Source organism: Panthera uncia (assembly GCF_023721935.1).
Source record: "Panthera uncia isolate 11264 chromosome B2 unlocalized genomic scaffold, Puncia_PCG_1.0 HiC_scaffold_24, whole genome shotgun sequence".
NCBI classification, from domain to species: Eukaryota; Metazoa; Chordata; class Mammalia; order Carnivora; family Felidae; genus Panthera; species Panthera uncia.
Genome location: NW_026057580.1, coordinates 69118318 through 69229639, shown reverse-complemented (window position 1 = coordinate 69229639; position 111322 = coordinate 69118318). Strand labels below are relative to the sequence as shown.

The window sequence follows — 111322 nt, the reverse complement described above, 5'->3', positions numbered from 1 at the left end:
CTCATGTGGAATTTAAGAACCACAACAGATAAACATATGGGAAGGGAAGGAAGAATAAGATAAAATCAAAGAAGGAGGCAAACCATTAGAGACTCTTAAATACAGAGAATGGACTGGAGTTTGCTGGAAGGGAGAGGGGTGGGGGGATGGGTGAGGTGAGTGGTGGGTATTAGGAAGGGCACTTGTTGGGATGAGCACTGGGTGTTGTGTGTACGTGATGAATCACTGGGTTCTCCTCCTGGAACCAACACTACACTGTATGTTGACCAACTTGAATTTAAATTAAAAACAAACAAGCGAACATGCTAAGTGAAAGAGGCAGTCACAAAGGATCACATTGTATCACTCTGTTATATGAAATATCAGCTTAGGCAAATTCACAGAGAGCAAATTGATTAGTAGTTGTCTTGAACTGGCGAAGGAGAAACCGAAGGATGGTGGCTCAGGGGAGGTGCTTTCTTTGGGGATAATAAAAACGTTATAAAATTGATTGTAGTTATAGTTACACAACTCTGTGAATATTCCAAAAGCCACTGAATGATACATTTTAAATGTGTGAATTATATGGTATATGAGTTAGATCTCAATAAAGCTACTTAAAAAATGAACAGTAACACTTAAAAAACAACAACAAAGCAAACTACTTCCTTGGGGGAAATGCTAATACTATTCCCGGTACTGAGGTCAAAGAGATGTTTCTTCTACAGATGTTTATAAAGAGGATCCTGTGAAATGTAGTAAGACAGTCCCGTGGATATCCTTCAGTAAATGCAGCAACAACTGAAATGAAGATATTCGTAGAATACTCTTTAACACAGGTTAGGGCACCAAAGTAAATGCAACCCACCTCTGGCTTCAACAAAGAATGCACTCTGGACTCTAGGGAAATGGACAGACTGCACATTTTACAGAACTTCCGTAACTGTTTCTCTCAGCCTATTTCTTTTTCTTTCCTCCTCCTCTTATTTACAAATATAAAGCATGCTTGTTGAGGGAAGGAAATGAAAATCACCCATAATCTCATCACCTAGTAATGATCACTGTTAGCATTCTGATCCTTGAAGTTGGAGATAAGTAGTATTGGAAAAAAGTTGTTGAGGGGTGCCTGGGCGGCTCAGTCAGTTAAGCATCCGACTTCGGCTCAGGCCATGATATTGTGGTTCACGAGTTCAAGCCCCACATCCAGCTCTGTGCTGACAGCTCAGAGCCTGGAGCCTGCTTCAGATTCTGTATCTCCCTCTCTCTGCCTTCCCCCTGCTCATGCTCTGTCTCTGTCTCTTTCAAAAATAAATAAACATTAAAAGAAAAATTACAGAAAAAAGTTGTTGAAAAGAAATCCACTTAAAACAAGAATCAATATTACATAGTGAATAGTGTTTGGGGTAGGGAGGAGAAGGTTTGATTTGGATTCTATCTGGAAAAATAAAACTAAAATTTATGAAAATGTACACAATTTAGGGGCACCTGGGTGGCTCAGTCGGTTAAGCGTCCGACTTCAGCTCAGGTCACGATCTCACGGTCCGTGAGTTCAAGCCCCGCGTCGGTCTCTGGGCTGATGGCTCAGAGCCTGGAGCCTGCTTCCGATTCTGTGTCTCCCTCTCTCTCTGCCCCTCCCCAGTTCATGCTCTGTCTCTCTCTGTCCCAAAAATAAAATAAATAAACGTTAAAAAAATTAAAAAAAAAAAAAAAGAAAATGTACACAATTTATACTGTTTTTGCAAGTGTGAGTGAATCAAACTTTTAAGAAATGTGTGATTTTATGACTATATTTGTTTAATAGCCTGGTTGGATAGCCTTCATTTCATTGTTTGACCTTTGCAGTACAATTCCATAAACAATGTTGTTTTTACAAATATATTTGAGAATTATGTCCATTTTCCAAGGGCCTGGCTTATCTTTGCTAAATACAGAGTGACAGTGAGTTCAAGATTACACTCACTGGTATATCCATACAATGGAATATTATTCAGCCATAAAGAGGAGTAAAGTATTGGGGCACATGGGTGGCTCAGTCAGTTAGGTGCCCGACTCTTGATTTCAGCTCAGGTCTTTTTTTTTTTAATGTTTTTTTTTAATGTTTATTTATTTTTGAGAGAGAGAGAGACAGACAGACAGAACATGAGCAGGGGAGGGGCAGAGAGAGAGAGGGAGACACCGAATCTGAAGCAGGTTCCAGGCTCTGAGCTGTTAGCACAGAGCCCGATGCGGGACTCAAACTCACAAACCCGCAAGATCATGACCTAAGCTGAAGTCAGACATTTAACTGATCGAGCCACCCATGCTACCCTAATGTTTTTTCATTTATTTTCAGGGAGACAGAAAGCCGAAGTGGGGGAGGGACAGAGAGAGAGAGAGAAAGAAGCCTAGAGAAAATGCCAAGCAGGCTCTGTGCTGTCAGCACATGAACCATGAGATCATGACCTGAGCCAAAACCAAGAGTCAGACATTTAACTGACTGATCCACCCAAGCAGCCCTCAGCTCAGGTCTTGATCTCACAGTGGTGAGTTCAACCCCCCACGCTGGGTTCTGTGCAGGCTGTGAAACCTACTTGGGGAAAAAAAAAAAAAAAAGGAGTAAAGTACTGACACATGCTACAACACGGATGAACCTTGAAAACATTATGCTAAGTGAAAGACCAAACACCAAAGACCACATACTGTATCACTCCACATATGTGAAATTTCCCAAATAAGCAAATCCATAGAGACAGGAGTAGATTAGTCCAAGAAATAGAGAATGAGCAGTGACTATTGATGAGTACGGGGTTTCTTCTTGGGTAATTCAATTGTTCTGGAACCAGATGGTGGTGACAGTTTCAAAACTCTGTGAATATACTAAAACCATCAATTGTATACCTTGAAAGGGTGAATTTTATGGTATATGAATGACATCTCAATAAAGATTATACTCCCTGATAAGTTCATGGAGAACAGCCATTCTCTGACACTAGTAAATGATCTTTCTGTACAAACTGAGGACCCTGAGGATGACTAGGGCTAGAAAGTAGCCCTTATCACATTCTCTGGAGGTGACAAGGAGCCACAGACCATAGCTTGAGGAGCCCCGCTTGGGGAGTTGTATCTTACTCCTATCCATTATGCACCCCTCCCATCCAGAGAAACTACCAATAAGTTTCTCTGGCAAAAGACTCTAAATACACTGTTCTTCTATATAAGAAGTTGATAATTAATGATCTACCTTATTGAATTAAAATTCCACAAAGTAATATAGTCCTAAAATTATGCCTGCACTCTTTCCTGACGATTCCAGAAGCATATAGGCAAGGACTGAAGGAGATCACGGAAGAATGAAAGCAGCGGTTTCTTGACAGGGCTATTTTCCCCTTTTCCTTCTCTCTCTCTCTCTCCTCTTCCATTTCCTCCTCCTCCGCTCCCTTCTTCTGTTCCTTTATTGTTCTTAAGTTCGCACAATAATAATTATATAACTTTGTCCTCTAATACATTTTCCAATTTTATAATTACATCTTTTGTCTGGGTTAAAACCTCAGTAGACATCATTTGAAATCATTATTTTTACTTTTATTTATTTTTTTGAAAGTTTATTTACTTATTTTGAGAATGAGAGAGAGTGAGGGAGGGGCAGAGAGACAGGGAGAGAGAGTCCCAAACAGGCTTCTCAATGTCAACACAGAGCCCCACACAGGGCTCAACTTTGAACTGTGAGATCATGACCTGAGCCAAAATCAAGAGTTGGATGCTCAACCAACTGAACCACCCAGGTGCAACATTTTTTAATGGACAGATATATTATTACTTTTAATGGACAGATATAGGGACACCTGGGTGGCTCAGTTGGTTGAGTGTCTGACTTTGGCTCAGGTCATGAACTTGCGGTTTGCGAGTTCGAGCCCCATGTTGGGCTCTGTGCTGACAGCTCAGAGCCTGGAGCCTGCTTTGGATTCTGTGTTGCCTTCTCTCTCTGCCCCTCCCCAACTTGTGCTCTGTCTCTCTCCATCTCTCAAAAATAAATCAACGTTAAAAAAGTTAAAAATAAATGGACAGATGTAGTTAAATGCTAAAGAATCCCCCTCATTTTTATTATTAACATGTGCTCACACTTCCTATACACCAACCACAGAAGATGTCATTTGACTGAAGGAAGACAACACATCCTTCCTTTCCCAGGCTTTCAGGGCACACTTGAATGTTTTCTAACGGTCTATTGTTAAACCCAGACTTAGTAAGAAAAAGAAATATTTCTTCTATCAGTGGCCTTACGAAGTAGTGCAAATTACTGCAGTTGGTTTATAAGCTAGATTTCTATTTGCTCTATAATTCACGTTGAGGGACCAAAGTCACAAGTTTAGTTTCAGGTCCTTCTAGTCGTAGTTGTTATTCACATTAGTAGGAAATGTGGTTTTTAAAAAAGAAAAAAACTGAGGCGCCTGGATGGCTTAGTTGGTTAAGTGTCCGACTTCAGCTCAGGTTATGATCTCGTGGTCAGTGAGTTTGAGCCCCACATCGGGCTCTGTGCAGACAGCTCAGAGCCTGGAGCCTGCTTTGGATTCTGTGTCTCCCTCTCTGTCCGCCCCTTCCCCACTTATGCTCTGTCTCTCTCAGTCTCTCAAAAATGAATAAACTTCAAAAATTTTTTTTAAAATAAAACAGAAAAAAGAGAGAAAGCAAAACCTCAATAGCAACAAAAAAGAACTTAGAACTTGGTCATTTTCCTATCCCTGCATGTCCCACTATTAAAAGGTTGGACTAAACCAAAACTTGTCTCCATCTAACTTCCAAACTCGAAGGTCATATTTATGACTCTGACATTTCCCAGAACAAGTGTAATCCCTTTTCTTCCTGATTACTTTTCAGGTACCTGGAGATAACTATTACACCCCTAATTCATCCATCTTTCATTTCACAAACACTTTGCACCAGAAGTTCCCAGTTCCTGGAATGCGCACCCCCAAATCTCCATACGCTGCTTCCTTCTCAACTCAGAACTCAGTTCAACTCCTGTGTCACCTTTACAGAGAGATCTTTCCTTGTCATTCTAGTTAAAGTAGACCCTTCTTAGTCATTCTTCACCTATTTTGCATTATTGTCCTTTTATCACTTACCATTTTCTAAACTTATCCTATTTGTTCATGTGTTTTACTGCCTCCTTCCCTCAACTAGAATGTGAGCTTCATGGCATCTGGGAGCTTCTCTGTCATTCACTCAGTTTCTAATGGAACTGTATGTGCAAAATAACCCAACCATCTCACTCCTAGGTATTTAACCAAAAGAAATGAAAACATCTATCAACAGAAACTTGTAACATCTGTGTTCATAGCAGCTTTTTTCATAATAGCCCCAAACTGGAAACCTACATGTTCCCAAACAGATGAATGAGAAGCAAATCAGGTGGTACATCCATACAAGGGAATGCTACTCAACAATGAACTACTGATAGATGCAGCGAGATGTGTGAACCTCAAAATCTTCATGCTGAGTTAAAGAAGCCAGTCACAGGAGATGTCCTTTTCTATTCCATTTACTATATGCAATCCTAGAATATCTTCATTAATCTGTAGTGACAGGAAGTAGATCAGTGATTGCCTGGCCTTGGGATAAAGGGATAATGGACTACAAAGAAGGGTGAAAAATCTTTCTGGGGTAATGAAAATGTTCCCGTCTTTAACGTGCCAGTGCTTTCGTGGATATATACAAACATCAAAACTCACCAAATTATATACTTTAAATGGATGCACTTTATTATACAGAGGTGCCTGGGTGGCTCAGTTGGTTGAGTGTCTGACTCCTGGTTTCAGCTCAGGTCATGATCTCATGGTTCATGGGTTCAAGTCCTGCATCAGGCCCTGCACTGACAGCATGGAACCTGCTTGGAATTCTCTCTCTCTCTGCCCCTCAAAATAAATTTAAAAAAATAAATGGATGTACCCTTTTATAAATAAATTATATTCCAACTAAGCTGATAAAAACAATTTTTGTTCAGTGAATGCCTTTTTCCCCTGGGAAATTATTTCGGCCTCATCTGGCAAGGTTTGGAGATTCTCATTGCCCTCATCATCATCTTCTGAACACACTCCAGGTAGCTCAAGTTCCTCCAAAGGTGGTCCCCAGAACTGGAACCAATACTGTAGATGTGGTTTGGGCAAATTAGAGACACTGGGTCTCTGTTGCCTCTACCTTTTTACTATATATTCATATCAGCCAGTGCTATTTTCAGACTTGCTTTTCTATCTCATGTATACTATTTCAGTCAGCCTGAATGTTCTACTTCTGTCAATGCAACTTATATTTTTGTGGAACTTTCTGGCAGTCTACTTAACACTGATGACTGACAATGGGTTTGTTTCTTGGGTTGTTTCTCAACTATAGAACCACATCTCCCTTATGTTTTTTCATTTATTTTTTTTTTCATTTTTTTTTAACGTTTATTTATTTTTGAGACAGAGAGAGGGCATGAACGGGGGAGGGGCAGAGAGAGAGGGAGACACAGAATCTGAAACAGGCTCCAGGCTCTGAGCAGTCAGCACAGACCCCGACGCGGGGCTCGAACTCACGGACCACGAGATCATGACCTGAGCCGAAGTCGGACGCTTAACCGACTGAGCCACCCAGGCGCCCCTCATTTATTTTTTTTTTAACTTAAGTAATCTCTATGCCCAACATGGGATTGGAACTCATGACCCCAAGATCAGGAGTTGATGGGGACCCTGGATGGCTCAGTCAGTTAAGCGTCCAACTTCCACTCAGATCATGATCTCGCAGTTCATGAGTTCTAGCCCCACATCAGTTGGGCTCTGCACTTAGGATTCTTTCTCTCTTTGCCCCTCCCTTGCTGGCACAGGCCCTCTCTCTCTCAAAAACAAATAAATAAAACATTTTTAAAAGTTAAAAAAAAAGTTGCATGCTCTACCAACCAAGACAGCCAGGCACCCCTATCCTAACTATATTTGTATTTTCCCCCCTTGGTATGGAATTTCTCACTTATCTTACTAAATTTCTCCTTTTGGCTTCAGTCAAAATATATTTTTTAGCCAATATATTTTCTAGCCCAAGATACTTTATAATTATGTCATCTAATATTCTCCTTGCTTTATGTCATCCACAAATTTAGTAAGTGTGTCACTTTGTCATCATTCAAGTGGAAAGTAAAACTGTTTAGGAGACAAAGGCCAAGGACAGAGCCCTGTGGCTTGCCAATAAAGATTTCCTTTGCAGATGCCACAGATTTATTCATCATTCATCAATATTTTTTGTGTACAGTAGCCCTTCAAATTGCTATGAAGCAGCCTAAATGTGTTAGTTATATCACATTTCACCATTTGATTCACAAGAATACTTGGAGAGATTTAAATGTTTTGTTGAGGATCCACTAGACTAGAAATTAGAAGACAGCTTTCTCTTTGGTAATTAGAAAAATGACTTGGTTTTTCTTTTTTATAATTAGGGAAAAAAATCAAACCTGTATTTTAAGAAAAATGCTTTTTAAATTCTAACTATATATAATGAAGGCAGCTGCAAAATAATCATACTTGGTACATGTGGAGTGAATGATTACTCCCCTATCTACCATGCAAGGTCAGTTGACCCTTGAACATCACAGTTCTGAACTGCTCGGGTCCACTTATGCATGGATTTTTAAAAAAAAAATTTTAACGTTTATTCATCTTTGAGAGACAGAGAGAGACAGAGCATGAGCAGGGAAGGGGTAGAGAGAGGGAGACACAGAATCTGAAGCAGGCTCCTGGCTCCCAGCTGTCAGCACAGAGCTTGACGCGGGGCTCAAACTCACAAACTGTGAGATCACGACCTGAGCCAAAGTCGGACGCTCAACCGACTGAGCCATCCAGGCGCCCCACACATGGATTTTTTTTTTTATAAACACAGGACAGTGTTATAAATGTATTTTCTCTTATGATTTTCTTAATAATGTTTTCTTTTTCCTTTACTTTATTATAAGAACATGGCATTTAATACATATAACATACAAAATATGTGTTAATTGTTACCAGTAAGACTTCTGGTCAACAGTAGCTATCAGTAGCTAAGGTTTGGGGAGCTCAAATATTAGACATGGATTTCTTACTGCACAGGAGGGGGATTCCCCTAACCCCTGTGTTGTTCAAGAGTCAACTCTTTTCCAAAAATAAAGGGGATTGGGCCCCAGGGTGGCTCAGTCGGTTGAGTTTCTGACTTCAGCTCAGGTCATAATCTTGCATTTGGTGACTTTGAGCCCCACGTTGGGCTCGTTGCTGTCAGTACAGATCCCGCTTCAAGATCCTCTGTCTCCCTCTCTCTGCCCCTCCCCTGCTTGCACTCTCAAAAATAAATAAACATTTTTTAAAAAGGTTGGGGAGAACGGTTGACACTCTTAGTCCCCACAGAACCCAGGCTGGCTCCCAGCATTGACTATCTCCATTTCTGCATAAGAGCTCATAAGCCACCTACATGATTCTTCCCCAAATGTTACCAAGGCCAGTTCTAGAAGATAACTACCTCTACCCAATGCCACAACTCCCCACAATTCCTCTGAGATTAACTGATTGTCCCTGTCTGGGATTGAGATTCCAAATCATTTCAATCAGCCAAGAGCTTTCCATACCCATGCTTAACCCCCCTTGATGTCACAAGGATTACTCTCTGGAACTCTGCCTCTCAACCATGATGGCTTTACTCCTCTCATATTCAAGCATGGAAATAACGTAAGAATTCTGTCAGCTAGTATCATACCACCTGCCTTATTAGGCACTTAAAAATTCTTTCATACTACCGCCACAACAAAACAAAACCTCATTTGTTTCCTTTGTATTTCTGGGGAAAATGCTGGGAACTAACCACTCCAACATTACTCTTAGAAAACCATACTACTAAATGGTGCTGCCCATCATTTTATGCTCTCTTTAACTGGGTCCTTGTCCTTTTCATTTTTTAAAGTTTATTTATTTTGGGAGCAAGAGAGAGAACGAGCAGGGGAGGGGCAGAGAGAGGAGAGTGAGAATACCAAGCAGGCTCTGCATTGTCAGCACAGAGCCCAACACAGGGCTCAAACTCACAAACCATGAGGTTGCGACCTGAACAGAAATCAAGAGTCAGACGCTTGACTGAGGCACCCAGGCACCCCAGATTCCTGACCTTTTAAACCTCAGCTGAGCTCTCAGCATCAGGAGTCAGTTTCTTTTAATGCCACAACTTTCCCCAAACCCCACACTGCACTGCCTCCCTCCCATGTATTCTAGTCAGAATTCTTTTAAGGAGCTCCCATGCCATTTGGGCTTTATTGATTTTTCAAGATTCCATCTAATCCTTCCCTAAGGTCCCCTTATATGGAGAAAGGTGCTGGGGGTAAAACTCAAAACACATTTGTGACCTGGGCTAGCTTTAAGTGATGAGCTAAATGGATGGAAATGGGGCCTAATGGGGACAATGAATTCTCATGCTCTTTCCTCCAGGGTCATAAACCTGAAAGCTGCCTCTGAGAGGCTGAACCAGACATGCTGTCACAGGTTGTCATCTAAAGTGAGGTCTGTTTAGGTCCCCTTGCCATCTGCTCTGTCAGAGGACTCTGGGGAACTAGCTAAGGGACTGAGGTAGTAATTTCCTCAAGTTGATGAATGTGAATCTTCCAATCTATTTCAAATGCACCTACTAGTTTGCACTTTGCTTCCAAGAACCCCTGCGCTCACTTCCAGCATTCTGAGATGGACAGAGGGGTTACCTGAACAAGGCCTGGCTTCAAGCCCCTTACCCTGATCAGGCATCCAGACGTGGTGCCTCTGCAGCTGAATGGGAGGGTGTGCCTCCCAGAGCCAACACCCGCCACTCTGCTTCTTGCTGAGCCCTCAGAACCCTGGCTTTCAGTTTGAAGAACCAATCCAAACCCAGTAAAGTTCAGGGGCTTTCATCTTTGCTCGGCAAAAATGCTAACTGCTGAGTTCTACAAGCTTTGTCATTTCCCCATGATCTGCCATCTTTCATACAAGCCCCAACCCTGCTCAGCAGGAGCTTGTGGTGCCAGCCATTTCTCCCGTATTTGGAACCCATTTTCTGATGCCCTAGAGTGGGTGTGAAGGTGGAGGTGGGCGGGAAATGGATTTGGGGAGGGAGGAGGGAAAGTTGTTTAAAAGAACAAAAATTGATTTAAAATGCATATGTTATCTAAAAAGAAAGGCTTACCTTATATTTTCCCCTTATTTTAAAACTCTTTCCCAAAGAGCTTTCAAATGGAAAAAGTGCAAATGGCTCCAATTCAACCTAAGCACAGTTAAATCCTAACATGGGCCACTCTGGGTGATACAGGAAACATAGTGACAGTTTTGCTATTTTTAAACTTGAATTCAAGTTGTTGGTTTAAGAGAAAAACAATATACATTTAAAAGCAAGTTGACTTTGTCACAGCTAGTATAAACCTCAAGCCAGTGAGCCCATTTTACCTCCTGGTCCATAGTAACTTATTTCAATGAATGTGTAGAGTATTATTCATATATATTTCATTATATACATAATGAAATTGTGTAAAACATTATTCAATTGTGTAGAATGTATGGTAGGATACATTTGCCTTTAATGCGGCTTGGGGATATTTTGACCATGTTGATGATCTTAAAAATACTGTTGATATAATGAAGACCCTGTATATTTATTTGCAGGCGCTGAATTTTATGATGGACAAAGCACCAATAACTGAAATTCAGTTTATTATTATTTTTAGGAATTTTTAATGTTTATTTTTCAGAGAGACAGAGAGCAAGCAGGGGAGGGGCAGAGGGAGAGACACACGCGCAATCCAAAGCAGGCTCCATCCAGGCTCTGAGCCGTCAGCACAGAGCCCGACGCAGAGCTCGATCCATGAACCACATGATCATGACCTGAGCCTAAGTCTGACATTCAACCGAATGAGCCACCCAGGTGCCCCTGAAATTCGGTTTAAAAACAAGCCTTTCCTTGGTCAAATGTTAGCAATAGTTTTAACTTCTTGCATTATAAATAAAGCTTTTCTCCCGGCCCCACATGGGGGTTCAGAAGAAGCTAGGTAATCAGATAACTGAAAACTGACTTGGGGTGAATTATTTTCTTCCTTTCCTGAGTAATAACATCTCTACTTTGGATTATGTTCAATACCAAGAAAACAAATAGAAGCATTTAGGTTATAAAAAGGAACCAAATTTCATGAAATTATATATAGCTTGGTATCAGTATTAACAACCTAGAAAAAAGAATTTGGTATTAAAAAAAAAATTCTTCATCTACCAAAATCCAAAGTGTTAAGTAAAACTTGGTTAAGTAAAAACGAAGTAAGACAGGCAGTTTACCACCTCTCCAATTTATGTATGCTGTGTCCTACATTCAAGGACAAGTGGAAATTAAAGTGTACTTTCCACAGAAATGGTGATATAAATGGTGGATCAAGGGTTCCAGATGGCTCAACAACTACGACAAAGATTCCTAAAAAAAAAAGAGAAAGAGAAAAAAAGGCTTCCAACTACATTTCAGTAATACTATATACTTCTCTTACTGAACAGGATGCAAATACTTACTAGACACTCTATAATCTGAGATAAAAATTACATAAGAGAGGCACCTGGATGGCTAAGTCATTAAGCATCCATCTTTTGCTCAGGTCATGATCTTGCAGTCCATGGGTTCAAGCCCCGCATTGGGCTCTGTGCTGACAGCTCAGAGCCTGGAGCCTGCTTCATATTCTGTGACTCCCCCTCTCTCTGTCCTTCCCCTGCTCATGCTCTCTCTCAAAAATAAAACATTAAAAAAAAATTACATAGGAAACAAAAGGATGCATTACCAAATCTCGAAAATGTTTTAAACACTCCAAGATAATGACCCACATACCAAAAATGTGGCCATCTGTACATTAAAATCAGTTGAATTGCTGGGATAGAGGTCAACGTATGACAGGATCCTTCCTGTAGGTGGCTAATGTGACCCATTGCTTTGCTGCATCACAATTACCCAAAGTGTCAGTAGCTGGAAGTCGGGGGTCAGGCACTGGGGAAGAACTCTGCATTCACTATTTCTGATGCCCCTTTCATGACTCCCCTTCTCCCCACCTATTATCCATTTACTTATAGATGGCTGGATATGAATTATTTTAACTTTTTCTCCCCATTCAGACGTAAAATATAAAATGTAAACATCTGCTTCAGATCTAAAACTCTATGGTCTTTGGTTAAATGTATAATCAAGCAATAAGTGTAAGTGAATAATAACAGCTCCTTTCTTATGAGAGGTATCAGCCATCTGGAAAGGGAAGGGGAGAGGGAAGGCCAAGGAATAGGTTTACAAGGGAAAATATATGGAAGGTAAAACTGAGGCTCTAGCTTTGGCTTAGTATCAGCAAACTCCCATAAATGTACACACAGGCCCCTGACATGGAATCAAAAACAAAACATTTCCACTTCCTAGAACAATGATAGTTTATAGAGGTTTGTGTTTTTACAACATGGTAGGTTTGCACTTGCATGAAGGAGCTTCTTTACCAGGAACCTAAATTCGACATTTAAGGAAAACAAGTATGCAACACTAGGAGGAGGAAGTGGACAGTTTCTTCCCATTTCCTAGGCACAAGGCCCATCTTGAAGAAAATTTCAAAACAAGCTGTTTGGCTTTGGCTTATTCCCACTTGCTGGGCAAACACCCAGGGCCTTTATGTGACCTTTAGCTACCCAGGGCTACTCAGTACCTAAAGTGCTCTCTGTCTCAAAACTTACCCATTCTCTCCTCTCTCACTTCTAGCCCTACTAACACTGCCTTTCTTTCACAGGAGTGGGGATAGGGCTTAGTGGCAGAATCTCTTCAGATAACCAATAGTACAACCTAAAATTAGTATTATACTGTATGTATGTAAATGAACTGGAATTTAAATAAAAACTTGAAACAAAAAAACCCAATAGTATGGTAATATGTCAATGATCAGGTACCGGACATGCTCTTAGAGAAATGTTTTAAGACGCAAAGTTAAAAATCTCAAATGAATCTCAAACAGGCAAAATAAAATAACAGAAAGGTAAAAAAACAAAAGTCAGACTGTAGGTCTGTGCTGGAAGATGGGGTTAACTTTCCAGGTAGTTCATACTGAGCATGTATACAGTTCCTTTGGGCCAATTCTACTTTCCATGGCTTCCTCCCTTTATTGAAAGCTTAATCCAGAAATTCTTTAAAATACCAATCCTTGTTCTGGAGATCCCTCCTCACCTACCAATCCAATGAGACAGGAGACTTTGCAGGAGGGGGGGTGGGTAGAGGGCAAAGGGAATACCATAACATTCAAAGAAAATGCCCACTAGGATAAGTCTCAAGTAAGAGGCTTGGGATGCTTGGGTGGCTCAGTTGGTTGCGCATCTGATTCTTATTTCAGTTTGGGTCATGATCTCGCAGTTCATGGGTTTGAGCACCACATGGGGTTCTGTGTTGGCAGTGCAGGGCCTGCTTGGGATTGTTCTTCCCGCCCTTTATGCCCCTCCCCCACGCACATGCTTTCTCTCTCCCTCTCAAAACTAAACGAACATTAAAAAAAATATTTAAAAGGGGGCAGCTGGGTGGCTCAGTTGGTTGAGCATCTGACTCTTGATTTCGGCTCAGGTCATGATCTCACGGTTTGTGGGTTCGAGCCCTGCATCAGGCTCCGCACTGACAGTGCACAGCCTGCTTGGAATTCTCTCTCTCTTCCTCTCTCTCTCTGCCCCTTCTCTACTTGTGCTCTTTCAAAATAAATTTTAAAAAATTTAAAATATATATATATATATATATATATATATATATATATATATAAAGAGGCTTACTTTCAACCTAATTCATAATATTTTTAAGTTTAGGTAAATTTATATATAGTTTAGGTAAATTACCATGTTATAAAAATATACAATAAAATCTTGTAAGAAACTCTGAAATGACTGATGCTTGATAACTCTATTAGGTAAACAGACTACAATAACACTGCAGTTATTGGCTAGTTCCATCAATTTTTTTTAATTCTCTTTGATTTTTTCTCCTGGTCTTCTGTTATCCTTTCTGCAGGTCGCTTCTTCAACCCCTTCATTTTCCTGGTTTGTAGTTTGCTTAGGTCTTGCTTCTGCATATGAATCCTTCCATAAGTTGTGCCAAAAGTGTCATGGGAGACATTTTTCTTCTTCTTTGGCTATGAAACAAGAATATACATATATATATACATATATACATATATATATAGGTAATGGTCTCTACTACCATAAACTGGTAAAAATCTAGTGTACAACAAAGGTCTTACTAACAATTTCCATTCGTGAGCTCCTACTCAATAATATAGTCTATAAGCCTACAGACTTTTCTTCCCAAACTTAAGTACATACAAATCACTTAAGGATCTTGTTAAAATGCATATTATAATTCAAAAGGCCTAGGGACCTGAGACTCAGCATTTCTAACAACTCCCAGGTAAACTGTCAGACAACATTTGAAAAGCAATACTATAGACTACACTAACCATTGTCATCCAGTGAGAGAATTTCCTGTGTTTAGCTTAAGGAATTGTGACTATCTAGTCAATCTTTATTGGCATTCCAGAGAAGCCATTTCTACTTGTTTTTCAAAACCATTCGAAAGTCAAAACACATTTTAAACAATATGAGTTACACATCCTGTGCTCTAAATCCTCCATCTCCACAACGCCCCACACAATTCTTTCTTGCTGAAAACTGGCAGTCTTGGCTACCAGAAAGCTCTCAGCCATAGTTGATGCATGGTTTCTACAGCTCTTTTATTATCCTTTATGGTTGGCTTATGTGCTTCTTCCTCCTTTTCTTTGTTCTGAGAGTCTAATTTTATCTATTTCATCGATCTCTTTCTGTATGTTCTTTAATGTACTATGCTGCTAATCTCTTTTGGAAAGAAGAGTGGAATATACAAATAAATATGGCACCAATCTGCAAGTTATAAACCTTGAGGGCTTTTGGCACTTTCATAGATAATTTGTAAAGATCATCTGACGCCAGATGTGTCCTCCTCAGAACCAGATCCAATGAGGGCCCCATCTCTTCCAATTCAATCCTTGGTGTTTTACAACCAGACTTCTTCAACAGCAACCTTTGTGAAATAGAAAAAAAAAAAAAAAGAAAGAAAGAAAGAAAAATGTTGCTTTGACTTTGATGGAATCCTTATCCCCTCAAATATTTTTGTTCAAGAGAACTACAGTTCCATAAAATGACACCGTCTTTAGGAGGCTAAACTTCTTTTTTTAAATGTTTTTATTTATTTTTAAGACAGAGAGAGACAGAGCATGAGCAGGGGAGGGGCAGAGAGAGAGGGAGACACAGAATCGGAAGCAAGCTCCAGGGTCTGAACTGTCAGCACAGAGCTCGATGCGGGCCTCGAACCCACGGAGTGTGAGACCATGACCTGAGCCAAAGTCAGATGCCCAGCCAACTGAGACACTCAGGTGCCTCTAGGAGCCTAAACTTCTTAAATGCTTTACACATTTAGGCCAAGTATATTCTTTGGCTTGCTGGTTTTTAAAAATCAAACACAAAAGTATACAATACTGTTGAGAAACAGCAAGTGAGACAGACAACTGTTTTAAGAAATGGAATCCTTTGATTTGACTTCTTCATCTTACTTACAGATTTACATAATTACAAAAACATTTTCAGTTGGCCCTTTGAAATGTTATGCTTACATGATTAACAATTCTTATTTCTTTAATGTTTATTTTTGAGACAGAAAGACAGACAGGGCATGAGTGGGGGAGAGGCTGAGAGAGATGGAGACACAGAATCCAAAGCAGGCTCCAGGCTCTGAGCTGTCAGCACACAGCCTGATGTGGGGCTCGAACCTACAAACTGTGAGATCATGATCTGAGCTAAACTCAGACGCTCAACCAAATGAGCCACCCAGGTGCCCCAACAATTCTTATTTCTTTAAAGATCCATTCAGAATCCACTTTTGTCCATAGTACAGACATTTACTGATCTCCATACACTGGAATGAATTTTAAAAGCTTAATATAACAAAACCACAACTTTCTAGATAACATATGTCCAAATAGCTATGGATGTGGAAACAGATGAGGAATGTGGAAACCGGAGGAAGGGAGACTAACAAATTCTTTTTGAGTCACAGAACAGTCAAGAACAGCTCAAAGACCCGGCAATTATTTGAGCTGACTCAATTTGTTATAGTGGCCAGATCTCCACATGGACTAAAAGAACTGAATGAAAACAATATTTATAAAAGGTCAAACTTTTCACACCAAAGGTGGAATGAGAGAGAGACAACAAATGACATGAGAGAAGAGAAAGAACGTTAAGAGTAGAGTACAGTAAGGAATACCCAAGAGCAAGAAAACACCAGGAAGCAGAAGTGAATGTGCATAATAAGCTCATTAACAGCCCTTTGGGCCCTAAACGCGTCACATGCAGACAGTCCACCCATGGGAGGTACATCCACTAGCTGCAAGAAGAGTCATAATGATAGATATGCTGTTATCAGATAGTTATTTATACCCAATTGAACAAGACAAAAAGAAAACAAAACAAACACCAGCCTAGGATATGTCAAAAGCAGAAGTAAAAAAAAAAAAAAAAAAGCTCCAATAACAGTACAAGGTAACATGAATATTTTATGGGACTTGAAGGGAGCAAGCAGAGAGAAAAAAAAGCCAAAACAGGAGCCTTCAGGCCACTCTCTGCATACTGGTTCCAGTAGGAGAGAGTTGAGAGAATGCCTGCCTCAGGCCCACTGTGGGGAAAATACTTTTAGAAACTAAATGGTGATATCAGGGCATCTTCCATAAAAGCTAATTCAGGGGCGCCTGGGTGGCGCAGTCGGTTAAGCGTCCGACTTCAGCCAGGTCACGATCTCGCGGTCCGTGAGTTCGAGCCCCGCGTCAGGCTCTGGGCTGATGGCTCGGAGCCTGGAGCCTGTTTCCGATTCTGTGTCTCCCTCTCTCTCTGCCCCTCCCCCGTTCATGCTCTGTCTCTCTCTGTCCCAAAAATAAATAAACGTTGAAAATAAATAAATAAATAAATAAATAAAAGCTAATTCAAAGCATATGGTGGCAGTGACCATTTGACTCAGTTCTAACACACATACTTCTGCTTTTGCATCCACACTTTCAGTACCTCCAATAAAGGATATTTAAAGCTGAACTCCCATCAAAATATCTTGATTAATGTCTTGTGTTCAGCAGACTATTTAAGACATCAGGGACATTGTATATATAAAAATGTCAAACTAAAAATGTTTCTACCACTTAAAATGCTGATTTTCAGCTCAATGGAAGAGTTGTAGATCTAGAACAGCTCCTGGCATGCCTGACGGATTCACGTTACCCAAGTACCTTTTAATTTATGAAAGTGTCCTCCTAACAGAGTAACCTTTTGAGTGGTGTATATAATTAAGATTTTCTACATAACTACATGTATATATATAACTACATGTGTTGCCATTTACCAAAGAATTAAGTTACAGTGCCATACTGTCTGTATAGATGATCTTATCTGAATTACTTCACTGAGCAGGTTTACTGGCACATCAAACGGACAGAAATAGAAGAAAACTTTCTCCAGATATCAGTTTTCTACATATGGTTGCTGGTGATAGACCTTTAATCCTTTCTCTTTGTTAAACTTTTTATTTTTTAATATTTTTTATAGTTTGTTTTGAGAGAGAGGGCATGAGAGAGAGAGAGAATCTCAAGCAGGCTCCACGCAGCATGGAGCCCAATGTGGGGCTTGAACTCACAAACCACGAGATCAGGACGTGAGCTGAAGTCAGACACTTATTTGACTGAGCCACCCTGGCGTCCCAACTTGATTAAACTTTTAACAATGAAATCTAGAATCTAAAATGATTGAGGAAATGTATTAATAGAGAATTTATAAATGATTTTTATAATCACACTAAGCAAAAAGAAGAGACTGACACTGACCCATTAAAAACACAACTGAAACCCTTTTCCTTCACCCCCGTTCTATTATTCATCTCACACTTTTTTTATTTTTTTAAAGATAGACATTTCAATTCTAGGCCATCATGTCTCCAGCCAAATACCTACGCCAAGAAGTGTTATACCAATATGCCTATTAACTCCATCTCAGATCCTAACCTCAAGCTTTGTTTTGTTTTGGCTCCCTGTAATCAAAAGTGATATTCAATTCCGCAAGGTTATATACTATAAGACACAAAGACAACCCAGCTCCTTTGCTTTCAGATGGGCTCAAGCTATAAGATATGTTGATGGGTAATTTCTGTATATTTTAAAATACTGTTTGCCTATTTCTTGAGAAAGACTGCCATTACCACTTTTGTTCAAGTTTAATTTCTTTACTTTTCTCCCTTCCATATCCCTCTCTTCTGCTGATATTGTTTTCTTGCCTATAATGTTGTTTGCTTTTTAAGGTATGCTAATACTTCGTTTTGCATGTTTCTCCCCATAAAACCTTACAAATGCCATCGTAAAGGCAAATGTGGCAGTTACTAAAAATTTTTATATTCAGAACTTTAACTTTCTAAGTGAATAAAATTCTCCAAGGAATACAAATGATCACTCACATATGAGGAATTAATTACTATACAATATACAGGAAGAGGCCAGTAACAATATGATTTATTCCCCCAAAAGGTCAGATCAAAGGTTATATTAACACAATTTCATGTTTACACTTCCTTTCATTCAAGAAACTCTAAGCCATTTTATAAAATTAACCTTATTAATCTTCACAAGTAATGTGTGGTAATGTTAACTATTACCTTGTACCAACTGTTCCAGGTAAAAGCAAAGGCAGGACACAGAAGTGTAGCTTGCAAGAATGACTAAGGAACCACACGAAGTCAGGCACACTTCTCTGGCATATTCCCACCTCTACCTGCAACTCTTTCCCTCTTATAAAGGAATTACTGTTGATCACAGAGGGGCTGCAGAATTACCGAAATAGCATCGCTACATTTTGCAAAGGAAAGGCCCGGAGAAGTGCTCTGCCTAAGTCATGTGGCTAATGCCTGGCCCTGAGCCAAGTCACTAGGCTCAGAGGTGATGTTCATTCCTCAGACCACTTCTTTCTTCCTCTCCCAAGTGGGGCACAGCCCCTGCAGGCTAAACTAAGCTAGTGATTTTTTTTCTCCACTAGCATCTTGCTCTCAATCACACAATACTTTTTTTTTTTTTTTTTAAAGATCTTATTTTTAAGCAATCTCTACACCCAACATGGGACTCGAACTCACAACTCCGAGATCAAGAGCTGTATGCTCCACTGACTCAGCCAGGCAGGCACCCACAGTCTATTTTCTATTTTAAATCAACAGCTAACAGGTATTACAGGGCCTATACAAAATACCTGGGGTTAAAAGTTTACTCTAGGGTCTCTGATCTGAAAAATTCAAGCCTTTTTTTTTTTCCACTAAGGGATGGAAATGGTTATGCCATGCTAACCTAACAGTGATTCCAGTTAATTCTTCTTAAAGTAAGTGGATGGGTAGATATGTGTAGTTACACTGCTAATTTATCCATGTTTCGAAGTCTGATTTACTAATTTTCTGACCATTTTATTATCTCTGCATTTCTTTCTTTACAAATTAATCTTTCTCTTCACTAAATATAAGTTCTGATATAAGTGAATACTTTCTTTGAAACTATTTACAATGAAAGAGTTTTAGATTACTGTTACCCATTTTTCATCCTCAAAGATTTTGATCTTTATATTTTTAGCTCCTTTATGTCCCTAGGGCCTGCTTAACACAAGTTTCCAAAAAGATTCTTTTTATTTAGTGATTTTTCATCTTTCTTGTTCTATAAATTGGAGCCATCTACTTTATAATATATTCTTCATAGCCCCAAAGTTGGGAAATTCCAACACATTTAAGGGGCTTTCAATCTCAACCAGCTAAAAATGATTATAAAATCCCTAACTACATCTTGCAATCATGTAGATATTTTACTGCATTTTCCCTATTATTATTATCTAAACAAAAGGAAAATAGAAGAACAGAAATGATGACACCAAACGTATAGTGAGAAGAATGGAGTTATCTCTGACTCAATACAATTGAGACAAAGATGTAAATTATTAACAAAAAAGGTGAATATTTACTTTCATTTGGATGTTCATTGATACAAGCTAGTCAACCAGGTATTTCATGATGAAGGAAAAAAACCAAAATGAGGGGTGCCTGGCTGGCTCATCAGTAGAGCATATGACTCTTGCTTTCAGGGTCATGAGTTCAAGCCCCACGTTGTGGGTACAGTTTACTTAAAAAAAAAAAAAAAAAAAAAAATTAAACCATGGATGAAATGCTGAAGTCCCCAAGTGGCTGCACATATAGCACAAATGCACACAAGTCACTGTCAACACTGAACTGTCAGTGGCTCTCAGGCTGCACTTCCATACCATAGCTCAAAAACGGGCATCGGTCTGACTTTCATGTACAAAGGAAGGCAGCTTGTGGAAGTCAATATATTCTCTAGGCAAGTGTGGGCTTGATCAGCCAGGGCCAACACTGTTATAAATAAGAAAAAAAATCATGCTTATCTCAAAAGACACAATTGTAGCATGTCATTAAGCTTTTTAATGAAAACAAAATCAGAGCATTAGGATTCATATTTATATTGTGGTAGGGGTAGAAGGGCTAGGCTGAAGAAGGTAAAACAGCCACTGAATGTGCTCATTCCATTCAGACTCCAGTTTTTAGGCTCAGAAGACTCAGAGTTTTGAGATTTGCTTTGGCTGGTCTAAGACTTGTGACTCGGTGTTCTAAATCCAGTCAAAAAAAAGGAGATATTGCACAATGAATTAGTGTTCTAAGCTCGGAGGACTGCAGCACCAGATGCTCTGGGGCCCTGGAAAAGCAGGGTTTCAGAGGCAGACGTGAGCAGGGGGATGACACATCTGAGGATCAGCACAGAGCTGCTGTGCCTGCCACTGCTTGTCTGCCCACTCTCCAGACAAACTTTGGACCAAACGCCAATTCTAAGTTCGAACTCTATAAAAGTCACACTAAAGTGCTGTAGCCCTGGATTCAAGAGTATACTAACAAATGCACTCACTTGTAGCTTCGAAAGTAAATCTTCCCATTCAGTGCAGTGAAGTGCAGAACATACTCTAAACCAGCCAGGCGGATATTTGATACTGTGGGGCCTCTGAAGAAATCTAAAAACAAATTTTAGGTTGTTAAAAAAACAAAAAACTAACATGTTTTTAAATTCAGTTACAGAGAGCTGGACTGTCGATGCTCCATTTCGTACCACTGCTCACAAAAAAAGATAAAAAGGTGGCACAAAAACTGGTCCCCGAACAATGTCTGAGACTCTCATCCCTTTACCATTTAAGCTCATGACTATTGTTCCGTGTTTAGCTCACTAAACCATGTAATTTTTCAGTTGTGAAGTTCTCCTTCTAAGCCAATGCTCAGCATAAGAGTCCATCACATTTATCATGCATGTTCACTTTTTTACAAATGTAAATCAAAGCATAAATTTTTTTATCTATGAGACAGGCAGGTTAAGATGGCAAATTCCTATAAAAACAGCTGTTCAAACTTTGTTAAATCAAACTGGCCTCTGTTTTATGGTAGAAGCCAAGACACAAGAAAATTCTAACAGGAAATCTCAATTATATGAGCAAAGATAACAAACTAAATTGTTAAAGCCAGAAAAGAACCACTGAGATCCATGAATAGGCTGTTTCCCCACGGGTGGCACATGAAGTGATCTTGAATGATACATAGGCAGAATAATTTACTATGTATTACTTATCTTTTTATCAGATACCATTTGCCATTCACGGTAGAGACATAAAGTTTCCTTGTAAAAAGAGGAGTCAGTGTAAAGAAACCTCTTCGGAGAACACCACCATAATACTATGTGGACTTGGCTAAAGGTATGAAGGTAGCACAAGAATGAAGGAAGTCTGAAAAACAAGTTTGGTCCCCTGATTTTACAGCCAAGAAGACTGAACCCCAAGAAGGCTAAACAAATACACAAATAATATTTAGATAAGGAAAAGTTATACATAAAAGTTTATCCAACTTAATTAGGAAGAAATGGCCCAAGGCAAGTGATGTAGTAAACAGAAAAGCTCATTGGGTCCCAATTTGTAGCCACCCAGCATTGTCCTTCTCACTTCCGATTAGCTCAGATGAGAAACATCTCCAGTGCATGGACATACACATCCTTTGTTGTTTGCTTTTTTCTTTCTCATGGTTAACTAAAAGAAAATCACTAACGTGTATAAAAGAGGAACAAGTGTGTATGCACATGTATACACCACCCTTCCCTACTCCCCCAACAAAAATCCCTCAAGGATATTTTTATAAACCAGGTATATACTTTTTCAAAGTAAACTGATCTAAATTTGCATCATAATCAATAAACAGGGCTCCCATTATTTTGTCAAAATCTAACTCTCCTTCAGTGGCCAAGTTAATAAAGTCCCCCTCATTGTGTTGGAAGCACTAGTGAAGTCAATCTTTCTGGGGAACAAGATATGTACATTTCAGTTTCCCTGAAGCAGCTTTTGTAATGCAAATCATACAGCAGGAATATGTGTTTCTTCCATAAGCTTTTAAGAATGCAAAGGAAAAAAATGATGGTAGAAAATTTTTTTTTTTAATGCTTATTTTTGAGAGAGAGAAACAGAGTGTGAGCAAGGGAGGGGCAAAGAAAGAGGGAGACACAGAATCCGAAGCAGGCTCCAGTCTCTGAGAGCTGTCAGCACAGAGTCTGATGTGGGGCTCGAAACCATGAAGCGCAAGATCATGACCTGAGCTGAAGTTGGATGTTTAACTGACTGAGTCACCCAGGGGCCCTGAAGTGGAAAGTTTTAAAATCACTGGCCCTTTCCTCACACCATACACAAAAATTAACTCATGATCATAACTAAATGCAAAACCTAAAACTCTTAAGATTTCAACAAGAAAATACTAGAAAAAGTCTTTGTGATGCTGCTGAGGTAAGCAAAGGCTTCTTAAAATACAGGAAGAACATACCATTACAGAAAAAAAATGTAAAACAGACGTCACAAAAAACAAAAACTTCTGCTCAGGACACCTGGGTGGCACAATCACTTTAATGTCTGACTTCAGCTCAGGTCATGATCTCACGGTTTGTGAGTTCGAGCCCCACGTTGGGTTGTCTGCTGTCAGCACAGAGTCTGCTTTGGATCCTCTGTCCCCCCCTCCCCCCGCTCACATATTCTCTCTCTCTCTCTCTCAAAATTAAATAAAGGTTAAAAATAAAACAGGGAAAGCTTCTTTTAAAACAAAACAAAACAAAACAAAAACCTTCTGTTCTTTGAAAGACGTCACTGAAAAAAAAGGCAAGCCACAGATTGGGAGGAAACATTCAAAGACTATGTATCAGACAAAGAGACAAAGGACTTCCCTCTCCCTCTCTGCTCCCCCACCCCCGCCACACCTTATTACACAAACACCCCTACCTTATTACTCAAGAAGACAAATAACCTCCAAAAAAAAATAATAAGGCAAAGATTTGAATAGACACTTCACCAAAAATATATGAATGGCCAATAAGCACACAAAAAGATGTTCAACATCATTAATCAGAAAATGCAAATTACAACTTCAACAATAGCACTACTTTATTTTATATAAATTTTTAAGAAATTTTATAGAAATTATTTAGAAACACATACTATCAGCATACAATATTCGTTAGAATAACTAAAATTAAAAAGAATGGTCTACCAAGTATTGGCAAGGCAGTGGAACTGGAGCTTTTCATACACCATTGGTAGGAATGTAAAATGGTACAGCCGTATTGGAGAACAGTTTCTTAAAACGTTAAACATACGCTATTCAAATGACCCTACCATTCCATTCCATTCCATTCCCAGCTAGGTATTTACCCAAAAGAAATGAAAACATATGCCTTCACAAAAATCTGTATATAAATGCTCACAGCAGCTCTACTGATCAAAAAAAATTTTCTTGAAAGCGAGCACAAGCAAGGGAGGGGGAGAGGGAGAGAGAGAATCTCAAGCAGGCTCCATGCCCAGCCCAGAACCCAACGTTAGGGCTCAATCTCACGACCCTGGGATCATGACTTGAGCTGAAATCAAGAGTTGAATGCTTAATCGATGGAGCCATCCAGGCGCCCCAAGAAATGAAATCATATGCCCTCACAAAAAATTTGTATATAGATGTTTTAATTTTTTAATGTTTATTTATTTTTGAGAGACAGAGAGACACCGCATGCGAGGGAGAGGGGCAGAGAGACAGAGGGAGACACAGAATGGGAAGCAGGCTCCAGGCTCTGAACTGTCAGTACAGAGCCTGACTCAGGGCTCAAATTCACGAACCATGAAATTATAACCTGAGCCAAAGTCACACAGTTAACCTAAGACTGAGCCACTCAGGTGCCCCCTGAATATAAGTGTTCATAGCAGCTCTACTCACCAAAATTTTGATCTAATCAAAAGCTGGAATCAACCTAAGTGTCCACTGACAGATGACAAAATAAACAAATTGTGAAACAGCTATAAATGGAATACAGTTCGGCAATAAAAAGAAATGAACTACTGATAGATCCAACAAATCTCAAAACAAGCTGAGTGAAAGAAGCCAGACCAAAAAAAGTACATACTGTAGTGTACATACTGTGATTCTATTCACCTAACGCTCTATAAAATGCAAACTAATCCATAATCACAGAAAGCAGATTAATGTTTGCTTACAATACAGAAATAGGATAGATTGCACAGGGACACAGGCTAATTTTTGGGTGTAATAGGTTCTATACCTTGACAGAAGTGGTGTTTTCACAGGTGTATTACAGATGTCAAAAACCATCAAATTTTAAATCTTTAAATATGCAGACTTGCTTTTATGTAAAGCAGATCTCAAAAGTTATATAATTTAAAATTTAAAAATTTAAAGTAATCCCTAAAAACTGAAAACAAATGAACCTGCATACTGAGCTGAAGGCATAATCATACAGAAAAGAACTATTTCAAGTGACTTCAAACAGTGATTTGACCATATATTCTTAGCAGGATGTATTTTATAGACAAAAAGAACTGCAAAAAACCCCAAAAACAACACAACAAAACCTTCAACTGCACTCAATATTCACATCACCAGTAGTAACACTGTATGGTAGGTAGTACAGTATAAAAGAAATGCATACTTGTGTTGGATCACTGAGAACCTGGATTTTTTTCATGGACGAAAGAAGGTACGCATGTGAAGTCAATGAAGTTAAGATCCTTTTGTCCTAAATTTGAGTTAGAAGTTTCAGTATGAACTCAGATACATTTTATCTTAACAAACAAATCTTAATTCACAGTTCCATTCTCTAAAAAAGCCTACAGTGACCAACCACAAAACAATCCCTGGCACCCAAACTGTGGTTTCTAAAATAATTTCTCATTTTAAAAATGTTCATTCAGGGTTGGGGCACCTGGGCGGCAGTCAGTTAAGCGTCTGACTCTTTGACTTTGGCTCAGGTCATGATCTCACAGTTTCTGAGTTTGAGCCCCGCATCGGGCTCTGCACTGACAGCCCAGAGCCTGCTTGGGATTCCCTTTTCCCTCTCTTTCTGCTCCTCTGCACATGTGTACACTGTCTCTCTAAATAAATAAATAAACATTAAAAAATAAAAGTTCAGGGCTGCTTAGAGAAAACAGCTAGTTGCAGGACTGGAGCAATGAATGTGTAAGAGGAGTCTGAAACATGGAAACCTCACCTCAAAGGGGCAATGAATTAAAATGTGTGGAAACTCAGAACACTGCCAAAAAAGCTGACCCGAAACTGGGCAGGAATGATGGCTAAGGTAACAAGAGAGATACTAATGAGTAATGATAAACATAAAAACCTGGTTAAATACAAGTAAGGGGGTGGAGAAGAGGAAGATAAATTGGCTACTGTCAGAAGGAAAGCCCCAACTTGGATCTTTTTTTCAGCGGATCAATTCCAAGTAAAAATAAGATCTCACGTGTGGCTATGTCCACGAGTAAACACATTGAGAAAGGGGACAGAAGGTTACCATGTGTTGACAGGAAAGACCAGGGGATCCACAGTTAGAGAACACAGCAGATCCTGATTCTGCCACTTACTAGCTCTTCAATTGGCCTCAACTTCTTCATCCACAATATGGGACTAATATTATAATATACTGAATGTTTGCCCCTACCCCCTTGCCACTCTAAATTCATATGTTAAAAGTCCTAACCCTTAATGTGTTTGAATTTGGAGATGGGCCTCTGAGGAAGAAATTAAGATTAAATGAGGCATGCCATAAGGGTGGGGCCCTGGTCCCATAGAATTAGTGTCCTTATAAGAAGAGACCCTAGAAAGCTGACCGCCCCCCACCACCTCCACCTCTCTTCCCTTCCCTTCCTTCCTCCCTGAAGGAAAAGCCAGGAGCACAAAGCAAGACCTGGCAAGAATCCTCATCAAAAATTGTGATTTTGCACTTTCAGCCACCAGAACTGTTTGTTTTTTAAGCCACCCAGCACATGGTATTTTTTACAGCAGCCCAAGCAGACTAACATGATTGCCTTTGTAAAGCTATAGAAAGAGTCAAACTAATAAATTACCTAACCTACATGATCCCACAGTTTTGGGATCGAGCCCCATGTCGGGCTCTGCTCTGACATCAAGGAGCCTGCTTGGGATTCTCTTTCCCCCTCTCTCCTTACTCCTCTCTCTCAAAATTAAAAAAAAAAAAAAAAGATGCACTAAATCTAAAAATAGATATACTGATTTTCTATAAGGAAAAGCAATACCACTAAGATTAAATAGAAATCTAGATAGTATTTAAGAAAGCAAAACAGAAGCAAAAAAAATTTAGTTCAGCATGAACTAAATGTGCACCTGGCATAAAAACACTGAAGTTAAGGGCGCCTGGGTGGCTCAGTCGGTTAAGCGTCCGACTTTGGCTCAGGTCACGATCTCGCGGTCCGTGAGTTCGAGCCCCGCGTCAGGCTCTGGGCTGATGGCTCAGAGCCTGGAGCCTGCTTCCAATTCTGTGTCTCCCTCTCTCTCTGCCCCTCCCCCATTCATGCTCTGTCTCTCTCTGTCTCAAAAATAAATAAACGTTAAAAAAAAAAAAAAAACACTGAAGTTAATAACTTCACTTTTCTTTCTGGCCAATTACCAAAAAAAGAGAACTTCCTAAAAGGATGGAAGCCCTTGATAACATTCTCTTTCCCCACTGCTCTACTTTACTTCATATGAACACAAAACATACACCAAGGAGTCTGCAGCTGGCTTACTTCATATTTACATTAAAAACACAACTGCCCTTGGGACCTGACAATCTCACTTCACTCCTCTACCTTCCTTCTTTCCCCAGATTCCTTTTTTGGTTTTCACTCCCTCTCCGTCACCACTGCATTATGTGGTTATTCTTGCCCTCTAGTGGAAGCACAGAATAATAAAGTTTTTATAAAAACCAATTATACAAAAGCAAATGAAAGCCTTCTGTTATAACAAATATATACTGACAATTAACAATTATTACGGAACAACTGGAGGGAAAAAGGCAGAAAATCTGGGCCAATGGAGTACAAGTAATCTTAGCTAAAAACCATCCTTGATATTTTGGGGTATGTAATTTTGAAAAAAGGAAATGTTGGTCATTGTCTTTCATGTATGATTTTCTTTTTTTAACTCATCAAAAATTCAGGTAAGAACCTATAGCAAAGATTCCAATAAGCCAATTGAACAGACACTTCTCCAAGGAAGACATCCAGATGGCCAACCGACACATGAAAAAATGCTCAACATCACTCATCATCAGGGAAATACAAATCAAAACCACAATGAGATACCACCTCACACCTGTCAGAATGGCTAACATTAACAACTCAGGCAACAACAGATGTTGGAAAGAAGGCAAAGAAAGAGGATCTCTTTTGCACTGCTGGTGGGTATGCAAGCTGGTGCAGCCACTCTGGAAAACAGTATGAAGGTTCCTCAAAAAATTAAAAATAGAACTACCCTACGACCCAGCAATGGCACTGCTAGGTATTTATCCAAGGGATACAGGTATGCTGCTTCAAAGAGGCACATGCACCCCAATGTTTATAGCAGCACTATGGACAATAGCCAAAGTATGGAAAGAGCCCAAATGTCCATGGACTGATGAATGGATAAAAAAGATGTGGTGTGTATATATATATATATATATATATATATATATATATATATATATATATACAATGGAGTATTACTCGGCAATCAAAAAGAATGAAATCTTGCCATTTGCAACTATGGGGATGGAACTAGAGGGTATTATGCAAAGCGAAATTAGTCAGAGAAAGACAAACACGATATGACTTCACTTATATGAGGACTTTAAGACACAAAACAGATGAACGTAAGGGAAGCAAAAATAATATAAAAACATGGAGAGGAACAAAAGATAAGAGACTCCTAAATATGGACAACAAACAGGGTTACTGGAGGGGCTGGGAGAGGGGGGATGGGCTAAATGGATAAGAGGCATTAAGGAATCTACTCCTGAAATCATTGTTGCATTCATATGCTAACTAACTTGGATGATAAACAGATAGATAGATAATTAATTAATTAATTAATTAATAGGGGCACCTGGGTGGCTTGCTTAAACATCCAACTTCGGCTCAAGTCGTGATATTGTGGTTCATGAGTTTGGGCCCCGCGTCAGGCTCTGTTATGACAGCTCAGAGCCTGGAGCCTGCCTCCGAATTCTGTGTCTCCCTCTCTCCCTGCCCCTTGTGCCCCCCTTAAAATTAAACATTAAAAAAAAAAAATGAAAAAAAATGAAGGAGACTTGTGAACACATAGGAAAGGATGTAGTCATTACATAAGTCCTTAGGAACTAGTGTAGTTCACCAAGAATAACTCATCTATAAGACAACCTTACAAGGTTGCGAGAATAAAACAATACATATAAAGATCGATCATTAAGGATAATAAAAAAAAGGAGTTGGGAAGTCACTGAAAGTTTTCTGGGAAAGAAACTTGATCTGAAACTTGCAAGAATGGAAGAAACTAGGTAAACGAGAACAAAAATCAGAAAAGACAATAGGAATGTGTACAATGTATTTTTAATAAGCCACTTTAAATGGAAAAAAGAGGAAGGAAATTGGGAGAGATAAAAAAAAAAAAAAGTTATAAGGGGTTAGAGTCTAAAAAACCTTCCCTATCAAGACTAAGAAAAATAGAGGTTTTTGAGTTGGAAATGGATGATGTACAACAATCTTGAAAATTTAAGTTCTCAATTTTCTAAATTTAATGATGCCAATAATGACATAAAATGGGTGGAAGCATTTTATAAAGCATAAAATGTTTCATATATAGGTTGACAATGAAGTTACTAGAGCATCAAAAAATAAAAATGATCAATGCATTATAACATCCATTAACTCTCCCTTACTGCTAGTGGGGAATAAAGAAAATAATGAAAGGGTGCCTGGGTGACTCAGTTGGTTAAACGTCCAACTTCGGCTCAGGTCATGATCTCGTGGTCCGTGAGTTCAAGACATACGTTGGGCTCTATGCTGACAGCTCAGAGCCTGGAGCCTGCTTCAGATTCTGTCTCCCTCTCTCTCTGTCCCCACCCCCACCTCAAAAAAAAATTAAAAAAAAATTTTTTTTTAAAAAGAAAATAATGAAAAGGGGGGAAGAAAGGAAAGAGATCAAAAAGAAAAAGATGTATATATACAGTGAAGTGGCAAAGTGCCACCAATGACAGTCTTAGATTGCCTACTTGAGCAAACGTGTGGAGAAGTATTAAAATACTTACCAATAAGAAGATTTTTTAGCCTTCTGTAGTCTTCTGTTACATCAAAATCATCACCAGCAAATATTAACATGGGTTTTGTTCCCTCAGGACATTTACTATTCTATGAAACAGAAAAAAAATTATAATTATAAAATTATCAATTCTAAACTATTTATAAGTTGATTTTAAAGTAGTCAATTCTTACACAGTGATTAGTTTTCATATTTTAACTGTCCTAAAACTATATTTATGAATACTGATTAAAATCTAAAGATTTAAAACTACAGTTGCAACTTTTAAGCTAAAAAATTATTTTTTGTTCCACTCCCTTCATATCACCAAATTAATAAGTGGTCAAAGAATGATGTAAGCTATTTTTTAAAGTTATTCTGTACAAAGAATAAAAAGCTAAAATTGCTGCAAAACATACACAGCCTTTTAACAACCGACATCCCAGAGTCTAAACAAATTTAATTTCTTTAAATCATTTACTACCACTATGCCTTTCCTACTGTGTCACATAAACATTATTTAAATGAAAGCTAGATTAAACTACCAACTCCACAGTAACACGGGAAACAAGAGAATTTTATACAAGCTATAGAAAGTATGGGCAATCCTTACTCAGCATGGTTGAGGCTCTCACTAAAAAAAGTATTTTGTCCAGTTCTGGATTTTCCATACAAAGAAGAATGTGATGTGAATAATAATAACCTTTAAAAGCCACCAAAATAAAAGGAAAAAATCTAATACACTCTTTAACTAAATGATTAATTTATGACAGTGAACAAGTGTTAGTCTGAGCTTCCCATTGATTCTAGCACCTCTATTTTGGTATCAATCAAGGACTGTACACATCTAGAAACAAACAAACAAACAAAAAACAGGACAAGAAAACAAATATCCTCTGCCCTAGGACCAGAGGTCACCTGTTGCCTCTTCCTGTTCACTCTTATTGACAGTCTCTGCTTCCTAACTCTGAACCTTAACTGTCTCTACTTACGAGGTGTACCTAAGATCTGTGTCCTCTAGGGCCTGAATGGACCTTCCAGACCCAATGACTCTTCCATGGTTCCATCTGTGCCTCCCTGACCCTGCTGCTGCTACCCCTAGGTCTATGGAGGCTATTTAAGTATACAGAAGGTAAAGGGGCACTGGGTGGCTCAGTTGGTTAAGCGCCAGACTTCAGTTCAGGTCATGATCTAATGGTTTGTGGATTTGAGCCCCACATCAGGCTCTGTGCGGACAGCTCAGAAGCTGGAGCCTGCTTCAGATTCTGTGTCTCCTTCTCTCTCTCTCTCTGCCCCTCCCCTGCTAACGCTGTCTCTCCCTCTCTCAAAAAAAATAAATATTTAAAAAAAAGAAAGTACACAGAAGGTAAGAGAAAGTGAAGCAACATCCTGACCACAATGCATAATAAAAAATATCATGTTACGTCATGACCCAGTCCACACATCATAAAAATATAAATGAACAACGGGGCTCAGTCGGTTGAGCATCTGACTTCGGCTCAGGTCATGTTCTCGCGGTCTGTGAGTTCGAGCGCCGCATCAGGCTCTGTGCTGACAGCTCAGAGTCTGGAGCCTGCTTCCGATTCTGTGTCTCCCTCTCTCTCTGCCCCTCCCCTGCTCATGCTCTGTCTCTCTCTCTCTATCAAAAATAAATAAACATTAAAAAAAAAAATTTTTTTTAATATATATATATATGTAACTGAACAAGTTATATGAAACAGTACTTAACACGTAGGTCACTGATATTTTTCACAATGTGTAAAGCCAGAACTAGAAGAAACTACAACAGATGAGCTTTATTTGAATTATCTAAAAGGCACTAAAAATTCAAAATATTACATAAGTACTGTTATACACTATACTAAAAACATTATAATTATGTAATGTCCTTGAACTAAATTTCTGAATTAAGTTTTTTTTTAAAACAAAGGGAAAGAAAGGAAATAATTCTTTTCTTTAAGTGTATTTATTTCTGAGAGAGAGAGAAAGAGGGAGTGGGGGGAGGGGCAAAGAAAGTGAGGGACAGAGGATGTGAAGCAGGCTCTGTGCTGACCACAGAGAGCCCAATGTGGGGCTCAAACTCATGAACCATGAGGTCATGACCTGAGCCAAAGGCAGACGCTTAACCAACTGAGCCACCCAGACACCCCAGAAATGTCTTATAAATTATAAACAAACTTTCCAAATAAAATACTCCAAGGCACCTGCAATGTATCTTTTCCTATCTAAAATAAAACCATTGGAAAAAGTAAATAAAAATTTAAAAAACAACAACATTGGCCTTAAATTTTAATCATTTCATCCATTAAGGCTTATTTTATGTAAAACAACCATCCCTAAAAGTCTGGCCACATCTTAGAAAATAAGCTCCCAGAATAATCATTCAATTTCCTGGTAGAACTGAATCACTTCTCACTTAAGAGTAAACAGGAGGATGAGGCTTGGCTTGGCAATAAAAGTAGGCAAGTGAGAAAAGAAACATCTGGCGAAGAGGTCTTAAAAATAAGGAGGTAGACGCAGAAAAGAAATAAATATGAAGAGAAAATGTAACAGACATGCAATTCCAAAACAAACTAAAAACAAGTTGTAATGGAATAACGAGGTAAAAGTGAAGCTCTGGCTAACAGTGTAGGTAGGGACTGCCAATGTAAGCATATGGTCATCAATTAGTGATTATTATAGTTATGGATATGTTCCATGAGTGAAAATTTAGTATTCAATTTAAATGGTGCTTGTTAAGCGTGAGGCCTGACAAACGATAATGGTCTTGTGACCTGGTGGTTATAGAAGCTACACAATAACGCAAGTACTTCTTTGCTTTGGAAGTAAAATGGAAAGCACCGAGGGCTAGCACGCGTGCATCAACCAGTGCTCACACCCACTACCTGGTGACCAAGCCAGATATGCTGCTCCTCTCCAAGGATTCATACACTGCCCTAAAGACAAACTGTAATAAAATGATAGCCTCCACCATAACAAGGCATCACAGTTTACATACTTTACCAAACACCTTCCAAAACATTATATTCGCTGATAAACATTTTCACATATATTATCTCATTTGATATTATTATACCTATTTAATACTTGATTGCAATCTGAAGGTCAGGCAAGTAATTTATCAGGTCATAAAAGTCATCTAGGGGCGCCTGGGTGGCTCAGTCGGTTAAGCATCCGACTTCAGCTCAGGTCACGATCTCGCGGTCCGTGAGTTCGAGCCCCGCGTCGGGCTCTGGGCTGATGGTTCAGAGCCTGGAGCCTGCTTCTGATTCTGTGTCTCCCTCTCTCTCTACCCCTCCCCCATTCGTGCTCTGTCTCTCTCTGTCTCAAAAATAAATAAAAAACGTTTAAAAAAAAAAAAAAGTCATCTAAATGGCCAACACAGGCCTTCAATCCAATTGTTCTGTCTCGAAATCCAATCTCAGGCCACTGTTCTACCCTGTACCTGAAGAAGCTGGTGTAGCTAAGTAACATCTGGGAAGAGCCTGTTTGCAAACACACAACAAACTTGGAAAGCATATCCTCTTTTTAGGGGAGACTAGGAAAAGGAGTCATGACACATTTTACAATTCTTTCAACTATACCATGACCTTCAAAGACCCATAAACATGAACAATTATGTAACTTTCCACTGCAAACTTCAATATCCTTTCTTTCTAAGTTCTATATGTATGACTCCAGATCACCAATGGAATTCCCCTGGGCCTCAATCTCTAACTTTATCCAATAGGAAAAGTAATTTTAGCCTTACACAGGGTAGCAATGAAATCTAAATAAAATAATTACTTGATGGAACATTTGATGGAACAGATTCTGCTAAAGTAGAGTTCTGAGGGAACAGAAGCCCAGTTTGGACCCAGGAGCTAAATTAGGATAGTTTTCTTGCCTATTTACTACTTTCTATTTAATAATCCATGCAAACAACGGAGACACAAAGATGTAAGTCCTGAAGAGAAAGACTGAACTAGCATTTTGGTGGCCAGCAGCCAAAATACTGTAGGACCAGCCAAAGTATCGTAGGTTTAGAACAAGGCTCGCTTTCAAACTCTGGTATTTATTTAAAAAAATTTTTGCAATGTTTATTATTTTTGAGAAAGAGACAGAGTACCAGTGGGGGAGGAGCAGAGAGAGAGGAAGACAGAACCTGAAGCCAGCTCCAGGTTCCGAGCTGTCGGCACAGAGCCCGAGGCGGGGCTCAAACCCATGGATTGCGAGACCATGACCTCAGTCAAAGTAAGAAACTTAACTGACTAAGCCACCCAGATGCCCCAGAAAACTCCAGTATTTCTGAGGTTCCATAAAATAGGTGCTGTGACAATTGAGGGAGAGGATAGCATTTAAACTATGAGCCTAGACAAGAGTTAAAAACCACTCTGAATCTAACTGCTAGAAGATCCAAATATGTTATATGTTTATATCTCTTTTTAAAGTAAAAATAAAATGAGGGAGTTTCCACAGCATGAAAAGGAACAAAAAATTTTAAATATAGTGTATTTTCCAGCTTCCTGTCTTTACACCAAAATAGTGACACTCAAAAACATAAATAAAATGAAATTTACTTTTATCTCAGAGCACACTAGAATAAAAACAAAGTTAAGCTACAAACTGTGATAGTACTCTTCACTACAAGATGTCACTATTGCCCAAGAACAACATTACAAAATGCTTTTATTTTTATGATTAGTATCGTACCTTGATGTCTTTTAGAGAGACAAACTTCTCAATACCTAATTCGATCATATCGAGCACGTGGTAGTCATACATACGACCTAGAAGGAAATTACATTTTCTTTTAAACATTTATTTTTCCCAAAGAGACACCTTATATGTACCCACTAATTTGCATGTCCAAAATGTTATTATCTCCCTTTTTTTTTTTCTCCTTATACCCCACCAAACATGTCCCCTTCTTTCTTAAACTTTCAACTCTACCTAGAATACAGTGTTGCAATCTTGGCCCTGAAAGGATCTTGGAAATCGTTTAACCAAACTCCCTTATTTTATAGAAGAGTGAATAAAGGCCCACAAGAAGTAAAAGGGGTTGCCTAAGCCAATGACGATACCAAGTTAAACGTCAATTCTTACTGGTGAAGGGTTAATTTATGTGGGTAGGTATGCTACTGTTTTTTTTCTCTAACACTGATTTAAGATACATATATTTTAGAAAAATATCGGCAACTTTTGGTAAAGTAGTATTTTTACATGCCTATTCTCTACCTGCAGTCTGATAGATTAAAAATTTCATTCAAAGGCACAAGAAAAATTTTTAAAAACTAGCTTAGAGCTTGTTATTCCTGAAATCTCAACACCATCAATTAATCTGAGTCACAAAACAGACTGTAAACACAAACATTAGAAAGTAAATTATATTTACCTATTACTAGATTATTTGGCCTCTTCTTATTATGGGAGCCAAACATGAATAAAGAGCAATCTGACTTCTTTGAAAAGAATTCCTATAAAACCAAAGAAATCCCAATTAATGCATAAATATAAGAACTTTACGAACTGTATTCTGGGGGCACCTGGATGGCTCAGTTGGTTAAATGTCCAACTCTTGCTTTTGGCTCAGGTCATGATCTCAGTTCATAGGACTGAGCCCCACATCCAGCTCAGCGCTGTCGGTGAAGGAGCCTGCTTGGCATTTTCTCTCTCCCTCTCTCTCTGCCCCTCCCCTGCTCGTGCACACATGCACATGCTCTCTCCTCTCTCTCAAAATAAACTTTAAACTTTAGTCATAGTTTTAAAAGTATGAAAGTCTTACTTCAAAAAGAAACAAACAGGGGTGCCTGGATGACTCAGTTGGTTAAGCATCTGACTTTGGCTCAAGTCATGACCTCCTGATTCAGGAGTTCCAGCCCTGCATCGGGCTCTGTGCTGACAGTGGGGAGCCTGCTTGGGACTCTCTCGCTCTCCTGCTCACTCTGCCTTTCCACCCTGCCCCCCAAAATAAATAAACTTTAAAAATTAATAAATCTTACTTCACTTTCACTTTACAACAAAATTCCCTCATACAGGATGATTTCGAATTCAAAAAATCACAAATTACTAAAGGAACAGTAATTAGTCCAATCATGTATATGCTGTCTTAAATCAGAGTTTCTTGTACTCACCAATGATGTCTGATCCTCAAATGGTCTTGTAATGTTTTTCCTAAAAATATTTTTAAAAGATTACCTTAATTTTAATAATCTTAATTAGCAATTCACCCATAACAATTAAGTAATATATTAAAAAAAGATAATTTTGTAGATGATCAAAAATAAAGTTAGAGGGATATTCATTCATTCAAATATGTATTTAGTGCCTATTATGTGTCACTCACTGTTGTATGAGCTAAGGATACTAGAAAACAAACAAGATCTTTGCTTTCATACAGCCTACATTCTAGTGGAAAAATAAAAATTTCAAAAAGTAATTAATTGTAGTGACAAAAATAAAATAGGGTATTGTGTTAGTTATGAACAGTGGAAAATGACTATTTGAGCTGAGATGTGATAGATAAGGAATGAGCCATTGAAAAGTTTTGAGGCTGAGGTGCCTGGGTGGCTCAGTCAGTTAAGCGTCTGACTCTTGATTTTGGCTCGGGTCATAATCTCATGGTTTGTGGGTTTGAGCCCCACTCAGCATAGAGCCTGCTTGGGATTCTCTCTTTCTCTTTCTGCCCCTCCCCTACTCACACTCACACTCTCTCTCTCAAAATAAATAAACATTTTTTTAAAAAAAAGTTTTGAGGCTAAGGGTATTCTAGGAAGAAGGAACACAATAAGCAAAGATTCTGAGATGGAAACAAGCTTAGACTATTCAAGAAATGGAAAGAAGGCAAGTATCACCGAAGCTTAGCATGCAAAGGGAAAATGGTGGGGCATGAGGTCAAAGATGTGGGCATGGCCCAGATTATGTTGGTCAAGGTAAGGCCTTGTTGGTCAAGGTAAGGAATGTAGATATTAATATAGTAACAGGAAGCACTAAAGAGTTTCAGGCAGGAGAGTGACATGACTGAACACAAATTTTCTTTTTACTACTTTTTTAAAATCATAATCATTTTTAAATTTTTTTTATTTTAGAGAATCTCTACCAGGCTCCCCGCTCAGCACAGGGCCTGATGCAGGGCTCAATCCCACGACCCTGGGATCATGACCTGAGCCAAAATCAAGAGTTGGATGCTCAACTGACTGAGCCACTCAGGCACCCCTCAAATTTTCTTTTTAAAGGACTATTCTGTCCACTATGTGGAAAGGGAATGTAGTTATGGCAAGAGAGAAAAGAATTAGCAAGAAGCTATCACAGTAATCCAGGAGAGAAAGAAATAAATGGTGTATTGGACCAGGAACACTAGTAGGGGAGCTGGAGTAGAACATGCTATCTTTCATGCAAAAGGGAGAGAAATACGTATATTTTTCTTTGCTTAAATATGCATAAAATCTGGTAAAACATGTAAGAAACTATATATTTTCACTTATAATCTGATTTCTCATCATGTAAATGAAGTTTCCATAAAATAGTTCATAATTTTTATGAAGCAAAATCAATGTACATGATCTTAATTTTGTTCAAAGAATAAAATAAACATACAGACATGAAAATATCTGTACACATGTGAAAATGGGTGAAGGGAGTGGGAGATACAGGCTTCCAGTAATGGAATCAATAAGTCATGGGAATAAAAGACACAGCATAAAGAATATAGCCAATAACATAATAATGACAGATGGTAGCTACACCTATGATGAGCACAGCATAATGGAGACACTTGTCAAATCAGTGTTTTACACCTGAAACTAATGTAACATTGTGTGTCAACCATACTCAAATAAAACCAATTAAAATATGTATATACACAGGGAAAACATGTCAGAATGTACATAGTGCTATGGGTGATTATTCTATTATCCCAATTATCTAAGAGTAGCATGTATTACTTTTATAATCAGTAAAAAGAGTATTTTTTTTTAATGTTTATTTATTTTTGAAGGAGAGAGAGACAGAGTATGAGTGGCAGAGGGGCAGAGAGAGAGGGAGACACAGAATTGGAAGCAGGCTCCAGGCTCTGAGCTGTCAGCACAGAGCCCGATGCAGGCTCGAACTCACAAACCGCGAGATCATGACCTGAGCCGAAGTTGGACGCTCAACTGACTGAGCCACCCAGGCGCCCCAAAAAGAGTATTATTTTTAAAGATGCAAGGCAAACAAACTAAGAAAAACTACTACAGCATTTACGATTAACAACCATCAGCTAACTATAAATCACAAATAAGCAAATATGACCTGTTGAAAACATGGAAAATGCAAGTTAAACAAAGTATGATTTTGACTTCTTAGCTTAAAAACATAAACAAAAAGTGGGTAATGGTCTATGAAACTTGTATATTGCACTCTGCTAAAAGGACAACCTTTCCAAAAAGCGGTAATTAATATGCTCTATTGGGCATGAAGTAATCTCATGTCTAGAAATCTCACATAGGAATTAATTCAAAAGGATAATTCATTTGTGTAAAAATGGCCATTTTAGCATAATTTATAAGAATAGCAAAAAAGAAAAACCTACATTTTTAGCAATAAAATTGCTAAAATTTATAAGAATAGCAAAAAATAAAAACCATAAAATTAAGGTAAGTTATAAATTTTAGTATAACCATTTAATAGATATTAAATTGGCAATGAAAATAATACCTAGGGCACCTGAGTGGCTCAGTCCGTTAAGTGTCCAACTTTGGCTCAGGTTATGATCTTAGGGTTCATGAGTTCAAGCCCTAACATCAGGCTCTGAGCTGCCAGCACAGAACCTGCTATGAATCCTCTGTCTCCCTCTCTCTCTCTCTGTCCCTCCCCCATTTTTGCGCACGCTCTCTCTCTATCTCTCTCAAACATAAATATTAAAAAAAGAAAAGAAAAGAATACCTAAAGGATCACTTACTAACAGAAAAATTTTAGGGGCACCTGGGTGGCTCAGTGAGTTAAGCATCCGACTTCTGCTCAGGACATGATCTCACGGTTTGTGAGTTCGAGACCCATGTTGGGCTCTGTGTTGACAGCTCAGAGCCTGGAGCCTGTCATCATAGTCTGTGTCTCCATCTCTCTCTGCCCCTCCCCTGCTCACACTCTCTCTCCATCTCTCTCAAAATCACATAAACATTAAAAAAAAATTTTTTTTAAAGAAAAATGTTTATAATATAAATGAAAAAGGCTTGATATAAAATTTAATGTATGTTGGGGCACCTGGGTGGCTAGTCGGTTAAGCGTCTGACTTTGGCTCAGGTCATGATCTCGCGGTTTGTGGGTTCAAGCCCCACGCTGGGCTCTGTGCTGACAGCTCAGAGCCTGGAGCCTGCTTCAGATTCTGTGTCTCTCCATCTCTCAGCCCCTCCCCTGCTCATGCTCTGTGTCTGTCTCTCAATACTAAATAAACGTTTAAAAAAAAAATTTTTTTTTTAATGTAATGTATGGCAAAAACACAAATAATATTTTATTATTTTGCTAAAGAAAGAAGATAGACTCTGAGGCTATATGTTGTATGATTCCATTTATGTAACATTCTAAAAAAGGAAAAACTATAAGGATAAGAAACAGTTCACTGGTTACAGGGGGGAGGGGAAAGGGTGGCCCTCAAGAGCACTGCACAAAGAAATTTTTAGGATGATGATATGGTTTCTGTATCATGACTGTTTCCATATCATGTGGCAGACACAGCCTAATGCATTTTTAAAAACTCATAAAACTGTACACCACAAAGAGTAAATTTTACATACTTAAATTCAAACAACAACCGGGAGAAAAGTGGAGAAAAACTCAAAATAGAATACAATCTAATAAACGACCCTAACTGTAGTTTAAAGTAATAACACAATCGGGGCGCCTGGGTGGCTCAGTTGGTTAAGCGGCCGACTTCGGCTCAGGTCATGATCTTGCGGTCCGTGAGTTTGAGCCCCGCATCGGGCTCTGTGCTGACAGCTCAGAGCCTGGAGCCTGTTTCAGATTCTGTGTCTCTCTCTGACCCTCCCCTGTTCATGCTCTGTCTCTCCCTGTCTCAAAAATAAATAAAACATTAAAAAAAATTTTTTAATAAATAAATAAAGTAATAACACAATCACATTAAATAGGCAGAAAAAAACCCAACCTAAGTTACATTTGAAAACAGTATTTGAACTGGACACCCTAAGGCTAAAGACAAAGAACTGTACACACATTCTATACTTTAGTTAGTAATTTTGTTTCTTACAGGGTTAGACATTCTGAAAGTATGCACGTACTAGAAACCTACAAATCAATAAACATATTATCAATCATGAAAGCCAGGTTTCTTACTGTCAGAAGAAGCACAGTTACAAATAAGAAAAGAAGAAAGGCTGGAATGAAGTCTGTGGCAGTGGACTGGAATTGGGAGTAGTATTAAGACTCATGATTTTTTTAGGAAGTATCAGTATGAACTCAGAGTTTTTTTTAAATACATAAAATTAAATTAGATGTGCATGTATGCATGGGTTAACATGCATAATACTTATTTTCAAGCTCTGTCTGCTAAGAGGATCTAGAGACAATGACACTTCCGTAGCAACTAAGCATACTTTGTGCCCAGATCTCTGTTTTCTAAATTACCAGCCCCCGATATATGGAAACAGGGCTCCACAGAGAAGGGATTGATTCCAGAGCTTTTGCAAGGAAAAATACAAGATGAGCTTGGAGCATCGTGTGGCACCAAAAAGGAGGACTTAAACACAAGGGGCATGTTGAAAGAACATAGGAGCCACCCTGAAAGAGATCTTAATGGCAAAAGGTATAATAATTTGAGCAACAAAATAGTGACAGCATTGGATTATAACTCAAAGAATATAAGTATCTGTAAGTCCACACTAATATAAATGAGTAATTCAACAGAGAAGAGAGAGATTTTCCTTACAAAATTCCAATTAATAAATGTAGAAGGAATGAGACAGAAAACCACCATTAGAACACCAAGAGTAATCCCTATGTAGACAACAGTCACTGATGGATGCTAAAATTAATAAGCAAAAGTGTGATGAGAAAGAGGATTATTTGCACAGTGTTTGCACAGTCTCCAAATATTTCCTCCAAACATTCACTAGTTACAAAGGGAAAAATAATAAATTTATAGTGGAGAAACCAAGCAGACATCACTTTAACCGAGGTTAATGCTACCAACATAAGACATCCTGTACTCCCTGGTATCATTTATTGAGAAAAGCACATCACTTTTGTGGTACCCTTGCCAAAAACACATAAGGCTCAATCTATTCATGAGAAATGTAAAACAAATACAAACTGAGGTATATTTTACAAAATAATTAACAAGTACTCATCAAAAATGTCAAAGTCATCAAAAAGAGAAGGACTGAGGAACTGTCACAAATGGGAGAGTAAGGAGACATGACAACTAAATGCAATATAGGATCCTGGAAGAGAAAAAAGATATTATTGGAAAAACTGGTGAAACAAGTCAAGTCTATAGTGCAGTTAAAACATTATTGTACCAATGTTCATTTCTTACTGTTGATAATTGTACTATGGTTACATAAAACATAACACTAAGAGAAGCTGGATGAAGGGTATATGAGAACTCTACTATTTCTGCAACTTTTCTTCAAATCTATAATCACTCAAAATAATATACATATGATAAGATTACAACCATGTAAGAATATTCAATACAAATGAAAACACAAACTAGAAAGAAATAAGTTTTAAAAATACTAATGATAAAAAATAAAAAAATAGGGGCTCCAGGGTGGCTCAATTAGGTATCCAATTCTTGATTTTGGCTCAGGTCATGATCTCACAATTCGTTAGTTCAAGCCCCAAGTCAGGCCATGCTGATACTGAGGAGCCTGCTTGGGATGCACGCTCTCTCTCTCTTCCTCTCTCTGCCCATCCCCTGCTCACATGCATGCGTGCACATGCATGCGCTCTCTCTCAAATAATAAATGTTCAAAAATTTAAATAAAAACATAAATAGATAAAATAAATAAATAATGTTAATAGCTGTATTTAAGGAACTGTCATTTTCTCTTTTTTTTTTTTTTTTTTTAATGTTTATTCGTTTTGAGACAGAGAGGGAGACAGTGCCCATGAGCAGGGAGGGGCAAAGAGAGATAGAGAGAGAGAAGAAGGGGGGGAGAGAGAGAGGAGGAAGGAGGGGGGGAGAGGTGAGGGGGAGAGAGAGGGGGGAGGGGGAGAAGAGAGAGAGAGAGAGAGAGAGAGAGAGAGAGAGAGAGAGAATATCCCAAGCAAGCTCAAACCGTGAGATCATGGCCTGAGCTGAAACCAAGAGTTGGTTGCTTAAACAAATGAGCCACCCAGGCGCCCCTGTCATATTTCTTAAACAAAGTACTTTTCTAAATCTCCCATAAAGTAATTATTACCTTTATAACAGAATAATAGGAGTTAAAATAAATCATTACTTACTTTTTATACAGAACGCCATATGGTTTTTTCAATGCATACTGTAAAACATAATTTAGTTTTCAAAATAAATTACATTCTGAAAAGCAGAGATAAAAATTAAATTGTATTATATCAGTCATTATACAAGATTACCTGGTCCCTGAATCCTATTCTGAGGTCTTCTGCTTGGCTCTCTTTTGATCACTTATCTAAACCTGTAATATAAGCTTAATATTCTGACTTAGACTACACTTTCCCAATTAAAAGTTTCTATGCCCTGAGCACCTGGGTGGCTCAGTCGATTAAGCATCTGACTTTGACTCAGGTCATGATCTCACAGTTCAGGAGTTCCAGTCCCACTTCAGGTGAGCTCAAGCCCCCACTTGATGTGAACACAAGCCCTACTTCAGGTAAAAACATGAGCCCCACTTCTCTCTCTCTCTTTCTGTCTCTCTGCCCACCCCCCCCCAGATTCTCTCTCTCTCTCTACCCCCCTGCCCTTCATTCACTTGTGCCCTGTCTCTCAAAAAAAAAAAAAAAAGTTTCTATGCCCTTTCAAAAATCCATCCAACTTAAATGATTTCTTTCATTTCTTTAAATTCTACCTATTCTATTCTTTCCAGGAAAACAATTTGAGAGTAGAAAGAAAAGCAAAAGAAAGCAGATAAAAACAAATCCTATTGGGGCACCTAGATGGCTCAGTCAGTTAAGCGTCTGACTTTGGCTCAGGTCATGATCTCATGGTTCGTGGGTTTGAGCCAGCCCCATGTCAGGCTTTGTGCTGACAGCTCAGAGCCTGGAGCCTGCTTCGGATTCTGTGCCTCCCTCTCTCTCTGCCCCTCCCCTGCTCGAGTTCTGTCTCTCTCTCTCTCAAAAATAAATAAACATTAAAAACATTTTTTTAATAAATAAATAAAACCTATCAAGAAAAGCTGACAAAATTGAAATAATGTTATCTGGAGATGAGAGAGCTGAGAAACAGTTACAATGAGGGCAATAAGAACTAGAGTTTTTAAATTCAGCCCTTGAAAAAATTCCTGTCAAGGCACTTGGTGGCTCAGTTGGTTGAGTGTCCAACTTCAGCTCAGGTTATGATCTCACAGTTGGCGAGTTCGAGCCCCGTGTCGGGCTCTGTGCTGACAGCTCGAAGCCTGAAGCCTGTGTCAGATTCTGTGCCTCCCTCGCTGCCCCTCCCTCGCTCACGCTGTACCTCTCTCTCAAACATAAACATTAAGAAAAAAATTTTTTAAGTTCCTGTCGTTCAGCCCTCTTTTCATTTTTTTCTTATTTCTTTCCATTCATCCACTAATAATCAGTTGTTACCAGTATGATCAGTTCTGCTCTACTATAAGGAATAACAAAGATCTAAGGCATTACCTTACATTAGGGAAAGGAGTAAATGAGGGAAACAATGAAAAGGAAAATGACTATCAGAGCTGATAGATAAAGGAAATCCAGCAGTAAAACCTATCTTTTAAGTACTAAAACTTTTTTTTTCTTTTTTTAAGTTTATTTATTTGCTTTAGTAATCTCTACACCCACACTGGGGCTTGAATTCATGACCCTAAGATCAAGAGTCACATGTTCTTCTGACCGAGCCTGCCAGGCACCCCTTCAGTAGGAAAACTTTTTGGTAATTCTTGACCAAATATTTCCCTGCCTTGGTGTGATGCACACTAGCACAGTGACAACTCAAGAATCATCAATATGAATGTTAACTACTGTAATAACCTGTAACATTGTGCTATTCTTGGAACTTACTTAAATACAGGGCCAGAATCCTATCAACACAATGACACTGAGAAGGATGAGCATGTATTAGATTATTCAGTTATCTGAACTATTGTGTTTAACAAACGTCAACAGTTTAGTCAAGTTTAAAAATCAATTATTTAGTTGATTTAACTCAAAGAATCTATCTGCTGTATCCAAGGCCTAAATAATCAGCCACTTACTAGGTATCTCCATGGACTATGCCTTTCATTCACTGATTAAATATTTACTGAGCACCTACTGTGTGTCACACAAAGGGCTAGACATGAGGCTACAGAGGTAGGAAAAACATAAAGCTTTTAACTTCATCACTTATATTATAGGCCCTGAACTGAACATATTACTTTTCTCTTCAAACCTGCTCCACATGATATATTCTCTACTTGCCATTATCACTTATCAAGAACCCAACCCAGAAACCTGGGAAGTTCATACTTCTTACTCATGCCCAAACTCTTCTACCCTCATCATCTACTCTCTCTGATGATCTCTCATTTTCACTGGCACCACCACATTCCAGGTACTCATTACCCGGCTGAAAACAATGGTTGAATCAGTTGCTACATTTGCTCTCAGTTTTCCCTGGTCAAACTGATTAAAAGGACTGATCATACCTGCCACCTCCAATCTTTCAGCGGTTCCTCAGATCTTTTACAACAAAGCTCAATCAAACTCCGTGTTGCTACCTGATTCCTGCATGTTCTTCTAGCTCCATCAAGCCCACTTTCCTTTAGCCATCCCCAATTATTTGCAGTTCCCCAAACACATCATATGCTCCTTCACGTTCCCTTTTGCACAAGTTTTTTCCTCAACCTTGGAAGACTTTCTGCTTCTCCTCCTCTCCTCCTCCTTGTTCTGACTCCTCCTTCAAAATGAAGTGTCTCCTCTGGGAAGCCCATTCTGTGTATGGCTACCCCTATGGGATTTTAACTGCCTCCTATCCTAGCCTCTACATGCCTCCAGCACAGCAGTTAATTCAGTGTTATAATTTCTTATTTGCCTGTCTCCCTCATTAAGCTCACTGAAGGGACAGACGTGTTTTATGTAACTCTTAATCCTCAGCACCTAGCGCAGTGCTTGGCGTTGCTGACGGAATAAACAGATAGTGATATGCAGTTATTTCACTTTACAAACTAGAGATGTTCCTTAAATGTGGGTAAACCAAAGTCCAGTCATTGAAATCAGTTCAAATTTACAAAAGGAACAACAGTAGTTGCTTTAAGGAAAACCAGTGGATAGTGTCTTGCCATGGCAAATTATCTCCAACTTGAGCTTTTTTCTAAGGCAAGGCAAACTTATCCACGTATCCAGCAGCCCAAACTTGTATGCTGAAAATTTCCTAAAATGATTCCAATACCATTTAAAAAATAAGTGTATAGGGACATCTGACTAGCTCAGTCAGTAAAGTGTGCTACTCCTGATCTCAGGGTCGTAAGTTCGAGCCCCACAATGGGTGTAGAGATTAGTTAAAAAATAAAATCTTTCAAAAATAAAAATAAAAAAATTATTATATACATACCACATCTCTAAGTACTTGTGTCACCAGTAAATTTGCATTTCCCCCTTTAATCAGCATAGCATTTTTAACATTTTCACTAAGTTTCGGTTCTCTCTTCTCAAGGAATCTCTTGGCTCGTTTTGTTTTTGGCTTTCTGTTTGGAAAATCACAATTTGTAACAACTTAAAACATTTTCCTCATAGTACAAAATCATGACTTTACTAACATGCAAATTCTTAAAAATCAACAATTACATAACATTTATCAGTTAGGATTCCACCACTAAACAAAACTCACTTTTTAGGGAGATATTAACAAAAGGTATTCAGCTATTACTATTAAGTAAGTGTTAACTTTATTAGCTTTTGATTTTTTTTAAAGGCTTTCATTTTTTTAATATCACCAACATTCCTTTATTACTGTTTTTTCTCTAAACCTTTCATAAAAAAAAAAAGACTCAATGAAGACTGTTGCTATTTTTATTCCATCATTTTTCCTTCAGCCTTAGAGCAAACAGCACTCTTACCCTAACACAAAGCATTGCACACCAACTAGTGATCAATCTGTGGGCAGTTACCAAACACAGGGAGGCTACTCATTGTTTATCTTTCCTATAGGTCGTAGACCTACCGGGAAGTATACACTATCCCACTCCAACATCACAGCTGAAAAAGTCCAACATTATTGCCGCCAACGGGGAATAATAATGACTGACACTTTTATAGAGTTACCTTACTAAGGCTTATCTTCACCAAGACCCTACCACACAGGTAAAATTATTATCTTCATTTTACAGATGAGGCAACTGAAGCCAGAGAGGTAATTTGGCCAAGGTCACACAACTTGCAAGTAAGCCAATCTTCAAAATGAGCAAAATTTAAAAACTCATCTCGACCACTGTGCAAAATATGAAGGGAAAACAAATTCATTATTCTGACTTTATGATGTGACAGCAGGAGTAGAATGGTTTTATACAATTCTGTTCAGAGAAATTCTGTTCTGCTTCCACTATATCTTGCTTTTCCAACAGTTCTTGGCCATCTACTGAAAGAATTCCTCCTCTCTTAAATAACTACGACCCACCATCCTCCTTTCAGTCCTGTGGACACTTTGAGCAGGAAAAGAAAAACGCAATATACACACACTTCATTTATCAAGCAGAGTTTAAAAATTCTCCTGCAGACAAAGTGTTAAGCAATATAAATAAAGCTTCCAATCACTTACTGTTTGATAAAGATACACATTATTTATTAAATCAAAAAATATTTAGTATGTCTTATGGCAAAAAACAGTGCTCTATATTTCATGTGGTTTATTACTTCTCACTAACCAACTAATGCAAATAACATCTTCTATGTTGTATCAGCTGTTTGTTCCCCCATCAGATCATAGTCTTACTCATCTTTGATGTCCCCATACCTAGAGGAATACATAGCAGATGCACAAAATTCTCTGAATGACTAAAAGACGAATTTGTTTTGATTAGATGTTAATCCAGGAAAATCCCAAGAAATAACAGCAGGACTATTCAGAAGACCAATAAATATTTTCTGAACGCATTTAAAACAAACATCAACTCAAGGGAACAAAAAAACTAATGAACATTTCTACGTGCTGTAGCAAAGGCTTTACGTACATACATTCTCGCCAGTAATCTTCACAGTTCAATGAAGTACGATTATTACGAACGCGATTATACAAAGTAAACTGAGGTTTAGGGGGATTAAATGGCCTAAAGTCACAAAGTTTTGTGAACGCGCCCGGACTGTCACCTACATCTGTCAGATTCCGAGGCCTTGTGCTCGTAACCATTCATTCGACCACCTTCCTCACGCTTCTCGGGAAACCAGGACTTTTCTAACTGGCTAGAATAAAAGCGGCGAACACCTCCGTGCTACCGCCTGGCAGCTCCCACCAGTGGGCTTCCCGGCACTTCATCGCCCAGCGAGCTGCACTACTAGAGACCTAGGCTAGCGGATGGATCGACCCACCACAAGCCAAACAGCGGGAGGAACGAGAGGAGTAGCCCAGGCGGAGAGGAGGTTTTTTCACTCGTCCCCACCACACGAGTCCCACTCCCCAACGTCCCCCATAGAAGGGACCCAGCGCACTTACACAACTCGATCCAAAGCGTCCATGGCTACCGCAACAAGAACCCGCAGAACACACGTGCACAGCGCGGTTACGCGAGATACGCCAGTGGCCCGGAACAGGCGGAACCGGAACTTGAGCGTGGCGTCACTTCCTGGGACCGCCCCATCATGGATGCCTAGGCTTTTTTTTTTTTTCCCCCCTTCTCCCTTTAATGAAATTGCGCCCCTTTCCCTTGGTAACAGATTTTTGCCTTGGCTTTTAGCCGGAAATTAACACTTTAGGTAACATCGTCTATAGCAGCTTGATGGACGCGCCTGTGTGTATACCTGGAATAAGGTATTCAGGGACCAGATGTTATTCTTCTGGGAATCTCCCAGAATGTCAGAAAGGTTCACATGGTAGGTACTCACACAGTGAGTGAAATCAATGTGAAATATGCACTATTGACCGAACTGTAAGCTCAGTGAGGCAGAATTTATAAATACTGCAGTGCCCGACACATAAAAGGTGTGCATTGAAAGTTAACACTATGGATCTTCATTTATAGCCCCAATTTTTAAATTGCTATATAATTCATATGCCATAAATTTTACCCCTGTAAAGTGTACATTTCACTGGTTTTTAGTATATTCACAAAGGTGCAACTATCACCACATCTAATATCAGAACATCTTTATCACCCCAAAAGGAAACACCCACCCTATCAACCCAATAGTAGTCACAACCCATTTTCCTGTGTGGTAACACACAGGCTGTCAGCTACCTAAGCTTGAGGTCAAGCATGCCATGCCCTCTTTTGCCTCCTACAGAATTGACACAAACTTGGTGGTAAGAAATCCCAAGCTCTTCAAGAGCTGGCTTGGGGTGCCTAGGGGCATCAACGTCTGTGGCCTGGCCTCTGCCATCACACTGATTTGCTGACTTCCTCTGGCCAAGCCAGACCATTACCCTACACCTTCTTTTCTTCAAAGAGTTTTATAATTTCAGCTCCAACATTTAGGCCTTTGGCCCATTTTGAATTAATCTTTGTATATCGTATAAGATAGGAGATCCAACTTCATTCTTTTGTATATGGATATCCAGTTGTCCCAGCATCATTTGTTGAATAGATTATCTTTGGGGTGCCTGGGTAGCTCAGTGGGTTAAGCAATGGGACTCAACTTCAGCTCAGATGGTGGTCTCATGGTTTGTGGGTTGGAGCCCCACATCAGCATGGATCCTGCTTAGGATTCTCTCTCCCTCTATCTCTGCCCTTCCCTGCATGTGCACGCACAAACTCTCTCTCTCTCTCTCAAAATTAATTAATTTTTTTTTAAAGATTATCTTTGCTCCATTTTATTGCCTTTGCTCCTTGGTCTTAAATCAGTTGACTATATTTATGTGGATTTATTTCTGGGCTCTGTATTCTGTCTATTAGGTATTATCTATTCTTTTGCCAATTCTCACTATCTCCATTATAGTAGCTTTATAACAAGTCTTGAAGTTGGGTAGTGTCAGTCTTCCTACTTTGTTTTTCAATATTGTGTTAGCCATTCTAGGCCTTCTGCCACTGCATATAAACTTTATTTTTGTTATGATTCTTTTTTACAAAAGTTTATTCTTAAATGTACAAACGGATCTAAGACAACACTTGATTCTAGCTATAGGTGGCAACAGATACTATGACAAGGAATCCAAATGTTTGAACAGGAATGGAATTTAGGATCACATTGTCTCGGGGCGCCTGGGTGGCTCAGTCGGTTAAGCAGCCGACTTCGGCTCAGGTCATGATCTCACGGTCCGTGAGTTTGAGCCCCACGTCGGCTCTGTGCTGACAGCTCAGAGCCTGGAGCCTGCTTCGGATTCTGTGTCTCCCTCTCTCTGACCCTCCCCCGTTCATGCTCTGTCTCTGTCTCAAAAATAAATAAACGTTAAAAAAAAAAAAAAAAGGATCACATTGTCTCAGGCATAAAAAAACAGCTTACTTTTTGTCAGTTTTCTTAATTCCACCTGTGGCCAGGAGGCCCATCCCCATAGCCTTTGCTTTTAGCTCCTTGAGTTTCTTCTGCTCCCCTTTCTGTTTCTGCTTGAGTGCCTTATCTTCCTCATCTGTGTCCTTGGCCTGCTTCATGGGCTGCTTCAGGGGCTCCTTCTTGCCACATTCATGGTCAGACATGGCACCTGACACCCCTTCCCCAGACCCTGCCACCAAAAGCTCCTCCATATAAACTTTAGAATCAGTTTGCCAATATCCACACGATAACTAGCTAGGATTTTGATTGATATTGCATTGAATCTATAGAGCAAGCTGGAAAGAACTGATATCTAGACAATGTTGAGTCTTCCTTTCCATGAATATGGAACATCTTTCCATTTAGTTCTTCTTTGATTTCTTTCATCAGAGTTTTTATAGTTTTCCTCATATAGATCTTGTATGTGTTTTGTTACATTAATACCTAAACTTTTCATTTTGGGAATGCTAATATAAATAGTATTATGCTTTGTTATAATGAGCACTGGGTGTTGTATATAAGTGATGAATCACTGAATTCTACTCCTGAAACCAATATTGCACTGTATGTTAACTAACTAGAATTTGAATAAAAATTTAAAAAGAAAAAATAAAGCTTGAATTATTTAAAATAGTAATGGTATAAAAAACAAATAAAAAATAAAATATTAATAGTATTGTGTTTTAAATTTCAAATCCTATTTGTTCATTGCTGGTATATAGGAAAGCAATTGCTTTTTTGTGCATTAACTTTTACCCTGCATCCCTGCTATAATTGCTAATTAGTTCCAGGAGTTTTTGTTTGTTTGTACATGCTATTTTCCACATAGATGATCATGTTATCTGAGAACAAACAGTTTTATTTCCCTTTCTTCTTTATTTGCATTAGCTAGGACTTCCAGTGTAATGTTAAAAAGCTGTGGTGAAGGGGGACATTCTTGCCTTTTTTCTGATCTTAACGAGAAAGCTTCAAGTTTCTTACCATAAACAAGATGTTAACAGTAGAATTTTTGTAGATAGTCTTTATCAAGTTGAGGAGGTTCCCCTCTTTCATTCCTGATATTAATAATCTGTCTCCTCTCTTTTTAATTAGTTAGCCAGGCTTGAGGCTTATCAATTTCATTGATCTTTTCAAAGAACCAGCTTTTGGTTTCATTAATTTTCTCAATCGATTTCCTATTCTCAATTTCATTGGCTTTTTTGTTCTAATTTGTATTATTTCTTTTTTTCTGCCTACTTTGAATTTAATTAGCTCTTTTTTTCTAGTTTCCTAGCATGGAAACTTAGATGATTGATTTTAAATCTTTCTTATTTTCTAACATATGCATCCCATGCTATAAATTTCCCTCTAAGCACTGCTTTCACTGTATCCCACAACTTTTGACAAATTGTTTTTTCATTTAGTTCAAAATATTTTTAAATTTCTTTTTGAGAGTTTTACTTGCCCTGTGTGATATTTAGAAGGGTGTTTTTTAGGGGCACCTGGGTGGCTCAGTTGGTTCAGTGTCTGACTTCGGCTCAGGTCATGATCTCATGGTTCATGGGTTTGAGACCTGTGTCGGGTTCTGTGCTGACAGCTTAGAGCCTGGAGCCTGTTTTGGATTCTGTGTTCCCTCTCTCTCTGTCTCTCCCCCACTTGTGCACTCTCTCTCTCTCTCTCTCTCAGAAATAAACACCAAAAATTAAAAAAAAAAAAGAAGCGTATTCTTTAATCTCTGAGTATTTTGGAATTTTCTGTCTGTTTAATGGTTTCTAGTTTCATTGCGGTCTGAGAGCAGACATTGTATGATTTCTATTCTTTTAAATTTGATAAAGTGTTTTTTGTCCCCAAATGTGGTCTCTCTTGATGAATGTTCCATGTGAGCTTGAGAAGAATGTATGTTCTGTTGTTATATGAAGTAGTTTATAGATGTCCCTTATGTCCAGTTGACTGATAGGATTGTTGAGTTCAACCATGTCCTTACTGATTTTCTACCTGCTTGATCGCTCCATTTCTGATAGAGAGATGTTGAAGTCTTCAACTATGTTAGTGGATTCATCTATTTCTCCTTGAGGTTCTATCAGTTTTTGCCTCATGTATTTTGGTGCTCTGTTGTTAGACACATACATGTTAATGATTAGTATGTCTTCTAGGAGAATTGACCACCTTATCAATATGTAATGCTCCTCTTTATCCCTGATAAATTTCCTTGGTCTGAAGTTGGCTCTGTATGAATTAATATAGCTACTCTTATGTTGTTTTGATTAATGTTAGAATGATATATTTCTCCATCCATTTACTTTTAATCTTTATGTGTCTTTATATATAAAGTAGGTTCCAGGTAGACAGCATTTAGTTGGGTCTTGTTTCTTGATCCAGTCTGACAGTCTCTGTTTTAATTGGTGCATGTAGAGCATTGACATTCAAAATTATTGTTTATATAGTTGGATTCATATCTACCATATATATTACTGTTTTCTATTTGTTGCCCTTGTTCTTTGTTCCTATTTTTGTCTTCTATTATTTTTCTGTCTTTTGTGGGTCTGTTTTTTAAAGATTTTATTTTAATGTTTATTTTTGAGAGACAGACAGACAGAGCACAAGCAGGGGAGGGGCAGAGAGAGAGGAAGACACAGAATCCGAAGCAGGCTCTAGGCTGTCAGCACAAGACCTGAGGCGGGGCTCAAACTCATGAACGTGAGATCATGACCTGAGCTGAAATTGGATGCTTAACCAACTGAGCCACCCAGGCACGCCTTAAGATTTTATTTCTAAGTATCTCTACACCCAAGGTGGGACTTGAATTTACAATCCCAAGATCAAGAGTTGCATGCTTGTCGTAGTCTCTGGGTCTGGAGTTCTCTCTTGTCCAGCAAGGGAGCGGATGCAAGATTGAAATGCAAGAGACAATAATGTCCAAGAGGAGACAAGAGTCCCAAGTAAGAGTCCTTGCTCTGTTTTTATTAGGATCAGAAGGCTTACAAGCATGATGGACGTGCACAAAGAGACAATGAAACCATGAACATTAACTTGTGGGTGTGAGGGAAAGGGGGTTTTGAAGATATGCAGTGTTAGGGGTTTGGGTCAATACAAAACTAAATCCTGGGCAGAAGGTTGTTTACAGCAGACATGAGGCACCACCTCTGTTTACCTAAACTGGTCTAGGGGACAAGAAAGACAGAGTATGCTACCTCAGGGTCAACAAGACACCTTTCTTCTGCTAATTAGCTCCTCTCCAGGCAACTTCCTCCTGCTGCAGTCTATAGCCCTGTTTACCTGTTTTTGTCCTTGCTTCCAGTGAAAGAAGCTTTCTGCTATTGTACTAAATTGGGGGGTGTTTCTGCCCTGAATACCTAATCTTGTTTACTAATCTTGGATGTTTTCATCCTGAGATTTCCTATTCCTATACCTTTGTCCTATACTGGGGGCCTTTGCCCTGTTTACCTAATCTTGTTTTACCTAATCTTGGATGTTTTCATCCTGAGATTTCCTATTCCTATACCTTTGTCCTATACTGGGGGCCTTTGCCCTGTTTACCTAATCTTGTTTGCCTAGTCTTGGATGTGTTCATCCCGTGGCTTTCTATTTCTTTATGTCTTGTTAACCCATCGGTGCAAATTCAGGGAATTCCTAACCTTATTCCCCACACACGCTCTACTGACTGAGCCACCCAGGTGCCCCTGTATTTTGTGATTTTAATTAACCATTTTCTATGATTCCATTTTCTCTCTTTTCTTAGTTTAGTTGGTTAAAATCTTTAAGATTTTAAAGTAACCTCTGCACCCAACCTATGCTCAAACTTACAACCCTGAGATTAAGAGTCACATGCTCTACCAACTGAGCCAGCCAGGAGCCCATGCACTTTTTTCCTTTAAGTTTATTTATTTTGACAGAGAGAGAGAGGGAGAGAGAGAATCCCAAGCAGGCTCCTTGCTGTCAACGTGGAGTATAATGCAGGGCTTGATCCCACAAACCATGAGATCATGACCTGAGCCAAGACCAAGAGTCAGAAACAACCAACTGAGCCACTCAGGCACCCCTGCACACTTCTTTACAAACACTTTTTAGTGGTTTCCCTAGAGTTTGCAATATACATTTACAATTAATCCACATCCATTTTCAAATAACAATATACTACTTCATGGGGTGTACAAGTACAAAAAAAAAAAAAACTCCTAATTTCTTCTGCCAGTCCCTTATATCATTTCTGTCATTAATTTCACTTATACATAAGCACATATGTCTTAGTCCATTCAAGGGGCTATATACCAGAATACCATATACTGGGTGGCTTATAAACAACAGAAATGTATTTCCCACAGTTCCAGAAGCTTTAAAGTCTAAGATCAAGGCATCAGCAGATATGCTGTATGATGAAGGCCCATTTCCTGATTCGTAGACAGCATCTTTTCACTGTGTCATCACGTGGAACAAGGAACAAAGGAACACTCTAGGGTCTCTTTTATAAGGGTACTAATACCATTCAGGAGGCCTCTACCCTCATGACCTAATCACCTCCCAAAGGCCCTACCTTGTAATACCATCACATTGAGGGGTTAGGATTTCCACACATGAATTTGAGAAGGACACATTCTGTCTATAGCAATCCATATATACAAAGGCATACATAATCAAATATATTGTCATTATTTGAACAAATTTTTCTGGTATATCAATTAAAAATAAAAATAGGGCGCCTGGATGTCTCAGTTGGTTAAGTGTCCAACTCTTGATTTCAGCTCGGGTCATGATCTAACAGTTCATGAGTTTGAGCCCCATGTTGGGCTCTGTGCCTGCAGTGCAGAGCCTGCTTGGGATTTTCTCTCTCTGTCTGTCTCTCTCTCTCTCACTCCCCCACTTTATGCTCTCTCTCTCTCTCTCTCTCAAAATAAAGTTAAAAAAGTAAAAGTAGAAGTTTTTATTTTACCTTCACGTATTCCTTTTCTGATGATCATCCTCTCTTTATGCAGATTTGAGTTTCTGACTCATATCATTTTACTTCTCTCTAAAGAACTTCTAACATTTCTTGCAAGGCAGGTCTACTGGCAACAAATTCCCTCAGTTTGTGTTTGTCTTTATCTTTTTGAAAGTCTTTCTTTCTCACTTTTAAGGGATAATTTTGCAAAATACTTAACTCTACTTTAGTGTGTTTTTTCTTTCCACATTTTAAATATTACATTCTAGGGCACCTGACTGGCTCAGTCAGTTAAGCATCCAACTCTTGATTTCCGCTCAGGTACTGATCTCAGAGTTTGTGAGTTCAAGACCCTCCTTGGGCTCTGGGCTGACAGTGTGGAACCTGCTTGGGATTGTCTCTTCTCCCTCTCTCTCTCTTCCCCTCCCCCACTCATGCACTTGCTCTCTCTCCCTCAAAATAAACTTAAAAATAATAATAATTCATTCCATCTGTCTTCTTGCCTGCACAGTTATTGAAGAGAAATTAGATGTAATTTTTATCTTTGCTCCTCTATAGGTATGGTGATTTTCCCTGCTCTGGTTCCTTTCAGGATTTTAAATTAATTGCTGATTTTATGTAGTATGAAAATGATATCCTGGAGTGCCAGGGTGGCTCAGCCGGTTAATCCAGCAATGGATTCTTGATTTCGGCTCAGGTCATGGTCTCACAGTTCTTGAGTTTGAGCCCCGTGTCAGGCTCTGCACTGAGCCTACTTGGCATTCTCTCTCTCCCTGTGCCCCTCCCCAACTTGCATGTTCTCTGTCTCTCTAAATAAATAAATAAAATGATATCCCTAGATTTAGGGGTTTTTTTGGCATTTATCCACTTGGTGTTCTCTGTGGTTTAATGCCTGATATTAATTTGGGGAAATTCTCAGTCATTATTGTTTCAAATATTACTTGTTTCTTTCTCCCTTTTTTCACTTCTTGAATTTCCACTACATGTATGTCACATCTTTTGTAGTTGTGCCATATTTCCTGATATTTTTTTTTTCTTTCAGCCTTTTTTCTCCTTTTCCATTTCCATTTTGGCAGTTCCTATTGAAATATCCTGAAGTTCAGAGATTCTTTGCTCAGCCATGTCCAGTCTACTAATAAACCTATCAAAGACATTCTCCATTCCTGTTATGTTTTTGGTTTCTAGCATTTGTTCTTGGTTCTTTCTTAGACTCTGCTTACATTGCCCATCTAGACTTGCGTGCTGTCTACTTTATCCATGAAAGCCCTTAGCACCCTAATCATAGCTTTAAATTCCCATTCTGACAATTCCAACATCCCTGCCATACCTGAGTCTGGTTCTGATGCTTACTCTGCCTCTTCAAACTGTGCTTTTTGCCTTTTAGTGTGTCTTGCAATATTTTTGGTAGCTGGACATAATGTGCTGGGCAAAAGGTACTGCTGTAAATAGGCCTTTAGTAATGTGGTGGTAAAGTGTGGGGAAGGGAAAATGTTCTATAATCCCATGAGTTGGTCTCAGTCTTCTATGTGACTCTCAGTTTTTCTTCTTCTGTTTGGTGGGACAGAAAGACTAGAGTGGACTGGAGTTGGGTATCTCTTTTCCTCAGGTCAGTTACCCTCTGATAAAACCCCAGCAGGTTAGGCTCTGGTTACATAATTTCTCCTGAGGGTAGACCTTGTTAAGAAGACAGAATGCTCTGAGGTATTTCAAAACCATTCCTTTTGTCTTCTCCTTTGTGGAAGCACGAGGAGATTTTTCTCCAACACTCACTGTGAGAACCTAGTTGAGCTCTTGGAGGCAAAATTGAAAAGTGAATGAGGACTTCTGATAACTGGGTCTTCCTGGAGTTTTTAACATTCAAAGTTATCCACATTGAACCTCTAGCAATTTATCGATTACAGTTCAATTTTTCTTATCCCATAACTGGTTCTCATAGAGGTTTGTGCTCATAGGCTTCTGCTCCATTAAGTTCTGATCCTCTGTATTCATCTGTCTGTGGTTTGTCCTGTGACTTCACTTGTCTAAAGTGAAGAGTTATTGATATGTCTTTTCAGTTCAGCTTTTTATTGTTACAATGGAGTGGCAATTTCCACCTTCTCAGCATCAGACCAGAAACCAGAAGTGTCTTTGATAGTATTTTGAGTGCCAGACATTGTGAATTTTACTTTGCTGGGTGCTGGATATGTTATTCTACAGTGTTGTTCTGAGATGCAGCTACTTGGAAACCATCTGATCCTTTCAGGTCTTCCTTTTCAGTTTTGCTAGGTGTGGCAAGAGCCTTATTTAGGCTAATTATGCTCTAAGGCAAAACCCTTCGGAGTACTCTATCCATGCTCCATGAAATATGAGATTTTCTACTCTGGCTGAGAACTGCACGCTGCAGGGATTGTTCAGACAGCTCTTTTCCCTGCCTCCACTATTTTTCTGGCACATATGTGATCAGTATTCCACTGAAGACTCCGGGAGGATTCTATATAGATCATTGAAGTTTTCTCTCTCTGTACTCTCCCCTTTCTGATATTCTGCTGTGCAAACTCCAGCTCTCTTGATCTTCATGGGCTTCCAGTCCCATCTCCTCAACTCAGAAAGCTGACTGAATTCCACCTGGACTCCTCCTCCTTACACTGTAACCTGGTAATTCTCTCTAGGCAGTATTCTAGGGAAATCATGAGGCTACCTCACTTGTTTCCTGACAAGTTATGCACCAAAGTGTAGAATGACAGTGTGGAAGACAGAACAAGTTCTCTCTAAAATGCTCAGGTCCTACTCCCCAGAACCTGGGAATGTTCTATGTAAAGGGGCTTTTGCAGACATGATTCAGTTCAGGATTTTTTTTTTTTTTGTAATATCTTTTAATGTTTATTTTAGAGAGAGACAGAGACAGAGAGTGAGCAGGGAAGGGGCAGAGAGAGGGAGACGCAGAATCCAAAGTAGGCTCCAGGCTCTGAGCTGTCAGCACAGAGCCCGACATGAGGCTTGAACTAACGAACCATGAGATTGTGACTTGAGCCGAAGTCTGATGCTTAATAGACTGAGCCACCCAGCCACCCCTCAGGATCTTTAGATAGGAAGGTTATCCTGGATTTTCTGTATGAGACGAATCTAATTACAAGGGACCTTTTAAGGGGGACACAGGAGTGTAAGAATCAGAGAAAATGTGATGACAGAAGCAGGAGAGAGAGATTTAAAGATGTTACATTACTTATTTTGAATATGGAGGAAGGGGCCTCAGGCCAAGGAATGCAGGCAGCCTCTAGCAGCTGAAAAAGACAAGAAAATGGATTCTCCCGTGGTATGTCCAGAAGGAATGCAGCCCTATCAACATCTTGATTTTATCCCCGTAAGACTTATTCTTGGAATTTGACCTCCAGAACTATAAGATAATAAATTTAATCGTGTTTTAAGCCACTAAAATTGTGGTATTTTGTTACAGCAGCAGTAGCAACCTAATACAATCACCAAATGAAAGCATGGGATATGAAGAGAATACAAGAGTTTGTGAAGACACGATAGTGAAGGAAATCTTACTTGGGATCTGAAAAAAAAGTAGGACCTTTGCTATCTTGACATCCTTATTCATACGTTAAGTATGGCAACGTTAAACCCAAAACAAAGTACCAGTTGTCCCCCCCACACACACACCCAAAGAAAAAAATTTTTAAAGAAAAAAAATATATACCAGTATCTAGAAACTACATATTGTCATTAACAAAGGCATATATTTACTCTGTATTGAATCAATAAAATGTACCTCTAGACAATTTTATAAACAGGATTCTCTTATTCCATAAGGAAAGAACGGTGGGGTCACCTGAGTGGCTCAGTCAACTGAGCCTCCAACTCTTGGCTTCAGCTCAGGTCATGATCTTGCAGTTTATGAGTTCGAGCCCCAGCATCGGGCTCCGTGCTGACAGTGTGGATCCTGCTTGGGATTCTTTCTCTCTCTCTCTCTCTCTCTCTCTCTCTCCCCCTCCCTCTCTCTCTGCCCCTCCCCTGCTTGTGCATGCACTCTCTCTCAAAATAAAAACTTAAAAAAAAAAAAAAAGAATGGTGGAAGTCATAAAAGAGAGACAGCAAGTCCATTTCTAGAATCAATGACATTTCTGGAGAGAACTGTATGCAAGCCTAACACATTAGGAAGTTTTTTCAGTTTCACATAGGAACAACAAAAAAATGAAAACAGTAGATTCTGGAAAATTATTAGCTGCTGCTAAATAGCTAACCACATAATATCAATAATTTCAGCTGACTCTGTCAACAAATTTGTTATGATCAACTATATAGTACATAATGAACAAATGTGTGGATTTCCTAACATTTCTATAATGGCCTTAACGAGTAATTCCCCATGATGAACCTTAGCCATATAAAATCCTATTAAATAGAATATCCTTGGGGCACCTGGGTGGCTCAGTCAGTTAGACGCCTGACTCTTGGTTTCAGCTCAGGCCATGATCTCATGATTTCATGGGTTCGAGCCCCACATCAGGTTCTGTCCTGACAGTTGGAGCCTGCTTGGGATTCTCTCTCCCTCTCTCTGCCTGTCCCCACTAGCACTGTCTCTCTCAAAAACAAATCAAAACAAACAAACAAAGCCATTTTAAATAGAATATCATTATTTGTTAAGCAAAAGCCACCTATCGCATTCAGTGTCAGAAGCAGTATTGTGACAGCTACAAAGAGACTGTAGTTCCAAGATTCGTTTGTAAGTGATAGCAGTTAAATCAGTAAGACAGACCAATGGTGGAGAAATTAATTTGTGAAGTTCTAGTCTGACAAAACATTTCGTAATTGAAAAATAAGATTCATTTTACTAAATTCCCAACATTTATCCTCATATCCTCATTTACAGGCAAGGAACTAAAAACACGTTATGTTCTTTTCAGAATATAAGACTTTATTATCCTCTTCAACTTAAGGTAGAACTACATCACACATTAGATGAGTTTCTTTGCAAGATTACAGGTCTCAAGAATTTTCCATTCTACTTCCTTACCCTTTTCTCCAGTTTTCTAAACGCATAATGTATTAAATAGGATTACATGTGGCTATTACAGCATGACTTAAACAAGAGGAAAGGTATTTCTCCCTCACACAAAAGGCCGGAGGTAGGTAGTTGCAGTGCCTTCCCTGCCTGAACAGCAGCAGTCACAGGTTAGGAATGACGTTCACACTCAGGACCCAACAGGTCTTCTGGGACTGAACCCGGCACCAGGCTCACTTCACTTCATTGGAAACAGCACAACAGCATGAGGTTTGTTTCAACAGGAGGCTTTACTCTGGCACCCAAGTGTCAGATCAGGTGTAAGGGAACAAGATCATCTGGGTGGGTGCAGAAGCCATGCTGGCTTAGAAACTTCAGGCTCCCCAAGAACCAGTATCTCTTGAAACAGCCATGAATGTAGCTTCCAGGGATCTTTGTAATAGGAACCACAGTGCTTGAAGCACCTGGCTGGCTCAGTCAGTAAAGGACATGACTCTTGATCTCAGGGTTGTGAATTCAAGCCCCACATTGGGCATGGCGCCTATTTTTGAAAGAAAGAAAGAAAGAAAGAAAGAAAGAAAGAAAGAAAGAAAGAAAAGAAAGAAAAGAAAGAAAGAAAGAAAGATAGATAGATTTAAGAAAGAAAGAAAAGAAAAGAAAAAAAGAAAAAAAAAAAAGAAAAAGAAACAGTACTTCAGGAGGCCCAGTCCATATTTTCCGATGGGTATTTACAGTTGTCATATAGTCTTCCTGGTCTAGATACCATTTACCAATAAGGGGTCATTTTTAATCATAAGCAATATTGCCTGACATCACAGTTGACATTCTATTATTTCATCTTGTAGATTTCCAGGGAAAACAGTGCCAAAAGTTAAACTTGAAGTCATTCTACCATGGAGAAAAAGAAAGGGTTCTATTATTAACCTTCTTTATTCTTGGCAGTCCAGGGCAGCATATCACGATCCAATCTTCTATCTTGTTGCTTTGCCACTCGTGGCTTCTATTTCCAAGGTTACTTTCTAGTCCCAAAAGCCTGATGAAGCTCTAGCCACCACATCCATGTTCCAGCAGGAAGAAAGAGAAGATGAACTGGCCCACTTCCCTTTATGTCTTAAAATTTAAGGAAACTTTCCAGAAGTATCTATCACTCAACACTTATAATTCCATGTCACTGGCCAGAACTTAGTCATATGGCCACATATATGCATACACATGGGCAAATTGATAACCTGAATAATTCTGGGATTGTTACAAAATGAAAAAAGAAAAAACAGATACTGGGTCAGGTAATTAGCAAGATGAGTCAGAAATAGTATGATGGAAGAAGCAGGAGAGACTCAAAGAGTGAGAGGGACTTGACCATTACTGGCTTTAAAGAGAAGAGGACCATAGCCAAGCAATGTATGCACCCTCTAGAAGGTGGAAATGGCTCTCAGATGATAGTAAGAAAATGGGACATTGATCCTTCAATTGTAAAGAACTGAAATCTGCCAATAACTGAATGAACAAGGAAATAAGAGTCCCCAACCCCAACCTCCAGTAGAGAATGAGGTCCTGCCAACACTCTGATTTTAGCCTAGCCCATGTCAGCTAGCTGACCTACACTTGTGTCATTTTAAGCCACTACATTTGGAGTCATCTGTGACAGCTGCAATAAAAAATGATACACTTACCTTAATGAAACTTCCAATTTAAAAGACTTACCAGAGAAGGGTCCCTATAGTCATTTACATCATATTTTTAAAAATTCAATTCATATCTGGTCCTTAATGACTCTGGTATATTAAACTGTACTACAATTGGAAATGTGTGTAGAGTCAACAAAACTAGTAAAATAGTGAACTGAAAAGCTACACAGTCAATTATTTTATATAAAAGCTCCAAAAAGTTTGTTACTAGTTACTATGAGAAACATTTCATCTAGGAGTGATTTCTAAGGCAGTATCTTGAGTTTCCATAAATACAGAACCTTCTGACTCAGAAGGGATATCAGTAAGAGAACCAGAATTCTCCATCTCCAAGTTCAGTGGTTTCCCCTGTTCATAACTCAGGTTTGAACTATCTTTCATTTGAATCTCTTGCTCTTCCAGCTCCAAAGGTTTCTCTGAGGCTGGAGCTACCACATCGTCATCTTCACTTTCATGCAGAAAGCTACAAATCATGTTGGGTCTATAGGAGAAATCATTGTCCTTGATCTGCAGCCATTCCACACCACCTGGTAAGGGAGGGTGAGGGATGGGAGGACAAACCAAGAAAGAAACATGAAAAAGGAATTTCAGGCACTGAAGTAGATTTCTCTTTAATTTAAATTTTCATCCTATGGATACACGTCAAAATAAAATCCCAAGGTAAACCAATGAACATGGTGCCCATAACTACTGATAAATAATCATGGAATTTCCATCTTATCTGGAGATCTTAGAATGCCTATAGTGTATGCAACATCAAAATCACTAAAAACGGAATATAGTCAATAATATTTTAGTAACTTTATATGGTGACCAGTGGGAACTACACTATATGGTGAGCACTTTGTAATGTATATAATTATCAAGTCACTATGTTGTATGCCTGAAACTAATATAATATCGTATATCAACTATACTGCAATTAAAATTTTTTTTAAATTCAGACTAAAAATAAATCTCTAAAAAAAAATCACTAAAAGTAATTAACTTTAGTTACCATTCCAACCTCCTTTTCCAGAGTCCAATTCCCAAATCATCCTGAGAGATCACTGAGCTCTCACTGCCACCTCACACCTTATAGAAAATTCTGTCACTTCCATACGATTTTCTCCTCAGTTTTCGTAATGGATGATACCACCCTATCGTCTTTCAAGTCAACAGTAACATGTCATTTTGAGTTGGAACATCCAATGATGAAGTAAGACACCTCTCCAAAAAAAAACAAACAATAAAAAACAAAAACTTGAAAAAAATTGTTTTCCTTCTTGTACTTACAAAGCCCTAACCCATCAATGAACCCCCCATAATCAAGAACTGCTTCTGGCACAAAAACAGACACATAGACTAATGGAATAGAATAGAAACCCCAGAACTAGACCCACAAACGTATGGCCAACTAATCTTTGACAAAGCAGGAAAGAACATCCAATGGAAAAAACGACAGTCTCTTTAACAAATGGTGCTGGGAGAACTGGACAGCAACATGCAGAAGGTTGAAACTAGACCACTTTCTCACACCATTCACAAAAATAAACTCAAAATGGATAAAGGACCTGAATGTGAGACAGGAAACCATCAAAACCCTAGAGGAGAAAGCAGGAAAAGACCTCTTTGACCTCAGCCGTAGCAATCTCTTACTCGACACATCCCCAAAGGCAAGAGAATTAAAAGCAAAAATGAACTACTGGGACCTTATGAAGATAAAAACCTTCTGCACAGCAAAGGAAACAACCAACAAAACTAAAAGGCAACCAACGGAATGGGAAAAGATATTTGCAAATGACATATCGGACAAAGGGCTAGTATCCAAAATCTATAAAGAGCTCACCAAACTCCACACCCGAAAAACAAATAACCCAGTGAAGAAATGGGCAGAAGACATGAATAGACACTTCTCTAAAGAAGACATCCGGATGGCCAACAGGCACATGAAAAGATGCTCAACGTCACTCCTTATCAGGGAAATACAAATCAAAACCACACTCAGATATCACCTCATGCCAGTCAGAGTCGCCAAAATGAACAAATCAGGAGACTACAGATGCTGGAGAGGATGTGGAGAAACGGGAACCCTCTTGCACTGTTGGTGGGAATGCAAATTGGTGCAGCCACTCTGGAAAACAGTGCGGAGGTTCCTCAGAAAATTAAAAATAGACCTACCCTATGACCCAGCAATAGCACTGCTAGGAATTTACCCAAGGGATACAGGAGTACTGATGCATAGGGGCACTTGTACCCCAATGTTTATAGCAGCACTCTCAACAATCGCCAAATTATGGAAAGAGCCTAAATGTCCATCAACTGATGAATGGATAAAGAAATTGTGGTTTATATACACAATGGAGTACTACAGGGCAATGAGAAAGAACGAAATATGGCCCTTTGTAGCAACGTGGATGGAACTGGAGAGTGTGATGCTAAGTGAAATAAGCCATACAGAGAAAGACAGATACCATATGGTTTCACTCTTATGTGGATCCTGAGAAACGTAACAGAAACCCATGGGGGAGGGGAAGGACAAAAAAAAAAAAGAGCGTAGAAGAGGGGAGAATGGGAGAGAGCAAAAACATAAGGGACCTTTAAAATCTGAAAAAAAAAAAAAAAAAAAAAAATCTGAGAACAAACTGAGGGTTGATGGGGGGGTGGGAGCAAGGGGGGTGGTGAGTGATGGGTACTGAGGAGGGCACCTTTTGGGATGAGCACTGGGTGTTGTATGGAAACCATTTTGACAATAAATTTCATATATTGAAAAAAAAAAAAAGAACTGCTTCAATGATGCTAATCATTTCTTCTTTTATCCTTCTGGCCCTTTCAGTCAAATATTTTCAGTGGTTCCTCATTAATTTCCATAGCAAGCCTTAGTTATACCTTCAAAATGCCATTAGATATCTCTAAGATACCACAACCTATCTTTCCACCCTGTTCACACTTCCATCTGCTCCTATTCACCACCAGAAGCTAAGTCTTCTGTGACTGTTTGTTGAACCATCCTTATGGCTGATGCCATGTCTTCTCATATGTTACTACTATAAAATCTCCTTCTATCAAAAGTTGATTAGTCCTTTTCCCTCCAGCCAGCTTCAACCATTCTTTCATTATTTTTTTCCTGCAATACCATCATTCGCATAGTCACCAGGTTCAAAATCTTGAAGCCATCCATCCTATTGCCTATTCTGTTATTTAGCTTAAATACTTGGCACATAACAGAAACTTAAAATAAGTTGAATGAAACGGGTATTGAGTCCCATTCACACATGTCCGTTTCAGCGTGATTGACTTTAGAGTGCAAACTCCCAGAAGGCAGGGCCCACATCTTCTTTTCTTTTGTTCTGCCTGCAGCATATTGCCATGTTTGGTAGCCTCCAAGATGGTCCCCAAAGATCTTCACCTTCCTGGTATTCATGCCCCTGTGTCATCCCTTCCCATAATAAATAAGATATAGCAGAAATGACAGAATGTGACTTCTAAGGCTAGTTCATAAAAGATATTGTGGCTTCTATTTTGTTCTCACAGATCACTTGATCTGGAAGAAGCCACCTGCCATGTCAGGAGCGCACTTGAACAGTACTATGGGTAGGCAAGGTCCTGAGGCATCCTGCTAACAGCCAGCATAAACCAGCCAGGCATGTGAGTGAGCCAACTTATATTCAGATGTTCCACATTACTCAAGCCTTCAGATCCCTTCTTCAGTCCAGCCAACATATTGACGGTAACCTCAAGAGAGACATTGAACCAGAACCACCTGGCTAAGCTGAACCACCTGGCCAAATGCCTGATTCACAGAAACTGTGTAAAATATTTTTGTTGTTGTTTTAAAACAATTAAGTTTAGAGGGAATTTTTTATGCAGCAATGCATAACCAATATAGCCTTGAGCTAACTAACGTATTGGATTAAACAAAACACGCAAATCTTCCCACGGTCGACCTGGTGGTTTATTAAAGACTGTAGGAAAGGAAATTCTACAACTTCCTGCTTTAAAAAAATATATCAAAATAATAGCTAAGCTATCTGATATGTATCTGCCTTTCAAGTCCATTCTAGAACTTCAAGTACCTCTTTCTTCCTGTTATTTTATTTTATTTTATATTTTGTTTTATTTTAGAGAGAGAGAAACAGTGTGAGTGGGGAAGGGGCAGAGAGAGAGGGAGACACAGAATGCAAAGCAGGCTCTAGGCTCCAAGCCGTCAGCACAGAACCTGACGCGGGGATCGAACCCATGAACCATGAGATAATGACCCGAGCTGAAGATGGACACTTAACCGACTGAGCCACCCAGGCACCCCTCTTCCTGTTACTTTCACGAAATGCTAAAAATGGGGATAGTTTTGGGATATACATGTTAAGAACAAAGATTTTTTATGTACTTATATGTAACTGGTATAATTAATTTCTACATGATTAATGTGCCTTCATATGTTTATTCCTCAAATATAATAAATCAAGCCACAAATATTCATCACTAGGGTCATGTTTATCAGAGTTTGAAATATGTCTTTGAGCAATGAGTTTTTTTTTTCATTAGCAAATTTTTTAAAATGGAAGAATAGATGACACACAATGTGACATTAGTTTCAGGTGTACAATACAGTGATTTGAAAAGTCTATATATTATGCCATGTTCACAACTGCAGCTACCATCTGTCACCATACACCATACGACACTATTACTGTACCATTGACTATATTCCCCATGCTGTGTCTTTTATTCGAGTGACTTACTCATTCCATAACTGGAAGCCTGTATCTCCCACTCCCCTTCACCCATTCTGCCCATCCCACCACCCCCACCCCTCTGGCAACCACCAGTTTGTTCTCTGTATTTATGGGCCTGTTTCTGCTTTTTGTTTATTAGTTTGTTTTATTTTTTTATATTCCATGTATAAATGAAATCACACATTTAGACAAATGTGTGATTTCTCTTACTTCACTTATGAGCAATGAGCTTTTAAACTTCCAAGTAATTATTTGCTCATCTCCACAAATATGTGCCTACTATGGATGGGTTCAAGAAGCACTAGTTCAGGGGCGCCTGGGTGGCGCAGTCGGTTAAGCGTCCGACTTCAGCCAGGTCACGATCTCGCGGTCCGTGAGTTCGAGCCCCGCGTCAGGCTCTGGGCTGATGGCTCGGAGCCTGGAGCCTGTTTCCGATTCTGTGTCTCCCTCTCTCTCTGACCCTCCCCCGTTCATGCTCTGTCTCTCTCTGTCCCAAAAATAAAATAAAAAATTAAAAAAAAAAAAAAAAAAAAAAAAGAAGCACTAGTTCAAAGTCTCTACTCTGGGATGACCAGCAATTGGAGAAGGCTCAGCGGATGCAAATTAAGAATGAGATTTAGGGGCACCTGGGTGGCTCTGTCATTAAGCACCTGACTTCAGCTCAGGGCATGATCTCACCATTCCTGAGTTCAAGTCCCACATCGGGTGAGCTTGAGCCCTGATTCAGGAGAACACGAGCGCTGCATCGGGTAAAACATGAGCCCTGGATGAGCCCTGCTTCTCTCTCTCTCTCTGCCCCTCGCTCATTTGTGCTCCCCTCCAACTCAAAAAAAAAAAAAAAAAAAGAGTCTTCGGTCTAAAACCTGTGGGTCCTTCCCTCACATATAGAGCCAGCTTCTTCCAGTTGCGAGCTTCTTGGGAAAGGTTGCCACCGCTGCCACAAGTTTCCAGGAGATCCTCTGGGGTTACACCTTGACGACACAGATCCTGTCGTCTCCATTTACAAAGAAGTTTTAATTAAGGGGATGGGGTGGGTAGCAGCTGCTGAATTCCCTAGGGGCTGAAAATCTATCAAGTTTCTTGACAAACTCCTCACAATTGTTTCCACGCAAAGCAGATAAAAGATTTCTTATACGTCTCTAGTGCCCTCTGCCACACCATAATTCAAATAAATTTTAAATCTATGTTTGATACTTTTCATGGAACACCCTCAATTTTCATATTACATAGCTATTACTACAAAGTACAGGAATGTCCTGGCAGCAATGTGTCATTATCAAAGCCGATACTAAATCACCTACTTTCAGAGAACTAAGTGAACTAACCTATGTTTTCTTCTCCTTCCTTCTTTTCTGTCAGAAGAGTTCTTGTCATGCTGAGCTTCTTCATTGTATGACACTTATATTTTAACACCGTTCTATTACTGCCTTCTGCATCACCTAGAACATAAAATGAACTCAATTATTTTATTGTTGATGCCATCAAATAGTCATGTTAAGCCCCAACAATTCCGGTTCAGAGTCGCCTGGGTGGCTCAGGTGGTTGAGCGTCCAACTTCAGCTCAGGTCATGATCCTGTGGTTCGCGGGTTTGAGCCCTACATCCGGCTCTGCACTGGTGGTGCTGAGCCTGGTTGGGATTCTCTCTCTCCCTCTCTGCCCCTTCCCCACTTGTGCTCTCTTCTCTCTCAAAATAATTAGTAAACTTAAAAAAAAATTTTTTAAGTAATAATTCCAGTTAAAGAATTACACTAAACTACTTCCTGTAGAAATAGTGTAGTAAGTTCAAAATTTAACTCATCCCTCCTGCTCCCAGCACAGAGAAGTAACAGATAAAATACATAACAACTGAAGGCAAAACGGGACTCAAAAACAGCAAACATCTCCAGAGGACTAAAACACAAAACTGCGAGTGAAATTAAAGCTATAGGCCTGTTAGGCTCCAGCCCTGAAGTACAGAAGTGGGGCCAGGAAGCTGGCCTTACAGGGTAATGAGGTCTCAAATTCTACCACTCAAAATGAAGCACCGAAGTCAGACCTACTACCTGCAGCCAGAGACTGGAGTGAGGACATTCCCAATCACGAAAGAAGGCTCAGAAAAAAACTTGCTGCCTGAGGGTACAGCTTTATAGGAAACCGTGGGCACGGGCAAGAGGGAGGATGAGGCTCTGAGCTACAGGTGTGAAGCACAATGAAAATTTGCACATGCTGTTACATGAGTGTAACCGATACTACCCTTTAGAAAGGATCACAGTCATATCTGTTTGGTTGAACCACATGAAACGGTCCATATTCAGTCCAAGCTGATCACTTCATATGGTTAAACCTAACACACACTCAGCAACCTAGTAATTCCATTTCTAAGCATATATGTTAGAGACATGTTTACATACATGCACAAGGAGACACACAAATACTCATGGCCGCATTTCTGCAATGAGTTAATATGTATAATTAAGATCAGAGGCTCTGGACCAGACAACCTGGGTTCAAATCCTGGCTGTCGCACTTCGTGTATGACCTTTGGAATGTTACCTACCTCTCTGTGCTTCAGTGTTTTCAAATATAAAATGAAGACAGCAATGGTACCTACCTCACAGATGTGATAAGGATTAAATGAGTTAATACATGTGGCATTTAGAACAGTGTGTAACAAATAGAAGGCATTCAATAAATGTTCAGAGGTATCAATATTTAATGGTAAAAATAAAAGTGATCAACCTGTCCAGTAACTGGAGAATAAATTGCGGTATGGTCACAAATAGAATACTAAGCAACAGGGAAAATAGAATTATACATACCGATATGTATAAATCTCAAAACCTATCTATAACTGAAAAGGGTTATAGAATGATACATGTAATTTATATCAAGTTTGAAAATATACTAAAAGAAAAGCTATTTATTGTTTGTGGATGGATGGATGTGTGTATACATATACATACATATATACATATACATATATACACATATATACATGTATATATATATATATATATATAACAAAATCAAATACAGGAAAGAAATACATCAAATTCAGAATAGTGATTATCAAGTCAGAGGAAGGGACATATGTTTAGAGAGAGGTATACAAGAGGCTTCAAATGTATCTGGAATTTTTTTAGCTATCTGGCAAAATGGTAGAATTTGATACAGCTAGACAATGGATACATGAGATGTTTAAGTTTAACATTCACTGTACATAAGTTTGTAATATTTCACAGTAAAAAGATCTGAGTCAGCACTGCAAGCACTTACCATGTTCAACATTTTCTTCAAAAATAACACAGGTCCCAAGAGTGTCTGCAGAAAAGTTGAAAGCAACTTGTTGAGAAATAACAATGACTTTCTGTGAGAAGCATATAAAAAAAGAAGTTTCATCTATCTGACATCCTCCTACCTTCATACTCTCCAGCAAAGACATAACTGTCCACTTGCAGAATGGGCCTCTCAGTGTCAATTCCCTACAACAGAACACAGGATCATAAAAAAATCATCACTAGAAAAAGCCTTGCAGGGTTGGGTGAAATAAGTGAAGGCAGTCAAAAGATACAGACTTTCAGTTATAAAATAAATAAGTCCTGGGAATGTAACTTACAGCATGGTGATTCTACTTAATAATACCATATTGTACACTTGAATGTTGCTGAGAGTAAATCTTAAAAGTTCTTGTTATGATGGGATGCCTGGCCAGCTCAGTCTGTAGAGCATGCAACTCTTCATCTCAGGGTCCTGACTTCAAGCCCCACAATGGGTACAGAACTTACTTCGACAAACAAAAACTCTATAAGAAAAAATATTGTAACTGTGTGTAGTGACGGATGTTAACTAGACTTCTTGTGGTGATTATTTCCCACCACACATGCAACTATTAAATCATTATTGTTGTACTCCCGAAATAGAATGTTATATGTCAATTTTATCTCAATTAAAGCCACAAAAGAAAGAACACTCAATACATAACCTTGCTACCAAGGAGAGTGATCTCCACAACTGGGGAACCTCTGGAGCTTGAACTAGCAAGTACAAGATAAGCTAAAAATGCTCTGAATACAGCAGTTAAGGGCCTGAAGAACACTTAATTCATATCCAAGGAGTAACGTGTATTTCAATCAACATCCTCCTCAAGGTAAGAGCAGTGTTGTCCACAATAGCTGAAAGATTTTAAAGTAAAGTGATAAAACAGATGGTAACTTATGACACCATAGCTCAAGTCAACAGCAGAGCTTGAGGTCTTATAACTTTAGTACGAATCTCCCTTCTCCAGGTGGTGTCTGCGTGCACATCTGAGCTCTCTTCGCTGCGTTTTTTCTCCCGCACTCACTATCTAAAACAATGTGGGTTTTTTTCAAAATGTATTGTTCCATCTCAAAATGCTACGCCCTCTAAATCTTAAACTCTCGCCAGCCACACATTCAGACCCTCAGGCCGAGTGTGGCATTTTCTCCCACAATCCCTTTGTACTTCTACATAATTGTCCTTAGAATTCAATGCTTTGTAACGAGGAATAGATCTTCGGGGATACGTATTTCTTTCATTCTTGTTTAAATGTAAGAAAACCTACAAATATCCTCTAACTCTAGGAGACTCACCAAAATCTTGCATTTATTTTCACATTTTGATAGAAAGTCTGAGTCAATAATTCCGGACAATTCCACCAGAACCAACTGCTCCTGGTGGAAGAAAGAGGAGTTAACATGCTAGCACCGCAGTGTGCAGAAAGAGGCAGTTAACAAGAGAAGCCAAAACTCCCCAATGCAACGACCCCAACCTTTGTGAACACTAAGTCCTGCTTTCAACGAGAGGAAGCAAGCGACATTACCGAAAGCGACTGCCTCTACTTCCCCATTCTAACGACCGTGTGGCAGTCAGGGCAGGGGCCCGCCCTCCTGGCCTTACGCCCTGGGGACTCTGCCTCCCGCCGGCCGCATCCCGACTCCCTGCCCCACACGCCGCCTCCGCCGCACAGGCCGCCGCAATACCACTCACTGCCTCCTCTTCTTCCTCTTCTTCTTCCTCTCGGCTCCGCTCCTCCGTCGCCGCCATGATACCGCACCTTTTCGGAACCTCCGAGTCACAGGCCACGCCCTCCACGGCCGCCATCTTGAGTACGGGCGGCAGCTCCCGGGCCGGCTGCCGCTCTGACCCCGCGGACTGCTCCTGCCAGGACGCGAGATGGCCGCCTCCGTGCCCACTTGGAAGTCCGGTCCAGGCCTCCTCCTTGTTCCTTTCTCGAGAGCAGGCCCTGGGCTCTAGTGGCTGCTGGCCGGGGACGGCCTACGACCGAAGACGCCTTCGGACTCTGGGCCCCGGGTTAGGGAAGAGAACTGGGGAGGGAGAGATGATAAAGCAGGTGCTTGCAAAGAAACCACTTTGTGGGAGGGAGAGGCCTCGCTTTGCCCCGAGCCTACATTTCTTGGAAAGAAATTCTTTATAGCGTGTGAGCACTGCCCCTCAATTCAAGTTCTCCGTGAGCCTAGTTAAGGGCACATTTCTTTTTTTTTTTTTTCAATATATGAAATTTATTGTCAAATTGGTTTCCATACAACAGCCAATGCTCATACCAAAAGAAGGGCACATTTCAATGTAATACGTAAGGAGCACGCGCTGCGCCGCTCAAAAAAAAAAAAAAAAAAACTCGCTAGAAGGTGGGCTGGGGTTTCAGGCAGGCCAGCTGCACGGGATCTAAGGTAGAGAAAGGGACTCAGCCAATTGTACGCTAATCAGATCGCCATAGGTGCTGTAAGACAAACATTGTCCTGGGAATACAGAGACCTGGGGAGGTGGAGTTTTGAACAGGATTTTCTCAAACTCATGGTTTCTCTGATTGTAAAATAAATGATCTTTGTACATGAGACAAGATGATCTAGCGCTGAAGAGCATGAGCTTTAGGGTCTAATACTTGTCCAGTTCAGCAGCATTTTTAGCAGCAAAATCTTAGGCAAGTTGGTTATTGTGAGGATTAAATGAGACAATACATGTAAAATTTAGCCCAGTATTGGGCATATATTAAGCACTGAACTATATTTTATCTGTTAGTAGTGACATACAAAATTTTAGAGTATTGACTTTTTTTTTTTCCAAAAAAATTTTAATGTTTATTTATGTTTGATGGTGGAGAGAGGGAGACAGAATCTGAAGCAGGCTCCAGGCTCTGAGCTGTCAGCGCAGAGCCCCACATGGGGCTGGAATCCAGGAACCGGCAGATCATGCATGACCTGAGCAGAAGTTGGATGTTTAACCGAGCCACCCAGTTGCCCCTAGAGTGTTGTCTTTTAAAAAACACTTTGGGGTGGGGAGTGGGGGGAGGGCTGGTAGCTCAGTGGGTTGAGCGGCTGACTCTGGACTTTGGCTCAGGTCATGATCTCAAGGTTTGTGGGTTGGAGCCCTGCATTGAGCTCTTTGCTGTAAGCATGGAGCCTGCTTAAGCTCCTCTGTTTCTCTATCTGCCCCTTCCTCATTCGCGCCCTCTCTCAAAAATTTATATTAAGATTATATATATGTACATATATATATACACACACACATATCCTTCCTTTTTTTTTTTTTTAAATTATAAACAGCTTTTTTGAGGTAGTCAGTTTGTATGTTTTAAACTTGTTTTCTCACCATATGTAGTATCATGGATGTTTATTCCAAGTTTTCCATGGTAAATACTGATCTACATCATAATTTTTAGTAATGCGTAATGTTTATTGTGTAATATTGATATTACACAACGCTTGGGGCGCCTGGCTGGCTCAGTGGGTGTAGCATGCTACTCTTGATCTCCTAGTGGTAAATTTGAGCCCCCTGTTGGGTTAGAGATTAACATCTTTAAAAAATATATTACATAACACTTTAGTAAACATCTTTGTACTTTTTTACCCAGTTGCCCCATTAAAGAAATAGGATATCATAGCTTTAAAAAAAAAAAAAAAAAAAGAGCACTTGGCCTGTTAGAAGTTGTAGATTTGGGGGCGCCTGGGTGGCACAGTTGGTTAAGCATCCAACTTCAGCTCAGGTCATGATCTCACGGTTTGGGGGTTTGTGGGTTCCAGCCGCATGTTGGGCTCTGTGCTGACACCTCAGCCTGGTGCCTCCTTGGGATTCTGTGTCTCCCTCTTTCTCTGCCCCTCCCCCGCTCATGCTCTGTCTCTCAAACACAAATAAACTTAAAGCAAATTCGTTTTAAATTGTAGATTTGAATTCTAGCTCTGAAATGTAATAATTGTGATCTAGGACAAACTGCTACACTTTCTAAACCTCAGTGTTCTTATTTATTAAATGAAGATTAAAATATTTTATACGTATTGTATATTTTATATTTGAAGATTAGATCATGTTGTAACTAAAAGTGCTTTGTTGGGGTGCTTGGGTGTCTCATTCAGTTAAGTGGTTAAGCGTCTGACTTTGGGTTGTGGCCCAGGTCATGATCTCACGGTTCACGGGTTCAAGCCCCTCACTGGGCTCTGTGCTGATATTCTGTCTCCCTCTCTTTGCCCCTCGCCAGCTAGGGCTCTCCCTCTCTCTCTTTCAAAATGCATAAATAAACTAAAAAATAAAAAAATAAAAGTGCCTTGTAAATTGAAAAATTACAGAAAGTGTCAGATTTTATTGGAGTAAAAGGGAAGATAATGAGGATAATCCAAGCTGAGGGAACAGCAGCCACAAAGACTTGAGGAATGAGAAATGTGTGTTTTGCAAGGTCAGTGTAACAACTCAAGATGTCCCTTTCAAATAAATAGCTTCATATTTCTAATCAAGGTTATTCCTGTTTACTATTTATGAAGTAATTATTATTTTTATTTATTTTGAACAACTTACAAGAGGATATGGAGTGAGAAGTTACCTTTCCATCCCTGTTCCCCAACATCCTCTTTCTGTAGGCAACCATTTTTACCCATTTCTTATATGTCATTTCAGAGATATTCTATGTATTTACAAAATCATGGATACAAAATCTATATAAAGTAATTTTAATATTATAACTTAGCACACAGACTAGAAATCCATTCCCTTGGGAGGACTGGAGTCATTATAGTATTGGCTTCATAGCCTAGAGCTCAAGCTCTTTGAAAATTAGCTTAAAGTTTGAAACATCTTGGACAGTAAAACAGATATTTATTGGGCATAATAACCTGTCAGCATCAGCCTTGAAAGAGGAAGAAAAGAGAAGGCTTTTGGTGATTGGGAGGAATTTCAATGGTTTGTAATTGGAGTCCATTCTTCTTTTTTTTTAAGATTTTTTTTTTTTTCAGTAATCTCTACATCTAACGGGGGCTTCAAATTCACAATCCCAAGAACAAGAGTCTCATGTTCTACTGATTAAGCCAAGCAGATGCCCCTGGAATCCATTCTTTTTTTCTTTTTTTTAAGCTTATTTATATATTTTGAGAGAGAAATTGTGAGAGTGGGGGTGGGGCACAGAGAGAGAGAGAGAGAGAGATTGAATCCCAAGTAGGCTCCGTGATGCCTTCGAGGAGCCGGACTCAGGGACTTGAACCCATGAACCATGAGATCATGACCTGAGCCGAAATCAAGAGTCGGATGCTCAACAGACTGAGCCACCCAGGTGTGTGCTCCTTACCCCCTCCCCCGCCCCGAGTTCATTCTTAATTCGTTCTATTCTCAGGGTGCCTACCTGGCTCAGTCAGTAAAGCATGCGACCCTTGATCTCTAGGTTTTGTAGTTCAATCCCTATGTTGGCCATAGAGCTTACTACAAACAAACAAACAAAAAACCATTCTATTCTCAATCCTAAAAAAGATAAAAAGTCTCAGATCCCAGCTTAAAAAGACTAAATTATCTTTACTTCAATATAGAAGAGGGGCATCTGGGTGGCTCAGTCGGTTGAGCGTCCGACTTCAGCTCATGTCATGATCTCGCAGTTTGTGAGTTCAAGCCCCGCATCGGGCTCTGTGCTGACAGCTGGGAGCATGGAGCCTGCTTCAGATTCTGTGTCTCCTCTCTCTGCCCCTCCCATGCTCATGCTCTGTCTCTCTCAAAAATAAATAAACATGAAAAAAAAAAAAAGAAAAAGAAGCCAATATCTGGCTGTCTCAGTCGATAGAGCTAGAGCATCCCTTCTGGCTCTTGATCTAGGGTGGGGAGCTCGAGTCCCACCCTGGGTGTAAAGGTTGCTTTAAAAAAAGGGAAGTGGGGTGCCTGGATGGCTCTATCAGTTGAGTGTCTGACTCTTGGTTCCAGCTCAGGTCATGATCTCACAGTTTGTGGGATTGAGCCCCATGTCAGGCTCTACACTGTCAACCTGGAGCCTGCTTGGGATTCTTTCTCTCTCTCTCTTCCATTCACGTGGCTCTCTCTCTGTCAAAAATAAGTAAGTAAACATTTAAAAAAATGGAAGTAATAAACCAAAGGTGGCAGATCTATATATGGAATCTTATTTGCCAACAAAAAGGAATGCAGTACAGACACATGCTACAACATGGATGAACTTGAAAGCTTTACACCAAGAAGGCAGACACAAAAAGCCACATACTGAATACTTCCATTTAGTTATTTTATTTTAAGTAATCTCTACACTCAGTGTGGGGTCTGAAACTCACAACCCTGAGATAAAGAGTTGCATGCTCCTCTGAGCCAGCCGGGCGCCCCTTGAATGCTTCCATTTATAGAGATGTCCGCTAGGCAAGCCTATAGAGAGAAGTAGATTAGTGGTTGCCAAGGCCTCGGGGGAAGGGGAATGACTGCGGCTGGGTGTGTGGTTTGTTTGGTGGGTGATGAAAGATTAGTGGTGATGGGTGCACAACTCTGTGAATATACTAAAACCCACTGAGTTGTATACTTTAAAATAGTGGATTTTATGGTATGTGAATTATAACTTCATATCGCCGTTTTTAAAAACAACAACGATAATAGAAGCTGCTCATTTTAAATGGAACAGGGAAAAGAAATTGCTTAGATGATTAAGGAAAAAGCCACCTCTTTGAAAGCCACCTCAGGGCCAAATACTATGGCAGCTGCAGAGCAGAAATATAATTTGGCCCTGGATCCAAGAAGATGGCCTAAGAACCCATGCTGGAGGAGGTTGGGGGGAGTTGGTAAGGGTCAGGTGTCATTAGCTTGCTTTAACACTTTAAGCCTCATGGCAGTCTCAAGAGGTCATTATTATCAAGAATGATGTTCAAAACATGTAACTTACTTAACAGGATGACAGGAAAATTTAGTCTCTGTCCATTTGCTTTCTTTTATACTCCCAGATATTACACACTATTTGGAGAGAACTTTCCAGTCTTCAGCCCACATTGGTTACCGCTGAAATTCCCATGGTGGAAGTCACACGGGTCCTTGAAATGCAGGGACTCTGTTTCCCAGAGCCCCAGAATCCCTGCTGTGTTTGGAAACCGTGATGTTTAGAGGGCTAGCCTTTCTAAGCAGAGTACAGATCTTGGCACCTGTTCAGGGTGCTGTGAGGGGAATGAAGACACACAGGTTTACACTCCTTCCCAGACTCCAGTTTTGAATAAAGGCACCCTCTCCCCCTTCCTTTCCTTGTCAGACATCTAGCGTGATTTCTTTCTTTTTTTTTTTTTTTTAATTTTTAATGTTTATTTACTTTTGAAAGACAGAGAGAGACAGAGAGAGTGCGAGCAGGGGAGGGGCCGAGAGAGAGGGAGACACAGAATCGGAAGCAGGCTCCGGGCTCCGAGCTGTCAGCACAGAGCCCCACGCGGGGCTTGAACCCACAAGCTGTGAGATCATGACCTGAGCTGAAGTCGGACGCTCAACCGACTGAGCCACCCAGGCGCCCTCTAGCGTGATTTCTTTAGGGAGCTCAGACTCTAACAATGGACAGGAAAAGGCATGGTCTTCAAGTAGCTTCAGCCTTACATTCATTAGATATCAAGACGATGGAATACAAAAGGCCTAGGTACCTGCTTGGAAGGGATAAAGGGGAATATGTAGGGTATTAGTATCTCCATAAACTATCCTGTCGTACCAATAAAATCTTTTTGAAAAAATCAAATCTTGTCTTGTTGGTTTTAAGAGTCAAAGAAATTTGCTCACATAATTATAACTTGTGAGCTTCACAGCTCAAAGTGCTAACTGGAAAGAGATTTGGTGGCAGTGTCTGTCCCAGTACAGTAGTTACTGGGACATTGCGAGAAAGGGGATGGTATGGGGGAGGAATAAAGGGTAATGGTCTGGTTTCCAGGGCGCCTGGGTGGCTCAGTCGGTTGAGCATCCACTTCAACTCAGGTCACGATCTCGTGGTCTGTGAGTTCGAGCCCCGCGTCGGGCTCTGGGCTGATGGCTCAGAGCCTGGAGCCTGCTTCCGATTCTGTGTCTCCCTCTCTGTCTGCCCCTCCCCCGTTCATGCTCTGTCTCTCTCTGTCTCAAAAATAAATAAACGTTAAAAAAAAAAATTAAAAAGGGTAATGGTCTGGTTTCCTTCAGTCCCATAAAGGAAGAAAACGCCTTTCTAAGTGTTCTAAATAATGAGGCTCTACTGCTAAGAAGTAACAAAATGAAGGAAAATTTGTAAGTTGGTTTAAAAAGAGCCATGATGGAGACAATTTACCTGATTTTCTATAGCCACAGAGCAAAGAGAGAAAAAAATCTATGGAATTTGGTGGGGAGGGCCAATTGATTTTAATTGCAGTTAATAAGAGGAATCTTATGAGAAAATCAGAAATATAATTTTTAAAAAATATAAACAGGGCGTTGTGTTCAATATTTAAAAGCCTGCCACTAGGAGGAGACAAATGAATTAAAAATTGTTTAATTGGCTCTTTTTCCTCTAGAACACATGTTCTTAATTGAGAAGAGCCTGTACAAAAAAATATATTTAGTAGCAGAATTCTAGTAAGAAAGACTTTAGCGGAGGGGTGGCTCAGTCGGTTGAGTGTCCAGCTCTTGGTCTGGGCTCGGGTGGTAATCTCAGGGTTCATGAGTTTGAGCCCCACATTGTGCTCTACACTGATAGTGCAGAGTCTACTTGGGATTCTTTCTCTCCCCTCTCTCTCTTTGCCCCTATCCCAGTCACGCTCTCTCTCTCTCAAAATAAATTTTAAAAAAATGTTTTTTAAAAATAAAATAAAATATGGGGCGCCTGGGTGGCTCAGTCGGTTAAGCGTCCGGCTTCGGCTCAGGTCATGATCTCACGGTCTGTGAGTTCGAGCCCCGCGTCGGGCTCTGTGCTGACAGCTCAGAGCCTGGAGCCTGCTTCAGATTCTGTGTTTCCCTCTCTCTCTGCTCCTCCCCTGTTCATGCTCTGTCTCTCTCTGTCTCAAAAATAAATAAACGTTAAAAAAAATTTTTTTTAAATAAAATAAAATTTACATCCAAATTAATTAGTATATAGTGAAGCAATGATTTCAGTAGATTCCTTAATGCCCCTTACCCATTGAGCCCATCCCGCTCCCACAACCCCTCCAGTAACCCTCAGTTTGTTCTCCATATTTATGAGTCTCTTATGTTTTGTCCCCCTCCCTGTTTTTACATTATTTTTGTTTCCCTTCCCTTATGTTCCTCTATTTTGTCTCTTAAAGTCCTCATATGAGTGAAGTCATAGGATTTTTGTCTTTCTCTGACTAATTTCACTTAGCAGAATACTGAGGGCTTTGAATTCTAAAGAAAGCAGTTTGCACTTAATTTGGTAGCCAGGCGGCCCTTTTGGAAACTACTGAAGTGGGTTGTAGGCAGTAGTGAAATGAAACAGCCACATAGACTGAGGGCAGAGAGACTAGGTAGAGTCTGCCGAGTCCTTCTCAAACCAGGACCCAGGTCCCCTGAATGAAGCTCCTGCTAAACCAAAAATGTTCTCTAAATATCCATTTGGCTCACTGGCAAATAACTAAAAGCTTCTTTTATTTTTATTTTTATTTTTTGAGAGAGAGAGAGAGAGAGAGAGAGAGAGAGAGAATCTTAAGCAGGCTCTATGCCCAGCACAGAGCCCAGTGCAGAGCCCGACATGGGGCTTGATCTCACAACCATGAAATCATGACCTGAGCCCAAATCAAGAGTCGGATGCTTAACCAACTGAGCCACAAAGATGCCCTAACCTGCCTGTTTTGAAGATAACAGGAGTCTACCGAGATATGTCTCCAAAGTGGGCAGAGGAAGAGTTAAAAGCTGCTAAGGGCTATAATCCTGAAGGACACCCTCCTCCTCACCCTTTATAGTTTCTCTGCTGTTAGAGGTACTTTTTGGAAAAGTTTGAGAATACTGGTGTAGGTCAAAAATAAATGACAGTTTGGAACACCGTGATGAATTCTATGGTTGAAGAGCCAGCTTCAGCCACCCCTGTGATGGGTGGCAGAATCTGTAGAATATGGCTTCAACTTAGATGGATAGGATGAGGGGAAGGGAGAGAAGAACCAATAGAAACATCTAAATTAGTATGAGTAAGAGAAGAGCCTGGGTGACTGGGTTAAGTAGGAGTTGTTTTTTGTTTTGTTTTTGTTGTCGTTAAGACCCAAGAAAAATGTGAGGAGGAGCTTGTAGGAGGGACCTTATGTTGAGGTTGGCATTAGACACTGAGCTCCTTGGACCAGTGAGGTGCAGCTACTGCTAATAGTCGAAATGTAGTCATGGAACTCAAGAGGGCTTGGGTTCTAGAGGTCTTTTGGCAGGGGGCGGGGGCGGGGGTAAATTCTACAGGTATTTTTATTTATTCATTCATTCATTCATTTTTAAAGATTTTCTTTTTTAAGTATTCTCGTCACCCAACGAGGCTCTAACTCACAACCTTGAGATCAAGAGTCACGTGCTCCACAAACTGAGCCAGCCAGGCACCCCCAGAGGTGTTTTCATTAAACAAACAAACAATCAAAAAACCAAAAAAAAAAAAACAACGTTACAGCTTTTCCCTAAAATCTGTTCCCAAGAAATTTCAGATAGGTGGGTTCCTCAAGGGAAAGGGTAAGAGGTCATGATAGAAAGGAAATATCAGTGTGGGGAAAACAAGCATTTAAATATTATTGACTTGGGGCACCTGGGTGGCTCAGTCGGTTGCATCCAACTTCAGCTCAGGTCATGATATTCATGGTTTGTGAGTTCGAGCCTCGCGTCAGGCTCTGTGCTGACGGCTCAGAGCCTGGAGCCTGCTTCGGATTCTGTGTCTCCCTCTCTCTCTGACCCTCCCCCGTTCATGCTCTGTCTCTCTCTGTCTCAAAAATCAATAAACATTTTAAAAATAAATAAATAAATAATTATTGACTTAAGAGCACAAAGTTTAAAGATGTTACAGTGTTTAGTTTAACAAGATGAGCAAAGGGAGACAACCCACAAAGCATCTGAGGGCTTGCGGGGACGGGGGAGGTAATCTGGCATGTGGGGCAGTGGTGGGGCAGGGGGGTGGTTAGAACAGGAAGGTTTTCGGCAGGTACAGAGAGATGAGACCCCGGATTGGGCAGCGACTGAGGAAGGTAAAAAGGGTCAGAGACATTCCAGGTGAAAGTAATAGGACCCAGGAGACTGCCTAAATGAGGAAGCCAATAAGAGAAGGAAGTTTTTCTTTTGTTTAAGTTTATTTATTTTGAGAGAGACAGAGACACCACAAGTGGGGGAGGGCAGAGAGAAGGAGAGAGGGAATCCCTAGCAGGCTCTCTGCTGCTAGCACAGAGCCTGACGGGGCGTTCAAACCCACGAAGCATCGAGATCAAGATCTGAGCAGCTGGAGCACCTGGGTGGTTCAGTCAGTTAAGCGCCTGACTTCAGCTCAGGTGATAATCTCACAGATCATATGTTCAAGCCCACGTCAGGCTTTGTGCTGACAGCTCAGAGCCTGGAGCCTGCTTCCGATTCTGTGTCTCCCTCTCTCTCTGCCCCTTCCCAGCTCATGCTGTGTCTCACTCTCAAAAAAAATAAACATTAAAACATTTTTTTAAAAAGAGACCTGAGCAGAAATCAAGAGTCAGACACTCAACCGACGGAGCCATCCAGGTTCCCCAAGAAGAAAGTTTTTTAAAATCTCCATTTATGAGTCAGAAAGTCTGTTCAGAAGACTGCTATTGTTGACACAAGGCAGAGCCCCAGCTGCTCTATCCAAACAGAGAAAAGGGTCCGTAGTAACCAGGCCAGTGGTTTTCGAGAGTGGCCCCCAGATGTAGACAGCATCACCTGGGATTCTGCTACAAATGCACATTCTCAGGCCCTACTCCAGATACTAAATCAGAAATGCGAGGAATGAAGCTCAGTACTTTGTGGTTTCACAAGCTCTCTGGGTGATACTGATGCCCACTTAAGTTGAACACTGAGCTAATAGGCCAGGTGGATTTTTTTTTTCCTTTCAAGAATTTGAAGTGAGCTATGCAGAGAGAATCAGTCGGTTGATTGTGGGGAGAGAAGCTGAAAGTCGGTTCTAGAAAGACTATGAGTCAGCTGAAATTATGAGTAAGCAGCAGCTATAACTAAACGGGGTAGTCAGCAGGTAGTCATAGAGACAGGAGGAATGGTGTCACGCCTGTGGTTGGAGAAGACTTCATTCCTGCTGCAGCCAAGAGTGACAAGCGAGCCCAGCCGCTGCAAGTGTGTGCAGTTTGTCCAATTCCCTGTTTGTTTTCCTTCCCAATTGAAGCCCGATCATATTGCTATTCTTAGGTTCCTTTGATATTCTTATCTCCTTCATAGTCATGTGCATCCTTAAAATAGCCAAGCTGCCCATTACTTTAGGTGACCCAAGTGAATCTGCATTCCTGAACCATCAAAAGCTGATCTAGCTTCAAAGTAGATGGAACAAAAGTTTAAATTAAAAACAAACCCCCCCCCAAAAAAAAAACAAAAAACAAAAAAACTCATGAAAAAGAAAAATTATGGGGGCACTTATTTTTTTATTCTTTTTTAAAAATAAAATAATCAATCATCTTAACTATCTTCTAAGTAGACACTGCCATAGTTAAATATATTCACATATTTGTGTTACCAATGTCCAGAACTTTTCATCTTGCAAAGAAATACTTTTTATTTATTTATTTTATTTTTTAATGTTTATTTTTTAATGTTTATTTATTTTTGAGAGAGAGAGAGACAGAATGTGAGTGGGTTAGGGGCAGAGAGAGAGGGAGACACAGAATCCGAAGCAGGCTCCAGGCTCTGAGCTGTCCGCACAGAGCCCGACGCGGGGCTCAAACTCACGAACCGTGAGATCATGACCTGAGCCGAAGTCGGACGCTCAACCGACTGAGCCACCCAGGTGCCCCTCAAAGAAATACCTTTTTAAAAAAAGTTTATTTATTTTGAGAGAGAGAGGGAGAGAAGGAGAGCACAAGTGGGGAGGGGCAGAGAGAGAGGGAGAGGGAGAGAGAGAATCCCAAGCAGGCTCCACACTGTCAGTGCAGAGCCTGACACGGGGCCCAAACTCATGAAATGTGAGAACATGACCTGAGCCGAAACCAAGAGTCAAATGCTTAACCAACTGAGCCACCCAGGTGCCCCAAACTGAATAACTTCTAAACTTCACCATCAGGTCTAATGCTCAGGTTCATACTTGGAGGTGTTTGTTTCGTCTTACCTTGTTCTTCCTTTTTTTTTTTTTTAAGTTTTATTTACTTAATAAATAAAGTCCCCTGACAGGGGCTCAAAAACACGACCTGAAAATTAAGAGTTGCATCGTGTCCTGACTGAGCTGGCCAGGTGCTGCTACTATTCTTATTTTTAATCTCCTTATTCAGACAGTCCCTCTGAGAAATTACTGTCAGTTTTTTAGCTGGAATGTCTTTTGACCTCTCCTCTCATTTCCCTCAGCTGTTGCCCTAATCCACATCTAAACGTCCCACCCTTAGATTTCAACATTTTCTGCGTATGGTGTCTTTTTTCTTTGCTGTAATTAAAAAAAATTTTTTTTCATGTTTATTTATTTTTATGTTTATTTATTTTTGAGACAGAGAGAGACAGAGCATGAGTGGGGGAGGGGCAGAGAGAGGGGGAGACACAGAATCGGAAGCAGGCCCCAGGCCCTGAGCTGTCAGCCCAGAGCCTGACACAGGACTTGAATCCACAAACCACAAGATCATGACCTGAGCCGAAGTTGGATGCTTAACCCACTGAGTGACCAAGCACCCCTACATGTATTTATTTTTGAAGGAGAGAGAGAGAGAGAGAGAGAGAGAGAGAGAGAGACAGAGCATGAGCGGGGGGGAGGGGTAGAGAGAGGGAGACACAGAATCCCAAGCAGGCTCCAGGCTCTGAGCTGTCAGCACAGAGCCTGACGCAGGAGAGAACACGGGAGCGAACAGTAAATTAATGACCTGAGCCGAAGTCGGACACTTAACCGACTGAGCCACCCAGGTGCCCCTCTGTAAATTTTATGTTTCATATTTTTCATATTGATCTTCTAATTGCATCATCATGCAACACAGGTAGATCTGTGAACAGTAAGGATTCCAGCAACCGTTGGTTAGTGAGGCAGCAACCTAGCCTGGCATTGTCAGTGCCTTAGGACCCCGCTCTGCCTGGATCTTTGATCTCTCTCATCTGGCAAAACAGGGGCTGAACTGCAATAGATAATCTCTAAATTTTTTCCATCCATGACATTGCCTGTACCATTATATTTTGCTTTATCATCTCGATGGCATTTCCCTTTAGCCTATTTACAACATAATACTTAAATAGCTTGGTCTTATAGAATTAATGTTTTACTATCAATACATTTCAAGGAAGGCAGTCAAAGTTCTAAGAACAAAACTGTCATACTTAGGGTGTTACAAGTGTTTTAATTTGTTATGACAGCTGGTTTGGTATCAGAACGTACCATACCTTATCAAACCTCACACTCTTCCTTTCCACCCACCAACTAACCCTTTCGTTCCAACCAAACCAATCTGTTGAAACTCTTACATCCTGCCCTTTTTTTTTTTCTTTTTGCCACAGGGCCTTTGCTAATGCCATTTGCTCTGCCAGGCTACCCACTGCCCCTCAGTCCATGCCCATTACTCCTCTCACTCCGAGAAACTGGTCCTGACTAGCTTACTGTAATCTTACATTTATTCCTTAAACATACATTTACTGAGCACTTAATGTTTGCCAGGTCCTCCTTCCACTTTTCCTATGAGTTTCTGTATGCAACTGTTAAATTTAATTAAACAAGGAGCCCATTAGATTCAGGTGGTTGTAATGAACCCACAACAAGCAAACCAAAATCTGAGCCTGTAAATGCTTCAAGTCTACAAAGTTGAAACCTAAGGACAAGGAAGCACAAAAGCCAAATAGGCTTTAAGCTACAGTCAATCATGGGGCGCCTGGGTGGCTCAGTTAAGCATCCGACTTCGGCTCAAGTCATGATCTAGGGGTTTAGGGGTTTGAGCCCCATGTTGGGCTCTGTGCAGACAGCTCAGAGCCTGGGGCCTGTTCCGGATTTGTGTTTCCCTCTCTCTCTCTCTTCCCCTCCCCCACTCACACTCTGTCTCTCTCAGTCTCTCAATAATAAATGAATGTTACAAAAAAAAAAAAATCTTAAGCTGCAGCCAACCAGTGAGTTCCTTGCGGTTCTTCCACCTTTTCTCTCTCTCTCCCCAGTCCTTGTGGAGCACTCCTAACCACTTGTGGCTTGGTGTTGTTTGATTCAAATCAATTTTTGCTCAAATAAACACCTACAAACCTTTAAATGCCTCGGTTTAATATCTTTAAGTTTATTTATTTTTGAGAGAGAGACAGAGAGAACAAGTGGGGGAGGGGTAGAGAGAGAGACAGAGAGAGAGGATCCCAAGCAGGCTCTGCAGTGTCAGCAAGGAGCCCGATGTGGGGCTCGATCATGACCTGAGCCGAAACCAAGAGTCTGACGCTTAACGGACTGAGCCCCCCAGGCGCCCCCTCAGTTTAATCTTTTAACACAACTTTAAATCATGTTGTTCACATTCTGCTTTGCATTTGTTTGTGTGGGTGGATTTTTTTTCTCCCTCAACTTGATTTTAATTTTGGGGGCTTTTTTTGTACAGTATTGTGGGTTCATTAAGATTACTAAATAAATGGATAGATGAATTAAATAATGTAAAACAGCTTTAACTGAGAGGAATTTGAAAGAAATACTTAATTAGAATTTAAAAAACATTCTAAGTCCAAACAGCTTTGAGGGTTACATTGTAGGTGATTCAGTTGAGTGACCTATCTTTAGACTGTGTCCTCTACCTTAAGCATTTTTTACTGGAATCACTCATTTTTGACTCTTCATCATTCACCATTTATATTATTTCTTCTCTGTCAAAGTAAGTTGAACCAGTGACTAACAAATGTTAAACATTCAGAAGATATTTTTAAAATTTCTTTTTTAATGTTTGTTTTTGAGAGAGAGAGAGCATGAGAGAGGGAGACACGGAATCTAAGCAGGCTCTAGGCTCTGAGCTCTCAGCACAGAGCCCAACGTGGGGCAAAATCCAGGAGCCATGAGCTCATGACCTGAGCTGAAGTTGGACGCTTAACCAACTGAGCCACCCAGGGGTCCCTGCTGTAAGGATTAAATGAGTCAATACATGTAAGGTGCTTGGGACAGAGCCTGACAGTAGGAATACTGTGTATATGTTGGCCATTATCAGAATTATAAGTATCCACTTTCCAACAAATAGTACATTTCTGTATAAAGCCTGTCTTATTTAAGAAAATCTAACCCACAGAGTTTTTCCTTTCTTTTTCCTGTTCTGTTTTAGGAAAGTAAACATTTCAGGGGCACCTTGGTGGCTCAGTCGGTTAAGCATCTGACTTCAGCTCAGGTCATGATCTCATGGTTCCTAGGTCTGAGCCCTGAGTCAGTCTGTGTGCTGACTGCTGACAGTGTGGACCCTGCCTGGGATTCTCTCTCTCTCTCTCTCTCTCTCTCTCTCTCTCTCTCTCTCTGCCCCTCCCCCACTTACACACACTCTCTCTTGCTCTCAAAATAAATAAATAAACTTAAAAAAGAAAAAGAAAAGTAGACACTTCAAGCCAGAATATTGCCTTATTGCAGGGTAAACCTGGACAAAGAAAGCTTAGATCTTTTACCACAGACTGATGAGCCAGAGATCAGTACTCAGTCTTCTGTCCAGCTTCCCCATAATTAAAATCACGTAAAAAGGGCAGGGATTCAAATGAGTCTAACATGTTTTCTCACTCACCAGAAAGCGTTTGGGTAGCTACAAAGGGCAGCAAAACACAAAGCCTGTTGTGGCAACAATCCCATGGCCAAATCACCTCCTGTCTCAGGTCTGTTTGGAGAGCACGTTGACTCCAAGGCTTCTTCTTCCTCTTGTCTCCAGGAGGTTTGCTAGCCTCTGATAGATGGAAAACATTCCCAAGACCGAACTGGAGATTTTATAATTCCCCATTCCCCTCCTTTTATAGAGTGAGATGAGCTTTGGCAACTGATCCCTTGAGGATGGATCCTTGACAGCAGGTGTATCTGGGAAATTTAGGACCGCTTTCCACAATGGGCTCCTTGTTGGTGTATATCCAGACTGGATATGATTAATTGACTCGTTTCAAATTAGGCTTTCTTTTTCTCATGTGACTTCTGGAAAGTGAGTTAAGATTAAAATTTCTATTTTCCCATGTGTAAAAAGGAACTTTTTTTTTTTTTTGAGGGAACTTACATTAGAATCTTTGTGCTACAAGGAAATATTTTTAAGACAACTAAATATAATTTTTAACTGTTTCTAAAAAAGCTTGATCCAGAGGGGTTGAGGGACTTAAGGTCAAAGAGCTGATAAGTGGTTGGGTCAGGAATAAAGCCTGTAGAAGGTAGATAATTTTGCTACTAACAAAGGGCTAAAATTGAGGAACCACTGAAATCTTTGCTTGAAGTCCAAAAATTTAAATGCCATTGGTATTTTATGTCTTGGTACTAATTATTTCTGACAATTTAGCTCATGAATAAAAACATAAAGAATTATTTTCTAATGTACCTAATGAGAATACAACAGAGGCTTTGCTGTTAAACATAAGATATAGAATTTTCAAAGTTTCTGTAGATACATATTTTTCATAATAATTTGGGATCATAATTTTAATTGATGTTTTAATGAATCAATTAAAAAAATTATTTCATTATGGGGCACCTGGCTGGCTCAGTCAGTAGAGCATGCTACTCTTGCTTTCTGGTTGTGAATTCAAGCCCCACGTTGCGTGTAGAGCTCACTTAAAAAAAAAAAAGAAGAGGAAGTGGGGTGCCTGGGTGGCTCAGTCGGTTGAGCGTCCAACTTCAGCTCAGGTCATGATCTCACGGTTCATGAGTTCGAGCCCCGCGTCGGGCTCTGTGCTGAGAGCTCAGAGCCTGGAGCCTGCTTCAGGTTCTGTGTCCCCTTCTCTCTCCGCCCCACCCCTGCTTGTGCTCTGTCTCTGTTTTTCAAAAATGAATAAACATAAAGTTTTTTTTTTTTTAAAGAATAAGTTGCAGACATGATGCCCTTCTAACCTTAATTCTTTAGTGGAAAAAAATATACCACACCCAGTAAGTGTAGAGTCATCTCCAGTATCGGTCTTTTCAGCAACACCCACTCAGACAGATCATAATCATTGGTTATATAGCATCATTTTCAATTGGTAGCATCTTCTGACTTGAACAATGGTAGATAAAAATCTAGCTGTAAGAACAATTAATATAGTCTTCGCTCAATAGAAATTTACCAAAGAGTACATTAGCACCCTCGTGGATGAAAGAATAAAACATGTCATATTATGTTCATTTTAGAGATACTGAGCTCAACAAAGATTTCTCTTCCTCTTTGTCTCTCTGCTTTATTTTCCCCTTATACACTGAAGCATTTTCTTTCAGGGTGAGAAGACGATGTAAACTATAAAATTGCATTTGCTTATAGATGAAGGATCAAAACATCAAATCAGAAATCTAAAATGAGCAGTTCTGAACTCTCTAAGAATTAGGTGTTGTTTTCAGCAGTTTCATTATTGTGTTGGCTGTTTCTATTTTTGTTGAAGTTGAAATGAAATTGAAGGGTGTCAAACAGGTCTTTAAGAAGTTTCTGTTCTTGCTTCTATTGCACTGTTTTCCAAATTACGTTAACATTCAGTGGATGCTTGTAGTGCTAAGGAAACCTTTTCACCAGTCACCTTGAACACACATTCTAGCCACTTTCCACGTGAATCCCAATTCCCCTGGCATCAACAGCCATAGAGTTTGTGAGATCATATTAAGGATACAATGGACAATACAGGTGCCCTTATGTTTAAAACTGCCATAGGAGCTCTGAGTAGCAAAAAGGGGCAGAGGGTCAATAATCATACTTGGCATTTATTTAAGCCCACTGGATTCCAGGGCTATCCTTTGTGAACAAAGCACCCTTGTATTGGGAATTAGTTATCATCACTGTATAGATCAGCATAAATAATCAGAAAGCAAACTGGTCTGCTGTAAGGCAAGCTCACCTCTATGAGTGGGAGAATTTTGTAGTACTTTTATTTATGTATTTATTTTTAGCAACAACTAGGCCCTTCTTCTTGGTTTTAAGCACAAACCTTTGGAACACACTCGTTTCTGTTATGTAAGAGGACAAATCTGTGAAAGATGTCTAAGCCTTTATTATAACCTCATCATTCTGTGTACTTGATGAGAAACTAGCAGGGCACCTGGGTGGCTCAGTTGGTCAAGCATCCGTGCTGACATCTCAGAGCCTGGAGCCTGCTTCAGCTTCTATGTCTCCCTCTCTCTCTACCCCTCTCCTGCTCATTCTCTCTCTCTCTCTCTCTCTCTCTCTCAAAAATAAACATAAAAAAAATAAAATAATAAAATAAATAAAAAAATAAAAATAAAATAAATAAACATTAAAAAAAATTGATGTGAAACTAGCTTCTTACCACATTGTGAAGACACGGTCATCTTTCTAGTGCCAGTGTAGATTTTGGTGCCAATGTGGATTTTATTAATTAAGGTGTGAAGAGAAATACTTTATAACGTGAACACAAATAAAATACACTTTGGTCTTGTTGTACTGATAGTCAAGACTACTAGTAAAAATCCCAACTAATCTCATTGCCTGCTGTGGAAATGTAGTGTCAGTAAATATTTATCAAGCACCCTTAGTATATGATACTTCTCTATGTATTCATGGGTGTGGAAATAAAAGGTTGATGATGCAATTTTGATTAGATTGCACTATGATTTATGAGGCTGTGATTTTTCCACCAAGATAACGTATTTTTTTCCTACTTTGAGTGACACAGGATAGCAACTAGTTAAGGATAAGAGCATCCAACATCAAACAAAAATCTTTCAGGTTACTTTAAAAAAAGAACGTGATTAAGTAGTTGGTATTGGATCTTCCTCTTACTTTGTTTCACTCCATTCTTTGTTTTTTGTTTTTTTTTTTTTGCCTTTTCATTCTTTGTTTAAATGATGTTTTTAGAAGTGCCCAGGTGGCTCAGCTGGTTAGGCGTCTGACTTTGGCTTGGGTCATGATCTCATGGCTCATGATTTCAAGCCCCGTGTCGGGCTCTGTGCTGACAGCTCGGATTCTGTGTCTCCCTCTCACTCTGCCCCGCCCCTGCTCACGCTCTGTATCTCTCTGTCTTTCAAAAATAAATAAATATAAAAATTTTTTTTTAAATAAATAAATAAAAGACATTTTTAGGGGCACCTGGCTGGCTCAGTTGGTAGAGCATGTGACCCTTGATCTCAGGGTCATGAGTTCAAGCCCCACATTGGGCATAGAGCTTTCTTTAAGAAAAAAATAAATGGAGGACCTGGGTGGCTCCATCAGTTAAGTGTCCGACTTCGGTTCAGGTCATGATCTCATGGTTTGTGAGTTCGAGCGCAACGTCAGACTCTGTACTGACATCTCAGAGCCTGGAGCCTGCTTCGAATTCTGTGTCTCCCTCTTTCTCTTTTCCCTCCCTCACTAGCACTCTGTCTCTGTCTCTCTCAAAAATGAATAAACATTAAAACAATTAATAAAAAATTTAAAAAATAAATAATAAACATATTTAAAAAAATAATAAAATAGGGGCACCTGGGTGGCTCAGTCGGTTAAGTGTCCGACTTCGGCTCAGGTCACGATCTCACGGTTAGTGGATTCGAGCCCCATGTCGGGCTCTGTGCTGACCGCTCGGAGCCTGGAGCCTGCTTCAGCTTCTGTGTCTCCTTCTCTCTGCCCTTTCCCCTGCTAATGCTCTATCTCCCTCTGTCTCTCAAAAATAAATAAAAGTTAAAAAAAAATATGGCCATTTTATCTTCAAAACATGGGTCATGTCCTCTCTTTTGGAGTACAAATGGTTCTCAGGATTTAAATGAAGATGCTTTATATTTTAAAATAAGGAGCAAGTAGACTTAAGTAAAAAGAACTGAATTTTAATGTTATTTAAGATTAAGTATACAGAAAGCATCCTGCTCTGAAATTGCTGTTTTTTTCTACAATGACAATTTCACAGAATTAAAAGGGGGTAATTAGCAGCCTAAGAATAGTTGTTTGAAGTTCATGGAGTAATTTTTGTGCTGATGATCATAGGTCATAACAGATCAGCTGTTTTCTCAATCCTGTCCCAAGTATCAACTTCCTGAGCTTTCCTTATGTGAGTTGCAAAGGTTCATTAGAAGATAAGAGATCTGTGTTTATTGAGTTCACCACTGAATCCCTACTCTGTGACATACACAGGTACTAATAAATACCTGTTAAATACAAAAACTAAACAAAGAATTTTAAGGCCATCCATAATCTTATCTAACTTCTCACTTTTCCAAAGCAATATTGACCAAGGGTTTATATGCCCTGGAAATCTGAGGGGAATTAAAACATTTAGGAGTGACCTCATATACAATTTTACGATGTTCATGGGCTATAAAACAGAAATACTTGAGCATAAGGATATGTTGCTGTCAGCAGCAAGCCCCAAACTAAAGTAGGTGCAAAACATAATCCAACATGAATATCCAGTATCCATCTTTAAAAAATGTTAAGGAAAAATGAAATTATGTTCTAAGCATTTAATATGTGTATTAAATCGTCAGGAAGAATATGTCTCATGTTGAAACAGTTCAATGATTTTTTTTCTCAAATTCCTAGTTTTTCCTCTCCCACTTAGAACTATCTAGTATCTTTGAACACTATTAAGGACTTTTAAAAACAGTTTTAGCTTTAAAAAAGGATTATGTCAAATAAAACACATGTGTAGAAAAGGCCTAGAAGGTAAACCCCACTCAGATAAAGAGGGAGGATGTGGCAAGCATTCTACAACCTCTTTCAGGTGCCCGGCCACAAGCCCCTCCCTTCTAAGAAGCCACTATTATCATGGTATTTAAAGTAATCATCTCCTTCCATTATAAAAACTAGTTTTATCACCCAAATATGCATTCCCTAGACACTTCAGTTCAGTCTTACGCATTTTAAAAACAGGAGGTCTTGTAAGTCTCGTTTTAAACTATGGGCTCTCCTCTTTTAGCCCTTCACTTCCTTATAATTTATTTGTGGAAGAATCCAGGCCATCTGACCTGTAGAGTTTCCCACAGTCTGGAACTTCTTATTGTACACTCACGGGGCAATTCCACACGCTGCTTTGTCTCTGTGTTCTCTTCCAATCTCCCTACAAGACTATGGATAGAGGCTAGCAAAATCTTAAGAGGCACATAATGTCTGGTTATTGCTCTTCTGAAGATCTTAGCAGTTATTTAATGGTGGTTGTAAAATAGTGATATTCTTTTTTCATTTAGTAGTTGGAATACTATCATAAAGAAACATCTCCCCTCATATATACATTTTGCTTATTCAGGTATACAGTTCATATAGGAAAGGTAAGACAAATAATTGTTTCTCCTTTACTAGTTTATAAAATAAATTGCTTCCTTATCAGTTTCCAAAAGTGACCATTTAAAAAATATATATTAACTCAAGTATCTGAAGAATTTTAATCCACTGTATAACTATTGTTGAAGCTAAAATTGTCACATCTTAGTGTCTTCAAGTTGGCTCCTAGATCTTTTTTTTTTTAATGTTTATTTTCGAGAAAGAGCACACACACAAGCGGGGGAGGGGCAAAGTGAGAGGGGGACAGATGATCCAAAGCGGGCTCCCCACTGACAGCAGAGAACCTGATGCGGAACTTGAATGCGTGAACCGCATGATCATGACCTGAGCTGAGCCGAAGTTGGAAGTTTAACCAACCGAGCCCCCCAGGCACCTCAGCTCCCAAGTCTTTTTTGACACGACTCAAGTAGTTTTTGATAGTTTTTCTGCTATTTCATATATTCTAGACTCATTCTTGTACACTTCGTGTCCTAGATCTAGAATCTGCGTTTCTCCTAGAAGTCCTGCATTATTTTCATGAGCAATGATCTATCAAGAGATAGCTTTACATACACAAAGTATCTCTTGAGTTCCTATTGAGATCTCCAATTCAAATTCAGGACTACAAAGCTCCTACTTAACTGCTTTCCTGTTTTACCTGTATCTCCTTTCTTCCACACATAAAATCCTGGCTGTCAAAGACACAGGCGTGACAATTAAAATATACCATAAATACCTGGTTTGGTTTTTTTTTACTGTACATTATACGCATAACAGTCTTTGAGTACTAACATTATTTATTATTACTAACACTAATGACCTGATTCATGAAAGCATTACAATTTTAATATATGCTCTTCCAGTTTTCCCCCTCTTTTAAAAAAGGGTTGTGCTGTATTTGCCTCATCAGAGCATATGGCTTTTACACAATGCACTCTAAGCCCTTAGTTTTAGTTCTACAGATACATTTACATTTAACATTTCCCACCAGTCCTTAAGTTGACGCCTCACCAGTCATTTCAGTTGTCAGAAGTTCATTCTCTAGGTTTCTTCAAAAGGGGTAAGAACATATTCTCCAAGTTCTTACAAGTTATTAATAGTTCCTATGTGATCTTTTTATATGAAGGCCAGTTTGGCTGTATATAAAGTTAGTATAGTCTGGGGCGCCCAGGTGGCTCAGCCAGTCAAGTGTCCAATTTCGGCTCAGGTCATGATCTCACGCTTCATGAGTTTGAGCCCCACATCGGGCTCTGTGCTGACAGCTCAGAGCCTGGAGCCTGCTTCCGATTCTGTCTCCCTCTCTCTCTGCCCCTCCCCCACTCGTGTTCATTTTCTCTCTCTGTCTTACAAATAAACATTAAAAAAAAATAAAGTTAGTATAGTCTGAAGACACGCAAGCAAGGGTATACTAAACACGTTACTCCATCCTTCCCCCTGGCACTACAACATTGCTGCCAAAAAGTCTGATGCTAATCTAATTTTTACTTCTCAGAAGCAAAAATTTCACAGAAGTGACTTTTTTTTTTTTTAAAGGTGTCCCTGTCCCAAGGTTTTTTGTTGTTTTTTTTCTTTAGAAGTCAGTAATTCTACTAGGATTTTCCTTGATATTGCTCATTCTAGGACCCCGTCCTTAGAGAAGTGCTGTGGTCATGTAATATATAGTTTCAAATAATTTAATTTCAGGAAAATAAAGAAGTTTCTTGAATTACAGCTTTTAGTATTTGTTCGATTCCCTTGTTTTGGTTTTCCTCTTCACAGATTCCTACTGTCGATATATCAGTCGCCTTTCCTCTCTTCAATATTTGACACAATCTCTTGATTTTGTTTTACTTGTTTTCTTTTCGGTTTTAAACTTTTTCCTATTTGCACATTCTATTTCTATTTACGGCAGCATTATGGATTGTGTTTGATGCTACTGAATTCCTTCTAGTTTAGTCTTCATTGTTAAATAATTTTTTGGTTTATTTTTACGTTTTTCCTCCAAGTTTTTCCAAGTCTGTTTTGTTTGTTTGTTTTTTCATGTCTTGTATATTTTTAATTTTTTAAACCTGTTTTGAAATTGTAGGCTATATTTGGGGGCACTTGGCTGGCACAGTTTGGTAGAGCATAGGACTCTTAATCTCAGAGTTGTGAGTTCAAGTCCCACATTAGATGTGGAGTCTACTTAAAAAAAAAAAAAAAATAGAAATCATAGGTTACATTTGGTCTGTCCTGTGGGCATATTTTCTGATGTGCTGTTATTGTCTGCAGATATGTTCTTCTGTTCCTTATTCTCATAATAACTTTGTATGAGATCAAACCTTGATACTTTCCTGTTACTATTTTTATTTAATTAAAATATTTTTGTTATGGGGCGCCTAGGTGGCTCAGTCGGTTAAGCATGCTATTTCAGCTCAGGTCATGACTTCGTGGTTTGTGGGTTCAAGCCCCGTGTCAGATTCTGTGCTGACAGCTCAGAACCTGGAGCCTGCTTCGGATTCTGTGTCACCCTCTCTCCCTGCCCCGCCCCTGCTCAAGCTCTGTATCTGTCTCTCAAAGATAAAAAAATATAAAAAAAATTTTTTTAATAAATAAACAAATGACATTTTTAGGGGCACCTGGCTGGCTCAGTTGGTAGAGCATGTGACCCTTGATCTCAGGGTCATGAGTTCAAGCCCCACATTGGGCATAGAGCTTTCTTTAAGAAAAAAATAAATGGGGGACCTGGGTGGCTCCATCAGTTAAGTGTCCGACTTCGGTTCAGGTCATGATCTCATGGTTTGTGAGTTCGAGCCCAACGTCAGGCTCTGTACTGACATCTCAGAGCCTGGAGCCTGCTTCGAATTCTGTGTCTCCCTCTTTCTCTTTTCCCTCCCCCGCTAGCACTCTGTCTCTGTCTCTCTCAAAAATGAATAAACATTAAAACAATTAATAAAAAATTAAAAAAATAAATAGTAAACATATTTTAAAAGATAATAAAATAGGGGCACCTGGGTGGCTCAGTCAGTTAAGTGTCCGACTTCGGCTCAGGTCATGATCTCACGGTTTGTGGGTTCAAGCCCTGCATCAGGCTCTGTGCTGACAGCTCAGAGCCTGGAGATTGCTTTGAATTCTGCATCTCCCTCTCTCTCTGCCCCTCCTTGGCTCGTGCTCTGTCTCTCTTTCTCAAAAATAAATAAACATTGAAAAAATAAAAGATTAAAAAAAATAAAACGATAAAATAAATTGAAGAAAATGACATCTTGGGGAGCCTAGGTGACTCAGTTGGTTAAACGTCTGACTCTTGATTTTGGCTCAGGTCATGATCTCAGGGTTCATGAGATTGACTCCCATGTTGGGCTCTGTGCTGACAGCACAGAGCCTGCTTGGGATTCTCTTTCTCTCTCTGCCCCTCTTCTCTGCTCTCTCTCTCAAAATAAATAAGTAAACTTAAAAAAATAAAATGACATGTTTACTATAAGCAAGGAATACCACTAAATACTGTCTTAACCTTTTTTTTTTTTTTTTAGTTTGCTTGTTTGTTTTAGAGAGAGAGCATGAGCAGGGGAGAGGGGCAGAAGGAGAGAGAGAGATTCTTTAGCAGGCACTATGCTCAGCATTGAGCCTGACTCAGGGCTCAATCCCACGACTCTGAGATCATGACCTGAGCCAAAATTAAGAGTCAGCGGATGCTCAACCGACTTAGCCACCTAGGTGCCCCGTACTGTCTTACCCTCTTAAGTGAATTCTCTCATGCTCTGTTTTTCAGTTTATATTTATTTTCTCAGATGTTATACACCTGGGTTTTTTCTTTTTGTTAAATCATTTGTTATTTTTAAGGAGGGAGGTGCTTGCTTCAATACTATAGAACTCCTACAATGATCCCTCACATAATTTTCTATGTAGAGGTCACTCTGGTAGGTTGGGATTGAGCATCACCAGTGGCTTTTCAGATGTCCTTGATAACTTTAGACAGAGCTTTAGGAAGAAGAAAGAATACTGCACTCATATTACGCCAAGTTAACAGCATCTATTTATCCTTCATGAACTTGTGTTCCATGAAACACTGTCCAGAAGCTGGTAAACGATTTGAGAGTAAGAGGGCATGTGTCACTTACTATCATGTCCTTCCGTGTCAAGCTTAAAACAGCATACAGTGTAGGATATTGATATACACTTGATGAAATGAAGCAATTCATCATAAAATGCTGGTGTGTACATAAAAATTCAGTACATGAGGACAAAAAAGGATTAACTTGGGGAAACAAAGTGACCTTAGTTATTCTAATGTTCCTAACATAAAAACCGCATAGATTTCTGTTCAGAAATATGTTACCAAATTCAACCGGGTGTCATCTAAAGTTGAAGTTTGGGAAAAAATATAAAAATAGAATAAAAACTGAGCCTGGGTGGCTTGGTCAGGTAAACATCAGACTCTTGATCTTGGCTCAGGTCATGATCTCTCGGCTCCTGGAATCAAGCCCCTTGTAAGGCTCCGTGTGTTGACAGAGAGGAGCCTGCTTAGGATTCTCTCTCTCTTTCTCTCTCTCTCTCTCTCTCTCAAAATAAATAAATAAACTTAAAAACATACATATATATATATGGGTGCCTGGGTGGTTCAGTTGGTTAAGCATCCAACTTTGGCACAGGTCATGATCTCATGGTCCGTGGGGTCGAGCCCTGCATTGAGCTCTGTGCTGACAGCTCAGAGCCTGGAGCCTGTTTCTCCCTCTCTCTCTGGCCCTCCCCCGTTCATGCTCTGTCTCTCTCTGTCTCAAAAATAAATAAACGTTAAAAAAAATAATAAACATTAAAAAAATTTAAAAAATATATAACAAAAACTAATTTCAAATTTCTTGTGTATTGTTGTGTTTGATATTGTTGTTCTCTTGGAGAGATAACAAAGGTTCTTTTCTGACTGGCAGGGAAAGAAAGTATTGCAATGCTTGTAGGGACCCAAGGATGGGCAGCAGAAGTTGCTTAGAGCACTTAATCATGTTGGTGCTAACTTCCTTTTTGCCTTTTTTTTTAGTGCTAACTTTCTGTCACAGATGACACATCCTGGAGATAGGAAGTTTAAGATATGTCCAAAAACGACAAATTATAGTATAAAACTTAAATATAAGTGTCTTTATCATTAAGGAAATGAATGAAAGAAAAAGCCTCGGGGCACTTAAGCAGTTCTTTGGCAGATGTCAGCTCCCTCCTTTATAAAATGAGAAAACTGGGAGGCGCAGTTGGTTACGCGTCCGACTCTTGATCTCAGCTCAGGTCGTATCTCACAGTTTGTGGGCTCGAGCCCCACATCCGGCTCTGCGCTGACAATGTGGAGCCTTCTTGGGATCGTCTCTCCTTCTCTCTGCCCCCTCCCCTCCTTGTGTGCGCGCTTTCTCTCTCTCAAAATAAATAAATGTTTTAAAAAATAAAATAAAATGAGAAAATAGGGAGGTGTCTGGCTGGCTCACTTGGAAGACCATGTGACTCTTGATCTCGGGGTCGGGAGTTCACGTCCCACCTTGGGTGTAGAGATTACTAAAAAAATAAAGCAACTTAAAAAAAAAAAGTTAGGTAATACTAAGATCGCTTCTACACAGCTTGCTTAATGCTTTTTCAGGAACCAAAGTTCTAGTGGCTGAGACAAGGAACTGACAAAAAACAGGTAACAATAAGAATGATGATAAGGATGATCGAGTAATACATAGTATCACGCTTGAGTAGCGCTAATCAGTGGACTTGTGTAACACTGGACCAGACACTCTGTTATTCACCTGATCTTATCCATGATTATAACATTTTGCCAACATTTAGCATTAAAGGGGTTTGCTGTGCTCTAGAGATAGACTGCCCAACAAGTGTGGTGGTCAAGAAATCTTTGTTCCAGTCTTGTGGTTCCAGTTTTCTTCCTTTTTTTTTTTTTTTTCCTAAAGGATTGGAACCCTTCATGGTTCCAGTTTTCTGATCCTCCTTCATTCTGCAAGTTGTTGGGCATTTACAAGTTGGTATTCTCCATTGTATTGTAATTTCTTGTGGGACAGGGATCACCCCCTATTCATGTCTAAATCCCATTTTACTTTGCCTGTCCTTTGCAGATAGTAGATACTCAATAAATGTCGTTTGAATGATCTGTTTACAAAATAATTTTGAAACTGAGTTTTTAAATGGCATTTCATATTAAAGAATAGAATATTCATATAGTGCCTACCACCTCAAATATTTGCTTTGCCTTATGCTCATTAAATGTTTGACCTTTCTTCAAGGGTTAGATCAGGTTCATCTTTTTCTATGAAGCACTCATTGGTTGTTTACAGCCCTTGAGGATGACTCCTTATTTTTTGTACCACTCAGGTGGCTTAGCATATTGGGTCTAAATCACATTAGATTTTTAGTTTATGACAGGAAAGAATCATTCAGTGTCTCCTTGTATCTTGTAAGCATGGTACTTTCACAACAAAAGTGCAAAATAAATATTTGGTAATGATCACAGTGATCATAATGACCAAGAATAAGTGACTTACTGTTAAGGGTTCAGATCAGTTGCTTATAGCAAATTCAAAAAAAACTTCGACGACATGTTTTGTAGGAGGAGAGTGCTTTGGGAGTAGTGGCTTTGCCATGGTGTTCTTTAGTATAGGCCTTCTTCCCAGACCCCTGCAGCCTGCCTCAACTCATACCCAGGCATAACCTTCTCCATATTTTATTGCTTTAGTTTTTCTGGAATCCAAGGACTATGGAGGAAGATCAAATGTTTAAAAAAAGAAAGAAAAAGAAAATAAAAATGTTTGTCCGTGAGTTAATTGTGAACATATTATACAAAGGGTAACAAAGAACAGACATTGTAGACATTTGAATTCACTGTAATCTAATGGGATAATCTGGATACACACTGACAATATGTAACAATGGGGGTGCCTGAGTGGCTCAGTTGGTTAAGCATCTGACTCTTGGTTTCAGCTCAGGTCATTGATCTCACGGTTTGTGGGTTTGAGCCCTGCATCAAGCTCAGTGCTGATGGCGTGGAGCCTCCTTAGGATTCTCTCTCTCCTTCTCTCTCTGCCCCTCCCCTGCTCATGCCCTCTCTCTCAAAATAAATAAATAAGCTTAAAAAAAGAGAAATATGTAAGAATGCAGAGTATATCATACATATATAATTGTCTCTCTATACGTAGAGGCAGAACTAGTCAAAGACCAGATAGAAGCAGGGAGACAGGAGGAGAGGAAGGAAAACAGGAAGAAGAGGCAAGATGAAAATGGCTACTAGGAGGGAGGCATGGTGCTAAGCGAGGCTTTGGGGGGAGTGTGCATGACTTTTGTGTGGTATACGTTTCTGGAATGGAGCTCACACTCAGCAGGTTAAAAAGCTGGTTGAGTAAGGAGGAAAAGTAAATTGAAAGGGTGCCTTAAGACTCAGTGTAAATAACAGACAGTTTCTGAGATGCTTATGATCATCAAAAGCATCATAATATAAACATTATACAAAATTTGCATGCATTCAAAACAGTGTTTGAGAAAGATGGATTGTGCTATACTAATATTAGCAAACATTTATCGGACACTTACTGTTGGTCAGATGTATATATGCAAGTGCTTCATGTATTAGCCCATTTTATCTTACAACCACCTTATGTAGGAGGCACTGTTACTTCCATTGTACAGGCAAGGGAAGTGAGACAATGATCTGTTAAAGTGACATTTCCCAAGGTCGCATTGCTACTGAGTCGCATTGCAGACCTGGAATATTATGAACATGGGCAGTCCTACTCAGAAACTGGTGTTCCCACAGTGAACCAATTAGGCAGTCCCTGCACTTACGGAACGTGCAAGGTTGTGTTATTAGTAAACACACACACGCGTGCGCACACGCACACACGCACAAAATAAAACAAAAAAGTTACATATGCATAGACCATGTCTAGAAGGAAATAAAACAAACTGGTAACACTAGTTGTTCGGGAGGAGCATGGAAGCAGAGGCACGGATAGCAGGAAAACTTCAGGAGTATGCCTATTGAATTTTAACATGTTATCTATTTGAAAGTCGTTATTTTTTTTAAACTGAGATAAGACGACTATGTGCTGTGTACCAAGACATATGGGCAAATGTGTATATAGGCAAATATATTGACAAATGTATGTTTGCCTATATGTGCATAGACTTTCTGACAGTTCATAGAAGAAAGTGGCAAAACTGGATGTTTCTGGCTAGGCAATTGGGTAGGTAGGTAGGAGAAGGAGAGTGACTTCACTCTATACCCTTTTGTACCATTTACATTAAAAAAAAAATTTTTTTAAGGTTTATTTATTTTTGAGAGAGAGAGAGACAGAGCACAAGTGGGGGAGGGACAGAGAAAGACAGAGACACAGAATCCAAAGTAGGCTGTCAGCACAGAGCCCGACACAGGGCTCGAACCCGGGAACCTTAAGATCATGACCTTAGCCGAAGTCAGACGCTCATCTACTGAGCCACCCCTGAGCCCCTGTACCATTTGCATTTTTTATAAATTGTTATTGATCACATACAAGTCTTAATTAAAATTTGAGTTTCGAAACTAGCAGAACCCTAGGAATAGAGGTTTTATATAGAAAGTAAATCGCACAAGTTTTGTTTTTTTTTTTTTTTTTAGTACAGTTGACACACAAAATGTCACATTATTTCAGGGGCACAGACAGCATAGGGATTCAACATCTCTGTACATTATGCTGTGCTCACAAGTGTGGCTGTCATCTGTCACCATACAACCCTATTACAGTATCACAGACTATATTCCCCATGCTGTGCCTTTTATTCCCATGACTTACTCATTCCGTTAATGGAAGCCTGTATCTCCCACTCCCCTTCACCCATTTGCCCATCCCCCCACCCCTAACAATTGTACAAATTTTTAATGTTTTATATACTGGTGTGCTTTCTCTAAGTTGTAGCTTTCACCTAATTTCACAAAAAAACTTTGTGTGTGTGTGTGCCCACATGCAGTCTAGGGGGACCCCCCTCCCCCCAAGAAAGTTGGTGTTTGTGAAAATAAGAGGATTGAAATATTTTGGCCTTTGGCTAATGTGGGAAAAACTCCTCAGCTATCAAAATTCTCTAGATAAGCTTTCAAAAAATGCCCAAGGCAGTTTCACTTCATACAATAGACACACTGTTGAAACAGGTTCGGCGGGTGGCCAACCTCCACCCATAGGCTTCAGGGTTTTGTGCTTTCTTCTAGAACTAACTAACCCTGACAAGACAGCTTATACCTGACTTTAAATCTGAATCGATTCACTCAGTCTTGACCAAACTTTGGACCGTGAAACCCCTTAATCTTTCACAGATGTAGGATGGTGAATTTTGGTGAAATCATGAATAGAAGATGTAGTTTTGTTGCTGATATTATAACTGTCAGGGTTTTTAACAGCTTTATTGTGGTGTAGTTGACATACAATAAATTGCACATACTGAATGTGTTCAACTTGATCAATTTTGACATGGGTATAGCTATATCACCACAATCGAGATAATGAACATAGGCGTCACCTCTAAGAATTTCCTCCTGCCCTTTTATAATCCTTCTCTTCTGCCCTACCCTTCCAGACACTCTCCCCTCCCTGGGCAACCATGGGTCTGCTTTCTATCAACAGTAGTTTGCATTTTATAGAGAATTTTATATAAATGGAATAATATAGTCTGTACTGTTTTTTTCTGCTTCTTACACTCAGCATAATTATTTAGAGATTCATCTGTATATGTACCAAGAATTCTTTAAGATTGATTGATTGATTGATTTTAGAGAGAGAAAGAGAGAGAGAGCAAGCAGGGGAGAGAGGCAGAAGGAGAGAGAGCAAGAGAGAATCTCAAGCAGATTCCACACTCAGTGTGGAGACTGACGCAGGGCTCCATCCCACGACTTTGGCCTGAGCCAAAACAAGAGTACGATGCTCAACTGACTGAGTCACCCAGGTGCCCCTTTTTATTTATTTTAAGTCATTTCTACACACAACGTGGGGCTCAAACTTACGACCCCTAGATCTAAAGTTACATGCTCTTCTGAATGAGCCAGCTAGGCGTCCCTATGTGCCAAGAAATTTTTTTAAGTTTCATTATTTATTTTTGAGAGAAAGAGAGACCACACTTGCATGCAAATGAGGGAGGTACAGAGAGAAAGAGAGAGAGAGGGAGGGAGAGAGAGGGAGAGTATCCCAAGCAGATTCCCAGCTATCAGCACATGGAGTCCGGGGCTCCATCTCAGGAACCATGAGATTGTGACCAGAAATCGAGAGTTGGTTGCTTAACCAACTGAGCCACCCAGGTGCCCCTATACCAAGAATATTTTAATTAAAATTTGAGATTATAGGTCCACATGTGGTTGTAAGAAATAATACAGAGAGATCTTGTGTAGCCTTTACAAAGTTTCCCCCAGTGGTAACTTCTTGTAAAACTATAGTGTAATTGGAGAGCCGGGCTGACTCTGTCAGTAAAGCAGGCGACTCTTGATCTTAGGGTCAAACAGTGAGTTCAAGCTCCGCATTAGATCTAGAGCTTACTTTAAAAACAAAACAAAACAAAACAAAACAAAACAAAACAAAAGAACAACAAAAAACATGGTACACCTGGGGTGGCTCAGTTGGTTAAGAATTCGACTTCAGCTCAGGTCACGATCTCACAGTTTGTGGGTTCGAGCCCTGTGTCAGGCTCTTTGCTGACAGGTCGGAGCCTGGAGCCTGCTTTGCATTCTGTGTCTCCCTCTTCTGGCTCCTCCCCCACTGGCACTCTGTCTCTATATCTCAAAAATAAAGAAACATTAAAAAAAAATTAAAGGAAAAAAAACCCCAAATACAAAAGGACAGACAAAACGATAGTGTAGTATCACAGCCAGGGGGCGCCTGGGTGGTTCAGCCTCTGACTTTGGCTCAGGTCATGACCTCACGGTTTGTGAGTTTGAGCCCCCCATTCGGGCTTGCGGCTATCAGCGCAGAGCCTGTTTCTTTCTTACTTTTCTTTCTTTTTCTTTTTTTTTCTTTTCTTTCTTTCTTTCTTTCTTTCTTTCTTTCCTTCCTTCCTTTCTTCCTTCCCCCTTTTCTCTTTCTTTCTTTTTCTTTTTCTTTTTTATTTTAATGTTTACTTATTTTTGAGAGAGACAGAGACAGATGTGAATGGAGCAAGGGCAGAGAGAAAGAGAGATAGAATCCGGAGCAGGCTCCAGGCTCTGAGCAAGCTGTCAGCAAAGAGCCTGACACGGGGCTTGAACCCACAAACCGCGAGATCATGACCTGAGCTGAAGTTGGACGCTTAACCAACTGAGCCACCCAGGCGCCCCAGAGAGCCTGTTTCTGATCTTCTGTTCCCCTCTCTTTCTCTGCTCCTTCCCACCTTGTGCTTTCTCTCAAAAAGTAAATGAGTCTTAAAAAAAATATATCACAGCCAGGATATAGACATTGATACAATGTACTAATCTTACTGTCTTTGGAGTGCATTTAATTCTGTGTAATTTTATCACATGTACGTTCATGTTTCCAGCACCACCTTCAAGATACAAAAGAGTTGTATCACTGCAAGTTTCTCATGTTACCCTCACTAACCTCCCAACCACTCTTCTCACATCAGTGTATTCTATTTTATTGCTGAGTAGTATTCTGTTGTATGAATATGCCACAATTTATTTATTCATTTACCTATTGATGGACATTTGGGTTGTTTCCAGACTTCGACTATTACAAATAAGGCTATGATAGGGGCGCTGGGGTGGCTCAGTCGGTTGGGCGGCCGACTACCACTCAGGTCATGATCTTGCGGTCTGTGAGTTTGAGCCCCGCATCCGGCTCTGTGCTGACAGCTCAGAGCCTGGAGCCTGCTTCGGATTCTGTGCCTCCCTCTCTCTCTGTCCCTTCCCTGTTTGGTCTCTGTCTCTGTCTCTCTCTCTCAAAAATAATAAACATGAAAAAAAAATTTTTAACGTTTATTTATTTTTGAGACAGAGAGAGACAGAGCATGAATGGGGGAGGGTCAGAGAGAGAGGGAGACACAGAATCTGAAACGGGCTCCAGGCTCTGAGCTGTCAGCACAGAGCCCGACGCGGGGCTCGAACTCACGGACCGTGAGATCATGACCTGAGCCGAAGTCGGACGCTTAACCGACTGAGCCACCCAGGCGCCCCGAAAAAAAATTTTTTTAAACAAATAAGGCTATTATAAACATTCATGTACAAGACTTTTTTTTTTTTTTTTTTAATTTTATTTTTCAGTAAGCTCTATGTGGGACTTGAACTCATGGCTCCCCAGATCAACAGTCGTGTGCTCTGGGGACTGAGTCAGCCAGATGCCCCCATGTACCAGTCTTTATACGAACATATGCTTTCACTTTCTTGTTGAAATATTTAAGAATGGAACAACTGATTCTTTTGGTAGGTGTATTCTTAACTTTATTTTTTTAATGTTTGTTTATTTTAGAGGGGGGGGAGGGGCAGAGGGAGGGAGACAGAGTATCCAAAGTGAGCTCAGGGAAGAACCGGATGCAGAGCTCGAACTCATGAATGTGAGATCATGACCTGAGCTGAAGTCAGATGCTCAGCTGACTGAGCCATCTAGGCACGCCTGACAGACTTTTACAAAGTATTTGTACCCATCAGCAGGGTATGGGAGTATCGGTTGCCACACATTCTCTCCAACACGCCAACCTTTTTTAAAAATATAGCTCTGAGATATAATTCGTATGCCATACAATTCACCCATTTAAAGTGTACAATTACAGGGGCACCTGGCCGGCTTAGTTGGTGGAGCGTGTGGCTCTTGATCTCAGAGTTGTGGGTTCAAGCCTCACGTTGGGTGTAGGAATTACTTAAAAGCAAAATCACCAAAAAAATAAAAAATAGTGGGGCGCCTGGGTGGCTCAGTGGTTGAGCGGCCGACTTTGGATCAGGTCACGATCTGGCGGTCCGTGAGTTCGAGCCCCGCTTCGGGCTCCATGCTGACAGCTCGGAGCCTGGAGCCTGTTTCAGATTCTGTGTCTCCCTCTCTCTGACCCTCCCCCTTTCATGCTCTGTCTCTCTCTGTCTCAAAAATAAATAAACGTTAAAAAAATTAAAAAAAAATAAAAGAAAAAAGAAAAAAGAAAAAATAAAAAGTGTACAATTACACTTTCTGCTAAGTGACAATAATCCTAATATTGATGAAAGTCAGGTTACTTGTGGCAGTTTTGTTCTTTCCTCTAATATTTATTAAGTGGTTACTATGTGCTGGGCATATAGTTCCAGACACTTGGTATATTAGCTATCACTTACAATGTAACTAATTACACCAGAATTTAGTAGCTTAAAACAATAAACTTTATCTCTCACAATCTCAATAAATTTGAAATTTGGGAGCACCTTAACTGGTTCTGGGTTAGAACGTCATAAGGTTGCAGAAAAGATGTTGGCCAGGACCGTGGTCATCTAAAGGCTCTACTGGGTTTAGGGCATTTCTTTCTAAGATGCCATTTAAAACCCTTCTTTTGAAGTCGCACTTGATAATTTCCATAGCATCCTGTTGGCTACTTAAGTCAGCTCTATCAATGTGAGAACCTCTTGGAACCTGGCCTCCACCATTTGGGAAATAAAGAAATGAAACAGACATATTATCTCTGCCCTCAAATCTTACATTCTAGTGGAGGTAGCTGGATAATAAATAATAAACATGACAAATTACTTAGCATCTAATGGAAAAAATGAATAAAGATTAAGGAACAAGGGCACCTGAGTGGCTCAGCTGGCAGTGCATGTGACTCTTGATCTTGGGGCTGTAAGTTTGAGCCCCATGTTGGGTGTAGAGATTACTTAAAAATAAAAGCTTAAAGAGCAAGGAATGTTAAGATTGCTTTGGGATCAAGCTACGATTTAAAACAGGTTATCTGTAAACTTAAAAAAGAAAAAACATTAAAGCGGTGCCTGGGTGACTCAGTCAGTTGAGTGTCTGACTCTTGATTTCGGCTCAGGTCATGATCTGACAGTTTGTGGGTTCAAGTCCCATGTGGAGTTCTGCACTGACAGCACTGAGCCTGCTTGGGATTCTCTGTCCCTCTCTCTCTGCCCCGCCCCGGCTCATGCGTGCACGTGCACTCTCTCTCTCTCTCTCTCAAAAATAAATAAACTTAAAAAAAATTTTTAAATAGGATGTTTGAAAAAAGAATAAAATAGGCTGTTTTGGGGCACCTGGCTGGCTTATTCAATATAACAAGCAACTCTTGATCTTGAGATAGTGAGTTTGAGCCTCACATTGTAGGTAGAGAGATTACTTAAAAATAAAATAAAATAAGAAAATAGAATGTTCCTGGTAGGTCTTATTGAGATGCTATTTAAACAAAATATTTGGTTGGTGAGGGAGTGACCTATGTTGATATCCAAAGGAAGAGCATTCCAGGGCATAGTTGGTGTAAAGGTTCTGGGATAGAATCATGCCTGGAGCGTTCTAAAAAAGCAAGGAACCAGTGTTTCTGGACAGGGGTGAGCAAGGAGAAAGTAGATGAGGTCAGAGAGGAGGAAGGGGACAGATAAATCTATAAGGTAAGAAGTTTGGTTTGAAATTGAGTGAAATAGGGAAGTACTGGAAGGTTTTGAGCAGAGGGTTTTACACTTTTCATTCCCTCTCACTACGTCATGCACTTCTGTTCAGTAAATATTTGTGGATGGATTTCAGTGGGAGTTGTATGTGAAAATGCTGACTTTAGTAGTTACTAATAGTGACAAGTGTTGGGTGGCCTCAGGGCAGCCAGAGGGGGAGATGTGTTGAGGCACACAAGACATAGCGGAACCTTCGGACTGTATAACACATAGCTAAAAACAATTTAGAAATACGAAGATAATTCACAGACTTTCCAGAAAAACATTTCGTAGCGATTCCCTTAATCTTGACAGCAAGCTTTTGGCATCAAGATTGTCTTCACCAGTTGCCTCCCATACTTAAAACTTCAGTCCTGCTGTCTCACTCATTCTTTTGAATGGAGATAAAGGATTCATTTTGATTACTGATAAAACTTGATGGCCTTTTACATTATGACCAATGAATAGCACATCATACAGTGCCATTCAGTGACAATGTAGTTTTTAAAAGGAGAATCAACAATGTAACACATGATAATTTGATAAGAACTGAATGCGATTTCCTTTCAGAGTGTAGAACAATTAGCTACTAGATTAGGGATGTACTGATCATAACTGTCCGGTGCAAGAAAGGTTAGGTTGTGAAGCAATAGTTTTCATTAGGTTCTATAATGTCCTTGAGCAAGTCTTGCCTCCCGGCATAGTAACAACAGGAATGATTATTTGCAATGGGATGATCTACTTTTCAGCTGTAAGAACTGTTTGTTTTTCTAATGAAATGAGGGGTGTATTTTATATGTATTTTAGTACCATGTTCTAAAAGTGTCTAACAAAAATTCTAAAAATTAAGCAGAATTATTCTGCCTTTAGTGTAGAGCTCATTTCCTCAGGACACGTAGCACCAGCAGTCAAATATGTTTTGAATGAACCTAATGAGTGGGGTGGCTGGCCTATGTCCTCAAATGCTAGCTGAATGCTTGCTTTATCTGGGCGGCATTGTGGTAGCGTCCCCTCCCTAAGGAAAAGAAAAAGAAAAAGAAGAAAAAGAAAAAGAAAAAGAAAAAGAAAAAGAAAAAGAAAAAGAAAAAGTAAAAGAAAACCAAAAAACCTCAAGGCAGAAAAAGAAAACCAAAAAACCTCAAGGCAACCTGGCTAGGCACAATCCCTCAAGACCTTGTAAGATGAGGCCACTTAATCAGACTGCACGTTTGTTACCATATATGGGAGACAAAGAAGTAGAAAATATATAAAAAAAAAAAAAAACTATGCCACGTGGGGTTTGGAGCTCAGTTCTTCCTGTAGGAACCCAAGTGAGCTGTGCTAGCACGAAAAAAGTTGCTTCCTGGAAAGAGAAGCCTCGGTGTCAGGACTTTGTGTGTGAGAATCCTGCTACAGCATGATTTCCACAAAGACAGGAAAAATGACCCTCAGCTTTCCCCTTTCTCATTCCTCAGTTTCCACATTCAGAAGTACATAAAGCTCTAGATCAGTGCTACAAAGTGTGTGGTGCTATCAGCCCCAGACGGCTGCCAGTTTGCAAACGGATAAATACAGAAACTGAGGACAAGTATTCGGAGTTTTTATAACTATTTGGCAGAGTGATCTTGTCTGCTGAATAATTATTGAAAAAACAAAACACACTGTACCTTTTAGGGGCGCCTGGGTGGCTCAGTCGGTTAAACGGTTAAGCGTCGTCTTCGACTCAGGTCATGATCTCGCGGGTTCATGAGTTGGAGCCCTGCATCGGGCTCTGTGCTGACAGTTCAGAGCCTGGAGCCTGCTTGGGATTCTGTGTCTCCCTCTCTCTCTGCCCCTCCCTAACTCACGCTGTCTCTGTCAAAAATTAAAAAACATTAAAAAAACAAAACAAAACCACACTGTATCTTTTAAAACAATCCATGTTCATAGTATTTGGCTTTTTGCAGTGTAGTCTTTTAGGCTGTGAGAATTTGGAAATAAAAACTGTTCCAGATGACCCTTTACCTCTGAGGTCAATCAGAAAAATGCCATTGATTCCTGCATGAACCCAGCCTTGTTTTCGTGAATGTGTGAATGCCAGTGGCCTCAATCTCTCAACCTAGTCTGTGACCTTGGCCTCCATTCCATTTCTGCATTAGCTCTGAAAACCAGCGTACGAAGGCCTCCGTGGTGGTGTGCCTGCCCAGCGGGAGCTTCTAACTCACAGCACTATCCCTGCAGAGTGCAGGTTATGGTAGGAGGCTTGAGGGAATTGGCAGCCAACAGCAGGAACAGTTTTTGTTGTTAGATATTGTATACTACTCAAATGGTAAGCCAGTATACCCCTATGGGTTTTGATAGCTACACCGAATTTCATTGTGGGATTGTTTGACCAGGGCCCTACAGGTGTGTAGGTTTGTTTTGCTTATGTGAATCAATCCTTTTAAGTCATCAATGAATTTAATAATTTGAGAATAGGTTAGGCATTCTTTATGAAAGTACGCATAGTCTCACAGCCCCAGCGTAGCAAATTTGGGTTTATCCACCTTTTGGCTCATTAAACATATCCAAAAGCAGACCTATTCTCTTCTAGCCCAATCCTCCTCACCCTCCTTGTCAAGTAGGACCAAACCAGAAAACTCCAGGTTTCCTACTTGTTCTTTGGTGTCTCCTACTTATCATTTTGTTGCTGGGACTTCACCAAGTTAGCAGTCACATTTACCTCTCCTCTTGCAGAGGCTAACTGGTCTCTGGAAATCTAGCCTAACTTCCCCCCAATCCATTTGGAAGTTCCTCACAGGATTATCTTTTTGGCCTCTTTAAATTCCCCCCCAACCCCGTTAAGTTTCTTCAAGTATTTCCCTCATTATACAAAAGTCTTGTATAAACCATTTCTTGAGGGGCTCAGATGTGAGCTGTCCTGGTAAGGAAATCGATGCGTTGGTCCTGGGAGCAGGGGTCAAGGGAAAATGAAATCTAAGTTTACTACCAGAGCACCCACCATCTTAACCACTTCCCCTCCTATTCATTCAGCTCCTCCTCATAAATGGAGATGCTTGCAATTCACCTCAATCTCTTTGAAACAAGGTCTTAGAATGCTACATCCTTGCTTTTTAGTGGATTCTCACAGCTGTTTGGTCCAACTTCCCCAGGGAAGAGGCAGACTCTCTTCCATACTCTTGTAACACATGCCTTGATCACAATCATGAGTTTATGCATCTATTTCCTCTACAAGATCCTTGAAGGGGGAATGATTATGGCTCATTTATATATGCTCAGCATCTAGCACTATGGCTAGCTCTTAGTTCATACTCTGAATTTTTGGCTGAACGCATGTTAATTTTACCTGTACAGTAACCTAGTTCTCCTAAAAAGGTTGGGTGAGCTTTGTTCAGTATGAACTTTAATTTATTAGCTCCATGCCTTTTCCTTTTTAACGTTTATTTATTGAGAGAGCATGCGCACGAGCAGCAAAGGGGCAGAGAGGGGGAGAGAATCCGAAGCAAGTTTTGCAGTCAGTCCGCAGCCTAACGTGGGACTCAAACCCATGAACCGTGAGATCATGACCCTCTGACTGAACCCGTGAGTCGGACCCTCAACTGACTGAGCCATCAGGCGCCCCTCTTTCAAGAATTTAACGTAGGGAGGGGCACCTGGGTGACTCAGTTCTTTGACCATCCGACTTCGACTCAGGTCATGATCTCATGGTTCTTGAGTTTGAGCCCTGCATCGGGCTCTGTGCTGACAGCTCAGAGCCTGGAGCCTGCTTTGGATTCTGTGTCCTCCTCTCTCTCTGCCCCTCCCCACTCATGCTCAGTCTCTCTCAAAAAAAAAAAAAAAAAAAAAAGCAAAAACAAAACAAAACAAAAAAAAGTAACACAGGGGGTGTGCCTGGGTGGCTCAGTCGGTTAAGCGACTCACTTTGGCTCGGGTCATGATCTCGTATTCGTGGGTTTGAGCCCCACGTCAGGCTCTCTGCTGTCAGCGCAGTCTGCTTCAGATCCTGTCTCCCTCTCTGCCCTCCCCAGCTCATCCTCTCAAAAATACTAAAACTTTTTTCAAAAATTAAAATTTAATGTAGCTGCATAGAAACGGCCACATGAACTAACCAGCACCTTAACTTTTGACATCTTGGTTTTTTCCACACACAATTTTGTTTAGGACTATATACACATTTTGAAAAATTTCTTCAAAATAAAAAATGGATTACCAGATTATCCTCCCTAGGAAATATTTTCCATCATTGGGTTAGTGTTTATTTCCAGAAAGCCTCATCGGTGTTAAGATTTCATTATTTCACCTCATTTTACAGGCTTTCAGTCCCTGCAAAATGATCAGTGCTGGTTGAGAAAATGGTTGAGGGGCAGATCCGAGGAATCTGCTTGGAGAGCCAGGGTCCAGGACATCAGGGGATTAATGGAGGCCTTTCTAACTTCCAGGGTTCACCTCAACCTCTTACTACTAAAATGCTAAAGATGAAGGCAAAACAGGAAAATGTGCTATCAAGAGTGGGGAATTAATTCTTGAATTGTAAAGTAGGTGAAATAATTCAATTCCCACGTTTTAGGGTAGGCGTGAAAAGGATTATTTTTACAAGTGGGCTGAAATACTGCAGTGACTAAGAAAACAAGTTGGGGGTGGGGTGCCTAGCTGGTTCAGTTGGTCAAGTTGTACTCTTGGTTTGGGTTCAGGTCATGATCTGTCATGAGATCCAGCCCCACATTTAGGTGCTGACAGTGGATTCTCTCTGCCCCTCCTCTGCTCGTCCTCTCTCAAAATAAACTTAAAAGAGTTGAACACTTATTTCTACTTGTGAAACCTGGAGCAAAGTTACTTTATTTTCTTTTAATGTTTATTTTGAAAGAGAAATGAGAGAATTGGGCAAAGTTATTCAAACAAGACATTTCTGCCCCCAGTATTTGGGAGCCTGTTTTAGACCTAAAGTTCCATCACTAAACTCCCCCAAGGACAGGATTCTTAACAGATAGAGACAAGCCGTATGATCATTCCATGGGTACCAAAAGGGGGAGGGGAGGTCTGATAAAATTCAACACCCATTCCTGAGAAAATCAGAGAATATGTAAAAGGCATCTAACTAGACATCTATACGTAGAAACCAACAGCAAACATTTCTGATGGACTATGCAATGAATGTTTCCTTTCTAAAACTTAAAGGAGAGGACTTTATTTAATGGAGGACCAGGACAAGACTCAGGCAAGCAAAGCCCCCAGGGAGCAAAATGAAAGGATGTACTTATTCTCTCAGAAGACTGCTTGCAACAGTCTGGGAGCCCCTCCTGAATTTTGCCCCCTAGTAGTCTACCCTTACCGCTTAAATTCAAGATGTACTAGAGGTCCTAACCAGTGCATTAATGAAGAGCTTAGCAAGGTCCTATAATAAAAGATTTAAAAAATTAAAAATTACAAATCAGAAAATTCAAATGACACTAGCACCAAGGGCTGGTGAAAATCATACAAAACATCACACAGAACACT

The 111322-nt window shown here is 39.9% G+C and overlaps 3 protein-coding genes across 5 annotated transcripts; all 3 read right to left on the bottom strand.

Annotated features, from left to right (window-relative positions):
* Positions 1-13769: 13769 nt before the first annotated feature.
* RPF2 (ribosome production factor 2 homolog) lies at positions 13770-47587 on the bottom strand. The gene is made up of 10 exons (XM_049654176.1): positions 47477-47587; positions 45383-45515; positions 42112-42149; positions 35805-35844; positions 35066-35147; positions 34384-34460; positions 29702-29801; positions 20999-21101; positions 14901-15045; positions 13770-14122 (listed from the first exon to the last, which is right to left on the bottom strand). Exons 1-10 carry the CDS (start codon positions 47497-47499, stop codon positions 13943-13945), a joined length of 921 nt encoding a protein of 306 aa, XP_049510133.1. The 5' UTR covers positions 47500-47587; the 3' UTR covers positions 13770-13942.
* Positions 47588-49415: 1828 nt separating this feature from the next.
* Positions 49416-49635, bottom strand: LOC125938806 (translation machinery-associated protein 7-like). Its single transcript, XM_049654181.1, has one exon. The coding sequence runs from the start codon at positions 49608-49610 to the stop codon at positions 49416-49418; it is 195 nt and encodes a 64-aa protein (XP_049510138.1). The 5' UTR covers positions 49611-49635.
* A 10701-nt stretch (positions 49636-60336) lies between these two features.
* Positions 60337-70861, bottom strand: GTF3C6 (general transcription factor IIIC subunit 6). Of its 3 annotated transcripts, none has more exons than XM_049654179.1 (6): positions 70715-70861; positions 70318-70395; positions 69126-69189; positions 68984-69049; positions 67053-67166; positions 60337-61539 (listed from the first exon to the last, which is right to left on the bottom strand). In XM_049654179.1, exons 1-6 carry the CDS (start codon positions 70826-70828, stop codon positions 61241-61243), a joined length of 735 nt encoding a protein of 244 aa, XP_049510136.1. In that variant the 5' UTR covers positions 70829-70861; the 3' UTR covers positions 60337-61240. The 3 variants fall into 3 exon arrangements, with proteins under 3 accessions (XP_049510136.1, XP_049510134.1, XP_049510137.1); XM_049654177.1 differs by having other exon boundaries at positions 70318-70398; positions 70715-70860; XM_049654180.1 differs by having other exon boundaries at positions 68984-69028; positions 70318-70398; positions 70715-70853.
* Between the last annotated feature and the right edge of the window lie 40461 nt (positions 70862-111322).

Coding starts and splice junctions, on each gene's coding strand:
- RPF2 (XM_049654176.1), bottom strand. CDS start 47,499: ATGGACGCTTTGGATCGAGTTGT. Junction 35,845..42,111: donor TATGGCGTTCTGTATAAAAA/GTAAGTAATGAT, acceptor AAATATTTTTAG/GAAAAACATTACAAGACCAT. Junction 34,461..35,065: donor GCCAAATAATCTAGTAATAG/GTAAATATAATT, acceptor ATTTCCTTCTAG/GTCGTATGTATGACTACCAC.
- LOC125938806 (XM_049654181.1), bottom strand. CDS start 49,610: ATGTCTGACCATGAATGTGGCAAGAAGGAGCCCCTGAAGCAGCCCATG.
- GTF3C6 (XM_049654177.1), bottom strand. CDS start 70,828: ATGGCGGCCGTGGAGGGCGTGGCCTGTGACTCGGAGGTTCCGAAAAGG. Junction 67,167..68,983: donor TGAAGAAAATGTTGAACATG/GTAAGTGCTTGC, acceptor TTTATGTTCTAG/GTGATGCAGAAGGCAGTAAT. Junction 61,540..67,052: donor GGAAGGAGAAGAAAACATAG/GTTAGTTCACTT, acceptor CTCCCTTACCAG/GTGGTGTGGAATGGCTGCAG.